At 43.7% G+C, this 144,179-nt stretch overlaps 1 protein-coding gene across 1 annotated transcript; it reads right to left on the bottom strand.

Moving 5' to 3' along the window:
• Positions 1–82,046: 82,046 nt before the first annotated feature.
• LOC120913600 (UAP56-interacting factor-like) lies at positions 82,047–123,543 on the bottom strand. The gene is made up of 9 exons (XM_040323669.1): positions 123,409–123,543; positions 100,648–100,779; positions 100,098–100,246; positions 98,002–98,099; positions 94,637–94,721; positions 89,559–89,611; positions 89,361–89,435; positions 84,898–85,018; positions 82,047–83,684 (listed from the first exon to the last, which is right to left on the bottom strand). Exons 1-9 carry the CDS (start codon positions 123,482–123,484, stop codon positions 83,589–83,591), a joined length of 885 nt encoding a protein of 294 aa, XP_040179603.1. The 5' UTR covers positions 123,485–123,543; the 3' UTR covers positions 82,047–83,588.
• Between the last annotated feature and the right edge of the window lie 20,636 nt (positions 123,544–144,179).

Genomic DNA, 144,179 nt, shown 5'->3' with positions numbered 1-144,179 from the left:
CGGCAGAAGGTCACGGCTGGGCACAAGCACGTACCTGTACGTCCTCTTTAAGAGCCCAGCCGCGGTGTCGCGAGCGCGCCGGCGGCAAGGCGCTCACGACCCGGTCCGAAGCTCCGTGACCGTGCCCGCGGGACCCGTGGATCCGATCGCCGCCAGTGTCCCACAATCGGTCTCAGGAGCTGAAGAACGGGGAGAGGTGTGTGATCGTCTGCTCCCTGATATAGGAAAAGATGATCACTGATGTCACACGTCCAGCCCCGCCCCCCTACAGTTAGAAACACATATGAGGTCACACTTAACCCCTTCAGCGCCCCCTAGTGGTTAACGCCTAAACTGCAATTGTCATTTTCACAGTAATCAGTGCATCTTTATAGCACTTTTCGCTGTGGAAATGACAACGTTCCAAAAAATGTGTCAAAATTGTCCGATGTGTCTGCCATAATGTCGCAGTCATAATAAAAATGCCATAAAACTATCCCCTATTTTGTAAAGGCTATACATTTTGCGCAAACCAATCGATAAACGCTTATTGCAATTTTTTTTTACCAAAAATAGGTAGAAGAATACGTATCGGCCTAAACTGAGGAAAAAAAAAGTTTTCTTATATCTTTTTTGAGGATATTTATTATAGCAAAAAGTAAAAAATATTGCATTTTTTTCAAAATTGACGCTCTATTTTTGTTTATATAGAAATATACGAAAAGAGAGAGGTTCATAGATCCATGCACTGGAGAAGTGGCCACATCCCTGGTAATTAGACAGAAGGAACGAAATACCCCCAGGTGGGACTTTAAAGGTCAGACTCCAGTAAAAATTGTATAAAGTTTATTAATTGGGTTAGACCAAGATAGGTTGACATTTGTTCACAAAATCAATCTGGACATGGGATTACATAAATGTTCTGAAACAAATTGTGAAAAAGACGTATAGGTGGGTGACACCAGGGACATAAAAATCCTGTGTATAGAAGACAAAGAACAGAAATACCCGTAATACCCGTAGGGTATTTCTATTCTTTGTCTTCTATACACTTCTATACACTAGCATTTTGTAATGTTTTTCATCCATTGTAAAAAAAAAAAAAGGCGCTAGCAAAAACTTTGAAAAAAGTTGAAAAACTCACTGCAAAGCTACTGGCATTTTTATAACGTTATTTTTATGGTCAAAGGTGTGGAAGAGATCAGCAAAGACATTTACTTGTATAGATATGGCACCAGCATCCTTAAAGACTAGGAAAAGACTTGAAATGAGTAACTGGAACGGATCTGGTCGTGGGGCTTCAGCGTTACTCATTTCAAGTCCCCGTGTGAGTTTACTCGTATGCGGGGGTTACCCGTTCTGCCTTAGGTTTTATGCCTAGTACACACGACCGATTTTTCTGTTGGATAAAAAAAGTCAGTTTTCCTGTCAAGCCTGCCTTGCATACACACAGTCACACAAAAGTCTGGTGAATTTTTGACTGCCAAGAATGCGGTGATGTAAAAGACTACGACGAGCTGAGAAAATGAAGTTCTATGCTTCTGAGAATGCGTTGATTTGTTTCCGAGCATGCGTCGATTTGTTTGCGAGCATGCACGTTTTTTTTACCCGTCGGAAAGCATGCAGACAAACGGTTTTCCCGCCAAGATTTTTTCCTGACGGGAAAAAAGAGATCCGAGCATACACACAGCCAAAAGCTCTCATAGCAGTTTTCCCGTTGGAAAAAACGGTCTTGTGTACGAGGCATAACAGTCATGCATTTACAAAATTGTATAATGTTAATTTATTAAATATGATGTATTACCGTATTTATCGGCGTATAAGGCCTCGTACACACGGCCGAGGAACTCGACGTGCCAAACACATCGAGTTCCTCGGCCAGTTCAGCACTGAAGCCGCCGAGGAGCTCGGCAGGACGAGAGCTCCCATTGAACAACGAGGAAATAGAGAACATGTTCTCTATTTCCTCGCCGAGCTCCTCGTCGGCTTCCTCGGCCGAAAGTGTACACACGGCCGGGTTTCTCGGCAGAATTCAGCCAGAAACTCGGTCGGAAGCTGAATTCTGCCGAGGAAACTGGTCGTGTGTACGGGGCCTAACACGCACCCTAACTTTAAGAGGGAAGTTTCAGGGAAAAAACGTTCCCCAGTCCTTGCGTATAACACGCAGGCACAGTTTACCCTCTATTTTCAGGGTAAAAAAGTGAGTGTTATACGCCAATAAATACAGTAATTATTTTTTGTTTCTCTTTTATACACACCTAAAGCTGTTTGAACAATGACTTTCTATATCCAATAAATGAATTTATACGTCCGTTCCTGAAGAAGCCTTTTCAGCGAAACATGTTGAAATAAAGTAAATTTGTATGTGAATACAGCAACCCACTGTCAGTAACAGGATGTGTGATTATACTGTTTTCACAATTTTTATGATATTGTTTTTTTAAATAAATACAGTATGTTGTATTTTTATATTAAATATGAGTGAACTTTTATGTGACGCACCTTAAAAGTCCTATATCTCCAATCCAATCCATTTTAACGTTATTTTAACATCCAGTGTAGGATTATCTCCAGTAGTAAATGTAGAAAACTTCCTTGTTTTTAAATGGTTAAAGCTTTCATGGCATGCAGTACCTTTTGAGTTAGACAGTTGTGTTTCATCCACACTGAAAATAGTGGATCATCTGAGAGAATAAATAATGTCTAAGACAACACTTGAGATTTGATTTGATTTATTCTAAAGATGGATTAAATTACAATATTTGCGCTGTAAGGTGTAGGACAGGGAGTAGGTAATGGACAATAATAATTTGTGATCCAGTGCAGTTCTGCCGTGCAGTAATGTGCTCCAAAAGGAGATAAAGTCTTAATCTCCAGTGTAAAAAATAAAATAAAAAATAAAAATGCAATCAAAAAGTAAATAAAGATACGAAAAATACACGGAAAACAGTCCTGAAGAAAATATATATATGAGACCCTTAGATCTGTAATATAGGTGGGAATAGGATAGTTGAGCCAACACCAAAGTTATATATAAACACCTTTGGTGAACCCAGCTGCTCACCTCGAGTTAACCACAATATGTCCAGGTTAAAATGGTCTAGATGGTTGCAATCCACATATAACACATGTAAGTCTCCATCCGATATTTAACATGAAAAAACAGAGTAAAAAAGACAAAGAAAGGCTGATGGTGAAATACCGTCACAAAAAGAAATGGCAAATGGGATCTTGACGAATGGAAATGCACTCACATGTGAGTGAGAGATCTCAGACTCATATCCACGAGTACCGCACTCGTCGGTCCCTCTATCTTTCCTCTGCTTTTTTCCCCCTGATTCTCGTGGTTCAGATGCTGGTTGTTTAAATCTCCCCGGGGTTTCTCGGTGTGTGACACTGTCTCAGCTGATATGGGCTTTGTAGTAACTCCTATCCCTCTCTCATTAGCTCAGATAGAGCGCTCAGATGGCGTTTGCAATGTGAGAAGGGGTGAGAGAAACATATCCATAGTATAGCCCAGTCAGCAATATAAACCAAGTTTATTAAAAGCAACAGTTAAAAAACTCACATAACAATGCAGGAACTCGGCAACAATCCTTACGAGCGGCGAACTCGTATGTGATGACTGACATGAATTTTAACCTTTGGCAGACTTTGCACGCTTTAACAACCCACATAGTGCTACTGGCAAAGCTCTCCTCCACTGTGTTTATGGTAAATACCTTACAGGCTTTCACTTTCATGTGTTCCTGCTAGTCTTCTGATGTCTGGCTCACCCCTTGAGTATTTTTCTACTCAGCAGTGCAAGTGGAATTTAAGTAGTATCATTCATTGGCTTAGTCAATAGATTTTTACCCTTAATCTGGATTTTCGTAAGGCATGATAAAATACTAAACATGAAATTCACAAATTGTATGCACTTTGGGGCAGATCCACAGACAGAGTACGCCGGCATATCTACTGATACGCCGGGGTACTTTCAAATTACCCGCGTCATATCTTTGGTTTGAATCCTCAAACCAAGGTATGACGGCATCTGGGTTAGATCCGACAGGTGTATGTCCTCGTACGCCTTCGGATCTAAGATGCAATACTTCGGCGTCCGCTGGGTGGCGTTCACGTCGTTTTCCGCGTCAGGTATGCAAATTAGCTATTTCCGACGATCCACGAACATAGGCGCGTCCGTCGCATTCTCTTACGTCGTCTCTAGTCGGCTTTTTCCGGCGTATAGTTAAAGCTGCTATTTTGCGGCGTATAGTTAGAATTGCCATGTTTAGTATGGCCGTCGTTCCCGCGTCAAAATTTGAATTATTTTTTTTGCGTGAATCGGGATGGACGTAAATCACGTCTAAGTTAAAAAAATTACGTTGTTGCAACATCATTTAGCGCAATGCACGGCGGGAAATTATAGAAACGGAGCATGCGCAGTTCATTCGGCGCGGGAACGCGCTTCATTTAAATGAATCACGCCCCCTAATCGCCGATTTGAATTCCGCCGCCAAACATACACTACGCCGCCGTAACTTACAGCGCAAATTCTTTCAGGATTCGATTTAAAGCCAGGTAAGATACGGCGGCGTAGCGTATCTCTGATACGCTGCGCGGGTGCAGATCTCTGTGGATCTGCCCCTTTGTATTTCATAATCTAGAACCTCAGATGAAAGCCAGCAGCTTAAAGCAGTATTAAACCCAAAAACTTTTTTTTAAGATTTATAATACAGTTTACCAATCCTTAAACATGGTAGCTGCTGTATTTTTCTTAAATTTTTTTTTTTTTTTTTTTTTGACAATAATATTTATTGAAAATTTTGCAGTTATACAGAGAAAGGCAAAATATGACCAGAGCTATATAATACTGTGATTAGCCAGATCCGTAACAGCATAAAAAAAGAAAAGAAAAAAAAACAAGGAAAAACACTTACATTAATGTCAAACTAAGATGGTTGGTACTCCCATCTCACCCTCCCCCAGAGCCCCAAAAAGGGATCACACTGCCCCAGGAGTGAGCGACCCAGGAATACTCCCAAAATAACATTCACCCTATCAAAACTAACAGGGACATGGAAAGGCATGTTAATTTGTACGAAACTCTGATCCAGGATCAATTTGAACATAACTAGAGGGCCATCAAAACATAGGAGCCAGAAGAGAGGGAAATAAATCCAACACCTCTAAATCCGCTTAGGATACTCAGTAGACCCTCAATGCAAACAGTAAAACAGCATTCAATCAGGAGGGAAATGCCTAAGGGACCTAAAAGGTCCGTAAATGCATCGTTAGCTAAATTAAATAGACTAAGAAAGTATAGCAGAAGGAAGAAAGAAGAGAGAAGAAAAAACAGAACAAAGAGAAAAAATAAAACAAAAAGAGAAAGAGGAGAAGAACAGAAGGCCAGGAAACAGGAGACACACGGAAGGCCTAGCATGCATAGGATTCATGGGCAATTGGAGAAAATCAGAGTAGGACTCCAACATATGAGGCCCAAGGTTCCCAGATGGATTTAAATCTATCTACATTATCCAGAATAATATTGGAAATCTTCTCATTAGTCATTATCCAGGAAATTTTTCTTTTGGCCAATATAAAAGAAACTGAAGGAGATTTCCAGGCTCTGGTAATAGTCATCTTGGCTCCCAAGAAGATAAAAAATATCAGCGCCTGTGTACATTTGGGAATTTTAGGGATAGGGTTGTTGAGTAAGGCTATGGTGGGATCATGAGCAACTCCCACACCCGTGAGTTTTCTGACAAGGTGGAAAATTTTATGCCAAAAGGATCGAATTCTAGGGCATTCCCACAGTATGTGAAGGAGGGAGCCAGTAAGCCCACATCCCCTAAAACACAAGGGAGAGGATTGCGGGTAAAATTTTGCAATGCGGGTAGGGACCAGGTACCAGCGAGTCATGACCTTAAGGCTCGCTTCAACAAGTGAAGCATTCAAAATGCCCTTGAAGGAACGAGCTAAATTAGAGTGCCATCGTTCTAGGGACCAATCGAGGTCAAGGTCACGATCCCAGCCTGTCATGTAAAGCGCTTTCTCCAGAGGCTCTGCCAGAGCTGAATAAATTAAAGAAATACCCCCTCTTGTGTCCATGGCCGAAGAACACCACTGCTCGTAGAGAGTCACGGAAGGTTGTACCGGGCAGGTTCTCCTAATCTGGTTTAAAAAGTGGGAAAGTTGAAAAAAGCGAAATTTCTCGGATGGGGGCATTTTTAGTCTAGAGATGCAATAGCTTAAAGTGATGGGTCCGTTAGAGTTGAAGAAGTGGCCAATTCTGTATAAGCCTTTGTCAAGCCACCATTTGAAGGCAACGATGTCTAACCCGGGGGGGAATCGGGGGTTGTGGAATATGTGTGCCAAAGGGTGCCAACAGGATATCAGTGAATTCAGTTTGTGAAGTGAGTCGCATAGAGACATAGAATGGGAAAGTGTGGGAGCTAATATCGGGGGACGGTTCCTAGGGTGGGTCCACAAAAGAAAGTCTAGGGTAAACCCTGGGGTAGCGGTTCTTTCCATGGAGACCCAGTCAGGTTTGGGACCTTTTAGATATATTATCGAAAACTGGCTAAGTTGAGCCGCTCGGTAGTACCACCATAAATTAGGTAGACCAAGGCCACCCTTCAATCTAGGCCTAAATAGAACCGTCTTAGAAAGGCGGTTACCCTTCTTGTCCCAAATAAATTGAGTTATAGCGGATTGAAGAGAATCAATATATGTTTTGGTGATTGGGATGGGCAGGGAGCGGAAAAGATATAAGATTTTGGGCAAAAGGGTCATCTTAACCGCGTTAACACGGCCAAGCCAAGATAAATTATAAAGGGACCATTGGCGTAAATCTTCCGTTAACTTTTTAACCATGGGTGGATAATTGTGTTTATGTAGAAGCTCAGTCTGAGAAGTAAGGTTAATGCCTAAGTAGGGAATAGAAGCAGAGTTCCAGGAGAAGGGAAAGTGGCTTTTCAGACTATCAACTTGGGACTGAGGGAGGGAAACGTTGAGGGCTACTGATTTGGACATGTTAACTTTGAGACCTGATATGCTACCGAAATCGTTAAGAAGGTGGAACACATTGGGGGTCGAGGTGAGTGGAGAGGTGATAAAAAGAAGGACATCATCTGCAAACAAGGCGCATTTATGTGTCGATTGGCCACAGCGAACTCCCTGGATGTCCGGATGATTTCTGATCGCGATAGCCAAAGTTTCAATGGCTACCGCGAAGAGAAGGGGGGAAAGGGGGCAGCCCTGTCTTGTACCCTTCCTGATTGAGAATTGTTCTGAGAGGTGACCCTGGAACCCAACCCGTGCTACCGGCTGGGAGTAGAGTGCCTCTAGAATTTTGAGAAAATTAGGGCCAAAACCCCATTTACGGAGCAAAGCGAAAAGATAGGGCCACTCTACCGTATCAAACGCCTTCTGTAAATCGATAGAAAGTAAGTAGCCTTCCTGGGGCGAGCCGCCATCCCAACCTGACCTCATAAGTGAAATAATATCTACTGCCCTCCGTATCTGGTCCGGTCCCTGTCTCCCCGGTATGAAGCCCACCTGGTCCTTGTGAATGTAAGAACCAATAAAGAGAGCCATTCTATTCGCTAAAACTTTTGTCATTATCTTCAAATCGTTATTAATCAACGAGATTGGTCTATAATTGCTTACTTCGCTAGGGTCCTTCCCCGGTTTAGGGATTACAGAGATAAAAGCTAGGTTCGCCGAGGGATCCGCCAAGGAATCCCTGCGCAAGGAATTAAAGAACCGGACCAGATAAGGGGCCAGAATCTCAGAGAAAGTTTTGTAATAAAGGTTAGAGAACCCGTCAGGGCCCGGGGCAGAGTCTGTCTTAAGATCTTTAATGACTGCACTAATCTCTGCTACCTGAAATGGTGAGTCAAGAGTAGCACGATGGGAGTCCAAAAGTCTGGGAAGAGGGACATTCTGCAGGAAGGCGTCAAGGTCTGTCTGAGAGTGTCGCGTGTCAGAAGAGTACAGAGTAGAGTAGAATGATTGGAAGGTCTTAAGAATTTTTTCAGGGTTCTGGGTTAACATTCCGTTCGAGGCCTTAATCTTAGGAATCGCATACGTCCGCAATTTGGGGGTGAGTTTGGCCGCTAGTTGAGGGCCAAACTTGTTCGCCCTCATGTAAAATTTACTATTTTGCCATTGAAGATGTTTATCCGCCGAAGATGTGAGGGCCAAGTTGAGCGCTAGTCTGGCAGAATCCAATTTGGTAAGGGAAGACCGAGATGGGTTTCGCTTATGGGACCTACTTAGAAATTTGAAATCTCTCTCAAGTTTTTCTATGTCCACCTTCCGTTCCCGCCTCAGTTTCGATGAAAGCTGGATGATCTTTCCCCTCAGTACTGCTTTATGAGCACCCCAAAGGGAGCTGGGGGAGATCTCGTTATTGTCATTGTTCTCAAAATATTCCCGAATCTCCTTCACCAACATAGTACAGTGTACCGGGTTGGAGAGAAGTGAAGCATTAAGGCGCCACGGGCGGGGCCCGGAAGGGCTTAACGAGCACCAAGGAGTGGTCCGACCAAGGGACATCAGAGATAGATGCATGCGAAGCAGCATGAATGTCAGAAACTGGTAAAAAGATATGATCAATTCTGGCATAAGTTTTGTGAGGTGCCGAGTAATGTGTATAGTCTTTCATTGTAGGGTTAAGTTCCCTCCAAGTGTCAATGAGACCTAGAGAGTGTAGAAGACGTGCGATGTGGAGGCTTTGTTTAGGAGGTCTTTTGAGGTGGGGGATCCCTGCTGTAGATTTATCAAGGATATTATCAAAAGTAATATTAGAATCCCCACCCAAAATCACCCTACCCTCGAAGTGTGGTGCGAGAGTGGAAAACAATTTGGAGAAGAAGTGAGTTTGTCCACTGTTGGGGGCATAATAAGAAACTAAGGTGTGGACCCTGCCTTCTATCGATCCCTTAACAAGAATGTATCGTCCCTCCTTGTCCGTGATAGTTGAGGAATGTATGAAGTGGGTCTTTTTTGAGAAAAGTATAGCCACCCCTCTCTTCTTAGACCCAGCATTAGCTAAGAAAAAGGTTGGGTATCCGCGATGGAGAAAAGGGGGGTTATAAGTGTTGGGGAAATGGGTCTCCTGGAGTAGGACGACGTCAAGGCCCCTAGAATGGTAACTCTGGAAAGCTTTGCGCCTTTTGGACGGGGAGTTTAGACCTTGTGTGTTGTGTGAGGCCACCCTAAGAGCAGCTCGTCTAGGAGGTGTTTCAGCCATGGACCAAAGAGGGTGTGCACGAGCACACGGGAGAAAGGCTTACCTTAATCCACAAGAAGCCGGGAACGTGTAGAGAAGAGTCAAGGAAAAATCGCAGTTGCTTTCTGGATAATGTGAAGGCCTTCCGTGTGAGCACCTGGAGGATCAAAAGAGCACAAAAGGAAAATCATGATGAAAAATATTCGGACATGAGGATAGGGAGAAGAAAAAGGATGGGAAAGAAGAAAAGAAAAGAGAAAAAAAAAAAACAAAACAAAAAAGAGACCTAGACAATACTGACTAGGATAACAAGTAACTAGGACTGGTCAGCCCAGTCCTTGACTGGGACCCAATGCAAGGATGGGCCCAGTAAGGTGACAACCCCTATGGGGGTCGTATACCTGCAGTCACAAGAAGAGCAAACTCTGTCTTGGTACCGCAGAGGGAGTGGCATGCTTGACCGCCCCAGCCCAAAGGCCCACAGTAAAACAATTAAGCTATAGGTGGGAGACCTCTAGGTACATGGGCCAAGGAGAAAAAAAAAAAAAAAATAGTTAAGATTGTAATTCACTAAGAAATGTTGGAGCTCAAGAAATATGGCAAATAGTGTAACCTATGTCTATCAAATAGGTCATAACCCCGCCGTCCCCGGGGGGAGGGCTGGATCAACAAGAGAGGACAAACCCAGTGAAAAGACCATTCTTGAGGTCTTTAATAGAAAAAAAGATAAATAAAATAATGAAATAAAAATAAAGAAATAAAAATAAGAACAAAAAGGAGCCAATTGAATGGCGCAAACTCGGTGTGTATAGTGAGCAGCACTACACCGGCGGGAACCATGACACCCGAGACATGGTACAATAGTTCCAAGGAGATGAATCTAAGATGCACAGTCATCTTGGAGGACGAGAGTCTCTGGGCCTCTTTGGCTGCTGCTTGTTCCACTGCGGAGTGATGGGGCTGCCGGTGGGAGGCCGTTTAGACGATCCAGGACGGAGAGAAGGCTCCTGGGGGGGCATTTCTTGATTGATGAACCCAAGGCGCAGTAGTAGTTGTTCACCGTCTCGGAAATTCGAGAAACCGTAGGATTTATCTTTATAATCAAACTGAAGACGAAATGGAAAGGACCACCTGTATTTTATGGACTTCTGCAAGAGAACTCCTAAAAGGGGCTTCAGAGATCTCCTCTTCTGGATCGTAGTTGGAGAGATATCTGCGAAGATCTGTATCCTGTTCCCCTGTATGTTAAGGTCATCAAGATTACGGGATCTCCTCATAATTTCTTCCTTAACACTATAGTAGTGGGGCTTAACCACCACATCCCTCGGGAGACCATCTTGACGAGGAGGTTGTAGAACTCTGTGGGCCCTGTCCAGTTCGAGCTTATGATCAGGGATGTCAGGAATAACGGTTTTAATGAAGGATGTTACTACGTCGGGGATATTAACAACCCCCTCAGGGATTCCCCTAATACGAAAGTTATATCTCCTGCTACGGTTCTCCAAATCGTCAATTTTGGCTAGCGCGATTTCAAGTTGGTCCTGCAGAGACTGTATACAGTTAGTATTTTGGTTGGTGCGAGCTGCAGTGTTATCTACCGCCTGTTCAATGGTGTCCATGCGGGTCCCTATATTTTGTAGGTCAGCCTTAATGGAGGATGTAATCTGCGCTGCAGTCTGCGTTAACCCTGCAGCCAGCATGTCAGAAAAGCAGTTAAGGAGTTGTGCCATGTCGGTCTGTGAGGGCTGAGGGGTGGTAGGGGGCATCTGGAATCCAGCATGGCTCAAGGGGGTTTGCAGCATAGGGGTATTCAGCATGTCTGCCATAGTGCGGCTAAGGAGCGATTCTGTGGAGGCTGGGGATGCTGCTTGAGGGGGCGCATTACTCACAGGTGTTGCCAGCTGTAACATAGTGTGCTGGATTGGGGACGGAAGGTCCGCGATAGTATCCGGGTCTGCTGTATCTCCACGAGGAGAAGCTGCGGCCGCCATCTTGGAGCCTAGGGGAGCCGCGAGGCCAAAGTCCAGCTGGCGGCTAATACCTCGCCTGTCGCCGCTGCCTGACATCCAGGGGTATGCTCCACTCCTTCCGCTCCCCTATCCGACCTTTCTCGGGACTGTTCTCCCAGCTATCAGCGCTCTGTGGGCCTCGGTGTGCTGAGGCGGCACGGAGCCTCCGTTCAGAGCGTCTTCCCGGAAGTCCCGCGCATGCGCACTCTTTTCTTAAAATTTTTCGTTATTTTTTCACCTGATGATCTGGTAATGCAGTTCCTGTCTCTACTTACCCAAACAGATGCAGGCATGCAAAAATAAATAAAATAAATATATATATGTAGCGCTCACCCCTGAAGGAGCCGTTGATAATTAATGGGATGGCAGATTTACCTCATGGCTCCCTCCACATGTCTAGGGATGGTGATGGAAGGGATAGAGATGGAAAAAGGAGAACAGCAGATTCAGGCGTAGTATTTGGAACAGTCCTGCTCCTATGTTTAACACTTTTCTCACCACTCCTATTTGAGTGGGCTTAGCGTACCCGGATAGGCCTCTCTCACTGACCTAGCAGCCAAAGTATCGCTCAAACCTCTTCAGGACGAAGTCTCTGCCACAGACCCTCCCGGATGAATGTCAGGGAGACGCCTCTGCCACAGGCCCTCTCTGATTGCAGATACGGAGGCAACCCTCCTAGTTAAAGTTATGCCTGAATCTTCTCCTTAACGTCGCCCAGGTACCGACTGAAAGAGGAGTCAATCCTTCAGTGTATATAACTGATAAACTACAGCGCTACTAAATCCAAAATACACCACACAATTAATAAATAAATGTAAAAAGCTGCAGTATGTGAAAAAGGTTACCAACCAAACAACAAAATGTGAAAAATATAAACATATGCGCTAAAAACAACTAATTTATGTGATACCTTACTAAGATCAATCCAATTGTGATAATAATTCAAAACCCAGAACCCTGATTGCTCTATGGACATTACCCATGATTAAGTCACGTGGCAAGTGACGCAACGCGTGGGGGAGGAGTCTGCTGTACGAGATCTGTCGGAAGTTCCCGAGTGAGGACCTCTACACTTTTCGTTACTGAGTGGTTTGATTCAAAGACGGGGAGAGCGTGAGTGGATCGGCGCATAGCATTGGCAGCGGTATTGTCGTGTCTGGCTGTATTACACTATTGTGTTTCCCTTTTTCTTACATGTCCCACACCTGTTGTGGTGTATTGAAGAGGGGGGCTGAAGCCTGTTTTTTGCACCATCGCTAATGACCAAGGCTGTGTCGTTGGAGCTACTGAAGTGATTTGAAGCTGAGTATAAGATACCTGTTTCACAGAGCTGTTGTATCCAGTGACACTCTCACGCTGCTGCTAATCAACATTGTTTAACCCTATTTTACCATCTACTCTACAGGGACGGTATTCTGAGATTGAGTACTATTTGATGCTCTAAATTAATTAGCTTTGTATTAATTTATTAAATCCTTCAGTGTCCGGTCACCTGGATCCCCGGTGGTTCGTCGAAATCCTATTGGACCGCCAGCCTCTCATTAGCGCTCCTCAGATGGACTCCCCACCGAACAGCTACACTCACTTGGGATCTTCAAAAGTGGGAACCCAGTCGACCACTGGGTCCCCGTCCTGCTTAAATGCTCCGGACCAACTTAGGCCCGAAACCAGGAACACTGCATAGCACGCACACTCCGGCCAGGTAGGCCATAGCGCCGGAGCGCCGTGATGTGGCCACCCTGAAGGTGGGTGCCACACTGGAAGAAGACCCCTCCTCCCTGGCGTCTGTTCCAGAAGTACCCTCTCCCAGCATGCCCAGCGAGAACACTCTCTCCTGATTGGCTGCTGGAAAAAGGCACCCAAGCCTCAACTCCACTGGTGCCACCTGTCGTCCCGGGGTGCGATAACACCCCAGCAACAACAGAATGAGCCCACAGTACAGCCAAGCTGAAACAGAGACCCTAACCAAACATTGCAATTGAAATCAGAGTCCATACACTCTGATTATCCCTTAAATTTCGACCAGCACCGGTACTTGGAAGTAACCCGGCGCTACACACACACATATATATATATATATATATATATATATATATATATATAATATACACAGGGGCTTTTGGAGGGGACTGCAGGGTAGACTTGCCTATGGACTATGGGCCCTGGCATTTGAGGGGACTCTTCTTTGGGAGGTGTGTGCCTGGGGAACCTTCAGAGTGTTTTTTCTTCAAATTCAAGTCCATGTCTCCCCAAAACACACAGAATATGCAAACCTAGGACCTGAATACAGACCCCTATGTTTTGTTGGGGGATATAATCAGCAGCCCAAGTCAGTCTTGGCTGATTCAACAACCCTCCCTAGACTGAGAAACTCACAGCAGAAGATTATAATCAGTTCAAACAACTAGATGCAGGGGTCCAGTGGCAGTTGGTGCTCAATAATTCCGGTGGGGGGGGGGTGGCAAACCAATGCCACACCCCCCTCAGCGGGAGAACACGGGGAACACTGAAAACACCCTCCCCATGCTGCGAGACACGGACAGTCTCCTTACCTTAGGAGGCAGATAGATGTCCTGCCGGGGTGACTCTGATCTCCGCTCCTCCTCCCTCCCCAGTGCCGGGAAGTGCTGGATGGCTAATCTAGATGCTGGAAGGTGAGCCATACCTAGAATCACAACCGGCTAGTGGGTCGGTTGGTCTTACCTTGCTTCTCCCACGAACCTGCGTCTCCTCTGGCTGTGCATCTCCTCCCTCCTCCTCCCTCCAACCCCTTGCCCATTAAGATTGCTTCTCCTTTCTCCTTGCCCATTAAGATCGCTTCTCCTTTTGTCACACAACTGAGTGGGCTTAAGACCTGGTGCTCTGTGCCCCAAAACCACTCTTTTTTGAAGCCTATTAGAGCCTCTGGTTTTAATCACGTGCATTAAAAAAAAATCCCCCATTGGCATCCATGTGTCCGGCACCCTGCATGTAGATTAAACATACAGGGGCACAGGAACATTGGGGGGGGCTGACGATCATCCAGCAATCTGATGAGCACAGCAGCAGTCTTTTATAGGCCAGTGGGAGTTAGTGTCTGTCACGTTATGCGCATGCTATTGTGTATGCGCATTCACCGATTCATTGATATTTATTGATATTGACAATATTGCCAGTTCTTCTTTGGCCATTCTTCTGACCAGCAGGTATCAGTGAGGGGTTGTGTGTAACAGAACACAGTGGTTGGTAGAGCTGTGTGCTGTTTGGCTGCTGAGATGCTCCTGGGCTATTATGAGCCCAAGCTTTCCTTTTTACCAGAGTTTATAGATTGTTTTGTTTTTACACTGAAGTTAAGCTGTTTTGTTAGATTTTTGGAGAAATAAAAACTATGGGCCAGATTCAGAGACATTTGCCCTGGCGCAGCGTATCAGAGATACGCTACGATGCCGTATCTTACCTGGCGGAATTTCGAATCCAGGATGATTTTGCGTCGTAAGTTACAGCGGCGTAGTGTATTTCTTGGCGCGTATTTCAAATTGGGCGGGTAGGGGGCGTGATTCATTTAAATGAAGCGCGTCCCCGTGCCCATTGAAATGCGCATGCTCCGTTTTGAAATTTCCCGCCGTGCTTTGCGCGAAATGACGTCGCACCAACGTCATTTTTTGAACGTAGACGTGAGTTACGTCCTTTCCTATTACGTCCTTTTCCTATTCACGGACGACTTACGCAAAAAAAAAAATTCAAAATTCGACGCGGTAACGACGGCCATACTTTAACATACTTTTTCATACATTAACATGGCAGGTCTATCTATACGCCACGAAATAGCAGCTTTAACTATACGGGAAAAGCCGACTAGCGACAACGTAAGAGAATGCGACGGCCGCGCGCACCTTCGTGGATCGCCGGAAAAAGCTAATTAGCATACCCGACGCGGAAAACAACGCAAACGCCACCCAGCGGGCGCCGAAGTATTGCACCTACGATCCGAAGGTGTACGAAGCCGTACGCCTGTCGGATCAAAGCCAGATGCCGTTGTATCTTGGTTTGAGGATTCAAACTAAAGATACGATGCAGCAAATTTGAAAGTACGCCGGTGTATCAGTAGATACGCCGGCGTACTTCTTCTGTGAATCTGGCCCTATTTGTTTTACAGAGACACAGACCCCCAGAAAATCACAATATGTACAGTATATATATATACATATATATATATATATATATATATATATATATATATATATATATATATATATATATATATATATATATATATATATATATACTACTGCATAAGCCATTTGTAATATAATGCTAACTAATACAGTAAAATCTTGATTTGAGAGTAACTTGGTTTGAGATTGTTTTGCAAGACAAGCAAAAATTTGTAATAATTTTTTTTGTATTTTGATATACAAGCGATGTCTTGATATAAGAGTAGCGTCGTGTCACAATTGGGTATAAAAGAGAAGAGAGGAGCCTGTAAGTGTGGAAATATGGTTAATGGTTCAAATAATGTTTTTATTGAATTTTCTGACAAAACCTTAATGTTAATTCATCTGATTAATTATGAAATCGAGATGTCGCCCCGTATTCATTCCCTCAAATTTCCCTGGTATGAGTTATTTTTAAAATTTCTTTATTTTGATTGTGATATGAGCTCTAACAAATCCATTCAAATCCCAATTAACAGCATTGCTCCTATCTTAGAAACATCCCCAGAAAAAAACGATACCTAGTTATCAGGGATAAGGTTACATTTAATGAAGGTACAACATTTAGTAACATATTGCTACACTTAGAGGCGCCTCTCTTCTCTTTTATACTCTGTAGCTCCTGCTGGATTTTGCTTCTAATCCTCTTGTGGAGGCTTCTATTTGTGGATGGACATTTTATGGTTACACAACCTATCACATTGCTATAATCTTTTTATGCACTATAAACTGAAGGACCTATGAATAACTGGTTGTGGAACAAATCATTTGAGTTTCCATTATTTCTGATGGGGAAATTTGCTTTCATATAAAAGTGCTTTGGATAATAAGCATGTTTGTGGAACAAATTATGCTTGCAATCCAAGGTTTTACTGTATTTACCTTTTTATTTCAATATGCAACCACTGTCATTTTCTGAAAAAGTAAAATTATGCTTTCTTCCAATATGGCAACATGGCGGCGTTCTGTACAAATGTTGTCTGAATGTATATAAATCACCTACAGCAGGTTGAGTTTTTCTCAACACAAACAGTGTTACACTTTAAATACGTTGTCCGGATTTAGGATGTCTGCATAGGCAGGTATAAAAGAGTCAAATTTAATCTAGTTATATATTCATTAAAAATACAAAAATGTATTTGTAAAGAGTACCTCAGTCTGTCTTTGTACTAGCTGCCTGTAATCCTGTGTGCATCAGCATTAAGTAACAGAGGAAGGGAAAACACTGGAAAGCTCCACCACATGGCACAGTTCTGTAAAATGATGTAGTAGAGAGCACAGGGCTCAATTCATCAGTGAGCTACAGAGTTACATAGTTACATAGTTAGTCAGGTTGAAAAAAGACACAAGTCCATCCAGTTCAACCACAAAAAAATAAACAAACAAAATAAAAAACACAGTACAATCCCATACACCCAACTCCATAGCCACAGTTGATCCAGAGGAAGGCAAAAACCCCCAGCAGAGCATGATCCAATTTGCTACAGCAGGGCAAAAATTCCTTCCTGATCCCCCGAGAGGCAACCGGACTTACCCTGGGTCAACTTTACCTACAAATCTTAGTACTCAGTTATATTATGTACATTTAGGAAAGTATCCAGGCCTTTCTTAAAGCAATCTACTGAGCTGGCCAGAACCACCTCTGGAGGGAGTCTGTTCCACATTTTCACAGCTCTTTCTGTGAAGAAACCTTTCCGTATTTGGAGGTGAAATCTCTTTTCCTCTAGACGTAGAGAGTGCCCCCTTGTCCTCAGTGTTGACCGTAAAGTGAATAACTCAACACCAAGTTCACTATATGGACCTCTTATATATTTGTACATGTTGATCATATCCCCCCTTATTCTCCTCTTCTCAAGAGTGAATAGATTTAGTTCTTCTAATCTTTCCTCATAGCTGAGCTCCTCCATTCCTCTTATCAGTTTGGTTGCCCTTCTCTGCACTTTCTCCAGTTCTCTGATATCCTTTTTGAAAACTGGAGCCCAAAACTGAACTGCATATTCCAGATGAGGTCTTACTAATGATTTGTACAGGGGCAAAATGATATCTTTGTCTCTGGAGTCCATACCTCTCTTAACACAAGAAAGGACTTTGCTCGCTTTGGAAACCGCAGCTTGGCATTGCATGTTATTATTGCGCTTATGATCAATTAAAACCCCCAGATCCTTCTCCACTACAGATCCCCCCAGTTGTACTCACCCTAGTATGTATGACGCATGCATATTCTTAGCCCCCAAGTGCATAACTTTACATTTATCAACATTAAACCTCATCTGCCACTTAGTCGCCCAATTAGACAGAGCATTGAGGTCGGCTTGTAAATTGGAGACATCCTCCAAGGACGTTATTCCACTGCATAGCTTGGTGTCATCTGCAAAGACAGAAATGTTACTTTTGATCTCAGACCCAATATCATTTATAAATATATTAAAAAGTAAGGGCCCGGACCGTATGTCCGCTTTTTCATCCATCCGTTTGCGGATGAAAAAGGGACATACATTAGTCCCTATGTGATTGCGGGTGTCAGCGGATAAACATCTGCTGACACCCATAATCACCCGCCTCCGCAAAGATCCGATTTTGCAGACGGAAGAATGTCCTATTTTTTCTTCTGTCTGCTGATCGGATCGGATGAACACGGACACGTGGTCGTGTTCATCCGATCCCCCCCATAGGGGAGAGCGGAGAAAAGACAGGGCTGTCCCTGCACAGTGTGCGGAGACCGCCCTGTCATCCGACGGCTCAGCGGGGATCTACGGAGCGATCCCTGCTGAGCTTACGGACACACGTAGGCGGATCATTACTGATCCACCCCGTGTGAAAGGGGCTTAAGGGTCCCAACACTGAACCTTGGGGTACACCACTGATAACCTTAGACCATTCAGAGTAAGAATCATTAACCACGACTCTCTGAATTCTGTCTTTCAGCTAGTTTTCTATCCTTTTACAAACTGATATATCCAATCCTGTAGACCTTACCTTACACATGAGCCGTGTGTGAGCTACTGTTCCTTCAATACCCAATCAAACTAGTCTTGAGCAAGCTGTACTGCTTTGGTTGTGATATAGAAAAGTAAACAGTAAGGACCTGACTATGGCGACTATGGTGCTCAGAATTACAGATTTATTTATGTTGTACTTCAGCTGTGTTTTTAGCTGTTCACCTACACAGTAAAGTCATATTAAAGTCTTTTTTTTTTATGTTTAAAAATAATAAACATGTTATACTTACCTGCTGTATGCAGTGATTTTGCACAGAGTAGCCCAAATCCTCCACTTCTCAGGTTCCTCTTCAGCACTGCTGGCTCCTCCCTCCTGCTGAGTGCCCCCACAGCAAGCAGCTTTCTATGGGGTTGTAAAGGTTTGCTTTTAATTTTCGAAATAGGTTCCTTTAAGCTAGTGCATTGTTGGTTCACTTACCTTTTCCTTTGATTTCCCTTCTAAATGTTTTTTTTTTCTTTGTCTGAATTTCTCACTTCCTGTTCCTCCTCAGTAAGTTTACCCCCATCATCCGAGCCATTCTGGCTGGGGGTTAGTAAGCATGCTCGCCCCCTCCCTTGGGACTACATCCCTGCGGGGAGACGCTGTGTTCCCGTAGGGATGTAGTCCCAAGGGAGGGGGCGAACACAATGACTAACCCCCAGCCAAAACGGCTTGGATCATGGGAGCAAGCCTACTGAGCAGGAACAGGAAGTGAGAAATTCAAAGAAAAAAAACATTTAGAACGGAAATCGAAGGAAAAGGTAAGTAAACCAACAATGCACTAGCTTAAAGCAGTGTTTCCCAACTCCAGTCCTCAAGGCACACCAACAGGTCATGTTTTCAGGATTTCCCCCAGATGAAACGGCTGTGGTAATTACTAAGGCAGTGAAACTGATCAAATCACCTGTGCAAAATAATGGAAAGCCTGAAAACATAACCTGTTGGTGTGCCTTGAGGACTGGAGTTGGGAAACACTGGCTTAAAGGAACCTATTTAGAAACAAATGTATATATATATTTTTGGGGGATATTTATCATAGCAAAAAGTAAAAAATATTGTATTTTTTTCAAAATCATCGCTCTATTTTTGTTTATAGTGCAAAAAATAAAAAACGCAGAGGTGATCAAATACCACCAAAAGAAAGCTCTATTTGTGGGAAAAGAAGGACGTCAATTTTGTTTGGGAGCCATGTCGCACAACCGCGCAATTGTCAGTTAAATCGACGCAGTGTCGAATCGCAAAAAGGGGCCTGGTCCTTTAGCAACAAAATGGTCCAGGGCTTAAGTGGGTAATAAAAAGACAATTTAAAATCATAATATGGGATCAAAGTAACACTAAAAGCATGTCTCAAAGAATGCTAGAAACAAATGATTTGTACACATTGCTGCTAGTCTAGGAAACCTTCCAATTGGCACTGATGCCATGTTTGAGTCAGGCCACTGTTAGCACTATAAATAAGCAGCTTCTATCTAGAGAATTATCGATCAAATAATTCTGATTTGCCAAAGGTGCATCCCCAAATAATGACATGGGAGGAGTGCTGTAAATATTAGCTGTATAACCTTTCACTTCTTTTACCCATACATATCTGTGCTGGATACATGGCTTATCAGTCCTTTCTATCCCAATGCAAAGGATAGCATATTTTAGCAAGGCTTGGTCTCTAGATTTGATTTTGAGGAAGGTAGGAAGTGACGTATAGATTCATTATTGAAGGGGATAAAGGACAATAATGTATGTCAAAGGGAGTGTTCACTACAGGCATTTGTTCTGTTTTACTGTGTTTATCACAAGTAAACATTCCCCACCGAACCAGCTCTGTCACAAAGGTGTGCTTAAAGTGTAGGTAACATATTAACAGAGGGGAACTTAAAACACCTATTTGACAGGCCAGGAGTTAGCTTATATTTTATATGTCAACAATAATATTATATCTGCTGCTTCTTCATAGAGCTGGTTATCCAGGCCTACAATTACACACTTTCTTTACTTCCTCAAGTGCAGAGTGCAAACATGTATTAAAACATTGCTTCCCACATAAACGATATTGCCAAAAGTATTGGGACACCTGCCTTTACATACACATGAACATTAAAGCAACGTTCTGCCCCCTCCCCTTCAAAAATTAAAAGTCAGCAGCTACACATACTGTAGCTACTGACTTTTAATATTAGGACACTTACCTGTCCTGGAATTCAGCACCCCTGCTGATGTTTCCATCGGCTGCACCCGCCATTGCCGGTAAGGGAACCATGGCAATTAACTACTTGCCGACCAGCCGCCGCAGTTATACGGCAGCGGGTCGGCTCCCCTGCACAAGAGCCCGTAGCTATACGTCGGCTCTCGCATCGGCCACTAGCCCCCGCTCGTCCCTGACTCCCGTGCGCGTGCCCAGCGGGCGCGATCGCCGCTGGGCACCCGCGATTGCTCGTTACAGAGCGGCGACCGGGAGCTGTGTGTGTAAACACACAGCTCCCGGTCCTGTCAGGGGAGAAATGCCTGACCGTCTGTTCATACAATGTATGAACAGCGATCAGTAATTTCCCCTAGTGAGGCCACCCCCCCTACAGTTAGAACACACCCAGGGAATATACTTAACCCCTTCCCTGCCCCCTAGTGGTTAACCCCTTACCTACAGGTAAGCCTATAATAAGGCTTACCTGTAGGTATAAAGAATATCTCCTAAACCTGTACGGTTTAGGAGATATTCCCCCCGCAATGCGCCGCTGATTGCAGCGGCGCATGCCCATCGGGGATCCTCGGCTAAAGGCCCGGCAGCCGCCGGACCTTGCCGGAATAAAGTCTCCCGCGCGCATGCATGGGAGAGACGACATCGCCGCTCCAGCCAATCGCAGCGCTGGAGCGGCGATACCCGGAAGACACGCCGAGGCAAGATGACATCTCGCTCGGCGTGGACCAGGTAAGTTCTCTACACCTCGTTACAAGGTAAGTATTTCATAATGAGCTAGTATGCGGTGCATACTAGCTCATTATGCCTTTTGCCTTTCAGATGTAAAAAAAAATAATAATTGTTGCGGGTATACAACCGCTTTAAAGGAACACTAAAGGTTCGTTTTTTATTTGATCAATTGATTGCTGTAAGCTAGAGCATTTAAATATCACTTACTTCGTTTTTCCTTTTGTCCTCCAAAATACAGTAATCCAGGTTTGAAAATGCCATTTACTGTCACTCCTCTTCTTGCTTTCCACCAGCATCTGAGCCGTTTTGCATGGTGGAAAGCAGACGTGCTCACCCCCTCCCTATGACTACAGCCCTGCTCTCTTATCCCTCACAGGCATGGAGGCTAAGCCTAATGGGAACTTTAGTTCCCATTAGGCCGTGATGTAGCAAGAATGAATGCGCACCGCAAACCAGGAAGTCAGTGAGAATAATAATTCAGGAGTGCTGGAGGTGAATAAAACAGCTCGATTTCAACAGGTATCAAACTAGTTATAATGCAAAACATTACTTTTTACTTTATCAGCTACTGTCAGACTTTAATTTAGGAGGAAAATATTTTTGTCTTTACAACCCCTTTAAGCTTTGACAAAAAAAATGGAGGCTAAATGTAGTAACTACACCCATTTGATTTTAGATGATTTTTTAGTCGGCTTAAATGTCCTGGAGATTTAGTCGACTAAATAAAAATAAAACTAAAACAATTGCAGTAGACTAAAATGGGACTAAAACTAAAATGCCATTTTAGTCCTAAGACTAATGCCGCGTACATACGACGTTATTCATGTCATGAAAAAAATGACGTTTTTCTTGACGTGATTTGTCGTGATTCCTCTCAAGCCTGCCTTGCATACACATGTTCGTGAAAAAAAATGCTTGAGCAACACGTACGACGGCACTATAAAGGGGAAGTTCCATTCGAATGGCGCCACCCTTTGGGCTGCTTTTGCTAATTTCCCCGTCTCATAACTTGCTTCTGAGCATGCAAGTTTTTTCCCCCTCGTTAAAACGTACACACAACCGTTTTTCACGACGTGAAAACGAAACGACGTGAAAAACGACCAGAAAAAATAGAGCAAGTTCGAAATTTTTAACATGCATTTTTCTCCTCGAGAAAAATGCTCTGGAGCATCCACACAACATTTTTCACGACCAAGTAAAAAAATGGCATTTTTCTTGTCATGAAAAACGGCCGTGTGTACGCGGCATAAGACTAAAACTAAATCGAAATTTGCTGCCAAAATTAACACTGGCATTTACTCCATGTCTGACCTTTGGGCTGATTACCTATTTTGTTACTGTAAAATATCCCATTCCTTCTACAGTTTTTCAAAGTCATCAGATTGTTGATAAAATCAAAATAGTCTGTAGCCAGCTTAATGCTTTCTTTAATTATACATGATATACGGTATATTATGAAAAATTATTATAACTTGTGCAGGATTGACAGCTGATGAAAGATCCCAAGTCAATTCCCGGTATTTGCTTCTGTATCGCTTCCATCTGCTGCAAATGATGGAGTGTACCCAAAGACAGCATAGAACAACATTCTGAGTGCAAAAATGTCTGCTATGTGATTGTGCATGACCTAGTGATTATAGGATCCTTGTATCACTAATCTAGTATGGGTGGCCAGGACCATGGTGCTTTGCTATTACTATCTTTGAAAAGATGACTGCGTTTTAATTGTTTTGTGATTCCATTGCCTCAGCAGTAATACAGATAATGAATGCTGCTGGCGAAATAAACATGCATACAAAGCACCCTGTCCTCAAAATCACTCATGTTTTTTGTACTGTGTTTACATGGTGTGCTATACTACGAGAGAGAGAGAGAGAGAGAGAGAGAGAGAGAGAGAGAGAGAGAGAGAGAGAGAGAGAATGTAAGAAAAGCAGAGACATCACAAAGTAGAGGGTGATAACAATGAGAGAAAAAACTAAAGAAAGTGAGCGAGAAAAAGAAGAGAGAGAGAGAGAGAGAGAGAGAGAGCAAAAGAGTGAGAGAGTAAAAGAGTGAGAGAGTGAGAGAAAAACATAAGTGAGAGAACAAAAGAGAGAGAGAGAAAACCGATGAGAGAGGTAGAGCAAAAGCGTGAGAGAGAATAAAAGAGACAGAGAGAAAAAGAGTGAGAGAACAAAAGAGAGACAGAGAGAGCAAAAGAGTGCGAGGACAAAAGAGAGTTAGAGAAAACAGTAGAGAGACAGAGCAAAAGAGAGAGAGTGAGAGAGAGAAAACAGAAGAGAGAGATAGCAAAAGAGTGAGAGAGAACAAAAAAGAGAGAAAGAGAGAGAAAACAGAGGAGAGAGAGCAAAAGACAGAGAGACCAAAAGAGGGAGAGAGAAAAAACAGAAAACAGAGAGAAAACAGAAGACGGGGGAGAGAGCGAAAGAGAGAGAGCGCGAGAGAGGGAAAACAGAAGAGAGAGAGAGCAAAAGAGTGAGAGAGTAAAAGAGTGAGAGAGGGAGAGAAAAACAGAAGTGAGAGAACAAAAGAGAGAGAGAAAACTGATAAGAGAGGTAGAGCAAAAGAGTGAGAGAGAATAAAAGAGAGAGAGAGAGAGAGAGCAAAAGAGTGAGAGAACAAAAGAGAGACAGAGAGAGCAAAAGAGTGAGAGGACAAAAGAGAGGCAGAGAAAACAGAAGAGAGACAGAGCAAAAGAGAGAGAGTGAGAGAGAGAAAACAGAAGAGAGAAATAGCAAAAGAGTGAGAGAGAACAAAACAGAGAGAAAGATAGATAAAACAGAGGTGACAGAGCAAAAGACAGAGAGAACAAAAGAGGGAGAGAGAAAAAACAGAAAACAGGAGAGAGCGCAAAAGAGTGAGAGAATACAAAACAGAGAGAGAAAAAACAGAAGATGGGGAGAGAGAAAAAGAGAGAGAGAGAGAGAGAGAGAGAGAGAGAGAGAGAGAGAGAACAGAAGAGAGAGAGAGAGCCCAAAAGAGCGAGAGAAAACAAAACAGAGAGAGAGAAAACATAAGACAGGGGGAGAGAGCAAAAGAGAGAGAGACAGAAGAGAGGGAGAGCGAGCAAAAGAGAGAGAGAGAAAAAAAAAACAGAAAAGAGAAGCAAAAGAGTGAGGGAGAACAAAAGTCAATCAATAGTAAAGACGGGCCTGGTTTGGGGGGGGGGGGGGGTTAAATAAATATCATTTTATATAACTTTTTATTATAAATGTGTAAAAGTACAAAACAGAAAAAGAGGGAATGAAAAAAAAAAGATGGTGGGAGATAATAGTCCTAACACAAAAGTGTAAATAATCAATTTGGAAAACTTCAACAAGCCTTCTCATTTTAACTAAAGACCTAGTAAAAGGGGGGGGGGGGTGTTATGTCCAATGCAATCCATTGGTTGTGTATTGATGAAAACTGAAAACAATTATTTGGATTGCTAACAAAAAAGCAGCCTAATTTGCATCTAAGTTTATCTCTTATTTGATACATGTCCCTTAATATATGTGTAGCTCCCTCGAGTGTATGCTCGAAGTGAGAGTAGGCAAACTATAGTCTGGCTCGGAAAAATTGTAATGCCCAGTACACACGACTGGTTTTCCTGACATGCCAAAACCCAACTTTTTTCCCGACGTGATTCCTCTCAAGCCTGCATTGCATACACACATTCAGTCAAAAAAACAAAGCGCGGTGACGTCCAACACATACAACGGCACTATAAAGGGGACGTTTCATTCAAATTGCGCCACCCATTGGGCTGCTTTTGCTGATCCTTGTGTTAGTAAAAGTTTGGTGAGAGACGATTCGCGCTTTTCAACCTTGTGCTTTTAAGTCCGTTACAGCGTGACGAATGTGCTATCTCCATTACGAACGCTAGTTTTACCAGAACGAGCGCTCTTGTCTCATACTTGATTCCGAGCATGCATGTTTTTTTCCCCTCGGAAAAGCATACACACAAGCGGTTTTCATGATGAGAAAAAGACTGACGGGAAACACAACGGGAAAAAATAGAGCAGGTTTGAATTTTTTGCGCCCAGTTTTGACGTCGGGAAAACTGCTATGGAGCATACACATGACGGGTTTTCCCGACCAATCTAAAAAATGGCAGTTTTCTGATCTGGAAAACCGGTCGTGTGTACGAGGCATGAGTCACTGAATTTTGGTCTGGGTTATTATAGGCTGGATGACTCATCCTGGCAGCTCTCTAGTGCCCCCCTGTTTATAGAATATTCTAGAGGATAGTGGGTGGAAGCTAGGAGGAGTTGCCTTGAATATTTATGGGCCCTTAGAGAATCTCCAGGTTGGCAGGGAGCTAAGGAGCTCTTAAATAGATATGAGCCATGCCAGTAGGGGAGTCGGGTGGAAGATGGAGAAGCAGTGCCGAGGGAGGCTGTCGCTGGCCCTGAAGGGGTTTTACCACAGGCTGGAGCGCAGGAGGCTGGCCTGGAATGATTCCACCACAGGGGACAGTTGGAGGGACCCTAACTGGAGAGGCAGAAGAGAGAGTAGAGAGAGACAGTGAGTTAACCAGCTTTAGTAGTGCTCTCTTAAAGACATTGGGCCAGGTTCAGAGAGATCGGCGCATCTTTAGATAGGCGTAGGTGGATGGAAGAAGAGGAATATGTAAATAGGGAGGAAGTTGTCCCTGGTTTTGATTGTTGGACAAGTTGGGCATCCCATAATCCCTTACCCCATCCAAGTTATCATCCCTTAAAGGAGTTGTAAATGTTTGTTTTTTATTTTCTAAATAGGTTCCTTTAAGCTAGTGCATTGTTGCATTTTCCTTCGATTTCCCTTCTAAATTATTTTTGTCTTTGTTTTCTTTGTCTCAATTTCTCACTTCCTGTTCCTCCTTAGTAAGCTGTTCAGTAATCTGTTCTGGCTGACTAACCACCGCTCGGATGATGGTGGCAAGCTACTGAGGAGAAACAGGAAGTGAAAAATTCAGACAAAGAAAAAAAACATTTAGAAGGGAAATCGAAGGAAAAGGGAAGGGAACCAACAATGCACTAGCTTAAAGGAACCTATTTAGTAAATAAACAAACCTTTACAAACCCCTTTAATAAAACAACAAAAACAAGCCAAAGGTCTGATCACTATGTCTGGATTCAAGAAGGAAATCCTGTGTGACTGGCTGCACAGCAGTGGGGAACCCTGACATCAGCAACTCTTATAGGGGTAGTGCTACATTTCCCCAAAAATGGGCAGGAAATCCCCGTTTGCACCTCTCTAAATACCGTATTTATCGGCGTATAACGCGCACTTTTTTCCCCTGAAAATAGGGGGAAAATCACGGGTGCGCGTTATACGCCGACCCCCCGCGATCTTCTGTGTACCAGGCACTCCATGCCGCTGAATTACAGAGCCCCGATCTTCTGTGTTCCAGGGGGCTCCGTGCCGCTGAATTACAGACCTGCGATCTTCTGTGTACCGGGCGCTCCGTCACTCACAGCCACGCCTCCTGGCCCCGCATTGGGCAACTGTATCATATGAGCAGGGTCAGGAGGCGTGGCTGTGAGTGACGGAGCGCCCGGTACACAGAAGATCGCAGGTCTGTAATGCAGCAGCACGGAGCGCCCGGTACACAGAAGATCGTGGCTCTGTAATGCAGCGGCACGGAGCGCCCTGTACACAAAAGATCGTGGCTCTGTAATTCAGCGGCACGGAGCGCCCTGTACACAAAAGATCGTGGCTCTGTAATTCAGCGGCACGGAGCGCCCGGTACACAGAAGATCGTGGCTCTGAAGGTACTGCATCTAATGGCACCATCCAGTGGAGGCTCATTTATAGGGGCTCCAGGGGCAGCACCTCACCAGTTTTTGTTGCAGAAAAAAAAATAGAAATAAACTATATAATAGATTTTGAGGGGGGTTATATAACAGTGAGGGGGGTTATATATCACTTGTGGTCTAATTCAGCGGCACTCGTTCCTCCTCTTCCCTCGGAGAGAGCAGGGATCTGACACTGGCGAGGCTGCAATGATGGGGGTTTCAAAGTTCAATGTTCTTTATTTAAAATGTTTTTTTACTTAAAATTCCCTCCTAAAATTGGGGTGCGCGCTATACGCCGCTGCGCGTTATACGCCGATAAATACGGTAGATCCCAAATAGGGTATAGGGCAACATCATTTATTGTCTTTATTAGTCTGCCACAGGTCCCTTGCCCAATCTCCCTTCTTCCCACAGCCTGCTAAATAGGTGGAAATCATGCCAAAGTACCAGCTATCACTTCTCAAAACAGACCTTGAAAGTCAGTCTGGCATCCTGTTATCTGGACAGTACAAATTATTTGTGTTCATTTTCTTTGGAGTGAACTATGATAAGACTTTAATTGGAACTATTGCTGAACTTTTTCCACTATTGGTCAATCAGCTTGGTACAGCAGTTGTCGTTGCGAAGAGGGTTAACAGAAACTATGTGCGCTATTCATAATAAAAACAAGATGTGACCACTGAAAAAAGAATGATTAACTGGGGACTGTGTGAGGAAATTCTTAGTAGCTGAATGGTGCTGGTGGTGAAGTTTTACTCTGAAGCTGGTCATACAAAAGCCGATTGTCCAAAAATTAAACATGTTTCTAACCCTAAATGTGCCAATTATTAGTCCGTAGACATTTCTGCGAATGTTGAGTGAATATTGTTCGAAAATTAAGCTAAAACTGGCCATATGTTCATCACTTGCCATTTCTTTACTCTCATTGGACAAAAATGGAAGATGTTTCTAGTCCTAAATGTGTCAATTATTAAGCCTCATACACACGATCGGACTTCCATCACACTTTTTCGTAGATTTTTGTCCGAATGGGTGTTGGCCGTGAACTTGTTCTGCATAGCCAACTTTCACCAAATCACCTGGTTTTTCAGCTCTTTACCACCACCCTTTTGGGCAACTTCTGCTATTGTTGTCTGATCTTTAGCATTGGTTCTGAGCATGCGTGTTTGGATATTGGACTTTAGTCCGATGGACTTGTGTACACACGATCGGGTTAACTGACGTAGGACATTGTTGCGAAAGGTTTGAGAGTATTCACAGCGAACATTAGTCCAATGAAAAAGCAAAAACAATTGTCCGATGGAGCATACACGTCGGACCGTTGTTGTCAAAAAGTCTGATCGTGTGTACTGACCTTTAGTCTGTTTTTGGGTCCTTCCAACTTTTATGCTTATTTGACATTCTTGTGAATGTTGAGTAGGCGTTGTTAGAAAATATAGCTACAACTGCCCTTGTATTTATGACTTGAGTGAGTGAGTGAGAAACTTGTATAGCGCTACATATCACTTGCCATTTCTTTGCTTTTATTGGCCAAAAATGAAATATGTTTCTACTCCTAAATGTGGATTAGTCTTTAGAGTCCCCATTTCTGTTCAATTGGCATTTGCAAATGCTGAGTGGGTGTTGTTAGAAAATCTAGATATAACTGCCCATGTGTTCATCACATGGCATTTCTTTTCTCCCATTACTATCAGAAGCTTATACAAGGTTCAAAACGGCCTGCGCCATTCAGGTCTGGTCAGATGAGACACAACTGAGAGATTTCCTGTCTGTCTGATGTCCTCGGAATCATCGATATCCATGTCCGATGAATTAAGGACTTCTCTGTGGTAACATCAAAAATGACTGAGCATATCCCTTTCTATATGTTTAGAAAGGGGCAGGTGCACACTAAATACCCAGCACATAGAAGCAAAGGTGCCAGTGCATTGCCTGACCACAATGACATCAATACAAAAAACAAATGTCACTGCCCCTACTTATGACTGGTCTATACAGTAAGGAGCACTGGAAAAGGCGCGTATACATACAAAAACAACATAGAATATCCAAGCTCAAACTTACCGATCGATCAGCAACCAACTAAATTAACCATCAGCATGCATGTGCTTCCACTGAGGAGACTTTAAATTTTAGAGTTAGGACTGGAGTACACAGAGAGCCTTGACGGGGCCTGCAGCTTACACATGCATTTTCAAATGCGTGCAACTAAACCTCTGTTTTTAACGCATACTGTTAGACAGGTTAATTTGGTTGGTTGCTGATTGGTCGGTAAGTTTGAGCTTGGATATTCTATGTTGTTTTTGTATGTATGCGCGCCTTTTCCAGTGCTCCTGTAGTATCTTGCAGGTTGGCACAGCCACAGCAGGTGGCGGAAAACAAAGTGGTGCTGGAAGGAGATTTGCACCTGTTTTGGATGAAAATTACATTTTGGTGGAATAAGACTGCTACTTATCCCATTTGGGTGTTATATGGACATTTGTAATAATAACACAGACACCTTTGGGCAGCAGCAGAAGCAGCAGATGACGGAGAATCCTGTCTCCTAGTGCTGCTGGACCTTGGTGCAGCCTTCGACACAGTAGATCACAACATATTGCTCACGCGACTCAAAGAAGTAGCAGGAGTCTCTGACGCGGCCCTACTGTGGTTCGCATCTTTCTTAGGAAATCGCACTCAGACCGTGAAACTTGGAGGTTTTACATCAGAAACATGGACCATCACATGCGGAGTCCCACAAGGATCACCCCTCTCACCCGTACTCTTCAACATCTACATCCGCCCGCTCCTCAAAATCATCAGCAAACAGTACCTGCCCTACCACTCCTATGCCGACGACACGCAGCTTTACCTTCGAATCACCAACAAAAAAGACCAATTTCATGAACTTGGAAAGTGCCTCACACTGATCGACAATTGGATGACCGAAAGCTCCCTCAAACTCAACGGATCCAAAACAGAACTACTCATCGTTAACGCAAATAGGAAATCAATTTCTAGGACCACATGGACACCACCCACCATCCTCGGACAAACCATCGCACCAAGCAAAAAAATCAAAAGTCTCGGAGTCATCTTCGACTCAGACATGACGATGGAGGCACAAATAGGATCAGTCGTCAGCGGTTCTCTTCATCTGCTCCGCATGCTACGTAGACTCATCCCCTTCATCCCGAAAGAGGACACAGCGTTAGTGGTTGGAACTATCATCAACTCACGACTCGACTACGCAAACTCCCTCTACTTAGGACTACCGAAATACCAGATTGCACGTCTCCCCAGTCTTGAGGTACCTCCACTGGCTGTCCGTACAGGACAGGGTGACATTCAAAATGCTCTACCTCACCCACAAATGTATACAGGGGAAGGCTCCCCAATACTTAAGTGAGAAAATAAAACCGTACGTCACCAATCGCGTGCTCCGGTCAACCAACCAAAACCTTCTCCAAATTCCTAAATCCCCCTACAAATCGAAGGGAGAACGTAGATTTTCGGTTCAAGGACCACGGCTCTGCTCTACCCACCACCATCCGCTTAGAGGAAAACCATCGGGCATTTAGGAAAAAACTAAAGACCCACCTCTTCTGAAAGACCGGTTACAAAGCTGGATTCCAAGCGCCTTGAGGCGATTAAGTTCGCATTTGCTGCGCTATACAAGTTACTCACTCACTCACTCATATATAAATACATTTTATTGAAGACCCCATTATTGTACATCAAAATTTATTTTAAATGTGTAGATCGATTGATGATATTGATTGTTTTTTTTTTCAAGTGCATTGCACGTATTTGTTTTTTTTGTGGGAAAAGGCACTTTAACAGATTGATTGTTTTCTGTTGTACTGCACTTTTTGGTACATATTAAAAATAGTTAATGTTGATAGAAAGTTTAGTTCCGCTTTAATAAAGCTGTTTGAACTGGAGCCAACTATTTTCTGTGATCTTTGGAAACCTGAACCTTTACACCACCTGACTACAGATAAGGGAGAGCTTGGTAGACTTTACATGTCTAAAGATCACGTAAGGGCAGAATCATGCGTTTTGGGCCCATAGACTTCAATTTGAGCACCTGAAAACTACTCGAAAAAGGAGTGTCTACATGTATTTTTTATGGTGGCCCAATTTAGAAATCTATGGGTGCAAAAATACTTGATCTGAGTCCTCTAATACAAGCCATACGCCAAAAAAACACCAAATAAATTTGCAAAAAAAGCCTATAAATCGGCTGCCTATGCTCACGCTCAAGTGTGAATCGGGTTACTCAGCTACAGCTAGGCAAGATAAGCCAGCATGTGTAGAGTCAGGCCCTTGATCCCTGTGGGGAAGCTGTGATCTCTTTTCTGTCTGATATGCCCTCTACTGAGTCAGAACCAGAGCTCTCCGATCAACGTGGAGGGTTGTTTCAGACCTCTGCAAAGGTCACCGCTTCCCCGCAGAGAGAAAAGGTTTCACTCTGTAAAAACGATTTTCTATGCTAAATGTTTTGTTATTTACTTAAGTATATGTTCCTGTTGGTATATCACAATGCAAGTTGAGTATTTTCATTATTTATGATGGCTAAATTAAGGTAGTGGAACCTGGAGGGCAACACTACTGGACAGACAGGTTTTCCCACACTTTTACAGAGGAACACCTCCCCCTCCTGGTCACATCATATAAATAAGGGGGCTCCTTATGTTCCAGGGAGTTTGTGAGGTCAAGATATAGCCATTACTCTGTTGCTCAGCGCCTCTTGAGGAAGCCCAGTCAGATTTCCCAAAGGGCTGAGATTCATATGGACTTATGCTAATTATTGCTGCCAATTATGGATTTACTGCCGATAATATCCTCAAAGAAAGGATTTTTAATGAACTTTACCACCTAAGCACTGCCACAAAGGAACTTTGTCAGGGAAATTTGTTGGAAATGTCTGGAAAAAATGTACCTATGCTACCTCTAATTACTTTAGTAAAATCATTTTATTGTCCAGTTTAATTGCCTGGTCTGAATTCATTAAAAGGGGTGCATGCATGGCTAATAAAATGAACAGGGCTTATTTAAGGGGACTAGAGAAGACAGAGAAGCTATACTGAGGAGGCTATATTGCCGATGATAATGACTTCAGTACTTGTGTCTAGTGCTTAAAGCGGAGGTTCCGCGGCAAACTTTATTTTTTTATTTTTTGAGCATTCAATGTTGTTTCCCAATAGAAAGTAGTACTCACCTGTTTGGTGATTTTAAATGTCCCCTGTCCGTTTTCTTGTAAAACATGACCTTTTAAAATCCTTGTTTGGCAGTTTCCATTTTGCTTGTGGGCATTGTGAAGCCCACAAGCAATGACTTCCTGGAAGCATTCACCCCAGCATACACTGCTGTTACTCGCGCATGCGCGGTGTTACGAGTAGCGCCGTCAACTTCCTTGTTGCCATCACAACGGGCGCCGTCATTGATAGTTCACGCCCCGTTGTGATGGTATTTCGCTGGACGGCGTAGAGCGATGTGGGAATGATGCTGTGCTCCCAGAACTCCCAGATCACATTGCGGCGCCGGGGAAAGGAGTAGCAACTCCTACTCCCGCGGGAGTGAAAACCCGAAAGTCGCAATTCAACACGCCTTTAGTATGGTAATTACACCATAAAAAAAAAATGATGTGGCTATTGAACATGTCATACAGCAAGGAATGTGACCCAATAGAGTTGTTATTTTGGGTGAACCTCCGCTTTAAGCAGCCAACCAGCCAGAAACAGAGGACATGGCATGGTACAGAGACTCTGGTAGTGAAGAGTTTGATGCTTGGTCCCTTTTCTGGAGACTGGTTCCCCACATACTGTGACCTTACATTCAGAATGGAGTATTTGGAGACCTAGGGCCAGATTCACAAAAGAGATACGATGGCGTATCTGTTGATACGCCATCGTATCTCTGTGATCCACCCGTCGTAACTATGCCGCTGATTCATAGAATCAGTTACGCATAGATAACCCTAAGATCCGACAGGTGTAATTGACTTACACCGTTGGATCTTAGGATGCAATTCTAGGCCGGCCGCTAGGTGGCGATTCCATTGCGGTCGGCGTAGAATATGCAAATGACTAGTTACGGCGATTCACGAACGTACGCTTTACCCGTCGCTCTAAATTTACGTTGTTTCCGTCGAGATAAGCCGCGTAAAACTAAGGCTGCCCTCTAGGTGGTGTAACCCATGTTAAGTATGGCCATCGTTCCCGCGTCTAAATTTTTAAATTCACATCGTTTGCGTAAGTCGTCCGTGAATGGCGCTGGACGCCATTTACGTTAACGTCGAAACCAATGACGTCCTTGCGACGTCATTTAGCGCAATGCGCGTCGGGTAATTTTATGGACGGAGCATGCGCAGTATGTTCGGCGCGGGAACGCGCCTAATTTAAATGGTGCCCGCCCCATTTGAATTAGGCGGGCTTGCGCCGAGCGGATTTACGTTACACCGCCACAAGTTTACAGGTAAGAGCTTTGTGAATCAGGCACTTACGCTGTAAACCTGCGGCGGTGTAACGTAAATGGGATACGTTACGCCGCCGCAGCGTAACGTATTTGTACCTGAATCTGGCCCCTAGTCTGGGAGTCACAAGTGATAAAATGAGGCCTCCGGAGGAGAACAAGCTTGGATTTATGAGTGGTGTGCTTCCTGTATCCAATAGTAACATATGGATCATAATCACTGGGAGTGAGATGATGGCACTGCTGTGCTGGTGGAGACTGATACAAGCTCTGTGGTACCAGCTCAGAAATGCTACACACCTTGGGAGAGGTAAAGTCTAACAGAAGTGTGTCCGTAGTGCATATGTGTCAACAATATAGAAGTTTGGCCACAAATTACAAAGAGTCATATGTGTGCTCTCGGAGGAGTCTTGCTTTTAATTTACAGCGCTGCCTTAACGCTAATTTCACGTGAATGCAGCCTCTGCCCGTGAGGGCATTGGGGAGTAGCTCAATCTGGGTTCCCTGCACTCTGGCACTAAGCCCCGCCCACAGGCTTATCTACTCGGGTTGTGGCTGCTTTAGTAAAAACCCAGACCTAGAACACCTTTTGTTTTGATGCACCTTGAATATATTTAATTGGTTGAAACTGAAAGTTTAATTGGGCTTTGAGTGTATTTCAGTAAGTTTATACATTATATATACGCCATCTACAGGTGATAAAATTGTGTAATGTGAAGGAAAATTATTGTAAACTGATTTAAACATTTCTAGTATTGATATAACTGTTATAGGCATTATCACAATATCTCTTTGTTCCAAATGCGTGAAAAAATAAACATCACACATACAGTGGAACCTTGGATTACGAGCATAATCCATTCCAGGAGAATGCTCGTAATCCAAAGCACTCACAAATCAAAGCGAGTTTCCACATAGAAGTCAATGAAAAGGAAAATAATTTGTTCCGTATAGACTTCTATGGCATGCAATACTGCATATGGCCAGAGGTGGGGGGTGCCGGAGAGCCTCGGAACTCGGAAAGGCTCAGGGACAGCTCGACTGAACTCTGAAAGGCTCGGGAACGGAGTATTTCCAAGTATTTCCAAACAGCTCCGCTCGGCTCCGGTGCCCCCGCATCTCAGGCCAAATGCGGTACTGCACACCGCTGTGGCTTGAATCCTGCTAGTTTTGCGAGAGACGAAGTGCTCGTATTGCGAAACGCTTGTTAACCGCGTTACTCGCAATCTGAGGTTTCACTATATTGCGCAACATCTCAGCCCTAAAAGGTACAGCTGGTTAGCAGACAGACTTCTAGGAGTGTTTCCTTTTAAAGTTTATATGAGCTAAGTAAAAGTAAGATTATGCTTAGCTCAGTATTTTTATTGTGAGTCATTTGGTTTTAATGTATACCTGACATGGGTTGTTCTTTAGAAGTGAGTGAAATTACTGTAACAATCTGGGCTTGGGACACCTACACCAGGGTTTGTTTGTACAGCAATCTATCATAGGATTTGTGTCATATAGGTGTGGAGTATGAATAAGTGGAGTGCCTTTGGAAAAATTGATTGTTGCTGTTGGCGAAGTGGAACCTCAGTTTCGCTCACTGGGCTGCTTAGATGAAATGTGCTTGACAGTTAAAGACCTACTCTTTTTTTTCTTTATTTGGAGGGAGTGGTTGAGTTTTGTTTTATGTATTTATGTAAGTTAAGTTCCATTTTTTTTTTATTGAAAGTACAATGAGTTACAAATCTGCAAGATACAACAATTCTCTTAAGACATAGAAAAGAAAAAACCACTGTGACAAAAGTCATAGTACATTTACATAATGATCAAAGAAGTACAACAATGTATTTGGGGAAGTTTAGTTTAGTTTATTTTGTGTTCTTTGATTTCGTTTTTTCACCCTTTCTTTGTGTTTTTTTCCCTTTATTTGCTTTTTTTTGTGAAAATAATGTAAGATAATAAGGCCAATGATTCACACCCAGGATAGGTAAAATGAGCTTCTTTAACTCTAGCAGTCCATTTAAAGCCCATCTCCTGGCAAAACTCCCATCCATCTCCTTTATTCATTCGGGCCGGGTTTACACCTATGTGAATTGAATGCGCATTTTCCGCATTCAATTAGCATAGCAGGAGAATGTGACTGGCTCTCTATGGAGCCGGTTCACATATCTCCACAGCGGGTCGGGTGCGGTGTGCCGGAAAAACTTGTGCCTTTTTTGGTTTGTTTCAGGTTTGATTTCAGCCCAAAATTCGGGTTGAATTTCGGGCTGAAATCTAACCTGAACCGGTGAACCAGCCCGCACCAGACCCCTGCTGTGCGCCGCATGTTGTGACAGTATGAACCCGGCCTAAAACTTATTTTACCACCCTCAGAAGCAGCGATGCTCTCAACTAAGTTAGCCATCCGTGTCCCCCTTTGGTGCTATTTCCAGGTGTGGGCAACTGTCAATCCATCACAGTGGATGTGCCTACACTTGCTGGTCCCCTTTTTCTGATGTCACTGCGGAGGCTCCTCTTCTGGATCCTGAGAGAGCCCACTGGACAGCCTATAATAAGTGTCCACACCATGCATTGAAGTAGACACCTGAGGAGGGACCCTACCTCCTCTACATAGAAGAGAGAAGACCAGAATATCACAGCTGCAGATTTAGGTGAATAAAAAGGCATTTTGGTATTTTATTTACATTTTTTTAATGGCAGTAATTACCATAGTTAGAGTGATTGGGAGTGTTTGGGGAGAAGATTTAGGTTAATTGTACCCTTAAAACAACCAAGAACCAGCCTTATTTTACCCTTCTAATTAACTCTAGTTAACTCCTAATTCTGTTTATCCCAAAGGTGGGTACACTGGATAAAAATTTGCCCAGTTCAGCAGGGGCTGGATGAATGGTGATCTGTGTGTGGCCCTCCCTGTTTAACAGAAGCTGATTGATAGATTGACTTCTGTTGAGCGGCCACACTGGAAAACTTCCATTAATCAGCACCCACAGCCAATGAGCTGCAGCCACTGTATCTATGGAGGAGCAATATAGCAATTCTCGGAGACTATAAAAGCTGACCATTGCAACTGGCATGCCCGAACTCTCTAGCTGCCACGTTTGCCAAACAACTTGGTCTGTTAAAGGAAGTTTAAAAAGTAACAGATGTAGGCCTCATTCATATGTTTTAGGAGGTGGACAGTGAATTCCTGTGGCTGGCCACTGCATGTATCTGCACATCTAGCTATGTGTGGCTAGGAACAAATGCATCCATGGCCAGTCATCTGTCTTTAGAAACAAATAGCTCATGGATGTGCAGATAGATGCAAACAACGACGGACAGCTTTGGCTCCTGTCAGCCTGTCATTGCTTTATACAGGCTTTCTGGTTACAGCTGTCCTCAACCATCTGCCATTTCAGCCACAGGGATCCATAGGTTCTTGCTGCAGAGATCCACTATCCAGACTACAAAGACTTCTCCCACTTTCTCTCTCAGGTTACATACCCCTTGGGGTAATTCCTTCCCTTATGTCTCAAATCTATACACTAGGATGTTTTGTAAGTTGTCAATCCGTGGAGCTACCATTATTTGTTGTGTGTTGATTTCCCCCAGCTTTTAAAACCTGCTCTTCGAGTCTGGAACCGGCTTCCACTTTCAGTGGCTGGCCGGTGTAATCTGGTCAAAATGGTTTGGATGCCGCAAATTCTGTATGTCCTGCACAACTCCCCAGTATGGATTCCTAGACATTGGTTCAAAAAATTGTATAGTGTGTTTAGGGAGCTGATTTGGAGGAATGGAGCAGCAAGGATCCGCCTCCGAACTTTATAGCAACCAAGAGAGAAGGGGGGACTGGCACTTCCAAATCCAAGACATTATTTTCTAGCTGCACAAATGAAACATATGGGGGGCAGTAAGCTATCAGTAGGTAGAGAATCTGTGAAGGGGTTAATTTTGAATGGCACCAGTCACTATACAGAAGTAGAGGCGGATTCTTTTTGCTCTAGGTGTCCCACAGTACAACTGATGGTAAAATGCTGGGAAAATGTCAAGACAACTTTGAGATATAGTGGATTCTCTGAATTTTCTCCTATATGGGATAATAATAATCTAAAGGAACTTAAAATTATGGGGAAAACCCGAGGAATGGGATAGATGCGGTATACACCTTCTGGCACAGCTTTTTAGGCCTTGAACACACCATAGGATAGCCAGAGGACAACGGTCTGAAGGACAGCTGTCCTAGGTTAACCTATGAGGCGATTCAGTTCGCATGAGTAGCGCTATACAAGTCATTCATTCATTCATTCATTCATTCATTCATTCATTCATTCATGGTCCGTCGTGCGTACACACCATCAGTTAAAAAAACTATTGTGTCAGAACGCGGTGACGTAAAACACAACGACGTGCTGGAAAAAAAACTAAGTTCAATGCTTCCAAGCATGTATCGACTTGATTCTGAGCATGCGCGGGTTTTTGCATACTAACGATCGGTTTTGACCTATCGGTTACTAGTGCATCGGTTAAATTTTAAAGCGAGTTCTCATTTTTTTTGACCAAAGGTTAAATAACCTATGGGGCCTACACACAATTGGTTGGGACTGATGAAAACGGTCCTTCAGACCGTTCTCCTCTGGCGATCCTATCATGTGTACAAGGCCTTAGAGGAGGGAGAATAAAGCCATTCCAAGAGATAAGGAAAGACTATGCAGTCCCGAATAGATCCTTCTATAGATACCGGCAAATCAGGCACACGCTGAACGCACAGTTTGGACAGGGATCACCAGAATGGAACGAAATACCCCTTCTGCGTAAACTAATAAACACAAAGGTTTCCAGAGGGACGATCTCAGATATGTATGGGAACACAGAAGAGGCGAACCAGGGAAATGGATCAGACACTAAAAACAAGGATAAATGGGAGAGGGATGTGGGTCCACCCTCACAGGAACAGTGGAATCGTATATTAGAAACAGGACCTAGAGTGTCATTATCTCCCACCCAAATAGTGTCCCACCTTTATTTGATACATAGAGTGTACTACACGCCTCAAAAGATGTGCCAGTTTGGTAGGAGACCAGACGCAAAATGTCAGAGATGTGGGGTTGATAGAAGGGGCATGTGGATTTTTCTATTGTTGATATTTGATATATGTATTGCTGTATATAAAAGGAAAATGGTTGTATCATTTTTATTATGTGGAAAAATAAAACAAAAAATATTTGATTTAAAAGAAAAAAAGCCTGCTCTAATGGGTTGCCATGTCTATATTGTCCAAGGCTTTACATAGTTTCTTTGATATATGTTTTCCTCATTTTGGAATTTGTCAACATCTTGTTTCCGTGTGACATGTATGTGATTTTATGCCTGAAGCCTCGCACACACGATCGGACTTCCAAACAACTTTTCCATGGATTTTGGTCCGAAGGGCGTTGGCCGTGAACTTGTTCTGCATACACACGGCACAACATTTTCAGCCAACATTCACCAAACCACGTGTTTTTTCATCTCTTTACAGCCATCCTTTGGGCAACTTCTGCTATTGTTGGCTGATGTTTAACATTGGTTCTGAGCATGCGTGTTTGTACATCGGATTTTAGTTGGACCAACTTGCGTACACACAATCGGATAAACCCACGTAACAGATTTATCGCCCAACAATTGGTGAGCATGAAAAGCCAACTTTTGTTGTCGTTAATTCAGCCAATAATTGTCTGATGGAGCATACACAGGGTCGGATTATCCGACCCAACACGTCCGTCAGACAATTATGGCCATAAAGTTGGATCATGTGTACGAGGCTTTAGATGTAACATTATATTATTTTTCAATTATTTTCTATCTGTATTTGTAATTCTTTTGAAAATTTCAATACAAAATACTGTACAATAAAAAAACAAAACAAAAGAAAAACAAAGACTGCTATGTTAATGTTATTAACAAACTGCATCATATATTTTTTTTTTCTATACTTTTACTTTAAATTGAATTATTCATTTTGCAGTTGTACCATAAGGAAAGATGGATTTGTTGACAGAACTTGTCAGAGAAAATTCTATAGAATCGTACTGCAGAATGTAATAGTCTCTATCATATGCTGACATTTGGATACAGTGAATGAATGTTAATATTAAGAATCTTTTTTATTCTTTGTGGAATAGTCTCAAACAAGGGAATTGATTCCTAGGGCACTTCCACTTGATTGAAATGTTCTCTTTTCTTTCTATATGAATTATGTATGGCATTCTGATTGTCTATGGTATTTCTTAGGCCTACATGAACTTTAAAACTCATATATATCTTATTTAGATATCAAACATTAATATTCTTGGCTAAAAGAATAAGTATTTTTCTGTGATGATCCATATTGAGATTATTATAACAAAATAATATTTGTATTGCTAACAAACAATATCGCACAGAGACTTTTTTCTGGTCCAAGTACATTTTCAGCAAGTACACAAAATACTTAACAGGATTACCAGGTGAAAACAGATGGAAAAAACCTTAAACGGAAACAAATGCAGCCATTGTTTTTAAAGAATAGTGAGCTACAATAAATTACATTTTGTTTTTGGGTTTGGATATATTTTAAAGTGATTATATACCCTTCGATATACCCAGGGAAGTGACTATCTCAAGGTGAAATAGATGAAACAAATCCTCCTACATAATCTGTACCTGTTTATTTGCAGCCTTCTCTTCTCTACATCCAGTCAAAGTGCAAAATCTATAAAGCTTGTCTGAGCTGTCAGAAAAAAGGGGCAGAGAAATTACGACTCTGCAGATCTCAGTGAGGAAAGCCCTGAGAGCTGATTGGAGGGAAGGGACACACACCCCTCCACACAGATCACATGAACAGAGCTGAGGCTACCAATCAGCTGGAGGTCCCTCCCCTGTCACCTTTATTCTATTGGTGTCAGGAAAACTTGTCAGAAGTGATTTATGCTGACAGCAGAGGAAAAAAGCAGCAGACAGAAATGACATTTAGGCCCCGTACACACGACCAGATCGATCCGCTGAAACTGGTCCGCTGGACCAGTTCCAGCGGACAGATCCGGTCGTGTGTAGGCCCGAGCGGACAATTGTCTGGCGGATCGGACTGTTTCCAGCGGATAAAAATGTCTTAGCATGCTAAGAAATCTATCCGCTGGAAACCTGTCCGTCGGACGTGTTCGGTCGTCTGTACAGACTCACCGGACACGTCCGACCGACCGCCATCCCTCGCATGCGTCGTACTGATTCGACGCATGCGTGGAAGCTTTGAACTTCCAGGGCCGCCCACTGTAGCTGCTGACTTTTAATATTAGGACACTTACCTGTCCACGAATCCAGCAGTGTCTTTACCTGAGCTGGTTTTTAAATCGGCTCTTGGGCGCTGTCACTGCCATCTTGGGTAAGGGAAACCAGCAGAGAAGCCTTACGACTTCAAGGCCGGGTTCCCTACTGTGCATGCACAAAACACGCTGCCACTTGTAAAATCGGCTGGCGACGGGGGAAGTAGGAGGGGAGCCAAACATCCAGATGAGTTCACCGAGCTGAAGTCACCTGGAAATGGGAGCGGGAACCTGTCAAAACCAGGAGGCACCTAAGCGGAGCTTCCACTCTTGGGTGGAGCTCTGCTTTAAGGCGCACATGGAGAGCTTAGCTTATTAGCTTGTTTCTACAACTTTAAACTCATTGAAATATAAAAGTAAATTTTGGAAAACTGCTATATTTTCTGACAACGCTGTTCTGTGGCTTGCCTCGAGGGATAAACGTGAGGTGGCAGAAATAACAGAAAAAACATGGCACCACAGTTTTATACTTTTTCACTTGTGCTGCATTTATGGTTAGAAGTTTGCTTTCCTTTGCCCTTATATGGTTGTAATTGTTTCAGCTTTTAAAATTATATTTAACTTTGGAGACCTCAGCTGAAATCCTCTCTCGTTGCAGGATATGATTGTGGGTGTATTTCTGTATGAGGTTACATTGTGCCTGCTTTTCAGTTATATCAGCATAATTGCAAAACTTTGCTGTTATCACTTTACAACTCCTTCTTTGTAGCAGTGCCAGGGAAAACACGGCTATTCCTGGTCAGGATGAAGTTCCGATAGAAAAAAATTTCAATAAAGTATGCTGCAGGTTTAAAGCAAAATAACGCTCTGTGTGGAAAAGGTCGATAGAAGAATCTCTATAGACTATTCTTTTAATAGAACATTAAGACGTGTATTTATATTAAAAAAAAGTGCTATTTATACTACAAAACTGCATGTACATTCATTATATGCTAAAGCGGGGAAAATAATAGAATTTTACTAATTAGCTTTTTCTCCAGGTCGGATGTTCTTCATTAATACAACCCCTGGCAAAAATTCTGGAATCGTCACTTTTGGAAAATGTTCATTCAATTGTTTAATTGTGTAGAAAAAACTAATAAAAGACATGCCTCGAAACGATTTACATTTAGCATTCAAACCTTTTGGCCTTAAGAAACACTTAAAAAAAATTAAAAAAAGCTTTGTCTAGTCTCCATAATGTCGTATTTTCCTGATTTCCAAACCCATACCAGACCCTTATCCAAGCACATAGCCTGGCAGGCCAGAAAAGGGGGGATTTAGCATACCTGGCCACATGCCCTCAACATGGGGGGGGTGGGACAAGGGCCTCTTCCCCACGAAACTGGCCGGTGGTTGTGGGGGAATAGGGCTAAGTAGAATCTGGACCCCAGATCATGTCCCCCCATGTGAATGAGTATAGGGTATGTACCCCTACCCATTTACCAAAAAAAGTGGTGTAGTGTGACAAAAGATAAGAGACAGTTTTTGACAAGTCCTTTAATAAAAATGTCCTCTTCCTCCAGTCTTCTTCTGCACCCACTTCTTCCTCTGGGGTTCTTCCTCCAATTCTTCCTCTGGTCTTCTTCTTCCTTCGGTCTTCTTCCTTTGGTGTTCTTCTTCCTCTCGCCGCTGACCCACTGCAAATAAAAAATGGTGGGTCCTGCCGATCTGTCCACTGTTATGTTGCACATTTCTTGTAGAACTATAAGCAGTGGCGTAACCAGAGTTATGGGCGCCCGGGGCGGAAATTTTTTTTCGCCCCCCCCCTTATATAAACATCCACGTTTATATGTGCGTAAACGTGGGGGACTTAAACATTTTGGAGATTTTTTTAAAACTTTTTATATACTTACAAATTTTTGCCCTCTTTTTATGTTTTTTTACACTTGATGTCATTGCTATTACATAGGGGGATACAAATCCCCCTATATAATAGCACAGGTACACTGACAGGTCCTCTTTATGGAGACATTAGGGGTCTCTAGGACCCCTAATGTCACCTGGGGACCCCAAAAGAAGCTGATGAAGCACAGATCTGCTTCTTCTCTCTGGCTATAGCAGCCAGATGACTGACAGGTGAATGCAGATGTAATACACATCACTTCTGCATTCACAGCCTGGAGGGAGATCAGCAAGGAGGAAGATGCTGGTCTCCCTCCCATCTTACCTCCTGACACCCTCCCGAGCCGGTCCCGGGCCGCAGATGGGGCAGCGGATCCCGGGATTAAAGGTGAGGGGTCAGGAGGGGGGGTGGCGGCAGTACTGGAGGGGGGTAGGGGGGCACGCAGCCAGCACATATACACAATTGGCAGGCTATAGAGCCGCCGATCGTGTATATGTGAAAGTTTAACCGGTAATGGCACTGACCCCTGACCCCTACACTGACCTGACCCCTACACAAACCTGACCCCTACACACTGACCCGACACCTACACACTGACCCGACACCTACACACTGACCCGACACCTACACTGACACCTACACTGACACCTACACTGACCCCTGCACTGACCTGACCCCTGCACTGACCTGACCTGACACATACACTGACCTGACACATACACCTACACTGACACTTACACTGACCCCTGCACTGACACTGACACCTGCACTGACCTGACCTGACACATACACTGACACCTACACTGACACTGACACCTGCACTGACACCTGCACTGACACCTGCACTGACCTGACACATACACCGACACTTACACCGACACTTACACCGACACTTACACCGACACTTACACCGACACTTACACTGACCCCTGCACCGACACTGACCTGACACCTACACTGACACATACACTGACACCGACACTTACACCTGCACTGACACCTGCACTGACACCTGCACTGACCTGACACATACACCGACACCGACACTGACACTGACGCCTACACTGACACTGACACCTACAGTAGAAGTCCTACTTCCTGCAATACTCGCACCCCCCTCCCCCCAGCTTGGTGAAAATCGATCCTCAGAGTCCTCCTTACCTCTGTCTGACTCTGCTCTTCTCCAGAGACTCCTCCAGGACTCTCTTCAGGACGGACAGGACCCCAGAACTGCTTCGGAGTCCCGACTCTCTTCCCCGCCGGCCGCCAGCGCCATCCACACCCAGCATGCCCGCTCCATGCTGCAACTCCCTCCACACAGCGCCGTACCGCAGGGGAAGACGGCGGCTTACACTTGCAGTGCCTGACGTCTCCCGCCGGCCGCCGCCATGTTCAGACTTTCCCGGCGCTCTGTGATTGGGCGTATGGCGGTCATGTGCGGAGGCGGGACTTCCAGCCCCACTCCTCACATGACCCCCATATGCCCAATCACAAGGCGCTGGAGGACATTAAACATGGTGGCCGCTGGCCGGTCCGGAGTCCGGACATCCGTGTCGGTGACACGGGGATTTAAAATTAGGTGGAGGCACGGAAAGTCGCCCCCCTAAATTTCGCGCCCGGGGCCCCAGCACCCCCTGCCCCCCCCCCCTTGCTACGCCAGTGACTATAAGGCATGGCCATCTGATGGTGTCATCCAGAGACCCTGCCCCCTTGTGACGTCACTGACCCATCACACCCCCAGGCGGTGAGGTCACAATGGGTCAGGGTCTCTGGATGATGTCATCCGATGGCTATGGCCCATAGATATATAAAAAATGTCCACCATCGGAGCGGACAGATTGACAAGTCCTAGTGTTGGAGGAGGATCGCTTTTTTATTTTCAGCAGGTCGGCGACCAAAGCAGGTGGCGGAAGGAGAAGAAGGCTGGAGGAAGAACAAGCCTGGAGGAAGAAGAAGACAGGAGGAAAAATACATTTTTAATAAAGGATTTGTCAAAAACTGTATCATGTCTTTTGTCACTCAGACCCCTACAACCATGGGGCCAGGGTTGTGGGGAAGAGACCGATGTCCCCAGCTGATGAAAAACACAAAAGCAAAACGCAAATCATGGCAAAATCACCGAAAAAAACCTCAGTTATAAAATTCAGAAAGCACAGCAAAAACCACTGCAAAAATGCTCAATCGCAACATGCATAAATGTGAATCGAACCTTTAGTTCAGCTTTAAACACTTAATACCCGGACCTTTATGCAGGTAAAGGATCTGGCCAGTTTTTGCGATTCGGCACTGTGTCGCTTTAACTGACCATTGCGCGGTTGTGCGATGTGGCTCCCAAACAAAATTGGCGTCCTTTTTTTTCCCACAAATAGAGCTTTCTTTTGGTGGTATTTGATCACCTCTGCGATTTTTATTTTTTGCGCTATAAACAAAAATAGAGCGACAAACTTGAAAAAAATGCAATGGCCCAGATTCAAGTAGAATCGCGCAATATTTGCGTGGGCAAAGAGCAAATTTTTTTCTCTGCGCCCACGCAAATATTGCGCTTTGCCCGCGATTCACGGAGCAGTTGCTCCGTAAATTGCGCGGGCAATATGCTAAGCAGCCGGGCGCAAGGCTGCCTAATGTAAATGATCCCGCCGGGGGCGGGAATCATTTAAATTAGGCGCGCTCCCGCGCCGAGCGAACAGCGCATGCTCCGTCGGGAAACTTTCCCGACGTGCATTGCGGCAAATGACGTCGCAAGGACGTCATTTGCTTGTAAGTGAACGTGAATGGCGTCCAGCGCCATTCACGGTTCACTTACGTAAACGACGTTAAATTTGAACGTCGCGAGCGGGAGGCGCAGCTATACTTTAGCATTGGCTGCGCCTGCTATAGCAGGAGCAACCTTATGCTAAAGGCGCCGTACGGAAACACCGTACCTTGCGTGAGAAGGGCCCGCGCAACTTTTGTGAATCGGTGGTAGTATGCAATTTGCATACTACACGCCGATCACAAAGGCCGCGCCCCCTAGCGGCCAACGCAAGAATGCAGCCTGGGATGTGAAGGCATAAGGAGGCTTATGTTTGTCACATCCTAGGCTGCATTCGGTGTAACGAGGTTCCTGAATCAGGAGCACTCGTTACACCGGAGCAAGTAAGCACTTGCGCCGCGCAACCTATGGTTGCGCGGGCGCAAGTGCTTCTTGAATCTGGGCCAATATGTTTTACTTTTTGCTATAATAAATATCCCCCAAAAAGATATAAAAACACTATTTTTTCCTCAGTTTAGGCCGATACGTCTATAGAGATTCTTCTACCTATTTTTGGTAAAAAAAAATATCGCAATAAGCGTTTATCGATTGGTTTGCGCAAAATGTATAGCGTTTACAAAATAGGAGATAGTTTTATTGCATTTTTATTATAATTTTTTTTACTACTAATGGCGGCGATCAGCGATTTTGTTTGTTACTGCGACATTATGGCGGACACAGCGGACAATCTTGACACATTTTTGGGACCATTGTCATTTTCACAGCAAAAAATGCTATAAAAATGCATTTACTGTGAAAATGACAGTGCAGTTTAGGAGTTAACCACTAGGGGGCGCTGTAGGGGTTATGTGTGACCTCATATGTTTTTCTAACTGTAGGGGGGTGGGGCTGGATGTGTGACGTCATTGATCGTGTTTCCCTATATTAGGGAACACACGATCAATGAAGCTGCCACTGTGAAGAACGGGGAAGCTGTGTTTACACACAGCTCTCCGCGTTCTTCAGCTCTGGGGACCGATTGCGGGACTCCGGTGGTGATCGGGTCCGCGGATGCGGCAGTCATGGAGCTTCGGACCTGGGCGCGGGTGCGCGCCGCAAGTGCACGCCGTGGGCGCGCGCACGCGACCCACGGCTGGGCACTTAAAGAGGATGTACAGGTATGTGCTTGTGCCCAGCCGTGCCATTCTGCCGACATATATCTGCAGGAGGCGGTCCTTGAGTGGTTAAGTTAGGTTTAAGCCCCCGTTCACATTGGAGCGATTTGAAATGCATTTGACATATTAAATTGCATGCCAAATCACAGCCTATTTTCGGCAACAGCACTGTCCTAATTGCTGCGACGCTGACTTCGTGGTACCACACCTGAACTCACACAATTTCAAACCCGTGTTCAGTGTAAACAAGGGCTCAATCTACATTGAAGTGGAACTCCAGACAAAACGTTAAAAAAATGTAGATCAAATGGGGAAGGCCTAAGATGCTCATTGTGTACCACTTGCCGACCGCCTAACGTACATGTACTGCAACAGGTCGGCTCTATTGCGTGAAATCACGTACCTGTACGTAATTTCGTGCAATAGCCACTAGGGGGTGCGCGATCGTTCAAGAGTGAGGCAGAAACAAGGCGGATCGCCATTCTGACAGGGGAGAAGATAGAGATCTTGTGTTCCTGCTAAGGGGGAACACGGATCGCTGTCTTCCCCCAGTCAGAGGAACACCCACACAGTTAGCAAGCACTCCCTAGGGACACATTTAACCCTTTGATCGCCGCTGATGTTAAGCCCTTTCCTGCCAGTGTCATTAGTACAGTAACAGCGCATATTTTTATCACTGATCACTATAATAATGTCACTTGTCCCCAAAAAAGTGTCAAAAGTGTCAGTTAGGTGTCCGATTTGTCCACAGTCCCGCTACAAATCGCTGTTTGCCGACATAACTAGTAAAAAAATAATAATAATAATTTCATAAAAATATTCCATACTTTGTAAACGGGTGCGCAAACCAATCAAATACACTTCTTAGGAAAATATATAGCAGAATACATATTGGCCTAAATAGATGAAGAAATTGAATTTTTAATTTAATTTTTTTATTGGATGTTTTATAGCAGAAAGTAAAAAAATATATGTATATATATATATTTTTTTTTTAATTGACGCTCTTTTTTTGTTTATAGAGCAAAAAATATAAACCACAGAGGTGATCAAATACCACAAAAAAAAAGCTCTATTTGTGGGAAAGAAGGAACATCCATTTTATTTGGTTACAGCGTTGCATGAACACGCAATTGTCTGTTAAAGCAACGCAGTGCCGTATCGCAAACAATGGCCTGGTCATTAAGGGGGTAAATCCATCCGGGGGAGAAGTGGTTAATTCCGGGTCCCAATATCTCATTATCTGCAGCAAATCAAACCTGGCCTATTGCACTTTTTAGGTTTATAGGCCCAAAGCAAATGCCATTTGCAGGCAGCTACCACGAGCCACTATGGTGTAGCAAAAATGGTAGTAGTTCTAAGTGCTAGCTGTCCCACATGTGGCTCCTGCTCCCAGTACCACCTCTTCAGTCCCTAACAGCCCTCCTGGCTGCAGCGGCCTCTTTTCACTAGCCATGCCACCACAGTCCTTGTGACTGGCTCTGTTCTCATCCCAGACTGCTCCATCCCAGTCCTCTTAGGCATGCCTCCCAGTCCTCCTGACTGTGTGTCACTCACCAGCCCTCTTGGCTGTTCCTCCTGGAGACTTGCCTGGCAGCATAGGTGTGCGCACAGGGTGTGCCAGGTGTGCCCAGGCACACCATAATCACTCCCTGCAGTGCAGATTCCCCCTGCTTCCAGGTGTCCCCTCCCACACCATGGCTGGCTTCCCTCCTCTCCCATTGGCTACTGCAGTAGGCACACATAGATGATATTTCAGGATTAGTGGGAAAAGGGTTAATGTCATTTACCGGCCTCTTCCCTTTCCAAATGAACACAGTGAGAGATCGGTACCATGTTTTTGAGCTTTCAGTTGCACACCCTAATGCAACAGGCTGCACACATGCCTATGCCCGGCAGTGTTCCCCCGCTGTCCTCCTTGCTCCCGTGCCTCCTGTCCAGGACACCTCTGTGGTTTTAGGAAGGTCCCGTCCGCACCTAAGCCCAGGCCCAAGGTCACACCCACCCCCCACCCCCCACCCCCAGACTGGGGAGCTTGCTCAAAGGCCAGGACAGCCTAACACTCAATCTCCAGCTTCCACCCAAACAACTCCCCCCCCCCCCAGCTAGGCTGAGTATTTGAGGGGGCCTGACCCCTGCCAATCCAAGTTAGGGATTGGTCAGGGCCCTCAAACTACTCCAGGCAGCTCCATGTTACCTCCCCTCCCATTCTTCTAGAAGGCACCAGAACATTCCAGAAGTAGGGGGGAGGACTCAGTGATGCTGCCTGTGAGTCATCCAGCTTTCTGCCCAACCCAGGACAAAAGCAAAACAGGCTTGGCTGCTAGCCAAGCCTACATAAATGTACCTGTACTAGAAAATAAAACAAAATACAATTTACACTTCTAGCATTAGAGGGTGCTACACATGAATTTGTGGATTCACAGATGTAAGATAACACTGCTTGTTCAGCTGGATTTCTGACAGGAACAAGGGGCATTTTCTCTATTTGTTAAACATGTTCTAAGCCTGAATAATGAAATCTAATGTAACCCCACAGGTCTGGCAAGTTGTCATGTAGTACATTTTTGTTCTTTGGTTTAAATATCCTTCAAAATCCTTTAAAATCTTAATTGCTAAGCATAGCCTTTTCTCTTCAGTAGGGAGTGGAATTTCTTGATGGGTTAGCTTAGTATAGAGAAAAAGTGGAAATAAAGTATTACATCAAAACTTTTATATAGCTGTCTTACTAGCTCTATGACCCTGAGCTTGTAATTGCACGTTGACCTGGCAAATTATCTGTCATTTCGCCATTTGGAAGTCAGAACAGATATTTTTCTGTGTTTTTCCCCAGTTAAACTCCACCTCTCCATTTTTTGCATTCCTCCAGATCAGCCAGGACATTTAGAGAAAACTTTTTCAAAAAAAGATTTTTTCTTCTTCTAAAACTTGACTAGCTACTAGTACACTATTGCTCTGCATTTGTGAAAGCAGTAAAATCATTTAAGAAGTCTCCTAAGGCTTTAAACTCCTCGTAATGTTTGATTGCATTAAAGAAATGGAAAACTGCACGCACACATTAAAGTAGAATTCCAGGCTAAAGGTTCGTTTTTTATTTTTTAAATAGTTTCCTTTAAGCTAGTGCATTGTTGGTTCACTTACCTTTTCCTTTGATTTCCCTTCTAAATATTTGTTTTCTTTGTCTGAATTTCTCACTTCCTGTTCCTCCTCAGTAAGCTGTTCTGGCTGACTAACCCCCATGGATGATGGGGGCAAGCTTACTGAGGAGAAACAGGAAGTGAGAAATTCAGACAAAGAAAACAAATATTTAGAAGGGAAATCGAAGGAAAAGGTAAGTGAACCAACAATGCACTAGCTTAACCACTTCATTACTGGGCACTTAAACCCCCTTCGTGCCCAGACCAATTTTCAGCTTTCAGCACTTTTGAATGAGAATTGCGCGGTCATACAACACTGTACCCAAATTATATTTTTATCATTTTTCCCCACAAATAGAGCTTTCTTTTGGTGGTATTTGATCACCTCTGCGATTTTTATTTTTTGCGCTATAAACATAAAAAAACAGAACAATTTAAAAAAAAAAAATTGTTATAATAATACCCCAATTTAAAAATAAATAAATACATTTCCCTCGGTTTAGGCCGATACGTATTCTTCTACATATTTTTGTTAAAAAAAATCGCAATAAGCGTATATTGATTGGTTTGCGCAAAAGTAATAGCGCCTACAAAATAGGGGATAGATTTATGATTTTTTTTTTTTTTTACTAGTAATGGCGGCGATTTGCGTTTTTTTTGTCAGGCCTGCGATATTGCGGCGGACGTATCGAACACTTTTGACACAATTTTGGGACCATTCACATTTATACAGCGATCAGTGCTATAAAAATGCACTAATTACTGTATACATGTGACTGGCAGTGAAGGGGTTAACACTAGGGGGTGAGGAAGGGGTTAAATGTATTCCCTCATTGTGTTCTTACTGTGTGGGGGGAGGGGACTGACTGGGGGAGGTGACCGATGCTGTTTCCCTATGTAAAGGGACACAGATCGGTCTCCTCTCCCTGACAGCACGTGGAGCTCTGTGTTTACACACAGAGCTCCACGTCCTGCTGTGTCACCGACGATCGCGGGTGTCTGGCGGACATCGCGCCCGCCAGGCACACGCATCGGCTCCCGAGCGATGCGCCGGGCACGTTGTTTCCCCGCTGCGCGCCCCCAGCGGCACGCACGGGGAACAACAACAACAGGACGTCCAGGGACGTCCACCCGGCACTTGAGAGCCGCGCTGTGGACGTCTTTCGTCCATAGCGTGGATCCCAAGTGGTTAAAGGAACCTATTTAGAAAATAAAAAACAAACCTTTACAACCCCTTTAAAAATGCTCCCTCCCTCCTCATAACACCTATACTGACTAACCTGTGTAAAATAGATGTATATAATTATCTCCCCTGTGTCAGCCAGCGACAGTTGCAGGGTGAAGGAGAGCATCCTCTGACAATGACTAGTAAAGCCTGGAGTGGTGACATCCCCTATAGGCTCCTGAGGCCATTCCCTGTTGAAAGAGGGCACAATCCAGCCCATCTTGAAAAAACCTAACCTGGATCCCAAGGACCCAACTCACCGCCGTCCCATAACAGGCCTAAATGTTCTCTCCAAGATAATAGAGAAAGTAGTGGTACAACAGCTGCAACAGCATCTAGATACCCACAATCTACTGGATCCATTACAATCAGGCTTCCGTCCCGGACACGGGACAGAAACGGCCTTACTCAAAATATGGGACGATGCCCCCGAGGCCGCAGACGAAGGAGAATCTTGTCTCCTGGTTCTGCTGGACCTAAGCGCAGCCTTTGACACGGTAGACCACAAACTGTTACTGATGCGACTAGCCAAGGTAGCAGAAGTCGCAGAAGGTGATTTACCATGGTTTTCTTCCTTTCTTGAAAACCGATCACAAACAGTTAAATTGGGTTCTTTCACGTCGGAAAAGCGCACGGTGTCATGTGGAGTCCCCCAAGGATCCCCCCCTGTCACCGGTGCTTTTCAACATCTATCTTCGCCCTCTCTTTGATATTATCAGTAGCCAAGAACTACTCTATCACTCTTATGCAGACGATACGCAACTGTATTTTCGCATCTGCAACAAAAAGGATCATCATCCCAGTTTAGAGAAATGTCTCTCTTTGATAGAAAACTGGATGACAAAGAGTTATCTTAAACTCAACAGTTCAAAAACAGAACTCCTTATGTTTCACGCCAGCCGAAAGAGTCAACTGGCAACAACCTGGACACCCCCGCCCATTCTGGGCCAAATCATCACCCCTAGCTCCAAAGTCAAAAGTCTCGGGGTCATCTTCGACACCTTCATGACAATGGACGCACAAATAGGGTCAGTAGTCAGCGGAGCGCACCATCTGTTGCGCCTACTACGCAGACTTATTCCATTTATCCCCAAAGAAGACGTAGCAGTCGTGGTGGGAACAATCGTGAATTCCAGACTGGACTATGCTAACGCCCTGTACCTCGGACTACCAAAGTACCAAATCTCCCGTCTGCAAGTCGTTCAGAATACGGCCGCCAGACTGGTGACTGGGAAAAAAAAATGGGAATCAATCTCACCTTCACTGAGATCCCTTCACTGGCTGCCAGTAAAAGACAGAATTGCATTTAAAGCACTCTGCCTGACACATAAGTGCATCCATGGGAAGGCTCCGCAATATCTTTGCGACAAGATAGAACCTCACAATTCGAATCGCGTTCTGCGATCCACCGACCAAAATCTGGTCAGGGTACCAAAAACCAAATACAAGTCCAAAGGAGAAAGAAGGTTTGCTTTTCAGGGTCCTAGACTATGGAACGCTTTACCAACCAGCATTCGGTTGGAGGAAAACCACCTGACTTTCAGAAGACAGATCAAAACTCTGCTCTTTTGATGTCATTGAGACACGAAACAACTAGCGCCCAGAAGCGATTCAGTTCGCATGCGCCGCGCTTTATAAGTTTTTCATTCATTCATTCATTCATTCATTGTTGCCACTCCCTTCTCTCCTCTACACCCACCGCTGGCTGACATGGGAAAGCAAAATCACATGACCAAACCAGAGTGGGCTGAAAATAGGTAAATGTATACATCTTTCTTACACAAGCTAGTCAGCACAGGATAGGTTAGCCCATAATTCTAAAGAATGTTAAAGAACGGCCAAATGACAACAGTTATTGCTTATCTCATAAACAGGAACACTTGTGCAGTGCAGACATTAAAGTGGAGGTTCACCCTATAAAAAATTTCTAACACTTTCTAACACTACATCCAGCACCTTGCTGCATATAAAATGACACTGACCTTTATGTTTTTTTTGCCGACCCAAGCTTCTTTCGGGAAGTCGTGACGCGCTGTGTGCGCCGTCGTTTAGCATGTCAATCAATTGGCATGACAATAGGAACGCCCACTCCCGCGGGATTCCCTACCCGGAAGCCGCGGTGAATTCCACGGCTAAACGATATCTCCGCCAAAAAATAAATAAAGGTCAGTGTCATTTTATATGCAGCACGGTGCTGGATGTAGTGTTAGAAATTTTTTATAGGGTGAACCTCCACTTTAAGTATGTTAGTACAGGCCTCGACAAAATCCTGGCGCCAGGTCGCAATTGCGACACGAAATTGTGACCTGGCACCTGGGGAAGCTTAGGGCTGCAGAAGGCCGCAAATTGCCGGTCGGCGCAGGGCGTGATCGCGGCGGGCCTGCGCCTGCCGGTAATTGAGGCTGCGGCTTTGTGGCCTTCACAGAAGGAAGCTGAGGCCTGCAGAAGGAATCTAGGAATGGCCATCTTGTGGTGGCCGTTGGCATTACAGGTTACATTACATTACATTACAAGTAGCAAAAAACAGCAGTTCTAATGTGTTTTTTCACTGCCATCTCCTTCCCTCTAATTAGAACCCCCAAACATTATATATATATATTTTATTCTAATACCCTAGAGAATAAAATGGCGGTCGTTGCAATACTTTCTGTCACACCGTATTTGCACAGCGGTCTTACAAGCGTACTTTTTTGGGGAAAAAAATACACTTTTTTTTATTAAAAAATAAGACAACAGTAAAGTTAGCCCAATTTTTTTTATATTGTGAAAGATAAAATTGATACCCAACATGTCACGCTCCAAAATTGCGTCCGCTCGTGGAATGGCAACAAACCTTTACCCTTTAAAATCTCCATAGGCGACATTTAAAAAATTCTACAGGTTGTATGTTTTGAGTTACAGAGAAGGGCTAGAATTATTGCTCTCACTCTACCAATCGCGGCGATACCTCACATGTGTGGTTTGAATACCGTTTACATATGCGGGCACTACTCACGTATGCGTTTGCTTCTGTGCGCGAGCTTGGTGGGACAGGGAGCGTTTTTTTGCTCCTAACTTTTTTATCTGACTCCTAGATTCCAAGCAAATTTGTCAAACCCTGTGTTAGTATTTCTGCGGATAGAGGCCCTCATGTTTTCATCCCCTCTGGGGGCCGGGCTTTTCCTGGTCGGCATGTCTTGTGTGTTGGTTCGGGAGGAGATTGTGTGATGTCAGATACGGTTTTCTGCAAAAATTGGTCATAAAATGTGATCTTATCTTCATCTAAGTCACAACAATAGACAATCACAGTCTGCTTAAACTAAAAACACACAAAGAATTAAATGTTACCATGTTTTTATTGAACACACCATGTAAACATTCACAGTGCAGGTGGAAAAAGTATGTGAACCCTTGGATTTAATAACTGGTTGAACCTCCTTTGGCAGCAATAACTTCAACCAAACGTTTCCTGTAGTTTCAGATCAGACGTACACAACGGTCAAGAGTAATTCTTGACCATTCCTCTTTACAGAACTGTTTCAGTTCAGCAATATTCTTGGGATGTCTGGTGTGAATCGCTTTCTTGAGGTCATGCCACAGCATTTCAATCGGGTTGAGGTCCGGACTCTTTTATGACCAATTTGTGCAGAAATCCATATCATTCCAACAGGGTTCACATACTTTTTCTTGCAACTGTATGCTTTGATCTAAACCACTCTATTGTAGCTCTGGCTGTATGTTTAAGGTCATTGTCCTGCTGGAAGGTGAACCTCTGCAAACAGGTTTTCTTCTAAGATTGCCCTGTATTTGGCTCCATTCTTCTTCCCATCAACTCTAACCAGCTTCCCTGTCCATGCTGAAGAAAACCTTCTAAATGACCTGATGTTGCAACAAATGCTAAAACATAAAATTCATGGAAATTGCATCAATCAAAAATATAGAGGCTGTAAAAAAACATCAACTCCAATAGATTGCTGAGGGAGTATTCCACAAGATATAAAGTTCAAAGTGGCAATTCAAATGATGGTTCCTCAACCCTATGTATCGTAGTGACATGAAACCACGACACCCAAGAAGATGTGAGAGGGTATAATAGGAAAGATCCTCCACCAATGAAAACACTGCCGCTTACCAGCATGCTAGATCTCTTGTTAAGGAGATCGCATATGCCTGTGGCTTATTCCCCAGCACCGGGTCTCTGTGCTTGGACAGCAAGCTGTCCCCAGAAACGCCACTCAAGATGTTCTCAGTTTAACTGATATTCAATCATGCCCCATGTAAAGATAGAAAGGCTTCTAAAGTAATTCCATAAAAAAAATAAAAATAAAAAAAAACATTTATTACTTAAAAAAAAAATTTCTTTCAAAAATTGCTTTCTTCTTGCCACTCTTCCATAAAGGCCAGATTTGTGGAGTAAATTACTAATAGTTGTCCTGTTACCAGATTCTCCCTCCTGAGCTGTGAATCTCTGCAGCTCCTCCAGGATTACGATGGGCCTCTTAGCGGTTTCTCTGATTAATGCTCTCCTTGCCCAGCCTGTCAGTTTAGGTGGACGGCCAAGTCTTGGTAGGTTTGCAATTATGCCATACTCTCTCCATTTTCAGATGATGGATGGAACAGTGCTCTGTGAGATATTCAAAGCTTCAGATATTTTTTTATATCCTAACCTTGCTTTAAACTTCCCCACAACTTTATCCCTGACCTGTCTGGTGTGCTCTTTAGCCTTCATGATGCTGTTTGAACAGCTGCATTTATATTGAGATTATTCTAAAATGGACTCTATTTACTAGGTGACTTCTGAAGGCAATTGGTTCCACTAGATTTTAGTTAGGGGTATCAGAGTAAAGGGGGCTGAATACAAATGCACGCAGGTATTTATATATAAAAAAAAAAATGAAAATCATTTATCATTTTCCTTCCAGTTCACAATTATCTGAGTGAGTGAGTGAGTGAGACACTTATATAGCGATACAAATGCGAACTAAATGTGCCACTTTGTGTTGGTCTATCACATAAAATCCCAATAAAATACATTTACATTTTTGGTTGTAACATGACAAAATGTGGAAAATGTCAAGGGGTATGAATACTTTTTCAAGACACTGTGTATATATATATATATATATATATATATATATATGTATTATGTGAGGGGTTAGCTCGGTAGCGGGGTGTGTGACCCCTTGGATGGGTTCACCACACACTGAATTTATACAGACTGGCAGTCAAAGACGGTTGAAAACAAAGTTTCTGGTTTATTTTTCCATCTTGCTGGAAAACAATTGCAAGTATCCAAACAGCATAAACAAAATCAAAACATAAAATAAACTCTAGCCACTCTGGCCGTCTACCTTCCACACAGGAACCTATCTATGAAGTCTAACACAGCCTACCGCTGGATAGACAGTGCTGGTCATACAGCACAAACAATATTCTTTGGACTTTTTATCACACAGAAAAGTCAATGGTCTCCTCACCTCTCCAGGAGACCTTCAGCACTGGGCTTTTTCACACAGAAAGCCTCAGCATGCAGCTCTCTGGCACTGCTCTCCTGTTCACACAGCCTTAGGAGTGACGCAGCCAATTAGTGTTAATCCTCTGGGCTACTTTATAGAGGCCTTTAATTGCCTCACTCTGAACAGCTGGAGTCTTCCAACGGCCCTTAGCCTTCCTGGCTATTTCTGGCAGCCGACGCCTAATAATGATTGGTGTATTGTCTAACAAGGCAGAAATGTATGTCCTGACTGTGACAACACCCACAGATTTACCTGACTTCTTGTCACAATATATATATATATTGTACAGTATGACAGCCTCTTGTCAGCCATAGGGTTCTAGTGAAGGCTGAATGAAATTAAAATCCAGCTCCAGGCTGGGCATCCCCCCTTCCACAGATTCACTGTGTAATAGGGCCAGACCTGTGTTCCATCTACAGCTGTTACATAGAGCCAGCTGAGTGCTTGGAGTAAGTGATATCTTAACAGGTGCAACATACAATGTAAGCAAAAGGCTGATTCATTGTAAGCCTGCCATCAATCCACACTCAGTTTATCATCCCATTCAATGAGACCATATAATTGCTGACTTTTTTGTACTAGTGGGATTCAGTAGTAAGAGCTAAATATAGCAAATATTTGGGGATTGAATTGAAATATGATGAGCTTGCAGGATTTGCCTTCGAGGAAGGTAAGGGAAAGGTAGGCTAAGCATTTTGAACATTTCCACACATATGTCACCATAACTAGTGTCTGCATTGCAAGCTTTCGCTTCTATTACTGTTCTGGGGACAGCCCAAAATGTGGGCTTTTCTTTTACTTTCACTTTTAATGATAATGGTAAACAGGACAAATAGAGAGTGAGATTGTCAGGGAGATGGATAGGGACAGTAAGCTTTGAATGGTACGAGTAACCCCCGTCCTGTATCGGCCGGCAGTGCCAAGCTATATGGTAAAAAACAGCAAGATTGGTAGTACAGCGCCAGCATTCCACTGCGCCAGTGCCGTAAATGCTGCCTATCCTTGCTGGAGTATAGTAAACCCTGTGTAGTAGTTTAAATTGGATGAGAGCCTATCCCGAGCTGACACCAGAGCCCTGAACGAGTGATCCCACATGTCATCCCCCTGCAAAATCGGGGATTAAAGCGCTCCACGTGTCCCCACATTTGATAAGCATTTTTGGCCTTTCCACAAACAATTATTTATATACTTCCGACGATGGTTTTTGTAGGGTTTCATTGCGAATCTTTAAGTTGATTGAAAGTAAGTAGTTTTCTTCCCTCTATTATATGTTTCAGTTGTTTAATGCCCATTTGAGCCCAGATGATTGGGTCTGGTATGTACCAAATTTTATCACAGAGCCAGGAGCGTTTGGCGAGGTAATTTTTGCTGCAACTTTTATCGCGTTTTGTTGCTCGACAATCGCGGCAAAGTCGCACCGCATTTGGGGTGCCATTAAGAAATAATGGCATTGCAAACATGTTCCAAATTGCCTAGGTGTGAACGGAGCCCTAAAAACCCAGTACACGCCTGACCAATTAGAGTGCTGGACCCTGGCAGGGTACCGCCCTGCTATATCACACTAAAGCCTAGTACATATCATGAGTTTAAAAAACTGACAGCTCTAGTTGGAGCCGCTGTACTAACAGCAGGGCAGCCATCACAAATTTTGGGGCCACATTACACAGCTTTAGGCAGGGCCCCCCTGGAGCAGAGAACCGGGGGGGCCCCTCCTCTCTCCTGTCACGAGGTGATAAGCGGGACGGGGGGATTGGTGCTGACAAACAAAACAGTCAAGTCAAGTCTTTCCTTCTCTCTCCTGCCACAAGTTGCTAAAGTCAGACGGAAAAAAAAACATCCGGCCCCTTACAGTTTTAATGCCTGTACCCCCCTGATGGTGGCCCTGACTAACAGTTTTGATAGTAGTACAGCAATCTCTCTCCCTGAGCTGCTGTGTTCTGACAAGGGAATGGCCCCCGCCAAAACCTACCTTTTTGCGCTCTCATCCATTGCCTGAGAGCGCTAATCAGGAGCCGATTGGCTGCTGGTTTTCCAGCATGCACATCTGACAGAAGTTGGCCGGCTTCTGTTGGACCGCTGCCATTTATGCGGGCCAAATGTTGGCTGGTTTTAATTGAACTGGCCGATGCCGTCAGACATTTGAGCCCTGTGTACTAGGCTTAAGTGTATTAAGCTGTCAGTGCTATAGAAAATCCCTGCAGATGAGTCCAGCTTTGTTCTTGAGTGCCCTGAGAGCTTCTTTTCCCATTACTGGCTCATCAAAATGATAGGTAGCCTAGATGGCCAATGGTAAGGCACATGTAGATGGATAGGGAGAGCTTTTTGGTTGCTGTAAATATTTGCATATCAGAGTCCCCTGGAATAGTATAGTTGTGCCTTTTAGTACACTTATGCCGCGTAAACACGGTCGGACTTTTGACCGGGCAAAACTCGAACGGAAAAATAGAGAACCTGCTCTCTAAGTCCGTCTGGAAATCCGACGGAAAAAGTCAGTGGGGCATACACACGGTCGGAATATCCGATGAAAATCTCCCATCTGACTTTTTCCTTCGGAAATTCCGACCCGGTGTACGCCCCACTGACTTTTTCCGTCATTTGTTGTCGGAAATTCCGACCGTGTGTACGCGGCATAAAGCCGCGTGCATGCGGTCGGAATTTCCGACAACAAATGTTCGATGTGAGCTTTTGGACAGATATTCCGACTGTGTGTAGGCCCCATCGGACATTTGCTGTTGGAATTTCCGACAAGAAAAATTTGAGAGCTGGTTCTCAATTTTTCCGACAGCAAAAGTTCTTGTCGGAAATTCCGATCGTCTGTATGTAATTCCAACGCATGCTCAGAATCAATTCCAATGCATGCTCGGAATCATTGAACTTTATTTTTCTCAGCACGTCGTGGTGTTGTACTTAACCTTGTTCTTGACGTTTGGAATTTCCGACAACATTTGTGTGACTGCGTGTATGCAAGACAAGTTTGAGCCAAAATTCCATCGGAAAAAAATCCACGGTTTTGTTGTCGTAATTTCCGATCGTGTGAATGCGGCATTAGTCGTTGTGTGGTAGCAGTCCTTGAGTGGGATATAACCAAAGGAGTAATATGAAGGCCTAGACAGCACCCCAGGGTATCCACCGAAAAAATAAGAGGAGAGGTCGAAGAGCCCTTATAGTGTAGTATTTCTGTAGAACTAGTACCGGTAATTACATTAGTAGAGATATGGGTATAATTACACAAAATCATAACTCACATTTTGGGAGGATGTGGTGATCCTGCCTGATAAGACATGCAACCTTCCTAGTGCACAAAAGCAGAATATTCATGTCTCTGTGCAGGAGGGGTCTCGGTTCATTAACCACTAGAGTACCGGGCCATCGTCAAATGACGGCTCCACGGTTACTCTGAAAATTCAACAGGACGTCATTTGACATCCTGTATTCTTGCGGCCACTGGGGGGCGCGCGAGCGCGCCGGCGGCAGCGCGCGCGCGCCCGGCGCGTCCCCGAGATGCCGATGCGCGTGCCTGGCGGTCGCGATGTCCGCCAGGCACTCGGAATCGGCGGCTACAGGGACAAGACGTGGAGCTCTGTGTGTAAACACAGAGCTCCACGTCCTGTCAGGGGAGAGAGGAGACGGATCTGTGTCCCTTGTACATAGGGACATAGATCGGTCACCTCCCCCAGTCACCCCCCTTCCCCCACAGTTAGAACACAATTTAGGTATACATATTAACCCCTCCCTCACCCCCTAGTGTTAACCCCTTGAATGCCAGTCACATTTATACAGTAATTAGTGCATATTTATCGCATTAATCGCTGTATAAATGTGAATGGCGCCAAAAACGTGTCAAAAGTGTCCGATGTGTTCGCCGCAATGTCACGGTGACAGTAAAAAAAATCGCAAATCGCCGCCAATACTAGTAAAAAAATTAATAAAATAAAAATGCCATAAATCTATCAGCTATTTTGTAAACGCTATAACTTTTGCGCAAACCAATCAATATATGATCATTGCGATTTTTTTTACCAAAAATATGTAGAAGAATACATATCGGCCTAAACTGAGGAAAAAAAAACGTATTTTTTTTAAAAATTGTGATATTTATTAAATAAAAAAGTAAAAAATAGTGTTTTTTTTTTTAAATTGTCACTCTTCTTTTGTTTATAGCGCAAAAAATAAAAACCGCAGAGGTGATCAAATACCACCAAAAGAAAGCTCTATTTGTGGGAACAAAATGATAAAAAAATTGTTTGGGTACAGTGTAGCACGACCGCGCAATTGTCATTCAAAGTGCGACAGTGCTGAAAGCTGAAAATTGGCTTGGGCAGGAAGGGGCGTAAGTGCCCAGTATGGAAGTGGTTAAGGGAGATGTTCAGGGGAAAAAAACTGTTGGTAGTACGAAAGGCAGAGGCTGCTTCTGCTGTTTGAACTACCGAGTTTTTGTTCCTTCTTGAACAATGTTCAGTACACTTAAACACCAAGATTCTGAAGAACATTAATAATCATCAGATTCACATACTGTTGTTATTTACACAGTAACAATATGGTGTAGGCCAGGGGTGCCCAACCAGTGGCCCGCGGAGCCCTCTGCTGTGGCCCGCAACCTCCTGCTCTGGGATGGTGGGTTGGCAAGCCCATTTCACAGTTTGCCGATCTGCCATCCCAGAGCATCATTTTTTGAATGAAGCCAGCACTAGCGCCAGCAAGTGGCTGCACAGCAGAGCCACATACGGTAAGCTGATGCTTCCTGTATAGCACTGGCTCCTGTCATAGGCGGAGTGATGCCAAATGCACTTTGCCTGGGGCCACAATAGCTGGTAATACCTGAATGGAAGACTTATTAAAGTTAAGTTGATTACTAAAATCACATAGGCAGATTCAGAAATATTTAGGCCGGCGATTTAGTAGATACGCCGGCCTAAGTCAGAATCTGCGCCGACGCAAATTTAAGCGTATTCTGGTAACCAGATATGCTTGAATTAGGCTAAGATACGAGCGGCGTAAGTGTCTTACACCGTCGTATCTTAAAGTGTAATTTTTAGGCTGGCCGCTAGGTGGCGCTTCCATTGCGGTCGGCGTAGAATATGTAAATCACTAGATACGCCGATTCACGAACGTACGCCCGGCCGACTCTGTACAGATACGCTGTTTACGTAAGGCATTTTCAGGCGTATAGTTATTCCATCAAATAGCTGGACTAGTAATGTTAAGTATGGCCGTCGTTCCCGCGTCGAAATTTGAAAATTTTACATTGTTTGCGTAAGTCATCCGTGAATAGGGCTGGACGTAATTTACGTCCACGTTGAAACCAATAGGTCCTTGCGGCGTACTTTGCCGCAATGCACACTGGGATATGTACACGGACGGCGCATGCGCCGTTCCTAAAAAACGTCAATCACGTCAGGTCAACCCATATTGACATAAAACACGCCCCCTCAGCCTAATTTGAATTAGGTGCGCTTACGCCCACCGCATTTACGCTACGCCGCCGTAAATTAGCAGGCAAGTACTTTGTGAATACAGTACTTGCCTTGCTAACTTACGGCGGCGTAGTGTAAATACGATACACTACGCCGCCGCAAGGTTGCGCCCGCCTACCTGAATCCAGCTAACAGAGTATATGTGGTCATATATGTTCTGCATCGGTTACTGGGCTGCTTTCAAACTGCGTGGTGCACCTGTGGGTTACCTGCATTGAGCCATAGGCTTCTGTTTTTTACCTGTGGGTTTGGTCCAGTTTCAGAAAGTGCACCACACCTGCAGGATATAAAAGAATTATATGGCAAAGTGCAGCTTACCCGCAGGAAAGTCACAGGTGCGGTGTGGGTAAACCGCAGTGCATCAGTGTGAAAGCAGCCTTAGGCCCCTTTCATACGATCGGTCTGACCCTCCATTCATCCCTATGGAGCGGCAGATGTAAACAGTCTTGTGCCCCTTCCATCTGGGCTGATTGGATCAGAGGGCCCATAGAGTAGAGTGGGCTGTGTCTGTGACCTCTTTCCATATGCAGAGTGGACACGAGCCTGTCTCTCATTGTGGCCCATGACCGGTTACTAAGTCGCTTAAGTGGCCCTCGCTCTTCAAAAGGTTGGGCACCCCTAGTGTAGGCTACCAGGCATATAAACATTTTAATAATTAACAATAAAAATAAACAATGCAGACTAAATGCAAAAAAATCTAAAATGTAACATCAGATGAAACTGTATTATTAGCTAGTAGAAAGCTTATATAACTTGTTTTTTATTTATGTTCAGACATGAATATGTTTGTTCTGAAAAGGAATGTGCTCACCAAACCTGTGTAAGCAAATCCATGCCCCGGGGGGCCATTGCCACAGTAGCTGTAGCAAGTTTTTTTTAAAGGCCTTATGGAATGTTCTCTTCGTGTTTGATTTATCTTGTAGGTTTGACTGCTCTTAGCAGGTACAATCTTTATTTTGTAATTCACATCTTACAAGGGCTAATATCCTGATGGAGCCATTATTAACTAGTGTACCTTGTAGTTCAGTGACAAAGTCTGCTTATTCAAGTTGCCCTCCTCCCATTTCCTAAAACCCTGGATGAAAGTGCCGAAAAGAACCTGTGGACACGTAAATAGTTACATAATGTTCTCACCATTTCCTCAACCTCTGTTGTACAAAGAGTTATGTATCCTGCTACCAACTAGGTCCCAAGGAATACTGTACTGTGCAGGATTGGACTATTCAACACTCTCAGAGGTCTCACTGGAAGGAGGATGACACCCACTTTGCCTAGGCACCGAAGGAGAAAGCCTGGGGAAAGTATACTGTCTAACTTCCCCCCCCCCCCAAGCTTCCTTCTGCACCACCTAGGCAAAGGGGGTGTCATCCTCCTTCCACCGAGACATCTGAGAATGTTGAAGACTCCAAATCTCATGAGAAGATAATCCTGGACTGTACAGCATTCCCTGGGACCAAGTTGGCACAGAATGATGTCACTCCCTGTACTAAGGTCAGGGAAAGGGGAGTATATTATTTAACTATTTATTCCCCACAGGTTTTTTTGCACAGCATATAACGAAGGGAGAAGGGGGCCACATTGAATAAGCAGACCTTGCCTTAAGTTCTAGATATGTATTATTCTTACTTGAATGAATGAATGAATGAAAAACTTATATAGCGCAGCACATGCAAACTAAATCGCCTCTGGGCGCTTGTTGTTCCTGATATCAAAAGAGATGAGTCTTGATCTTTTTCCTGAATGCTAAGTAGTTTTCCTCCAACCGAATGCTGGTTGGTAAAGCGTTCCATAGTCTAGGACCCTGGACGGCGAATCTTCTTTCTCCTTTGGACTTGTAATTGGCTTTCGGTATCTGGAGCAGATTTTGGTAGGTGGATCGCAGAATGCGATTGGGGTTGTGAGCTTTTATTTTTTCGCATAGATAATGTGGAGCCTTCCCATGGATACATCTATGCGTTAGACATAGTGCTTTAAAAACAATTCTGTCTTTTACTGGCAACCAGTGCAGAGATCTCAGTGAAGGTGAGATTGATTCCCATGGTTTTTTCCCAGTCACTAGTCTGGCGGCCATATTTTGAACGACTTGCAGACGAGCGATTTGGTACTTTGGGAGTCCGAGGTAAAGGGCATTTGCATAGTCCAATCTGGAGTTTACAATTGCTCCCACCACGACTGCTATGTCTTCTTTGGGAATAAAAGGAGTAGGTTTGCGTAGTAGACGCAGCAGATGGTGAGATCCGCTGACTACTGACACTATTTGTGCGTCCATTGTCATGTAGGAGTCGAAGATGACCCCGAGACTTTTGACTTTGGTGCTAGGGGTGATGATTTTGCCCAGAATGGGCGGTGGTAACCAAGTTGTTGCAGGTTGATTCATACGCTTGGCGTGAAACAGGAGAAGTTCTGTTTTCGCTCCGTTGAGTTTAAAGCGGATCTCCACTCTAAAGTGGAGTCCCGCTGATCGGCACCCTCCCCCCCTCCGGTGTCACATTTGACACCTTTCAGGGGGGAGGGGGGTGCAGATACCTGTCTACAGACAGGTATCTGCACCCACTTCCGGCCCTACGATACGGGCAAAAGACGGGTTTTTTCCTCGTTTCCCGTCCGTCCCCCGTTGTATGCTGGGAACACTCGGCTCCCAGCACACAGCGGGAGCCAATCGGCGGGCGCAGCGCGACTCGCACATGCGCCGTAGGGAACCGGGCAGTGAAGCCGGGAGCGCTTCACTTCCTGGTTCCCTCACCGTGGATGGAGGGGGGAGCAGCAGGGTGACGAGCGATCGGCTCGTCATCTGCTGCGATCACCGCTGGACTCCAGGACAGGTAAGTGTCCTAATATTAAAAGTCAGCAGCTGCAGTATTTGTAGCTGCTGGCTTTTAATATGTTTTTTTAGTGGCACATCCGCTTTAAGATAACTCTTTGTCATCCAATTTCAAAAAGAGGACGGAGATAGATGTTAAACAGCACCGGCTACAGAGGTGATCCTTGAGGGACTCCGTACGATACCGTGCGTTTCTCAGAAGTGAAGGGTCCCAATTTCACTTTTTGTGATCGATTTTCCAAAAAAGAGGAGAACCAAGATAAATCACCTTCTGCGACTCTGGCTACTTCAGCTAGCCGAGTCAATAATAGTTTATGGTCTACAGTGTCGAAGGCAGCGCTCAGGTCTAACAGAACCAGGAGACAAGATTCTCCCTCGTCTGCGGCCTCGAGAGCGTCGTCCCATATTTTGAGCAATGCTGTTTCCATCCCAAGTCCGGGTCGGAAACCCGATTGAAATGGGTCAAGTAGGTTATGGGTATCTAGATGCTGTTGCAGCTGTTGTACCACTACTTTCTCCATTACCTTTGAAAAAACATTTAGGCCTGTTATGGGACGGCGGTGAAGTGGGTCCTTGGGGTCTAGGGTGGGTTTCTTCAAGATGGGTTGGATTATGCCCTCTTTCAACTGGGAGGGCACTATGCCTTCCTTGAAAGACTGGTTTATAAGCTGCGTGATCGGAGGTGCCAGGATATCGGCGCATTCCTACAGCAGTTTGGTGGGGATGATATAATTTGGCGCTGTGCTGTTTTGCAAAGTACCGATGATATTTTAAGTGGCCTCGATAGAGATGGGTTCTAGAGTGAACTTTCCTGATTGTGGTGAATTACTATGGGTATTGTGTGAGTAATTGCAGGGGGGGTTCAGGGGGGCATTGATTTGCTGAATGCTTTCACGGATTCCCTCAATTTTATTAATGAAGTAATTAATTAATTCATTGCAAAACTCTTGGGTATCAGAATTGGGGGCTTCGAGACAAACGGGATTCATGGTCTGAGTGACCATCTTGAAGAGTTCGCGGGGACGGTTTAAAGCGCTGTTGATAGCCTTGGAAAAATAATTTTTCTTGGCTTTGAAGATTTCTTTGTGGTATTTTCTTGTTGTTGCCTTGTAGATAGTGAGGTTCATTTTAAAAACCTAGTCAGGACATTTCCATTTTTTCACTGAACCCAATAGGGCATTGGAAGTGTACATGGACTAGGGTATAAATGACTCTTTCAATAAATCAACCCCATACACTTTGTAAAAGTGTATTGTAACTATTTCTTCTAAGTGACCATGAAAATTGAAGTTAACATTTTCAGTGAAAGTCTTTATTAGAAAATAATCTATTTTTTTGACGCACCTATGTAAGGAACAAAAATATATAACTGTAGTAGCATCTTCACCTGTACTGTACAGCATATGAGGTACCGTATTTGACATTTGCATATACAGTATTTGCTTAGCTGCCTCTTCTTCGTTAGCTGGCACCCAAATGAGGTCTGGTAAAGGAAGTACCAAGATAACATCTGTTTTTTGTTTTTTTTTTCCTGTGGAAGGGAAATTAGTTATAATACTGAATATATTGTTCCCTTCTATCAAGCATAGATTTCTCATAGAGCCTAGATTAACCAGAGCCTATTAGGGCAATGTTTAAAAGCATACTCACTACTGCTCATTATTATACTCACTAACTATAGCTATGTATAGTTTAATTTAAAATTTGAGGAGATACATAACAGTTGGATTCTCACAAAGGTGCACTTAAAGTGATGTCACAATGTAGAGTATAAGATTTCCTATCATCTGTGCCCAGTCTTGCCACACAGAGTTAATCCAGCTCTGAGCAATCCTCTTTTATTGTTCAGTGAAAATTAACAGACTTCCAGATAAAAACCTGTCTAAATAAAAAGTCCTTTCCTCTCTCCTTGCTTTGAGTGACAGGTTATTTACATATCTAGCTTGGACATGTTTATCATATGTTATGTTATGTTTATCATAATATGAGGTGATCCACAGTATAAAAAGTGAGAAATCCACCCCTCTCCCACATAACACATCCTGGTAATATACAATGAACTGTGAATCACCTCATATTATGATAAACATAACATAACATATGATAAACATGTCCAAGCTAGATATGTAAATAACCTGTCACTCAAAGCAAGGAGAGAGGAAAGGACTTTTTATTTAGACAGGGTTTCATCTGGAAGTCTGTTAATTTTCACTGAACAATAAAAGAGGATTGCTCAGAGCTGGATTAACTCTGTGTGGCAAGACTGGGCACAGATGATAGGAAATCTTATACTCTACACATTGTGACATAAAAAAAAATTGGGTTTACATCCACTTTAATCTTTAACCTTTCTAGGGCTGGCTATTTTATAGTAATTACGCTTTATTATTATTATTTATATTATTATTTAGGTACCTATATAGCGCTGTCAATTTACACAGCGCTTTACATATACATTGTGCATTCACATTGGTCACTACCCTCAAGGAACTTGAGGTCCCTAACTTTAGGAGTGAGCTATCATGTAGCCATTGTTGACCCTATATTACCTGCACTCAAATTTTTAGACCAAATCCCCTACCTGATTACAAAAGGCTAAGGCTAAGCCATAAGGACTACACTAAGGAATATCACTGGCCTTTATTGTGTCGATCAGATCTGAATCATTCTTATTTGGGTGCAAGCAGGTGTGTAGAGGCTTTGCCCAGAAGTCAGGGAAATCAGACTATTGTTACAAAGTGATACAGCAGCCACTTCTTGGTGTAGGCACTTTATTTTCCAATCTTGATAAACAGCCAACAGCTTCACTTTAAATTATTATTAATCAATAATTCTATGAATGGCACCAGCCTGAGCATGTAAATGCTGGAGCTGAAATCAGTATGAGGCTTGTAAACCCACTTTTCCCACAAAAAACACCTGCAAGACAAAGGCATAATGAGCTAGTATGCATAGCATACTAGCTCATTATGTAAAACTCACCTCAGATCGAAGCCCCCGCAACTGTCCTTGTACACCGCTTGGGCGGCCGACATCTCTCCCGGGGGTTACTTTCCGGGTATCACGGCTCCGGCGCTGTGATTGGCATGCGCGTGGGAGCCGCCATTTACGGCACGGCCTCCTTTAGGAATAGCATGATCTCTGTTGCTAAAGTGCGCCTGTGCCATTGTTTACCCCCCAGATTTACAGCAACTGCACTTCCAAGTGCACTTTCAGTGCAATTTCAAGTGCACTTTGCACTTGTAGTTTGCACTTGTAGTGCAAAGTGGATTGGCCTTTCATAAATAACCCCCACAGTGTAATTTATTGCCCTGTATGCAGCCTATAGTACGGACAATCATCACATTCCTGTGTCAGAAGTTTTTGGCCTGCAGCATGGCACTGCACATATTAATGCTTGACCTCTGTCTTTAGTCTGAGAACTAACAATTCCTATTCATAAACTACATATCCTACAGTTCCTGGGTCTCTCAGTCTAGTGTCCTGCAGGTGAGAGATAAACAGCAATTAGATCTGACACGTATGCCAACAGGCAGAGAAATTAGCAGAGAGCTCACCGTGTAGCTGGAAGAGATGTGTTGCAGCAGGTTAGCACTCCCACATTTGTGATGTAACATGCGCAGAACATTGTGTGACTCAGAACAAGAAGTTGCCTGCAGCCTGACTAGCTGCAGCAATACATGGACATAGGGGAATCGATCCGCCATGACACTAGAAACTTTGCAACAAGCAAACCAAGGATGCTCTTCCTGGAAAAAAAATGGGTACATTTTTATATATATATATATATATATATATATATATATATATATATATATATATATATATATATATATATATATATATATATATATATACAGTAAATGTAACGATTTTGAGGGCTGGCTCTTTTAGAGTAACAGAACAGAACCATGAGAATGAGTTGTCAAGTAGCCGTGGTTGGCCTTATTTTACCTGCACTCTGATCTTTAGATTAGATCATCTGCCTGATCAGTCATCTCTAGTTTACAGGCAAGCATGGCAATCATACTAATGAGGACACTGTGGAAATAAAAAAGGACATGAGAATGTACTGCACACCAGTCCTCTCCTCCCAGGTAAATCGGCTGAGGTTGTTTTTGCTTTGGGCATGCTGGGATGGGAGGGGAGACCTTTGGGGCTCTTATAGCTCTGAGTCACCGGATGAGCAGAGAAGAACAATGTGTGATAGCATTTACTGTAAGCTATGGTATAAAAAATGCTGACTACAAGCTGATCTCATTAATAAATCACTACGTAAGCACAGTAAAGGCCACTGTAAGTTAACCATAGTATTACATAACACTCTGTTTATATCTTAGACAAATTAAGTGATAGCAGTTACTAACAGTCACCACTGATTAGATATAGGTCAGTACCGTGTTTCCCCGAAAATAAGCCCGGGTCTTATAATATTTTTAGGGAACAAAAATGCGGTAGGGCTTATTTTCGGGGTAGGGCTTGCATGCCAGGAATCCCTAGTGTGAACAGAGTAAAAGTGCCTGTAAAATGCTGGAATTCTCTCTATTACAGGATTGTGTAATGTGGAGGGTGTGTTTTTGTAATAAAATTGTGCAAGTACCTTCTTATAGCGCTGCTTGGCGCTTCCATGGCTGCCTGAACTTTCTTCCACAATTCTGAGCACTGTAGAGGGAGGGTGGCCAAGATCCTCCACTGACACCCAGGAGACAAGTAGAGCAGCGGAGCTGAGTGCCTGCAGACGGGGGTGAGATCCCCCACTGACGCCCGGGAGACGATGAGAGCAGCAGAGCTGAGTGCCTACAAAGGGAGGGAGCCGAGATCCCCCACTGACACCTGGGAGACCATGAGAGCAGCGGAGCTGAGCACCTGCATATGGGGGGGGTGAGATCCTACACTGACACCGGGAGACGATGAGAGCAACGGCGCTGAGTGCCTGCAGAGGGAGGGGGGCTGACATCCCCCGCTGACAGCCAGGAGAAAAAAAGGAGAAGAGATCAGCCGAGCGCCGCTGTACCGAGGGGTATGTGATACGATTGTATTGCAGAGGCACACACCTTTTGAATAGTGTACTAATATAGGACAGTGGATTCTACCTTTTTTCCAACCACTTTCAACTAGGGCTTATTTTCGGAGTAGGGCTTATATTGCAGCCCTTCCTGAAAATCTAGGTAGGTCTTATTATCGGGGAAACACGGTAGTAGTAATAACCTGTATGTAGAAGGCAATTATCTTAGACAGCTAGACTTTAATTTGTTTAGATTGACTGTATACTGTATTTGGCTTATTAGGCAATTTTTTGGTCTTGAATAGAGTTTGAAGGTACCCTATTTTAGAATGTTTAAAAATACCCCTTATTTTTAAATAAAGAATTCTTTAAACACTTCCCACCCGGCCACATATACGGCCGGCCGGGCTATCATTCCTTTTAGTATGTCCCTAAGAATATGACTTTTGATTGACTGCATCAAGTTATACTGATTGGATATGCCTCCTATAGAAAAAAAACAGAAGCAATTGCAGCAGCAGTAATCTGACAGTTAAACGATCTCTTACTCTATAAATTTCTCAATGTGTTTGGGCAGTCTTGCATGGTGTAGTGGGTAGTAGATATGTGCATTCCCGTTCGTACGAATGTTATTTTCGTACGAAAATGTTCATTTTCGTACCCGCAGAATAATGTGTACATACGAAAAAATTTAAGCACCAAAATACGAAAATGACGGGATTACGAATGAGTCGCATAACGAACAACCGCAAATACGAACGATCCGACGAAAATACGACAAAACGAAAACGGCAAAAGAATATGACATCTATAACAAAAGACTTGCATTCTTTATTTTGTTTGAATCCTTGTTCTGTTCGTATTTTGATTTTCAGTCGTATGTTCATATGACACCTAACAAAAGATTTTCATTCTGTATTTTGTTTGATTCCTTTTTCTGTTTGTATGTTCATATGACATCTTATAACAAAAGATTTGTATTCTGAATTCTGAATTCCTTTTTTCTGTTCGTAATTTGGTTTCAAAATACAGAATGCAAATCTTTTGTTATAGATGTCATTTTCTTTTTTTTGAATGGACAGTGAGTGTAGTTACTAGTGAAGCAGCTTCTCTTTTGTGCTGAGTACAGTAGTACAGTAAAGCCAAATAAACTTTTCTGTGGATTTTCGTCTGAAGGGAGATCAGTTGGCCAGACTTTTGAACCTGGAACCCAAAAATGGTTTTCTGATGGATATTAAAAACGAACGAACGTTCGGTAAAACGATCGTTTTTATGTTTATTGTTAAAAAAGTCTGACCAAGTGTATGGGGCTTAACAATAGTTAATATGGATGAGCCGCGTGTTGAAAGTGCCGCGAATCCCGCGATATATTTACGAAAGTACAAAATGACCAAAATTCACGAAAATTATTGTCTAACAAGTAACGAACATGAATTAAACAGAATAACGAACCATCCCGCATGTACGAAAATAAAACGGTAACCAAAATACGAAACGATCGGAATACGAAAAAATCGCATCGTACGAAAAACAAACGGGAACGAACAGGAAAACGGGCGTCTTACGAAAAACGACCGGGAACGAACCTACGGAACGATACGAAACAGAACAAAAAAAAACGGAAAAAAATCCTGTGCACATGTCTAGTGGGTAGCAAGCTGCACTTTGGTGCAGCAGGTTGCCGGTTTGGATCCACCATGAGGCTGTTACCTGTAACGCTTTTATTTATTTTTCTTGTAAAAAAAAATGAAGGTACCCTATTTTAGAATGTTTAAAAATACCCCTTATTTTTAAATAAAGAATTCTTTAACCACTTCCCACCCGGCCACATATACGACCGGCCGGGCTGTCATTCCTTTTAGTATGTCCCTAAGAATATGACTTTTGATTGACAGCATCAAGTTATACTGATTGGATATGCCTCCTATAGAAAAAAAAAACAGAAGCAATTGCAGCAGCAGTAATCTGACAGTTAAACGATCTCTTACTCTATACATTTCTCAAAGTGTTTGGGCAGTCTTGCATGGTGTAGTGGGACTCATTGACTACTTTTACAAGATGATTGTAAAATTGGTCATATTGTCTGGAAAAGTGTATGATGGGAGGTATGTGTCTTTTTCTTAAATCTTCATTTTAAGGTGAAGCCAGCAAGATCCTGTGGTAAAGAAACCTGTCAGGTCACCTGTGGGACCAAGTGACTAGGAGTGCACCGTGGAGGTTTTGGACCCAAAGGCTGACTGCTGAGGGTTGATGGTTTTGAAAAGTAGCTACACAGGGTCACAGCCACGGTCCTGGACAGGGAGCTAGAGCATCAGATTCCCCAGGGCACAGAGTGTAAGAGCCAGATGGTTTTCACTAAGGTCTCTGATGGTGAGGATGGACTTGGCTGAAGCTGACTCCAGGTCACGGCCCTCAGAGTCTCCCAGCTCACGTTCATTGTTGGCTCTGGTGGATGGAGGTTAAGCAGCAGTCCAGGGCAACATGGAATAGTTAGGAAGACAAGCCGAAGGTCAGGGCAACAAGCAGACAGGGATGCTCAAGAGAACAAGCCAAAGTCGGTACACAGGAATCAAACATAGAGCACACAATTGTTGCTCGGGCAAGGCTGGCTTGCAGTGCGCGGGGCAAAATAGTGTTTCCTGTTAGAGTTTGGGGTGGAGCCATGCTGAGAGAAGATAACTTAAACACACAGGTGTGAGAGCATGGTCCCTAAAGCAGATACACAGACCAGAGAGGTAAGCAGACAGTCAGGGCATTAAACATTATTGCAGATTCATAATAAAACCTAGATATTTTCCAAAATGTATAATGGGACTGATTTTAATGGAAATGTTTACAAGCAGGGTGGGGTGAATTCCCAATCTCATAGAACATGTTTGAGATGGTCAGCACATTTGTGTGTCAGCTCAGAAACGGACATGCTGGAATGTAAAGCTAGAGGCTGTTGTAGTAGAACTACCAGTGCTATAGGTACCTGTTTCTGGACTGTTGCGATTCTCAAAGAGTAACATGACCTAGAATTTGGGACTTGTTCAAGACATGAACTGAGTAAAGCTCATTGAAACAGAAGCTTGTTTTGCTATGTGTGCCTTTACTTTGTACCGATATGTACGTAGTTTCATTCTCCTCAAATAAACGGCATGTTTTTTGAGAACTGGAAGTTTTTTTGCCTCCACATCTAATCCCCACTCTACCTTTATAGGGTAATCTAAATGTTTGGTCTGTGCCTAATCTGTGCTTAAATTTTCTATTCTTACCTTGGCCTGTACTTTGGTTTGCACTTTTGTCTGCCATCTGCCTTGGTCCCCTAGTCTGTCTTACCATACTTTGGTCTGTCATCTGCTTTGATCTCTTGCCCGTCTGACTGTACTTCTGCCTTTTAATTTGGCCCCATATGTGGCTGTCTGCTGTCACTCTGGCCATCCATCCAAAGACTTGCTTTGCACTATCACTGATCCTATCTGTTGCCTCAGCAACACAATGAGACTCCTGAACGCCAAGACACATTTGGTGCTTAAAGTGGAGTTCCACCCATAAATATAACATTACATCAGTAGTTTTAAAAAAATGTCATTAGTCCTTTAAGAAAAAAAAAATTTTGTTAGTTGCCTTCAAAGTGTTGTTGCTAGGCAGAATAGTTAATCTTCCCACTTCCTGCACCTAGGTGCTTAAGCCTCCTAACCTACACCGCACAGACTCCTGGGAATGTAGTGGGTGTAACTTTCCAGGAGTCTGTGCACTCCCCAGTCTCGAAGAATCATGTGACTTGGACAGTACAGGTGCTGAAACCTGATCTGAAACCTATTACACTGCTTGTGCAGCACTGAGCATGTGCAAGATCTGCAAGGCTGAAATCCAGGAAGCCATACAGTCTGGCTTCATGATGCCCACACTTAAGATGGCCCCCAGTCAATTTCTATTTTATAAAGTGTCTAAATGCTGTAACAACCAAACAAAACGGACCTTAGTTTACAGACTAATTTTACTAGAATACATTAAGCTTGTGTATTACAGGGGTATTTATATTTAAAAAGTGAAATTGTGGCCGGAACTCCGCTTTAAATGTATTGAATGGCTGTTCCTTACCTTGTACCTGGGAAAGTATTTGAAGGGCATCTAATTTAATGTTAGCCTTGGGGAAACCATTATACTAGAGGTCTGTGCTGTCTTCCCCTCACACTGGTTTGTGTTTTGCAGGTGGAGTTCCCTCTCCCTGATGTCTGTGGTATTTCTCTTAGGCCGCGTACACACGGTCGAACATGTCCGCTGAAACTGGTCCGCGGACCAGTTTCCGCAGACATGTCCGACTGTGTGTACGGCCTAGCGGACAGGTTTCCAGCGGACAAAAGTTTCTTAGCAAGCTAAGAAACTTGTCCGCTGGAAACATGTCCGTCGGACATGTCCGATGGTTAGTACACCTAACCGGACATGTCCGCTGGTTATGACGTGTAACCAGCGTCCCGAAATCCCACGCATGCGTCGAATTAATTTGACGCATGCGTGGAAGCATTGCACTTCCGTGTTTGAGAACGTCGGTGTCTTCTACGTCACCGCGTTCTCTGTCCGCAGGGATTTTGGTCTGATGGTGTGTACACACATCAGACCAAAAGCTCCCAGGAGACATGTCCGATGAAAACGGTCCACGGACCGTTTTCATCGGACATGTCTCCTCGTGTGTACAGGGCCTTAGTTGCTTTTTGTCTAGTGTCTGGGCTACCCGCTCATGCCATTTTATATTTTGACTTTTTTTATACATTTTGGGCCAGATCCACGAAGCAGTTACGCTGGCGTATCTATTGATACGCCGCGTAACTTCTAGGTTGCTCCGGCGTATCTTTGTTTTGTATCCACAAAACAAGATACGCCTGAAGCTGGGCTAGATCCGACTGGCGTACATCTTAGTACGCCGTCGGATCTAAGGTGCATATTTACGCTGGCCGCTAGATGGCGCTTCCGTCGATTTCCACGTCGAGTATTCAAATTAGCTAGATACGCCAATCCACAAACGTTTGTCCGCCCGGCGCATTTTTTTACGTCGTTTACGTAAGGCTTTTTTCGGCGTAAGGTTACCCCTGCTCTATGAGGCATACGCAATGTTAAGTATGAACGTCGGGCCAGCGTTGAATTTTCCGTCGTGTACGTCGTTTGCGTAAAACATTTGCGAATAGGGCTTTGCGTAGAATTACGTTCACGTCGAAAGCATTGGCTTGTTGCGGGTTAATTTGGAGCATGCGCACTGGGATACCCCCACGGACGGCACATGCGCCGTTAAAAAAAAACGTCATTTACGTGGGGTCAAGACGTATTAACATAAAACACGCCCACAACTTAGTGATTTGAATTGCGCGCCCTTACGCCGACACATTTACACTACGCCTCCGTAACTTTACAGCGCAAATTCTTTGTGGATACGGAAAATACGCTGTAAGTTACGGCGGGGTAGTGTATCTGAGATACGCTAGGCCGGAGGTAAAAATATGCCGCAATACGTGGATCTGGCCCTTTGCCTGTAGCCCTACCCCCGCAGGAGCAACTTAAGTATGTTGTTGCTTACTCTGCCTTTGAACCCCAATAACAGTCTCTGCCCCTCTTGGCACACCTGGCAATAGTGTAAGTGCAATGCCCAATGAGAAACACACACGTTATGAAAAAACACAGAAATTGTCTTTACTGCAATATTTCTGTGGAAAAGTAACAGACAGTAACAGTAAAAATATTCAAGTAATCAACTGGAGAGCAATAACTGAGATTAAGAGCAATATAGATCACTACTGTATTCAGGCTGATGCTAAAGGATTTCTAAGGTAAGTATTTCATTATGAGCTAGTATGCGGTGCATACTAGCTCATTATGCCTTTTGCCTTACAGGTTTAAAAAAAAACGGCTGGGTATACAACCGCTTTAATGATTGGTATATATATTTTCAAAATATTTAGTAAGTAGCATCCCTTAACTAGATTTGCTGAGTCGGTTTCTTATCAGCTGATAAATGATGTTGAATTTCAGAGCTCAGTAATAGCAAACCATAACCAATAATTCTATAGAGTGTACAGAGCGCTAACTAGAGCAATAGAATCCTACATTCTGTAAAGCACTTAGGCTGACCATGTAGGCAGCATTCCATCAGCCCTGCAGGGTTTCCTTTGATTTATTTCAGCAGTATGTACTGGCAGCCTAAAAGCTAATAACAGTTTATTCCTTGTACTGAACTTTACACAGTGCTTGTGACCTGGCTGTGAGACTGGGATGGGATTCATTTGGCTAACACACACTCACAACACACTTTAGAGCTTTGCAGCATTTCATGAGCAACCTACTTCCATATCCTTTTACTGCCACCTCCTGGTGATACTTGTAATATAGTAGGAAACAAATATCCTCAGCATATTAGACTATGAAAAAAGACAAGCATGTTATAGTTTACAAAAGCCAACTGACAATAATCACAACATACAGTAGGTCTACTGGAATATTGTATGGGTTTGGGAATAAATATCTTACATTTGGTACATCAGAAAAAAGGAGTGCTAGTATAGGATACATAACATTTCCTAACAATGCATAGCTCCCAACTGTCCCTGATTTGGAAGGACTGTCCCTGATTTGGAACAAAGTTCCGTCTGTCCCTCCTTCCTCCTCATTCGTCCCTCATTTTGGTCTGATCTATATAGTTGTATATATATATATATTTTTTTTTTTCTCCATTTCACTTTTTATTTGTTTTTCTTTCTTCTTTTTTAATTAATTTCACTTTACTTTATCGCACTTCAATTCATATCATATTTTTTGTTTTCTTAATTTCATTTTATTTGTTACTTATACAAGTTATACATGTTTTACACATATCATTCCATTTCCTGTCCACTTCATTTCACTTCTCTTACACCCAAATATATTTCTTCACACTTACACATACTCCTACACTCTCTTTCACATTTTTCTGCACCCCACTTCTCTATTGGGTCAACACATCATTTTATCCAATGTTCACTATTCACTATGAATTTGCATGAGACATAGTCCACATGAGACACTCTCTGATTGTCTGTCGAGACACACCCAAACTTCACAGGGGACCCTGTTTAACTTAATTGTTTCCAGAGCCCCCTCCCACTCATTGGGCTGTAAGGTATATATTCACTCATTTTACTGTTTACACACTAGCTATGAAGAAGCACTAAGGCATAGTGCGAAACGTCAGCTTTTCTTTTGTTGTGCTGTTTTTTGCTGTGGCATGTATTTTGTGATTTTTAATTAAAAGGAGGAGTTTTTTTTTGGAGTGCGGCTGTCCCAGCTTTTTTCCTTCATCCTAACCTGCATTTTGATTGCACTGCCTGCACCCTTGGCTCGGACCACAGGAATCAGATTGCCTGGTTCTCTTTGAGCGGTTACCCACTCTCTCGTATATAAAATGCACTTTTTATCTTTCAAAAAGTGTTTCCCAGTGCTAAACCTTTCATCAAATTTCTATTTAGCTGCATTTGTAAATTTATAATGCCGCGTACACACCATCACTTTATGCGATGGAAAAAAACGTCATTTTCTGTGAAGTAAAAAACAACGTTTTTGAAACATCAATTTTCAAAGACGAAGTTGCCTACACACCATCGTTTTTTCACAATGCTCTAGCAAAGCGCGGTTACGTTCACCACGTTTTTCCATTGAAGCTCGCTTCATAACTAGCTTCTGGGCATGCGCGGGTGTCAAAACGTCGTTTTAAACGTCGTTTTTTGCTACACACGGTCAATTTCTGTGAAGTAAAAAGCGACGTTTTGAAAAACGACACATAAAATTGAAGCATGCTTAAAAAAAATTGTTGTCGTTTTTCACAAGACATAAAACAACGTTTTCTCCCACACACGGTCATTTAAAGTGACGTTTTTAAAAACGTTGTTTTTTTTCATCACATACAGTGATGGTGTGTACTCGGCATAAGGCCAGTATAAAGGAATAGTTATGATAAAAATAAAACACTTGTGTGTTTAACTAATCATTTTTTTGTATAATTCTCCTTAAAGAAGGCGTGACAGGACGTGTGTCCTATGTAGGCATAGGACACACCCCCTGTCACGCCTCCTTAACCACTTAACCCCCGGACTATATTGCTGGTCAAAGACCAGAGTTCCTTTTTGCGATTCGGCACTGCTCCGCTTTAACTGACTATTGCGCGGTCGTGCGACGTGGCTCCCTAACAAAATTGGCGTCCTTTTTTTCCCACAAACAGAGCTTTCTTTTGGTGGTATTTGATCACCTCTGCGGTGTTTGCGCTATAAACAAAAATAGAGCGACAAATTTGAAAAAAATGAATATTTTTTACTTTTTGCTGTAATAAATATCCCCCAAAAATATATAAAAAAAACGTTTTTCCTCAGTTTAGGCCGATACGTATTCTTCTACATATTGTTCGTAAAAAAAAAATCGCAATAAGCGTTTATTGATTGGTTTGCGCAAAAGTTATAGCGTTTACAAAAATAGGGGGTATTTTTAAGGTTTTTTTTTTACTAGTAATGGCGGCGATCATCGATTTTTTCGGTACTGCGACATTATGGCGGACACTTCGGACACATTTTTGGGACCATTGGCATTTTTATAGCGATCAGTGCTATAAAAATGCATTGGATTACTATAAAAATGCCACTGGCAGTGAAGGGGTTAACACTAGCGGGCGGGGAAGGGGTTAAGTATGTCCCTGGGTGTGTTCAAACTGTAGGGGGGGTGGCCTCACTAGGGGAAATCAGTGATCTTCTGTTCATACATTGTATGAACAGAAGATCAGCATTTCCCCCCCGACAGGACCGGGAGCTGTGTGTTTACACACACAGCTCTCGGTCCCCGCTCTGTAACGAGCAATTGCGTGTGCCCGGCGGCGATCTCGCCCGCCGGGCACGCGCACGGCAGTCAGGGGCGAGTAGAATGACGGCGCCAGGTCGGCAAGTAGTTAAAGGAGGCGTGACAGGGGGTGTGTCCTATGCCTACATACTTCTACTAATAGGTATCCATCATTTCCATCCCAAAAAGTTGGGAGGTATGACAATATAAATGTGTTGTTCATCCAGCCATGGGGGGATACTGGTTGTCTGAAGTACCCACTGGCCAGCTGTGTGATTTACACATGAGTTTTCATTCCACTACCCACCAGCATATATCTTGGTGTTCCTGATGAGATTTCTATAATGTAACATAACAGAAGGATCGACTAGGTAGAGTAAGCCCCATAGAAATAACAGTGGCAGTTGTATAGAACAGAGGTCTTGGCCAGGGCCGACTTTAACCTTGATTGGGCCCTGGGCAAACATTTTCTTGGGCCCCCCCTCCATTCTGAGATATACAAAATATTGCAGGTAGACTCAAAATCAGTTTTCTGTAGCAGATCATGCAGCGATTGCAATTGTTTGCCAGAGGTTAAAGTCTATTCTTACCGTTCACTGGCTGGTTGTAAGGCCCTGTACACACGAGAGGATATCCGTTGGAAACGGTCCGCCGGACCGTTTCCAGCGGACATTTCTGCTCCCGATTTTGATCTGATGGCTGTACACACCATCAGATCAAAATCCCTGCGGAAAACATACGCGGTAACGTGGCCGCGCCGTCGCCACGACAATGACGCGGCGACGTGCGCGACCCTGGAAGGTAAATACTTCCACGCATGCGTTGAATCACTTCGACGCATGCGAGGGATGGGGATCGCTTGGACTTATCCGGTGAGTCTGTACAGACGACCGGATCAGTCCGACGGACAGGTTTCCAGCGGATAGATTTCTTAGCATGCTAAGAAATTTTTATCCGCTTGAAAACCGTCGGCTGGAGAAATGTCTGCCGAAAAATGTCCGCTAGGCCGTACACACGACCGGATTTGTCTGCTGGAACTGATCCGCGGATAAATCCCAACGGACAGATCCGGTCGTGTGTACGAGGCCTTAAAGGTTACAACACATAATTTCTGCTTGCCGATTGGTAGATAGAGGTTACTGCACATTATTAGCGCTCACTGATTGGTTGCTAGGGGTTACAGCACATCATTACCACTTACTGATTGGTTGCTAGAGATTAAAGCAGATCACTACTGTTCACTGATTGGTTGCTACAGGTTAATGCACATCATTACGACAGGCAGCACAGGCACCAGGGGCAGCTGCTTTGGGCCCCCAATAATGGCAGGGCCCTGGGCAGATGTCCCGTTTGCCCTGCGGTAAAGATGGTACTGGTCTTGGCACTAGGTTCCCCAAGAGAGTAAATAAACTGCTAGTTATGTAAACCTGCAGACATAAACCCAAGTAATAAATCTGGGTAGTTTTGGACTACCCCAGACTGGAAATGTTTGCATTATATGTACTGTATTATATTAATTTTAAAAGAGAAGTTCTGGACTTTTTTAATGAAAGAATCATACTTACCTAGGCGTCCCCTGCCGGCTCTAAGACTGAGAACCAAGAGATCGAACCCTGTTGATCACTCGGTTCTCACAGCTCCATTAGCAGAGAGCTGCTGACTATCAGTCAGCAGCTCTCTGCTCCCCCTTGCTCACTGGAGCACTGGGCTATGGAGGGGGCAGGAGCAGCTGGCTCAGGCTCTCCGCAGTTCAGGCTAAGCTAGCTGCCGGTCCAGGTTTCTGGGTGAATTCCGACCATATGGTTGTGATCTTTGCCCAGCCTGGACCTGGCTCTGTGACTTTATGGCTTCAGCCCTCGGTCTACTAGAAAATGTTCATAGGAGTGCAGAATTACCTGCACTCCTGTGATCCACAGGTGAATTACAGTCAAACCAGCTTTGCCTGTACTTGTCTTTTAAGGCTGAACGGTGACCAAAAAACTATTTTTGGCCTCATGAACTGTAAAAATAACGTCACCATCGTCTCCAATCCAGAATCCTTACATTCATTCAAAAGAATACAAGGTGATTTCAGAATGGACAAACTGTAGAGCAAGCAACCAGTTGTGATCTAACTGTGCTGTATGAGGGTAATGCAAGTATGGGTACCATATAACACGGCAGCAGATGCACATTGCATACTCTTCATAAGTGTTAATGGGCCAGATTCACAAAAGAGATACGACGGCGTATCTCCTGATACACCGTCGTATCTCTGAGATAAGATTGTCGTATCTATGCGCCTGATTCATAGAATCAGGTTACGCATAGATAGCCCCAAGATCCGACAGGTGTAAGTGACTTACACCGTCGGATCTTAGGCTGCAATTCTATGCCGGCCGCTAGGTGGCGATTCCATTGCGGTCGGCGTAGAATATGCAAATGACTAGTTACGCCGATTCACAAACGTCCGCTTTGCCCGTCGCTGTAAATTTACGTTGTTTCCGTAGAGATACGCCGCGTAACACTAAAGCTGCCCTCTAGGTGGTCTAGCCAATGTTAAGTATGGCCGTTGTTCCCGCGTCGAAATTTGAAATTTCACGTCGTTTGCGTAAGTCGTCTGTGAATGGCGCTGGACGCCATTTACGTTAACGTCGAAACCAATGACGTCCTTGCGACGTCATTTAGCGCAATGCACGTCAGGAAATTTTAGGGACGGAGCATGCGCAGTACATTCGGCGCGGGAACGCGCCTAATTTAAATGGTCCCAGCTCCATTTGAATTAGGCAGGCTTGCGCCGGGCGGATTTACGCTACGCCGCCGCAAGTTTACAGGCAAGTGATTTGTGAATCAAGCACTTACGCTGAAAACTTGTAATACGTTACGCCGCCGCAGCGTAGGGCAATTCTACGTGAATCTGGCCCTATATTTTTACAGTGTTCAGATTTAAATATTTTAAGAACTGTAAGCATAAAACATGTATTTACTGAACATGACATACTTCTGTGTGGAAAAGGTATCGAAAAAAGAAAATTATATAATTTATATAAAAAACATTTTTGAGTATAAAATGCAAAATGTAACCATTTGGTTATATATAATGACTTTTAATAAAGGTGATACATAAAATATATATAAAAAAAAAACTCAATAAATAGTTTTAGTAGAATTTTGCATAGCTCCTTTGCAAGCATTAAAAACATTTATTATAGCTTCTGTCACGTTCTTCCAAAGTCTGGCATTAAGGTGTCTAGCGAACCAATATTTTTTACTTTGCCCTAAAAAACATATTACTTTTCAACTGTACGTTCATCCAACATTTTGAGATTGCTTTTGTGCATGCAGTGGAGGTATAGGCAGCTGTCTAAGATATCCAGGTTATAAAGTGTGTGTGTGTGTGTATATATATATATATATATATATATATATATATATATATATATATATTATAGTGTGTGACTCCACTTCAGGCTTTGCCCTTCAAATGGCCAAAGCAAACTTTCTGGTGGGGGGTAACAGCTTCAGTTTTTTTATTTATTTTCCTTGATCTAGAGTGTGCGCTTCCTGCCATTAATGTGGCTGATGTGCAGTGTGTGAATGTTAAATCAAGGAACATGAGATCTAAACTGAAGCTGTTATCCATAGAATCCTATGTTACTCATAGAAACCTTATTTTGTAATTTAAAAGATAAAGCCTAATTGGTTTCAGATAGATACTGTATGGTGCTGTAGTCTTGTTCTTCAACCCAAATCTGAGCACAGCTAGCTATGGGATGGATGGAACCACACCTTATATTTTTTATTGCCACTAAACGTCCACAGTGTAGACCCAAGTAAGATGGAGACTCAAGCATCTTCCAGAGCTAGGGTACTAGAAAAAGTTCATATTCATCAATTTCTTTGTTTTCTTACTTGGTTATGAGCTCTATCCCAAGATATTTTTTAAACCTAGAAATGTCCCTGCATTTAAATACTACTCTCAATAAAATTCTTGTTTTTAATTGTCTTCCCAGATGGCACTGTCAGTATCAATTTAAAGTGGTTCTAAAGGTTTTTTACCTTTGTGCATTCTATGCATGAAGGTAAAATAAACAGGCAGTGTTCTGCCCCCCCACAGCCCCCTTATTCTTAGCCAAGCCCAATCATGATCCAGTGAAGTGCATGAGAGCGGCAACTATCCCAGGGCTCTCCATCCTGATTGACTGAGCTCACAGCCAGTAAGAAGAGAGTTGGGGCGAGCCCCGTTCTGTGTGTCGTATGTATTGGGAGTGAGCAGGCACGAGTTCCCCCATAGCAAGCAGCTTGCTTTGGGACACTTGAAGAAGAGAAGGGTCCAGGGGCATCAGTGGGGGACCTGAGAAAAGGAGGATCAGGGCTGCTCTGTGCAAAACCACGTCACAGAGCAGGTAAGTATAAAAGGTTTTTTTTTTTTTTTTAAATGTAAAAAAATACCATTAATGTCACTTTTTGTAAACAAAATTGGGGTTCCTAGGGTTGGGGGTTTGTGCAGGGGCAGAAATTGGATAATGCATACTGCCGGCTTCATACCATACCTTTTACTGAAGCTTAAAACTTTGACATCATCCACACGCAAATATGCGGCCTCTTGGCGCCTGGTCCTTGGCACCGAGAGGCCACATAATTGCGTGAATTGCTGTCAATACAGCTGTTCTGAGAGCGCGTGTGATGCGCGCACCCGGCACACTTATGGGCACCTAACTGAAAGCTCCCGATTGCTGCTTGCGATCGGGAGTTTTCAGATCACGTGACCGCCGTGACAGCCATTCATGGCGGTCAAGTGCTTCTAAGCCCCACCTCCCTCATAAACCTCTTAAACATAAGATCATGTATAATATCAGTCCAACACAGCAAGTTTAAAAATATTTGCAGCCATTATAGTTTACTTTAATGGATTTTGTTACACTGTCAGCACAAACATCTGAACATTACCAAGTTTTATAGCACAGGTCCACAATGCATTGCATTGAATGTGACTTGTCCATCCAGAAGTAAATGTCCTGGAGCAGAAGTTGAAGTTTAGCTGTGTTCCTCTCTTCCTAGGAAATAAAATTGATGTTAAGCAAGAGTGACTGTCCGACCCCCTCTTCTGCCGGGTGTAAACTGTCCTTTAATCTTGAGGGAGGAAAACCGATCATTCAGTGTGACATTAGTCTGCAGAATACAGAAGATTGCATTAGCACTTTTCTTTGTAACATTTGCCACCCTTGCTAAAATAACAATCCTTGACACATATCATAAAACATACAACAATTAGGTCACTTTATATATATATATATATATATATATATATATATATATATATATATATATATATATATATATATATATATATATATATATAAACTTTACTATTGTCTTATTTTTTTTATTCAAAAAAGTGAATTTTCACCCAAAAAAATTTGATTGTAAGACCGTTGCTCAAATACGGTGTGACAAAAAGTATTGCAATGACCGCCATTTTATTCTCTAGGGTGCAAAAAAATGTTTTTAACTTGTAAACACTGAATCTGAAAAACAAGCTTGGTCCTTAAGTGGTTAAAGAAACAAATGTTTTTACAAATCCTTTATAATAATAAAAAAAAAAAAAACTACCTTGTAAATCTATATTTAATCACTTTATCCAGTGATGCAGATCCTCGCAATGACAATGAATGACACCCAAACAAAAACACACAAGATCTCTGCAACACATCGGATCCAGTTGCTGTACTTCGCCAAGATATTGTCATGTTCATAATTGGTAAGTGATATCAGCCATCCATCCCCAGCCCCTTTGTTTATATTCAGTTGTCAGCCAGGAGTGCGGGTTGTTAGGACGCTGGTGGACACTAGCCCCATAAAAAACGCTCTAAAAAAGGCTTTTTCATAAAAAATACATAGCACAGCAGGCACATATCAGGAATATGAAATGTTGGGTTTAAATATTCTTTATTTTACAGTTTTCAGGATAAGAACATTTTCAGCAAGTACACAAAATACCCTTTGATCTTGCCAAAAACACAGTGTCCTTGTGCGCTGAAAATAAAGAAAGAACCTGTCTTGGGTAAACTACTAGTCCCATCAATCCACCATATAATGGAGATGAATAAAGACATACATTTCCAGCCTGTGTGACAACCATGGCTGCTACATAGATACAATGGAGGAAAAAGCATAGACATCAATTATTTGTAGGATCACCAGGTGAAAATAAAGCCAAAACAAGTCTGAAAAAACAAACAAATGCAGCCACCACATTTAAAGCCTAGCAAACTGTAATATACAATATGCCATATTTTTAGTTTTTTGTCACCATTACAACCACTTTTGCTATGTTAAGCATTACATTCCAGGTCTGAGTAATTGAGATAAAAAATGAACTCACGTGATTAGCCATAGCTCGGAAGTTGAATCTCAAAGGCACACCTTTAGGAAGAGGTCCTGATGGCCGAACTCCCGGTTTCCTAAATTTACCACCAGGTTGCTTCATTCTTGGTTTGATGGCTCTGTGACATTGATTAAAATAGGTGAACATTGGTTTTCTAGAAATGACATTTGCACAATAGAACCAATATATGACAAATACAATTATCAATACAGCAAGGGGGTTTAGTAATTCAAAATGGAAAATTGAACATTTAGCAAGAGCGCACAAATATTAACTGACAAAATGTTGTTGATATAGGATGTGAGCGCCCTGGATAACCTCTATCACCACTGTGCCAAAAATATATATTAACGTGAAAAAAGCTAAAGCTGCTACTTAATAAATGAATAGTGAAACAGAAAAAAACTTAACTCAAAACAACATAATTGAGATAAGAAAATTGTAGCTCTATTAAATAAATATACTAATACAGGCATACCCCGCTTTAAGTACACTCACTTTACATACACTCGCAAGTAAGGACATACCTGTGAGTGTATGTAAAGTGCCTTACAAGTATTATACGGACATTTTGCAGCCGCAGTAGAAGGGGCTGAAGCTCCGAGAGCATAGCCCGCCCTGTTCCAGTGTGCCCCTGACACCCCCACTACAGCCCCTGAGACCTCAACTACAGCTCTTGACACCCCCACTACAGTCCCTGACCCCCCACTACACCCTAGAAGTGAAAAAGGGTATTGTTTCACTTTAAGTACATTTTCGTTTTACATACATGCTCTGGTCCCGTTGTGTACTTAAAAGTGGGGTATGCCTGTACTGTGAAACATTTTGTGTCATATAAACTCAATAACACCACATGACAAGTGATATAAAGTCCATATAATAAATAAAAGACAAAAATTATGAAAAATTTCTTGTTCCTGTAAATCTTCCACCACACCACCGTGCTGTGACAACTTCCCTCTGAAAAGCGCACTCACCAAATGGATTTGCCTTTCACTCTCGTGTTAGGCTAAATCGCTTGTGTATAATCCCACAAATGGAAGAAACGAATCTCAGCTGGAACACCGTGATAATTCTTGATATTTTCACATATAAAGACACAAAGAAAGTGACAAATACAGATGGTGCAGCGCTCAAATAAAATAATAAAAGATGAATAGAAAGTCCATAAAATCGCAGTACACCTCCAGTGAGTGCCAATGTAGACAGACAGATGACTGTGTAGGTAACTTCACACGTGCTAGACACACATCCACCACCACATGAAATGGCCTCTCACCTCACCACCTGGACCCTTTGATTATGGAGGGTCAAATGCGCTTTATGTGTGAATATCAGCAAATCCAGCAGTAGTAGAGACGTCACAGAGAAACCGATAGGTCATCCCAGGTCATGTAATAAACAAATGCCAAAACATAGTGCTCTCCATTTGGATAAACTATTTAATCGTAAGAAAAATGTAAAAAAAAAACACTCACAATGAAGGCACTACGATCGGTGCCGATGTATACAGCGTGTATATTGAGCAAAGTGATAGCCGCAGGTGACGTCACAATGCTCCTTCCATACGCGTTACGTCCTCTATGGGCGGGGACTTGTTTCGCGATGTATGCTTATTCATGGAATTGAGCCAATCCCATGAATAAGTATACATTGCGAAACATGTCGGGTGCGCTTTTTAGAGGGAAGTTGTCACAGCACCGTGGTGTGGTGGAAGATTTACAGGAACAAGAAATTTTTCATCATTTTTGTCATTTATTTATTATATGGACTTTATACCACTTGTCATGTGATGTTATTGAGTTTATATGACACTACATTTTTCACAGTATTAGTATATTTATTTAATAGCGCTACAATTTTCTTATCTCAATTATGTTGTTTTGAGTTAAGTTTTTTCTGTTTCACAAATATTAACTGCATGCATAAGCAGCCAATCAGATTTCCACTTTAATCATTTTTTGAGCAGTCAAGTTGAAAACAGTCAATAATGATTTCTGTTTTCTATGTGTTATTTCATGTTGCTCTTCTTCTTAAACTGACCTTCCACAGTATATATATACGTCATTACTGTTTGACGTTTAGTACTGGGGTTATGGCAGCAGCTAGTTGCCATAACCCAGTTATCATTTTTTTCTGTGGGCGATTCACTTTAAGAGGCAGTGGAAGAGGTGCCCCCTCATCCCGCGGGGGGCACCTCTGGTCGTTTACGGGTTTACCAGAGCCACCTGTAAACCCTGAATCAATCCAGGTTGTGGAGGACTGATTGACCTCTGACATCACTTCTGCTTCTCGGGCATAAAGTAAATACATATTTTTTAATCAAAGTGTCAGTATTTTTTTTATTATTTTGCTTTGAAGTGTAAATGATAGAGCTGATTTGACCCCAGATCTCTCAATAAAGAGGACCCGTCATGCTTATTTCTATTACAAGTGATGTTTACAACCCTTGTAATAGGAATAAAAGTGATAAAAAAATAATAAAGGGACAGTCTAAAAAAAATTAAATAAAAGGTCAAATAAATAAGAAAAAACATTTAAAGCACCCATCCATCCGTGCTCGCTCACAGAAGCAAATGTATACGTAAGTCGTGCCCACATATGTAAGCGGTGATCATAACTCTAAACAGGTAACCAGTAAAAATACAGGGCAATTAAACCCCCTTCCAGTCCAAGCCATTTTTCAGCTTTCAGCGCTGTCACATTTTGAATGACAATTGCGCAGTCATGCAACACTGTATCCAAATGAAATTATATTAAAAAAATCCCTACAAATAGAGCTTTCTTTTGGTGGTATTTGATCACCTCTGTGGTTTTTATTTTTTGCGCTATTAACAAAAGAGTGACAAGTTTGAAAAAAAAAACACAATGGCCCGGATTCACAAAGCACTTGCGCCGACGTATCTCGAGATATGCGCCGTCATATCTGTGCGCCTGACTCAGAAACTAAGATACGCCTGAAAATAGGCTTCATCCGACCGACGTAACTTGCCTACGCCGGCGTAGAGTGGGCGCATATTTACGCTGGACGTATTTGGCGCTCCCATTGATTTTCTATTCACATATGCAAATGAGGGAGATACGCTGATTGATTCACGAACGTACGTCCGTCCGACGCAGTGCACGTAAAGTCATACGTCTGGCGTAAAGTTATGCCCCATAAAGGAGGTGTAACTCAGCAGCATCCATGCAAAGGGCTGCACCAGGGAACATAAGCCGACATATTTTACGTCGTTTACGTAGGACGTGAATATGACTAGGCGTAGGTTACGTTCACGCCGTAGGCAGTGATCCGACGTATCTTAGGCAGTTGTTCCGACGTGATTGTGAGCATGCGCACTAAGATGCGCCCATGGGATGGCGCATGCCCAGTTGGCGATACGTATCTGTCTGGCGCTCGGCCCATCATTTGCATGGGGTCACGCCTCATTAGCATGGCTCACTCCCACTTCCACTTACGCCGACTTACGCCGACTTACGCCTGAGAAACATAGCTCAGATTTGGGAGGAAGTGCTTTGTGAATTCAGTGCTTGCCTCTCTGCGCTGCGTCGGCGTAGCGTAAAGGACATAAATATGCGCCAGTGTCTGTGAATCCGGGCCAATATTTTTTACTTTTTGCTATAATAAATATCAATTAAAAAAAAAAAATGTTTTCCTCAGTTTAGCCCGATATGTATTCTTCTACATATTTTTGGTAAAAAAAAATCAATAAGCGTTTATTGATTGGTTTGCGCAAAGTTGCGCAACTCAACACCGTAATGTGAGGCTTTCTCCCTGGTGTGGGGAAAGCCTCTTGAGGGGGGAGGGGGCGAGCAGGCAAGTCAGGACACTCTCTACTTTGCAGATAAAGAAAATAAGCTGTGTGTTAGTGGGTGTACTGACACTCCTGCTCGCCCCCTTCCCCCTCAAGACGCTTTCTCCACACCGGGGAGAAAGCCTTGCATTACTGTGTGGAGTTACAGACAGCAGAACAGGAAGTGAGGATTTCCCAGAAGAAATAAGGACATTTAAAAGCAAAATGGAAGGATGAGGTAAGTGAAGGAGGACTGCACTAAGGTAAAGGAAGCTATTTAGGGAAAAAATGTTTACCTTTATAACCCCTTTAACACGTATCAATCAAAAAAAGGGAGTTTAGATAGAGAACATGTTCTCTTATAGTGCGATGAAATTCCGTCGGAATTCCGATGTGATTTCGGTCGGACAAGGTCCGATCGTGTGTACGGGGTTTCAGGTTTAATGCTGTAAAGGGCAGACTTTTTGTACAGCCTCTGCACGCTCACAGCCCACTTGTTTGGAAATACTAACTTGTATGCCTAATATACATGAGGGGGACAAATATTTTTATTTCCAAAGAAAAAAAAAAAAACAGTAGACCAGCTGATATTTAGGTATTTGCAATCCTCTAACTTCATTTCATACAGATTTCTTCCTAAAATAAAAATGATTAAACCGTACTCACTGTGAACCTCGATTTGCTTTAGGGTTAGCCACAGATACTGTTAGAGTTGTTCCAAAGCCCTCATCGTTCTGCCACCTGTCAAAAAAAATACATTAAATGTTTCAATTTCTATTTGTTAAAAATTGGCATATACCCGCACATACAAATACACTCTATACATAAACACACTACTGTACATATAGACATATAAGCACAAACCTTCTGGTGTTCAGCTGCCTGTTGCCACGGTTCATCTTGATCTGCTGTGTTAGCTGGAAGCAGACAACATAAAAAGAGTTATATTTCAGTAAGATAACCAACACTAGTTATACCACTAATTCACTCAATTGCTAATTCTGCGCTTAAAAAGTTCTATGAATTTTTTAAATTTAAATCTAAAATGTCACACCCTCATTTCACTTATGCGCCCTTGTGCCAAGACACTTTGGTCACAGGGATATGTAGTCTATGCTGTCAAATCACGTAATGGATCTGGAACATGTTCCCAGGGCTCTAGCATGCATACAGAAAAACAAAAGTACTGGCTGTTTTGCACACTGGGGTAAGATTTTACAGGTACATATTTTATAATGGATTACTTATTACTATAGGGATAGTTTTACAATCTTTTTTTGAACAAGCATTTAATTTTACCTTAACCACTTAAGACCCGGACCATTATGTAGGTTAAGGACCTTGCCCCTTTTTGCGATTCGCAATGCGTTGTTTTAAGCGACAATTGCGCAGTCGTGTGACGTGGCTCCCAAACAAAATTGGCGTATTTTTTTCCCACAAATAGAGCTTTCTTTTGGTGGTATTTGATCACCTCTGCAGTTTTTATTTTTTGCGTAATAAACAAAAATAGAGCGTCAATTTTGAAAAAAAAAACAATATTTTTGACTTTTTGCCATAATAAATATCCCCCAAAAATATATAAAAAAACTTTTTTTTCCTCAGTTTAGGCCGATACGTATTCTACCTATTTTTGGTAAAAAAAATAGCAATAAGCGTTTATCGATTTGCGCAAAAATTATAGTGTTTACAAAATAGGGGATAGTTTCATTGCATTTTTATTAATATTTTTTTTTTTTACTACTAATGGCGGCGATCAGCGATTTTTTTTTCGTGACTGCGACATTATGGCGGACACATCGGACAATTTTGACACATTTTTGGGACCATTGTCATTTTCACAGCAAAAATGCATTGTTTACTGTGAAAATGACAATTGCAGTTTGGGAGTTAACCACTAGGGGGCACTGAAGGGGTTAAGTGTGACCTCATATGTGTTTCTAACTGTAGGGGGCGGGGCTGGACGTGTGACATCATTGATCGCCTTTCCCTATATCAAGGAACAGACGATCAATGACAGTTGTGTTTACACCTCTCCCCGTTCTTCAGCTCCGGTGACCGATCGCGGGACACCGACAGCGATCGGGTCCGCGGGTCCCATGGGTTCGGTCATGAAGCTTCGGACCGGGTCGCGACCCCACGGCTGGGCTTAAAGAGACACGTACATGTACGTGATTGTGCCCAGCCGTGCCATTCTGCCAACGTATATCGGCGTGAATGGGTCCTTACGTGGTTAAAGGGGTTGTAAACCCTTGTTTTAAAAATAAATAAAAATAATAACATGCCTATACTTTTTTGCACAGAGCAGCACCGATTCTCTTCTTCTGGGGTGCCTTGCCAGCGCTCCAGGCCCCTCCTCTTCATTGGGATCCCCCCAGGGGAAGCCGCTTTTTCTGGGGGCACCCATGTGGGCTCGCTGTCCCACTGCTGTGTCCATTGATATGGACAGCGGGACTCTGCTCCATGTCACTGAATTTGAATGACAGCAGCGAGAGCTAATGGCTGGAGCCGCTGCACTTGCGCATATTGCTGGATTAGATTAGGCTCAAGTAAGAAAAAGGGGGGTTCTGGGGAGGAATGCAGTAAGGTGAAAAACCTTGAGGCTTTACAACCACTTTAAGGCTGCCCATACATGGATTAAATTTCGGCTTGTCCAGCAGGGACTGACTGAATTTTGATCCATGTATGGGCACACCGGTTTTCACAAGTCAATCCATTGATTTGTGTACAATCAGACTGTCAGGTTTTTCCCAAACAATTAGTGCCCGTGTCCTGCCGAGAATTGTCCCCTGGCGGATTTTGCCCGCTCTGTCCTGCACAGGCGCAGCGGACCTACTAAAATTGCAGAACCTCCACACACCTCAATCGCCTGGACACGGCGCATGCGCATTGAGCACAATATTGTGCCACACGCTGCCGATGCTCTCTCCACTCTGCAAGGGGGGCGGGTGTATTACAATTATATCGTGTAAGGGGCGAATGCCACAAAGTCGCCCATCAACAGTGCAAAAATCGCCTCTTCTTTTCATACACCCGCCCCCTATCAGACGATATAATTGTAATACACAGGCCACGCCCCCCCCTGCAGAGTGGAGCGAGCATCAGCAGCGTGCGGCAACGACTGTCACTATGCCCTGTTCATTGCGCAGGCGCAGTCTCCAGCTCATGCCCAGCTCTTCATGTTCGGTAATTTTCAGAGCTAGAGCGCTGCACCTGCGCAGTCCAGGGCGGGCATTATCTGCCAGGGGGACACATCTCGGCAGAACAACGGCAGCTTTAGACAGCAATACAATAGCATTGTGGGAGGGATTCCACCATCAACACTGACTGCGTTGATGGGCAAATCGAGACATTTTCTTTCCTTCCACCCATGATGGAAGGAAAGAAAATTGCATAATGTATGGCCTGCTTAAGGCTTGTATCTATGCTTTGGGGTAACACATACTCATTTGGAGAGGGAGGGGCAGGACTAGAAGGTAACTTTGCTGCAGGCCTAGGTGATACAATGAATATGCTTATAGGAAGAGAGAGCAGTGTTATCACATAGGTGAACTGCTACTGCTCTTTCGCTGTCTAATCACATGCTGGTGGCAGGGAGAGGCACAGCATTATTGCTTAACTGCATCAGAAAAAAGTCAGGTCACCAGTCTGGAGAGGATGTGCAAGGTCCCCGTCACACTGGTGGAGTCCGCCAGTGGATCCACCCACTAAGCAGGGGGATCTCTCCGCTGGTCCCCACTGAGCAGGCAGATGACAGGTCTGTCCACTCCACTGATGCAGAGTGGACATGGACACAGCCCGCTGTTCACTATGGGGCTGTCGGATGGAATTGGACCGCCTGTCCATTTCCATCCAATTGTCATCTGATCCCCTGGATGGATAGGGAATGGATCTCCCTATTTCTGTTTTTAGCAGACAGGATTGGATCAGATGCCAGCGGGTGTCAGTGGACACATGTACACAGAGAGTAATGGATGGTCCAATCAGGTACACCAGAAAAACTGACCCGAAAATGGGCTTAAATCTCAGGGCTGGTCAGGCAAAAATTGCAGATAATTGCATCCAATGCTTACCATAAATTTTCCTTTCCTGGTACCTATTCATGGCAGCATACCAGTGATAGCGCTTTGCTCCTATCTTTACCTACAGGACCAGTTAAAATCTATAGAATAGTGAGAAAGATATCTGTAGCATTCTGTATAACTATACCAAGATTGAGTGTGGGTCAATACACTGAGTCCACTGTCCATACTGCCATAGATGCGCACCGGGAAGGGAAAATTATGTTTTTTGATGCAGTTTTCCAGTTTCCTGGTGCTCACACGGCAACCTACTAGAGATACATACCTAGCTTATAGGGAGGGTGATGCTGAAAAAGATTAATCTTAATAGCACAAGACATGGAAGTCTGAACAACTCTTCTGTCAAAGTCAACCGTGGTGAGATCCAGGAGATCTATGTTGCAGTGCCTGTGGAACGTGCAATGTGATGACCTACTCGATGCTCTGCAGAAAGTCTCTAAGGCAGGGGTCTCCAAACTTTCTAAACAAAGGGCCAGTTTCCTGTCCTTCAGACTTTTGAGGGGCCGGACTGTGGTCATTGGGAGTAGAAAGATCCCGACATCAGTGGGGAAAAACAATGCTCCATCTTTGGTGTCGGTGGAATTGTGCCCTGTGATTGAGAAGAACTGTCCCCCATCATTGGTGTTATTGGGCCCATTTGTTGTTGTCATTGGGAAGAATTGTGTCCTCATTGGGGTCAGTGGAAGAGGGGGCAGGGGGTTGTTTATGCCCCATTGTTGGTATCAGTGGAAGAAATAGTGCCCAGAGGGCCAGATAAAAGCAAGCAAAGGGCCACATCTGGCCCCTGGGCCGCAGTTTGGAGACCACTGCTCTAAGGGGACCCTTGTGTCTTGACGATCCAGGATGACAGAGTCCCTAATGAATTCTTCTTTCAGTCCATCGGAAGTCCTGAACAAAGAAGTTGCTTGAAGATATGCTTTTAGAGTTCCGGGCATGCCAAGTTTATAATGAACTAAGCTTTCTGTGGAAATACCCACTCATTTGTCAGATTAAAGACCAAGGCCACCTTGGGAGTGAAGTGCTGGAGTAGTCAGAGCACTACTCTGTTTGAAAAGAACAGGAGGAAAGGCAGGTCAGAACTTCTTTCCTGCAACCACAGGCAGACAGCGTTGACAGAGGAATCCCTCCTGCCGAGCCATTGTATTCTCCAGGTGAGGGAGCAGGGGAAGCCATCCCCGCTGGGAGAAGACAATGATTATGGCTAGTGGCTGTACCAGCCGCTACCAATAATCGTATGTAAAATCCAACAGGCTAGTTGTACCAAAGTTGATCAATCAACTTGGATACATTCAGCCTGCCCATACATGGTTTGAATCTCAGCTGGTTTCAGATTCAAACCGTCTATGACTGGCCAAAGGCTCTCTGTTGACTAGCACTTGAAGCACTGAAATTCCCCCCGAGGTAATGGCCACTAAAGACTGCCTTTAATGTAATGCCCCATACATTAGATGTCTTCCTTCTGTGGGAGCGAAGGGGTCATGAAAGGACTTCAAGGACTGTTATAGGGTCCCACTGTGGGAATACACTCCTTGGAGCTCCTAGCTTTAGCACTGCCTTTTTGAACTGCTCCATCAAACGGTCACTTACCCATCTTTTTTTTTTTGTGAAAGCTGAATGCTACAGGGTCTCTCTTTTACTTTTTAATAGATTTTACCTGGTCCTGTAGGTTGGGGATAGGGGAGGAGCTTTACCACTAGTATGCTGCCATAGTAAATACATCTGTTGGCTGAAAAACTGCTTTGATATAAGTGTTGTAAAACGTGCATTTAGTTGTTTGATTGTTGTTCAACTTAAATATGAAGATCTCATCAGACATTTTGCATTTTAATTCATACATCAATTTCTGATATCAGCATTACTTACTCTTTTGTTTTCATTAACTGAATTTCTTCTTTGTTGGCCTTGACCAGTTCTAAACTGTAGTGCTTTGTTTTTTAAGTTGTTTCTGCTGTAATAAAAATTATCATTATTACTTGCTGGATTGGAGATTGTGCCAAGTTGTGCTTTATTACGTTTTCAATATAAAAGCTTTTACCACTACATCAGAGACACCAAAATAACCAAACCTTACCGGCACGCTGTACTACTTGGATACTATGGCATCAGGGTTTTTCTAGGTAATATTTATATACTTTTGAACATACCGTTTAGAACAATAGGTCCAATTTCCATTTTGCAATCTATTTTTAAAAACAGAAGCATGTAACTGGTGCTTGGTGATTGGTCACTAATGCACCCAGCACTGTCGTATCAGAGAAAGAGTCCTCAGCCCTTTGCATTTTGTGACTACAAAAGCAAGTGCAGAAAATGGACACCAGCATAAGAAATATTCAGTAGGTCGATTGCATCTGTGAGGCAGTTGAAAGGGCAATATTTAAAATGGAGTCACGAAGCTAGAAATCAGTCCCAGAAGCTTCCTATGAAATCAGCCATTAGTTAAAACACTTTTTATTGACAGTAAAGTTAAAAAAACTACTCACAAACAGATGGAAAAAACCTGTGATACAAGTGATCTCCAGATGATAGCAATTGGTCTAAAAACAACAGACTCCAGTTGGTACCATAGGAGATTTCGAAGGCCACTGCCGGCTAACACTTTTCGAAGGAACACCTTCTTCCTCAGTAAGATACATGTGAAGCTGAGGGAGGTAACACTGCTGAGCTCTGAGGAAGAAGGTGTCAGGAAAGGCATAACCATCCATCAGGAATTGCACACCAGGCACGCACATTCACGGCGCATCAGCACAAGCGCATGCGCACGCGTGCACCTGCGCGCACACGTGCGCCTGTCACCAACATTGGCGCCAAAGGGGATATTTAAAGTGAGTGCACCAAAGGCTCCTTGCTGTTTGCTCTGCAGCTTCTGTGTGTCTGAACCATGTTACCTGTGATGACTTCTGATCTTGAACCCGGCTTGCTCTCACTAACCTTGTCTGCTTGATTCCTTGACTTCGGCTTGTTTTGGACTTCTCTTCTGCCTACTGCTCTGCCTGATACACCTGAATGCTACCGACCTGGCCTGCCTGACTGCATCGGTTTTTCTGCCTGCTGCAGTTCTGCTTTGCAAATCACACAAGTTCCTGTCTCTTCTGCGATTCAGCCTGCCACAGCTCTGGTCTACCCAACCCTGCAGGTCTGCTTGTTGCATCACCAGCCACGAAAATCCAGCCATACCGAATACAGGACCGATCCTAGGCACTCCTGCATCACTGTGCTTCTGTGGCTACTGTCTCAACCTCAGGGTCCCACAAGCCGGTGCAGCAAGAGAGGCTCTCCTTTACACGTCAGGCTCACGATCCAGGTACATGACAGAAGGTGTTCCTTTGAAACGCGTCCGCCGGCAGTGACTTTTTTATTTTTTTTATTTTCTGTTAGGATACCCCTATCCTTGAGAGCAGCAAGGCCTCCACAAGCTCGAGTTCACCTGGTACTCACTTGTGTGCAGAAGTGTTTGTCTTTCTGCTTTTAGTTAAAACACCTCTTTCACTTAAAAGCTGCTGGTTGTTATGAAATTCAGAATTCTAGAGAGACTTGTACAAAGCTTTAAATGCATCAGGGAAAGTTATCGCACTTACTGATAGTATCAAAGCTTTCCAGTCTCTCCTACCTCCTGCACATTCAACATAGCCATCACTGAATGTTCCCAAAGAAATGTATGGATTGCCCAAACAGCAGTGATCAGAACAAGCAGCATTTGGGCACAGTAAGGGCATCGTCAGTAAAAAAAAATCTTGGCGTAGAGAGTCCAGCGGTATACTTCCATATGCGGGTGCATGCTTACACAAGGGCGAGGTAGTAGGCCTAAACTGCGTGTTCTATAGCCCAAAAAGCCTGTGTGTATGCGGCCCCACATGGCCGTCCTGATTTCAAAAAGTGACAGCTAGTATGGGGAACTTCTCCCAATACTGCTGTCTCGAACAGCGACTTCAGCATTGGGAACATGTTACATGTTCCACCCTAATAACAGGTAACATGTTCCCAAAGGTGAAATTATCCTTTAAATTCCCAACCCACATTCTAGTGCTACGGCAGTTATATCACTTTAGTAAAGACACGTAAAATTAGCTTTGGTGTTCTGTAACATGCATGTAGCCAAGGAGACAGAAGGTGACGGGCAATTAATTACTGCCTCATAGAAGTGTTCAGCTTTGTGACAGGTTTCCTTTATGTTTAATTGAAGTATACTGTACCATTATCATACCTCCCAACATTTTGAGATGGGAATGAGGGACACCTACTAGCAAATGTATGTAGGCATAGGTCACGCCCCCTGTCACTCCCTCTTAAAGGAGAATTAACCAAAAAATAGGTTAATTAAATCCACAAGTGCTTTTTTTTATCACTACTATTCTTTTATATTGGCTTTTAAAATTTACAAATACAGCAATTTAAAGATTGGATGAAAGGTTTAGCACTGGAAAACACTTTTTGAAAGATAAAAAGTTAATTTTATATACAACGATATAGATCAGACCAAAATGAAGGACAAATGAGGAGGACAGAGGGACATTGTTCCCAATCAGGGACATTGTTCCCAATCAGGGACAGTCCCCAATCAGGGACAGTTGGGAGCAATGCCTTTATTCTTTATTCTTTTAGTGGAATTTCAACATTTAAATGGTACAGTTGATGTTTTACAATTGAAATACATGTATGTTTATTAATAAAACTGCCAAAAGATTGTTATTTCGACAAAGCCAGTCTTGTGATTCCAATGCATCTGCCACACTACACAGCCAGGAAGATCACTCTATAGCCTGAAATAGCGTTTCCATCTGCTTTACACTTACTGCTTCCAGAAAGTTTCCTGCTAACAGGACTGGGGTGATTATGCTGATTCTTTTTCCACTGAATAAGCTGGACGTGGAAACCTTTATTGCTGAACTGGCAAAGAGTGTGTCACCTGCCTGTGCAAAAGTGTGTAAATCATGACATTTTCCTTATGCCGCGTACACACGACCGTTATTCATGTCATGGTAAAAAACAAAGTTTTTCTTGCCGTGATTCCTCTCAAGCCTCGTCGAGAAAAATGCTCTGGAGCCTACACACGATCGTTTTTCACAACCAATTTAAAAAAATTGCATTTTCTCGTCATGAAAACCGGTCATGTGTATGCGGCATTACAGTTTTAAGAATCCTTTTGCAGATACAATCACACACAAATATACACTTCAACGGTGTTCTTAGCTGTCTGCTGGATATTCCACTATTGTTTTTTTTCCACTTACCTCCTAGTGATCATCTGTACAGGCACAGGTGATGCTCTATACTTCTTTGTGATCGGCCTTGCCTTCTGTGATTGTGCTTGCCCCAAGTTCTGAGAACTCTGTCAACATTGTAAAAGCAAAGACAGTCATTGCTACGCATTAAACAAGTCAAAGATAATGAAGGTTCTGTAGTTGCCCTTTCTTTCTATTGTGAAACTATGGGGGTCGATTTACCAAGTGCAAACAGACTGTGCATTTTGCAAATGCAGTTGCTCCAGAGATTAGTAAATGAGGTTCTCTTTGCAAAGAATAACCAATCACATGCTCGGAAAACAAAATGAACAGCATTTTTGCATGCACATGATTGGATCAGGGAAGTTAGCAGAGCTTCTACGAATTTATTAACCTCTGGACCAAATACACTTGCAAAGTGTAAAGTCTTTTCGCCTTTAGTAAACGCGATTGGCACTGCGCTGACAAGCCATTCACCTCTGCAGCTAGGGGTTCGGATACTGGTCTCGGCTAAATGTGAATTGAGTTTGGTGGTCTCAGCCCGGCTCCCGGTGGGTGTGCTATGCAAGGTAAGCCTGCGCTTTGTACGCCCACCCCCCTCCCACAAAAACCACCACACCTACACACGCACTCGAAATTGGGTTAACATGCATGCACTTTGACCACGCGGTCTCTAAAAGAGAGGCGAAGGACTAACGGGGCTGGTTGAGCGGGCTAATCCTCGCACTCCCTTATAGGGAGTCCCTCTGCCCCGTTGGGCTTCAAAGCGGAGCAGGTAGGGCGGGCTGTGTGGGAGGACCCCCTCGCACACCCGCCATTGCCACCTGGGGCATGGAGAAAGGTGGCAGATTGCCTCTGGGGGAGGCCTGCCTACTCCCAACTCCTGCAGTCCGGCTCCTCTCTCGAGTACACGCACAAAATACACTTTAAAAAAAAGAAAAAAAATATGTGTCCTTTAGGCCCCGTACACACGACCAAACATGTCTGCTGAAACTGGTCCGCGGGCCAGTTTCAGCAGACATGTTCGGTCGTGTGTAGGCCCCAGCGTGCAGGATTCCAGCAAACATTTGCCCGCCGGGCCTTTTCCCAGCGGGCAAATATTCCTGGACTTGTTTTAAAACAGTCCGCTGGAATCCTGCCCGCTCGGACATGTTCGGTCGTCTGTACAGACCTACCGTACATGTCCGAGCGCCCGCCATCCCTCGCATGCGTCGAATGACTTCGACGCATGCGTGGAAGCATTTAACTGGCAGGCCTGCCCACGTCGCCGCGTCATTGTCGCGGCGATGCCGCGGACACGCCCCGCGTATTGTTTACGCGCGGATTTCTGTACGATGGTTAGTACAGCCATCGTACAGAAATCCCCGGGCAGACATGTACGGTGAAAACGGTCCGGCGGACTTTTATCGTACATGTTTGCCGGTGTGTACGCGGCCTAAGGTGTGTTATAACTGTAGGGGGGAGGGGACTCTCAAGGGGAGGAGACCGATGTGTGTTCCTCTGTACTGGGAACACACATTGGTCTCCTCACCGCTGACAGGAGGTGGATCTGTGTGTTTACACACACAGATCCACACTCCTGCCGTGATTACCGACAATCGCGGGCACCCGGCGGCAATCGCGGCCGCCGGGCACCCGCGCCGGGTCACGAGCGTCGCCGCGGGCGCACGCCCTAGATCGCCGGGAACACAGGACGTCATATGACGTCCACCTGGATCGAGGAGGGGTTCCTGCCGCCGTCATTTCACAATGAGGCGGTAGGGAAGTGGTTAAGAAAGGCCTGGATTCTTTCCTAAATGTACATAATATAACTGGGTACTAACATTTATAGGTAAAGTTAATCTGGGGGAATATCCAATTGCCTCTCGGGGGATCAGGAAGGAATTTTTTCCCCTGCTGTAGCAATTTGCCTTCCTCTGGATCAACTGTGGGTATAGAATTGGATATATGTGATTGTATGATATTATTATTATTTTATTTTTTATGGTTGAACTGGATGGACTTTTTCAACCTGACTAACTATGTAACTATGTAACCCTAAGATACTGAATCTGAAACTAATTGAGCTAGCATTCCCAAAGCCAAGAAAAGAAGAACTAAATTACCGGTGTATTTGTGTTGGGCCGGTTAAGTGGACTCACACCATGGAAGGTTGCCGTGGCTCTTTGCCGCGTAACTGGTCCAAAGGATGCATTTCTTGTATTGAAACGAGAAAATCTTTGTTGTTTAAAACCAGGCTTTGATCTGAGAGGCCCTAAGAAATAAAGCACAGATTAAGCATTTATAGCTCTGCCAAAGTTATAAATTAAAAATCCATCAATATGCACACTGTGTATTTTTAATTGATGGTCAGATTTTATACTGAGAAGGACAGGGTGGTAAATACTGCCCCTCGTTTTGACCTCCAGGACCTATCACCTCCAGGACCCCAGCAGCACATATACTGCACATATCATCCATCAAAGATCTCTGGAAAACTCAAGAAATCAATTGATTTTCTAAGCCACACATTTTCATTTCACCTGACTTTATGGGCAAATTTTTCTGATCACGCAATCTGAAGTTATATGCAATATTAAAAATTAACAATTTTTCAAAACTATTGCACTATTTTGTTTAGAATACACATAAGATGCAGTTATACTTAATACACACCTTGTTGATTTCTTGGTGGAGCTCTAAAAAATCTCATGTTTCTAAAATGTATTCTTGTCCTTACTTCCTGACCAGCCTGGCTTGAGGACGGCCGAGGATCCGATTCTTCTTTTTTAAGCTTAATTATGTCATCTAGGTGACAAAACATACATAAGTTGTACAAATTTAAACCATAAAGAAATTGCACTATACTTAAATGGTACACTCAAAAAATACCATATATGTTTTTTAAGGTATAGACTTGTCAAGGGGACAATTAGATTTTTTCTTGATTCCACATAGAAGTGTTTGATGTTTCCACTCACCTTTATGTGTATCAGCTTCAAATGTTATATTCACCTTTGGCAGAGCATTGCCCTGCCTGGGTCATAAAGAGGTTTTGACACAGGATTCTCAACGAGGCTGGGGGGGCAACCGCTTCGGGGGAAGACAGTGATTTTTGCTAGCGGTTGTAATAATCGCAAGTGAATCCGTCAGGCTGGTTGTACCCAAGTTGATCGATCAGTCAACTTGGTATATTCAGCCTGCCCATTAACGGGTCGAATCCCAGCTGAGATTTGAATCGTGTATGGCCGGCCTTAGTAGGGACCTGACCATGGTTCTGGGCTACACCCTGGCAGACAGGAGGTCTTTGCCCAGGAGTCAGGAAAGCTCCAATTAGGAGAGAGGTGAGAGCCAGAGCAGCTGGGGCTGCTAGCGGTGTGCACAGAGTTGTGTAGGAAGATGGTCTGTGGGAGACAGACAATGGCCTAAAGGGTTAGGCCAGATCAGGAGTTCTGCATGAATAAGCCTAAAGGATGAATGTTCATTTGCTTTGATGGAAGATAAATGCTGAAAACCCCTCTTGAGGGAAAACTCTTGTTTTGTATTTTCTGGAACCTTCTTTTAATAAAAGTGGGCAAGAAAATTCTATTAACTGGTTGCCGACCAGCCGCCGCAGTTTTACGGCGGCAGGTCGGCTCTCCTGCGCGAGAGCCCATAGCTCTATGTCACCTCGCGAAGCGGCCACTAGGGGCGCGCGCACGCCGCCGATCACCACCGGACACCCGTGATCGCTCGTTACAGAGCGAGGACCGGGAGCTGTGTGTGTAAACACACAGCTTTCGGTCCTGTCAGGGGAGAAATGCCTGACCGTCTTTTCATACAATGCTTGAACAGCGATCAGTCATTTCCCCTAGTGAGTCCACCCCCCCTACAGTTAGAACACACCCAGGGAACATACTTAACCCCTTCCCCGCCCCCTAGTGTTAACCCCTTCCCTGCCAGTGGCATTTTTATAGTAATCAATGCATTTTTTTAGCACTGATCGCTATAAAAATGCCAATGGCCCGAAAAATGTGTCAAAAGTGTCTGAAGTGTCCGCCATAATGTCGCAGTACCGAAAAAAAAAACGTTGATCGCCGCCATTACTAGTAAAAAAAAAATATTAATAAAAATGCCATTAAACGACCACCTATTTTGTAAACGCCTAAGATACGTTGAATCACTGAACGTAACCTACGCCCAGCCCTATTCTTGTAGTACTACGTAAACGACGTAAAATACGACGGCTGTTCCGTCGTCCATACCTTTGCATGGGAATGCGCCTCCTATAGGTGGAATAAATTTATGCCGGACGTACGCCTTACGTAAACGGCGTATATTACTGCGACGGGCGCAAGTACGTTCGTGAATCGGTGTATCTCAATCATTTGCATATTCGACGCGCCAATCAATGGGAGCACCCCTTGCGGACAGCGTAAATATGCACCCAAGATACGACGGCGTAGGAAACTTACGCCGGTCGGATGAAGCCTAATTTCAGGCGTATCTAGTTCTATGGGTACGGCGCAGAGATACAACTGTGTACATTTACACTTACGCGGCGTATCTGTAGATACGTCGGCGTAAGTGTTTCAAGAATCCAGGCCAGAATGTTTAAAAGCAATCCATATCCTAAATATACCAACAAGGTAATACAATTTTTGAACTTGGTGGATCAACGCATTTCACATGAGTACAGTGCTTCATCAGGATCCACGTGCCCTTGGGTCAAATGAATATGGAACATAGAACATATAACCCAAATTCTTTAACAAAGAATATATAAAATCAGTATAGATTATATTACAAAGATTAACCACTTCCATACAGGGCTGTTATACACACATCCATACCAGGCCTATTCTGGCACTTCTCTCCTACATGTACAAATCATAATTTTTTTGCTAGAAAATTACGCAGAACCCCAAAACATTATATATGTTTTTTAGCAGACACCCTAGGGAATAAAACGACGGTCATTGAAACGTTTTATCTTGCACGGTATTTGCGCAATAATTTTTCAAAAGCCTTTTTTGGGGAAAAAAATTGTTTCATGAATTAAAAAAATAACAAAACAGTAAAGTTAGCCCAATTTTTTTGTAAAATATGAAAGATGATGTTACACCGAGTAAATAGATACCAAACATGTCACGCTTTAAAATTGTGCACACTCATGGAATGGCGCCAAACTTCGGTACTTAAAAATCTCCATAGGCAACGCTTTGAAATTTTTTACAGGTTACCAGTTTAGATTTACAGAGGAGATCTAGTGCTAGAATTGTTGCTGGCACTCTAACGCATGCGGCGATACCTCACATATGTGGTTTAAACGACGTTTACATATGTCGGCGGGACTTGCGTCTGCGTTCGCTTCTGCGCACAAGCTACTGGGGACAGGGGCGTTAAAAAAAATATATATATTTTTTTACATATTTATTTATTTTTTTACATTTTTTTTTTTTTTTTTTTTTTTTTTATTATCACTTTTATTCCTATTACAAGGAATGTAAACATCCCTTGTAATAGGAATGTGTGTGACAGGTACTCTTTATGGAGAGATTCGGGGTCAATAAGACCCCACATCTCTCCTCCAGGCTGGAAAGCATGAGATCGGTGAAAAAAAATCACCGATCTCATGATTACTGTTGCTTAGCAGCCGCAATTGCGGCTTTGTTTACTTACGGGGACCCGGGCGTGACGTCATCACATCGCGCCCGGGTCCTCCGACGGTCATAGAGATCGTGGGCCTCTATGATGCCTCTAGCTGCAGGCATCATTCAGATATCCCCCCACAAAGCCCAGGACGTCATATGATGGCCACCCGGATCGGTAGAGGTCCTTTGTGGACGTCATTTTACAATGGGCTGGTATTGATGTGGTTAAATATATACACTGCAGAGGGACGTAGGGAGAAAAATTAAAGAAAGAAAATGGAGAAGAAAAAAGAAAAGCGCAATAATGCTCTACAGGCCTATCAGCACTTGTGTGAATGGGGCCTTATAGCTTTCCCTTAAAAATGAAAATGTATAGAAATGTGATTTCTACTTGAAATGTCTAGGAAAGCAGAGTAGTGTAAATAAGCCCTAAGTGAAAATGTTTATGTGTTATTGGACCCCCATGCAATATGTTCCAGTTTATTAAATGATATTCCATAGCAAACAATCATGTTTTTTACTTACTGAAAACCATATTTATTTTATTCTAAAGTGGGGACAAATTATATGAATGTTGGTTGATGCTGTCATATTTGCAAAAATAACAGACACAACATAAATGAACAATACACTCAATTTTTTAGAAAATCGTGCTTCTTCAAATACACATCAATGTAGACAGGGGGAAGAATCTCATTGAAGAGCTCTGTCATTTTTAATAATATGGTGGGTGAGGCAGCTCTTTAAGGCACAGACTGCATAATGAATACGTGTCCTTGTTACTTCCTCCATCAAATAGACAGAAGAGTAATTACTGTGCACATTGACAGGATTCTTCTGAGAATGGCCAGCCAGTGAAAGCTGAGGAAGATTCTCCTGCTAGCAACTGCTGCTGTCAGACAAGGCCGGTGTCATCGGAGTGAGTGGGAGGACACAGCTGCTAATGGCCGCGACCGGCTGCGTTTTATGCGATATGGTCCACAGAAGAATGAAAATACTTAACCCAATGTGGCAGGAGAAGGCTAATGTGATGAGTAAACAACTCAAGAAAGCTTTGACACTAGTAATTTTATGTTTCTCTATTCTTTCTTTTTTTTCACAGGTCAAAAGTCAACTCCACTTAAAGGGGTTGTAAAGGTTCATTTTTTATTTTCTAAATAGGTTCCTAGTGCATTGTTGGTTCACTTACCTTTTCCTTCGATTTCCCTTCAATGGCCCAGATTCTCGTATATGGGCGTAAAACTGTGCGGGCCTAACGTATCTGATTTACATTACGCCGCCGCAAGTTTTACAGGCAAGTGCTTTATTCACAAAGAACTTGCCTGTAAAGTTGCGGCGGCGTAGCGTAAATCACCCGGCGCAAGCCCGCCTAATTCAAATTAGCCGGGTAGGGGGCGTGGAGCATTTAAATTAGGCGCGTTCCCGCGCCGAACGTACTGCGCATGCGCCGTTCGGAAAATATCCCAGGGTGCATTGCTCCAAATGACGTCGCAAGGACGTCATTGGTTTCGACGTGAACGTAAATGGCGTCCAGCCCCATTAACGGACGACTTACGCAAACAACGTAAATTTTTTCATTTCGACGCGGGAACGACGGCCATGCCTAACATTGGTTGCCCCTCATATAACAACAAAAACCTGGGGAATGCCCAGGGAAAAACCAAGCCTACTTACCGACCAGCTTGCAGAAAACCAATTAACCTGTCTACAGTATGCGTTAAAAACAGGGGTTCAGTCCGCACGCATTTGCAAACGCATGCGTGAGCCACAGAGCCGCGCCAAGGCACCCTGTAATATCTGTGGTCCTAACACTAAACAATGAGCGTCCCCACAGTGGAGGCACATGCATTTTAATGGATAGACAGGGGCAGGTGAACTGAAGGGAAGCCACCCCTCCTTTAAAGGTACAAGAGCACACCAAGCACCCAGCATATAGCACAATGGCTGCAAAGGTGTTGGTGCACTGATGGACCAATATAAACACCACATATAGCAGGGGCAACTTTACACCGCGCAAAACTAACGTAAACGTTGTAACTTCACTGCGTCAACCGCGCGTACGTTCAGGAATTTGCGTATTTAGCTAATTTGCATACTCGATGGAGAAAACGACAGAGGCGACACCTAGCGGCAAAAAAAAAATTGCATTTAAGATCCGACAGCGTAAGAGCCTTACGCCTGTTGGATCTAATGGATATCTATGCGTAACTGATTCTAAGAATCAGTCGCATAGATACGACGGCCCAGATTAGGACTTACGACGGCGTACATTGCATTGCACCGTCGTAAGCCCTTTGAGAATCTGGGCCTAAATGTTTTTTCCTTTGTTTTCTTTGTCTGAATTTCTCACTTCCTGTTCCTCCTTAGTAAGCTGTTCTGGCTGACTAACCAACACTCTATGATGATGGGGGCAAGTTTACTGAGGAGAAACAGGAAATTAGAAATTCAGACAAAGAAAAAAAAACATTTAGAAGGGAAATCAAAGGAAAAGGTAAGTGAACCAACAATACACTGGCTTAAAGGAACCTATTTAGAAAATAAAAAAACGAACCTTTACAACCCCTTTAAAATTCTTCTGTTGCGAGTCAGCATTGGTTGGCTTTTTCGAATTTGCCACGAACATCCCAAATTGTTCGTTGTTCGCCGAACAGGCAATGTTCGAGTCGAACATGAGTTCGACTCGAACTCGAAGCTCATCCCTAATCTCCAGACTTTTCTAATGAGGTGCTAACAAAGGTGCTACCAGGGTCAGACCAAGACAGAGGAAGAAGAGGCAACCGGTTTTGCCCAAAACATGGTATTTGAGAAGAACTGGGAACTCTCACTGGGATAATTCTCGTTGGAATTCCTAAAAGAAATTATGAAGCCAGCATAGGTTTAAACTAACCTATGGTTAGGTAAAACTGATATATTTGATATGAGTAGAGCAGGTCTCTAAATATTCATGAATACTGAATTCAAATGAACACATGGCAAATATGTAAATCTGTCTGAGAGTGTGGGCGCACTTGATACCATCCCTGTATGATAGCCTATTGCATAGTTCCATAACTGCAGCTTTAGGCAACTGAGATGCTCTGATGGGCCAGCTTGAGATATCTGCCTACCATCAAACAAGACATAAGAGAAGAGGGACCTGCCACAATTTCAAAAGGCTACACATATATATATAGGTCACTCCATAGTTCCACTTTTTACAGCACTGTGGATACCAGAGGGCCAAATAACAGATTCTTCACCTTTACACACTGAGGCCCGGATTCACGTAGAATGGCGTATCTTTGTGCCGGCGTAACGTATCCTATTTACGTTACGCCCCCGCAACTTTTACAGGCAAGTGCCGTATTCTCAAACAAAAGTTGCGGCGGCGTAGCGTATATAAGCCGGCGTAAGCCTGCCTAATTCAAATGTGGTTGATGTGTGCGTGTGTTATGTAAATTTTTATGAAAGTATCCCAGTGCGCATGCTCCAAATTAACCCGCAACGTAAATGACGCCCAGCCCTATTCGCGAACGACTTACGCAAACAACGTAAAATGTTCAAAATTAGACGGGGGACCGACGTCCATACTTAACATTGGTACGCCACATGTACGCCTCATATAGCAGGGGTAACTTTTCGCCGGGAAAAGCCTAACGTAAACGGCGTATCTGTACTGCGTCGGCCGGGCGTACGTTCGTGAATTTGCGTATCTAGCTGATTTACATATTTCTAGGCGTAAATCAGCGTACACGCCCCTAGCGGCCAGCGTACATATGCAGTTAAGATACGACGGCGTAAGAGATTTACGCCGGTCGGATCTAATACAAATCTATGCGTAACTGATTCTAAGGCCTAGTACACACGAGAGGATTTATCCGCGGATACGGTCCACCGGACCGTATCCGCGGATAAATCCTCTCGAGGATTTCCACGGATTTGGATCCGATGGAGTGTACTCACCATCGGATCGAAATCCGCGCCGAAATCCCCTCGCAATGACGTGTCGCGCCGTCGCCGCGATGATGACGCGGCAACGTGCGAGACGCTGTCATAAAAGGAATTCCACGCATGTGTCGAATCATTACGACGCATGCGGGGGATCCCTTCGGACGGATCGATCCGGTGAGTCTGTACAGACCACCGGATCGATCCGCGGGAGCCAATTCCAGCGGATAGATTTGTAGACATGTCTACAAATTTTTATCTGCTGGAATTGGGAAATTTCCGCGGATAAATATCCGCAGGAATGTACACACCATAGAATCTATCCGCTGAAACCGATCCGCTGAGATTTTTCAGCGGATGGATTCTATGGTGTGTACGGGGCCTTAGAATCAGGCGCATAGATACGACGGCTCCGACTCAGAGTTACGATGGCGTATCTGGAGATACGCCGGCGTAACTCGTACGAGAATCCGGGCCTCAGACATTAAAGCGGGGGTTCACCCTATAAAAAAAAAAGCATAAAATTAGGCATAGTAGCGCGAGCTACAGTATGTCTGTATTTATTTTTTTAGCCCGGTACTCACTGTGCAATCGTATATTGAAGATTCCGACTCCCCGCGGGGAATGGGCGTTCCTATCCAGAGGGAAGGTGATTGACGGCCGGCTCTGGCACGTCACGCTTCTCCGGAAATAGCCGAAATAGGACTTGGCTCTTCACGGCGCCTGCGCATAGTCTGTGCGCAGGCGTCGTATAGCGCCGTGAAGAGCCGAGACCTACTCCGGCTATCTTTGGGGAGCGTGACGTGCCAGAGCCGGCCGTCAATCACCTTCCCTCTGGATAGGAACGCCCATTCCCCGCGGGGAGTCGGAATCTTCAATATACGATTGCACAGTGAGTACCGGGCTAAAAAAATAAATACAGACATACTGTAGCTCGCGCTACTATGCCTAATTTTATGCTAAAATGTTGTTATGGAGGGTGAACCACCGCTTTAACATCAGTGTAGCCTTGAATGGCTTCAGATAATCAACAGCACAACAGACATTAAAGGCTCCAGATATTCAGGACTTGAAATGTTTCCCTACTGAAAAAAAACACAGTCAACTTTTATATGATAAATGGCCTCAACATATCCTCAGGGGTGAGAGATAGTAAAACATATGAAACAATTGTTTAATGTTTCCTTAAGACGAAGAGAAAAATATCCAGATGCATTAAGTCCATTTTCAAACTCATGTCAAAGCACAAGGGCAAGAGGACCAGACTCTTTGGAAAAAATGTCCATGTATTGGGGAATATATGTATTTTTTACCTTTGTCCTTAACAATTGCTGTCCTTATTCTTTGTTAATATATTTCTATTTAATGTGTCTATGCCCTGCCCTCTGTTCTTAGAAAATCGAAATAGTCCCTTGAGGGTGAATATATCCAAGCAATAGAACAAGCTATTTACAAGTTGATTTGTGAAAGAATGAGACAGAATGTCATTGTATGTGTCTGAGCAAGAGGTAATCCAAAGTGACACCCCAAACAATGTACTGCAAAGCTTGTAATTCAACAATGCAGAATGCAGCCAGTGTGTGTAATCGTACAGGCATTGGGATAATACATGTTGGGTAGAACACAGTGAATGCATTTTTTACACATTATACCAGTATATAAATACAGTATATATACACTACAGTGTTGCCAACCTACCAGATTGAAATTTACTGGCACGACACCCGAAATTTACTGGCGCAGCCAAGTTTTTACTGGCATTTCACAAAAGTTAGTAAATTACATTTTTATTTGCTAATTTCAGTATTTAGGCTACAAACAAGTACGTTAGGCAAATAGCAATGTGATTTAAGGTAGATATTAATGTAAAAAAACATATTTTTGTTATTTTCGATATAATAAGGGCAAGTTATTTAGTCACATCACCCCCTGCCTCCATCCCCCTCTGCCACCAACACCCCCTGCCTTCACCCCCCTCTGCTGTGCCTCCAATCTCCCCCTGCCTCCAATCTCCCCCTGCCTCCAATCTCCCCCAGGCCCCCTACCTCCATCGTCCCCTGCCTCCATCCCCCTCTGCGGTGCCACTAACAACCCCTGTCTCCATCCCCACCCTCTGCGATGCCACCATCCCCCTCTGCGGTGCCACCATCCCCCTCTGCGGTGCCACCAACACCCCCTGCCTCCAATCACCCCCTGCCTCCAATCTCCCTCTGCCTCCAATCTCCCCAAGGCCCCCTGCCTCCAATTACCCCCTGCCTCCATCGTCCCCTGCCTCTATCCTCCTCTGCGGTGCCACCAACACTTCCTGCCTCCAATCACCCCCTGCCTCCAATCACCCCCTGTCTCCATTGCCCCCTGCCTCCATCCCCCTCTGTGGTGCCACTGCAGCCACCATCACCCCCTGCCTCCAATCTCCATGCGCAGTTCCAACCTGAACCGATCTCGGCTATTTTTACTGGCACATTCCCGCAACCACTGACATTTACGAACGGGGGAAAAAAGTGCCCATTTTTACAGACTGTCCGTAAAAATACGGACGGTTGGCAACACTGACGCACAGTTATTAGGCAAGTTGTATTTTTGAGGATTATTTCATTATTGAACTACAGTCAATCCAAAATGTTAATAAACCTTAAACCTGAATATTTAGGAATGTAAAAGTGAGGTGTTGGCTTTCTTAGGTGAATATGTATGTGTGCACAATTATTGGGCAGATATTATTGTGCACAATTATTATGCAACTAAATGAAAAACTAAAATGTTCTCATCTCCGTCTATTTTTATCTGTTAAAGTAAGAATTATAAACAAACAACTCATAATTTACAAATAAACATTTCTGACATTTAAAAATAAAAATAAATCAGGTGACCAATATATAACAGTTATAAGCCTTCCATTCATGGAGTCTGTCAGTTTCTCAATCTGTTGTCGATCAACATTTTGTGCAGCAGCAACTACAGCCTCCCAAACACTGTTCAAAGAGGCGTACTGTTTTCCTTCCCTGTAAATCTCCCATTTAAGGACCCACAAGATCTCCAAAGGGGTCAGGTGAGGAAGGGTGTAAGGTAAACCGGACCTCCACCACTGAAAAGCCAGGGCCAGATCCTCAGAGCGAGTACGCCGGCGTATCTACTGATACGCCGGCGTACTTTAAAATTACCCGCGTCGTATCTTTAGTTTGAATCCTCAAACCAAGATACGACGGCATCTTGTTTCGATCCGACAGGCGTGCGGCTTCGTACGCCTTCGGATCGTAGATGCAATACTTCGGCGTCCGCTGGGTGGAGTTCTCGTCGTTTTCCGCGTCGGGTATGCTAATTAGCTATTTCCGTTGATCCACGAACGTACGCGCGGCCATCGCATTCTCTTACTTCGTCTCTAGTCGGCCCTTTCCGGCGTATAGTTAAAGCTGGTATTTTGCGGCGTATAGTTAGATTTGCCATGTTAAGTATGGCCGTCGTTCCCACATCGAAATTTGATTTTTTTTTTTTTGCGTAAGTCGTCCGTGAATCGGAATGTACGTAAGTCCCGTCTAAGTTAAAAAAATTACGTCCTAGCGACGTCATTTAGCGCAATGCACGGCGGGAAATTTTGTGATGGCGCATGCGCAGTTCATTCAGCGTGGGGACGCGCTTCATTTAAATGAAACACGCCCCCTACCCGTCCAATTTGAAATCCGCCGCCAGAAATACACTACGCCGCCGTAACTTACGGCGCAAAATCGTTGAGGATTCGAAATTCCGCCAGGTAAGGTACGGCGGCGTAGCGTATCTCTGATACGCTGCGCGGATCTAATTATATGTGGATCTGGCCCCCAGTGCGGATACTTGCTCATACTTGTACACATTGCACACATTGCTAATATTCGTAAGCAAAAGACCAACATAATTTCCACAATGCCAGTTCATCGCGCACAGATAGGTGCGCATTCACACATCTGTGAGCAATTGCGGGCGCGCGAGCGTGTGCGCGCACACACCAAATAGCATTTGGCGCTCAGTGGACTATTTTAACTGCTCTGTCACTGTGAACAGTGCTGGATGATCTTCAGCTTTTCCTGACTTACCAAGATCGATCTGCTGCTCCTGCTTTCTCGTGTATGATCCGGCTCGCCTTTGGACTTCACCTCTGCTTGTTTCTTTACTCTGTTACCTGGTATCCTGACTTTGCTTGTTTACTTGACTTGATCTGCCAACTGATTTGGTACCACATTGCCCAGCAGTTACCAACCCTGGCCTGCCATTTGGACTTGCTTTGCTTGCTGATTCAGTACCCTGCTGCTTGGTTGTTGCTGACTACTGTTCTTCTCCTGGTTCTGCTCCTGTCCATGCTCTGGTACCAAGCTGTTTCTACTTCCTGCTCCAAGGACTGTGGCTGCCAGCTCTACCCACCTACAGAGGGGACATAACCAGCCAGCTACCCAGCACTTGTGCCACTCCTTGCCTTTACACTTTCTGTTCCCACCTTCAGGAGTGTAGGCGGAGGATCAATGGAGGCCTCCAGCACATTCCAGTCTCCACCTGGTACATTATAAAGGGGGACATGTGATTATTCTTTATTCTTTAAGGCCTTTACTGGCTAGCCTTGTAGTGGAGTACTTTAATGTATGCAGTGGAGCATTGTCTTGCATAAATATCATGGTCTTCTTGAAAGATACAGACTTTTTCCTGTACCACTGCTTGAAGTGTCTTCTAAAAACTGGCAGTAGGTTTGGGAGTGGATTTTAAATCCAACCCAAAAATGTCCAACTAACTCATTTTTAATAATACCAGCCCATACCAGTACACCACCTCCACCTTGTTGGCGTCTGAGTGGAAGTGGGAGCTCGGTGCCCATTACTGATACAGGCCCATCCATCTGGTCTGTGAAGAGTGACTCTTGTCTCATCAGTCCATAAAACCTTTGAAAAATCTGTCTTTAGATAGTTATTGGCCCAGTTTTGACGTTTCAACTATTATGTCTTGTTCAGTGGAGGTCGGGATTTTAACCTTCCTTACCTTGGCCATGTCTCAGAGCACTGAACACCTTGTACTTCTAGCCCCTCCAGGTAGGATGCCATTCTGGAATATGACAGCACTGGAGGATAATAGGTTCCTGGTAGCTTTACATTAGCACCAGGCCCGTGATGTTCTTAATCTGGGGGGGAGGGGTTGGCATGAAGGTAAAACACACAAGCTGTAGAACTACTTTAGGTCTCAAAGAGGTATTATAAGTCAGATTTAGTAAGGTCTAAACACAATCATATAATCACAACAAAGTCTACTGAATATGTTATTGGAATTGTCCTTCATCTGTCACATATCAGAAATGACTGTTTACTTCTGTCATGCTGACCACCAGCTTTAATGAAGCCCTTTGTATAAAATGACTGAAGATTTGAAGCAGTGCTTCTTCCATTGCGGGTTAGAAAGTTGTCACATTGTAGCTAGCTCAAAAATATACAACATCCAGCTGTAAATAGCATATCAAAGCCTTTAATCTCTTTGAAGATGAATACATGCATGCTCTAGTTATGGCAGAATATTAAACAGCTACACAACGTATACAAAATGTCCTGATTCAGGTTTCAAGTTGTTTCACTAAAACGCTTTCTTGATCAGAAGTAAATTATAAACACTTATGGCAGCTTGCCTGTAAAATATATAAAAGATAGCAGCTCAAGCATTTCTGATTAAGGAGGAGGTTCTAGCTGAATTCTGCATGTCTGAGATTTGCAGTCCCGGGGTAGATATGTGCAGATTTTTTTTAAAAACATGATGCACTGAGATGCGTGGTCTTTAAACCTGGGCCAGTAATGGGGGCTTTTGGATAAACCAGCCCTCTCACTCTAAAAGTAGGGGTGCACAATGGCCATAGTGTTAGCGTAGACTTTATATATATATATATACATGGGCGGACTGACCATTGGCACTCTCGGGCACTGCCCGAGGGCCCTATGCCACTAGGGGGCCCCATCAGGGTTGCCAGGCTCAATAAAACCAGGGACAGTATTTCAAAATCTGTGTTTTTTTTACATCAGTCCCTGATATGTCCAAAACCAACATGCTTTTGATGTGAAAATCCGGAGATTTTAGCTGCCCTGCCTATGCAATGCCTCCTGGCGTGGTGGCCATCTGTAAGCCCAGGGGCCCCATAATCTTCTATCGCCCAGGGGCCCCATGAGTTGTCAGTCCACCCCTGTATATATATACCTCCCTTTTCTCTGAAGCCTGATCCAAGCTGGATTGTGCTTCAGACGCTACTGATGCCTCCTCACTGCTTGTTTTAACCCCATTCTTGCTGTTAAATGCACCACAAACCACCTTCATTGCACGCGGCTATAGGGCTCTTCATTGCTTCCCCATTTGCTTCTGTAGCCTCGTACACACGACCGAGAAACTCGACGGGCGAAACACATCGTTTTGCTCGTCGAGTTCCTTGTTAGGCTGTCGAGGATCTCGGGGAGCCAAATTTCTCCATTCCCGTCGAGGAAAAAGAAAACATGCTCTCTTTTTGGCTGGTCAAGTTTCTCGACAGTTTCCTCAAGGAAAATGTACACACGACCGGTTTCCTCTGCAAAAAAATATCTCCCAGCAAGTTTCTTGCTGGTTTTTGCCGAGAAACTCGGTCGTGTGTACGAGGCCTGTGTGTTGCATTTGGCGAGCTTGCTGCTTGTCAATCACTGCATATCAGGTATACTTTGGTGCGCCCACAGCATGTAAACACCCCGTCCACTGACTATTGCGGCATAAGGTGGGGACGCACATCTAAATAAAGCCTTAAGGCCCATACACAAGATCTGACTTTTTGACAACAATTGTCCGACAGGCCTGTTTTAGCGGACAATCTGACCGTGTGTACGCTCCATCGGACAAACTTTTTCACTTTTTCGGACAAATGTTCCCTGTGAGAAAGACAAACTTAAAGTTAAACATGCATGCTCAGAACCAATGCTAAAGATCAAACAACAATAGCAGAAGTTATCCAAAGGGTGGCTGTAAAGAGCAGAAAAACCACGTAGTACATCTATTACGTTACTACGTTCGTGTTTGTTGGCTGAAAAAGTCCCGCCGTGTGCATGCATACCAAGTTCACGGACACCGTCCTTCGGAGCAAAATTAACGGAAAAGTCCAATGGAAGTCCGATCGTGTGTATGAGACTTTAAGCCTCATACACACGGTACAATTGTAGGCCAACCGAGCGTCTGATTTTTGTCAGAATGGCCTATGCCAGAATCTTGTCTTGCATACTAACAGTATACAATTGTCGTGCCACAAACACGAACGTAGTGACATAACTGCAAGGAATTTCAGCTCTTGAGTGCCACCCTTTGGGCCCCTTCTGCTAATTTCGTGTTTGGTGAGCATTGATTCCTGAGCATGCGTGTTTGTACTTTCGACTTTTGTGTGATGGACTTCTGTACAGACGATATGAAAATCAGACAACAGACCGTTGTCAGCCAAAAATTTACTAACCTGTCATCCAACATTTGTTGGGCAAAGGTTGGACAATTGTCAATAGGAGCGTACTAGGGGTCAGATTTTAGGACAACAGTCTGTCATCATACTATCCCCGTATCGTATCGGGTTCAAGAGGTTTTAGTGTATTAGAAGTGGCTGCTGGGAAAAGTTTGGTAAAGCTGACAAACTGCATAGGGAAAGATTAGGATCAGTAAAAAACACTGTGCCTTTCTGTTCTTACTATTGGGGACATGTTTATCTAATTTTACTTTGTGGATGATTGAAAGTGATTGTAAGACCCATTTCACACTGAGGCGCTTTGCAGGCGCTATAACACTAAAAATAGCGCCTGCAAAGTGCCCTGAAAGAGCGGGTCCTTTCACACCAGTGTGAAAGCCAGAGGGTTTTCACACTGGAGCGGTGCGCTAGCAGGACGGTAAAAAAAGTCTATGATCAGCTGCCGGAAGTGCTGGCTGGCCGGTGGGAAGGGACAGCCCAATGAAACCATGGAATGTGGCGGGATGTTCCCTCTCGCTACTTGTAAGAGCAATCAAGTAGCTAGTTAACCGCTAGGATTGTTTTTACAAGTGAGCCAACCGTCGGCTCTGCAGGCATCATCCCGGTATAACCACTTGAAGTCCAGCAACATACCAGTACGTCGCTGGTTGTCAAGTAGACAAAGTGGCTGAATTCCTAGAGTTCAGCTTTAATGAACATTTAGAAGACATTCTGGCCGCGATTCAGATACATTGGCGTTTCTTTGTGCGGGCGTAGCGTATCTTCTTTACGCTACGCCGCCGCAACTTAGAGAGGCAAGTGCTGTATTCACAAAGCACTTGCTCCGTAAGTTGCGGCGGCGTAGCGTAAATTGGCCGGCGTAAGCCCGCCTAATTCAAAGTAGGAAGGAGGTGGGCGTCATCTATTTAAATTAAGCGTGACCCCATGCAAATGAATGGCCGTTCGAACTGGGCATGCGCGGGCATGCTCAGAATCACATCGCATACACTCACTAAGATATGTCGGCGCAATGCCTACTATGTGAACGAAACTTACGCCTAGCCCTATTCACGTAGTACTACGTAAACGGCGTACGCGACGTAAAATTCGACGGCGTCGTTCCCTGGCACATACCTTTGCATTACCTGCGCCTGCTATAGCAGGGGTAACTTTACGCCGGACGTAAGCCTTACGCAAATCGCGTATATGAAGTGGCCAGGCGCATCTACATTTGTGAATCGGCGTATCTTACTCATTTGCATATTTATAATGGGAACGCCGAATGCGTCCAGCGTAACTATGCGCCCACGATATGCCAGCGTAGGCAAGTTACGTCGGACGGCTAAAGCCATGTTTTTCGGCGTATCTCGCTTTGTGAATCGGCGCAAAGATGCGACGGCGCACATTTGAAATTACGGCGGCGTAAATCGTTTCTGATTTGGGGCCTCTGACTTTAGCACTGTTGTAATGTTACCAGGATAGCTATAGTAGTTTCAGTAATTCATTTTACTTGTTGCCTGAGTTTGCTCTTCAGTGTTGGGATCAGTGTGTAGGCCTCAGGGTCTCAACATTACAGTCACATGGAAAACATATAAAGGTCTGAACAGTCATCGGTCTAAAATACGTTTCCTTCTGTTGACTCATGTCTTGCTAAAAATAATCCTTCACAGTCGGACTAGCCGATGCCAAAAAGAGAACTTCACACTACATCCCTAATATTTGTTTAGTCACTGGCTGCACTCTGTAGAAGCACTGGAAATAGAAAATCAAAGCAAACAGTGACATGTCAGCTACTGCAGAACTCTAATCCCGCGTACACACGATCATTTTTCGTCATGTAAAAAACAACGTTTTTCAGCCTCTAGAAAAAACAAAGTTTTTTCCAACTTCATCATTAAAACAATGTTGCCTACACACGATCGTGAAAAAAAAATGCTCTAGCAAAGCGCAGTGACGTACAACATGTACGACGGCACTATACAGTAAAGGGGAAGTTCCATGTGGATGACGCCACCCTTGGGGCTGCTTTTGCTGATTTTGTGTTTGTAAAAGACGATTTGCGCTTTTCTGTCTGTTACAGCGTGATGAATGTGCTTACTCCATTATGAACGGTAGTTTTACCAGAACGAGCACTCCCGTCTCATAACTTGCTTCTGAGCATGCGTGGGTTTTTCACGTCGTTAAAGCCCACACACGACCATTTTTTACAACCCGAAAAATTACATTGTTTAAAACGTTGTTAAAAAATAGAGCATGTCCGATTTTTTTTTTTGTCGTTTTTCAGAACCCGAAAAATGCTCTGAAGCCCACACACGATAGTTTTAAATGACATTTTTAAAAAACTACATTTTTAACAACCCGAAAAATGATCGTGTGTACGCGGCATAAGCCCCAGAGGTTTGTTCAGAGATTCCCGGTCTTGTTCATTGTCAAGCACAATTCTGTCTGAGAAGCCAAAGTACCACTGCCTTTCCAACTATAATAACTGTCACTAAAAAAGTCCTATACAAATAGCATGCTATAAGAAGTTAGTATTTCCTAATTGTGAGAATCAGTCTTCTAGACTGTAAGCTCTAACGAGCGGGGCCCTCTGATCCCTCCTGTATTGAATTGTATTGTAACTGTAATGTCGGCCCCCATGTTGTAAAGTGCTGCACAAACTGTTGGCACTATATAAACCCTGTATAATAATACAAAAAAAACAAATTAAAAAAAAGCACAGTCTCTGTCGCAGCACCATTGATTTTAAATACAATATTTGTGTACATGTTTCTGAGCATAGAAGTCCAGTGGGCATGTGCATAGATGTGTGTGCATGTCCATAATAAACATTGGGGCAGATCCACAAAGAGAGTACGCCGGCGTATCTACTGATACGGCGGCGTACTTTCAAATTTCCTGCATCGTATCTTTGGTTTGAATCCTCAAACCAAGATACAACGGCATCTGGGTTAGATCCAACAGGTGTATGGCTTCATACGCCTTCGGAACTTAGATGCAATACTTCGGCGTTCGCTGGCTGGAGTTCTCGTCGTTTTCCGCGTCGGGTATGCAAATTAGCTATTTCTGACGATCCACAAACGTACGCGCGGCCGTCGCATTCTCTTACGTCGTCTCTATTTGGCTTTTTCCGGCGTATAGTTAAAGCTGCTGTTTTGCGGCGTATAGTTAGACTTGCCATGTTAAGTATGGCCGTCATTCCCGCGTTTATTTTGAATTTTTTTTTTTTTTGCGTAAGTCGTCCGTGAATCGGGATGGACGTAATTCACGTCTATGTTAAAAAATATGACGTCCTTGCAACGTCATTTAGCGCAATGCACGGTGGGAAATTTAGGGACGGCGCATGCGCAGTTTATTCGGCGCAGGGACGCGCTTCATTTAAATAAAACACGCCCCCTACTCGCCGATTTGAATTAGGCGCCCTTACGCCGCAAGAGATAGACTACACCGCCGTAACTTACGGCGCAAATTCTTTGTTGATTCGAAGTTTAAACAAGTAAGTTACAGCGGCGTAGCGTATCTCCCATACGCTGCGCCGGTGCAGATCTCTGTGGATCTGCCCCATTAGCTCCAAATGGGCTATTTAAATCTAAGCACCACATAGACCATTGCTGAAGAGTCTTTCAGCTGCATTGCTGTGACCCATGATCTCCGAACTTAAAGGTTCACTAAAGGAAAAAAAATTTTTGGCTGAAATGACTGTTTACAGAGTATAGAGACATAATAGTTAACTGATTCCTTTTAAAAATTATCGTTTTTGCATTTAGTTTCGTTTTAGCATGTTATGCTGTATCTGTGCTGGACAGTGCCATAGAGCAGTATTGGTTTGAAAACTAAACTAAAATCTCCCAGTACTGTGGTGATCAGGAAACAGACAACCAGGAAGTGTCCAAAAAAGAGGAGAATTACAGCAACATCAGAGCAAAAACGAACAATGAGGACATGAAACCAGGACTGCAGTAAGGTAAAGGAAGCTATTTAGCTAAAAAAAAAAATCCTTTAGTGACCCTTTAAAGCGGGGGTTCACCCAAAAAAAAAAAAACATTTTAAATTAGATCTAGCATACTAATGATACAGTACTAAGGACATTTATTTTCGGGAGGTCATTTTTTTTTTCTCTGTACATACCTTTTATATCCTGATTTTGTCCAGAGCTTCCGGGGTACGATGACTGCGGGACTGGTCGTTCCTAACTTTCAGGTCGATGATTGACAACTTGTGAAACAGGTCCCCTGTCGCACAACGCGCGTCAACAGATTTCCGGAAATAGCCGAGCTGCGAGTCGGCACTATACGGCGCCTGCGCAGTCAGCTCTACACGGCGGTCGCAGGCGCCGTATAGTGCCGACTCGTAGCTCGGCTATCTCCGGGAATCTGGTGACGCATGTTGTGCGACAGAGGACCTGTTTCACAAGCCGTCAATCATCGAACCGAAGGATAGGAACGCCCAGTCCCGCAGTCATCGGAACCCTGAGGCTGGGATAGGAACGCCCAGTCCCGGAGTCATCAGAACGCGGAAGCCCTGGAAAAAATCAGGATATAAAGGTATGTACAGAGAAAAAAAAAATGACCTGCCAAAAGTAAATGTACTTAGTATGCTGGCTCTAATGTTAAAAATTTGTTTTTAGGGTGAACCTCCACTTTAAGCGTGTGCTATATCCACAGTATATCATTAGAAGAACCTCTGACCAAGATTTCATACCTCCCAAATTTTTTAGATGGGAATGAGGGACACCTATCAGCAAATGCAGGCACAGAACACATCCCTCACCACGTCGCCTTAAACGAGAATGGTACAAAAAAAAACGTTAGACCCACAAGTGCTTTTTTACTACTATTCCTTTATATTGGCAATATTAACAATTTAGAAATCAGATAATAATAATTTATATACAACTATATAGATCAGACCAAAATGAGGGACAAATGAGGAGGAAAGAGGGACAGTCCCTCAAAATCAGGGACAGTTGGGAGGTATGAGATTCTGCTTACTGTACCAGCTGCGTACCTCCCTGCCTGCATATTGCTGCCTGTTCCCGACTTAAAGAGGATCTAAGGCTAGGTTCACACATGTGGCTCTGCCCATTCATTTGAATGCGATGCTCTGCCTGAGTTTCATGCAGAAAAAATGTTCCTGCACCCTTTTTAAAATCACAGCCAGAGGGAAATTGCATGGGGTTTTTAATACCATGAAATTTTCCGCAACTGAAAAAGCGCTGTGGTTTTCAGATGTGTAGGGATGCCATTAAGAATGAATGGCAGCCCCACGTGTTTTCAAAGGAGCAGCGCGGTTTGGCTGTAGGTGGTTGCGGGTGCTGGAACAGGTGCAATTTCCCACAATGTCCCACACCCGCAACCACCCACACAAGTGCCTTAATGCCTCTTTCACACGGAGCGGATCCGTAATTGATCCGATCCGTGTGTGTCCGTCGGCTCAGCGGGGATCCCCGCTGAGCTATCGGCAGACAGGGCGGTCCCCGCATACAGTGCAGAGACCGCCCTGTCTCTCCTCCTTTTGGTCCATTTCAGGTCCGAATTTAGACCGAAATTCTGACTGAAATCGGACCTGAAACGAAGAGTGGGAAAGCACCGGACCCCTGCTGTGAGCCGCATGCGGCAATGGCGTGAACCCAGCTTGAATGAGCAACGTCCCTGTTCACATTTGGGCGTTCAGCCTTCTGTAGCACAACACCTAAATCTCAAAACAGTATGGGCCAGATTCTCATAGAATGGCGTATCTCTGCGGCGGCGTAACGTATCCGATTTACGTTACGCCGCCTCAACTTAGACGGGCAAGTTCTGTATTCTCAAAGCACTTGCTCCGTAAGTTGCGGCGGCGTATCGTAAATCGGCCGGCGTAAGCCCGCCTAATTCAAATTTGGATCAGGGGGGCGTGTTTCATGTAAATGTACTGTGACCCGACGTGATTGAAGTTTTTTCCGAACGGCGCATGCGCCGTCCGTGGAATTTCCCAGTGTGCCTTGCTCCAAAGTACGCCGCAAGGACGTCATTGGTTTCGACGTGAACGTAAATGACGTTCAGCCCCATTCACGGACGACTTACGCAAACTTTTTCAAATTTCGACGCGGGAACGACGGCCATACTTAACATTGTTACGCCGCACTTACGCCACCATATAGCAGGGGCAACTATACACTGGGAAAAGCCTAACGTAAACGGCGTAACTTTACTGCGTCGGCCGGGCGTACGTTAGGGAATTCGCGTATCTACCTAATTTGCATACTCAACGCGGAATTCGACGGAAGCGCCACCTAGCGGCCAGCCTAAAAATGCAGTTACGATCCGATGGCGTAAGAGACTTACTCCTGTCGGATCTAACAGATATCTATGCGCAACTGATTCTAAGAATCAGGCGCATAGATACAAAAGGCCGGACGCAGAGATACGACGGCGTATCTGGAGATACGCCGTCGTATCTTCTCTAAGAATCTGGGCCTATGAGTTACTCTTGAAGGGGAATGGGGCAATTTTGGTCCAATGGACTTCAATAGGAGAACGTGAAAAAATATAAGAAAACGCACGTAAAGATCACTTTTTAGGCGCTCTTATAATAAAAAAATCTCTCAGGCTAAAAAAATCAAGCACTCCTGTCCCATAAGAGCTCCTGTTTGACACTTTACCATTAAAAATGCGAGAAATAAAAATGAACAAATACAAATTGCTTCCATACAAGTGTGAATGAGCCCCCAAATCTTCCATACAAGTGTGAATGAGCCCCCAAATCTTCCATACAAGTGTGAATGAGACCCCAAATCTTCCATACAAGTGTGAATGAGCCCCCAAATCTTCCATACAAGTGTGAATGAGCCCCCAAATCTTCCATACAAGTATGAATGAGAGACCCCAAATCTTCCATACAAGTGTGAAAGAGCCCCCAAATCTTCCATACAAGTGTGAATGAGCCCCCAAATCTTCCATGCAAGTGTGAATGAGCCCCCAAATCTTCCATACAAGTGTGAATGAGAGACCCCAAATCTTCCATACAAGTGTGAATGAGCCCCCAAATCTTCCATACAAGTGTGAATGAGAGACCCCAAATTTTCCATACAAGTGTGAATGAGCCCCCAAATCTTCCATACAAGTGTGAATGAGCCCCCAAATCTTCCATACAAGTGTGAATGAGCCCCCAAATCTTCCATACAAGTATGAATGAGAGACCCCAAATCTTCCATACAAGTGTGAGTGAGACCCCAAATCTTCCATACAAGTGTGAATGAGACCCCAAATCTTCCATACAAGTGTGAATGAGCCCCCAAATCTTCCTTACAAGTGTGAATGAGCCCCCAAATCTTCCATACAAGTATGAATGATAGACCCCAAATCTTCCATACAAGTATGAATGAGAGACCCCAAATCTTCCATACAAGTGTGAATGATAGACCCCAAATCTTCCATACAAGTATGAATGAGAGCCCCCAAATCTTCCATACAAGTGTGAATGAGCCCCCAAATCTTCCATACAAGTGTGACTGAGACCCCAAATCTTCCATACAAGTGTGAATGAGCCCCCAAATCTTCCATACAAGTATGAATGAGAGACCCCAAATCTTCCATACAAGTGTGAAAGAGCCCCCAAATCTTCCATACAAGTGTGAATGAGCCCCCAAATCTTCCATGCAAGTGTGAATGAGCCCCCAAATCTTCCATACAAGTGTGAATGAGAGACCCCAAATCTTCCATACAAGTGTGAATGAGACCCCAAATCTTCCATACAAGTGTGAATGAGCCCCCAAATCTTCCATACAAGTGTGAATGAGAGACCCCAAATTTTCCATACAAGTGTGAATGAGCCCCCAAATCTTCCATACAAGTGTGAATGAGCCCCCAAATCTTCCATACAAGTGTGAATGAGCCCCCAAATCTTCCATACAAGTATGAATGAGAGACCCCAAATCTTCCATACAAGTGTGAGTGAGACCCCAAATCTTCCATACAAGTGTGAATGAGACCCCAAATCTTCCATACAAGTGTGAATGAGCCCCCAAATCTTCCTTACAAGTGTGAATGAGCCCCCAAATCTTCCATACAAGTATGAATGATAGACCCCAAATCTTCCATACAAGTATGAATGAGAGACCCCAAATCTTCCATACAAGTGTGAATGATAGACCCCAAATCTTCCATACAAGTATGAATGAGAGCCCCCAAATCTTCCATACAAGTGTGAATGAGCCCCCAAATCTTCCATACAAGTGTGACTGAGACCCCAAATCTTCCATACAAGTGTGAATGAGCCCCCAAATCTTCCATACAAGTATGAATGAGCCCCCAAATCTTCCATACAAGTGTGAATGATAGACCCCAAATCTTCCATACAAGTGTGAATGAGCCCCCACAATTGTCCAGTATGTGACAATGACACCCATCAGATTAGTACGTTTTGTGTATACACAGGTGTATAGATCCCCCGATCTCCTACCCAGGGACATGTCAATCTTGGTTGTGTCCTGGAGGTCTCCTTGCCCCTGTCCCGGCTCCTCTCCCATGTCCTCCATGGCTGGCTCTGATCACACACAGGGAGGCGGTGAGGAGATGATCCTGCCCTCTCCATGCCTCGGATCTCTGCCAGGGACGGAGGGCACCAAATAGGGACATACAAGAGCCGGGCTCACAGTCCGCCTGGCGGTGCGGGGCGTGTGTACACTGACACTTCATTCACTGCTCTGGGGAGATCGGAGACACTACATACTGTACCTACCTATAGGGATCGCGTCCTGGCAGACACAACGGGAGGATCTCTCTGAGAACACACAGATTAGAACAGAAGTCCAACCTTTAAAAAAAAAAAAAAAAAGTAATCAATGAAGTCGGATTGTAAAAGAAACAAAAGCGTGTTTATTATGTTTTTATATTTGAGCCTGCAGAGCGTTATTCAAGAGGTTCTTCAATCTAGAAAATAAAAAAGGTAGCTGCTGACTTTTAATGAAGAGACACTTACCTGTACAGGGATCCAGTGCTGTCCTCACCTGAGCTGGTCACCAACATCCAGTCATAGGCGTGCGCAAGGGGTGTGCCAGGTGTGCCCAGGCACACCCTAATCCTGGAGTTGGTAATCCGTCAATCATGAGCAGGTGACAGGTAAGCCGCGATCCCTACTTGCCGACCCCAGAACAGGATAGGCAGCAGAGGTGAAAATTAGTGGAACCGATCTATATTTTCTTTTGCAGCAGCTGAAAGTAAGCGTCTCCTCCTCTCCCTCTCGCCGACATTCAGCTGCCACAGGAGGAAAACACAGGGGATCGGTACCAATATGTCCCCATCAAGTGCAGCCTCACCAGTGCCCATCAAGTGCAGCCTCACCAGCGCCCATCAAGTGCAGCCTCACCAGCGCCCAGGGCTGCTGTTAGAAATCACGGAGCCCGGTACAGCCTACCTGGCAGGGCCCCCCTCAATAATATATATATAAAAAAAATCACAATAAATATACTAAAATCATTCTTTGCGGACACACAGATAACAGAGAAGCTGTGTGAATTAGCCCTTTTTTTAAATAGTTTTCAAAATTTTTGAACAAAAACATTTTATATATTTTTTTTTAAATAAATGTATTTTATTTTACAATTTTTACTAATTATTTTTATACAATTTAAATTTTTTTTTTTTTTTTACAATGAATTAAAACAATACAGAGTTATTTTTTTATTATTTTTTTTAACAGGACAAGGAAGCCAGCAGTTGTGTCCGTGTCTCTCCCTGCAACAGTTAAAAGTCGGCGGGAGGGTTTTCAGCTGCTGCCGAGAGCCGCGCAGGGCATCCTGTAATTGCCCCTCCTTCCCTCTGGTGTTTGGGCCTCCCTGTGTGCCCGGGCCCCCTACAGGAGGACTGGTGGTCCCCCCCTATCAGCGGCCCTGCCAGCGCCCATCAAGTGCAGTCTCACCAGCACCCATCAAGTGCAGCCTCACCAGAGCCCATCAAGTGCAGCCTCACCAGCGCCCATCAAATGCAGCCTACCAGCGCCCATCAAATGCAGCCTACCAGCGCCCATCAAATGCAGCCTACCAGCGCCCATCAATGAATGTTTGCTTGCTTCCATTCATTTGGGAGTTGGGACACAGACACAGTCCTCCACCGCAGCTGCGCCTCTGACGCGATGTGCGAATGGAGTGGCGGATGCCTGCTGATGCTGAGACTTAGTTGCTTGCTGCAGAGAGAAGAGAGTAGGAACACCAGTGGACGGACGCCATAGGAAGCAGTGCGCTCTAGGCGGCTGCCTAGTTTGCATAGTGGTAGAACCGTCCCTGGTTATGACTCTGCCCCCCCCGAGCGCCGCCAAAGAGACCCGTTCCCCCAATTCCCAAGTTTTCCAAGGCTCCTACATCTGTAGGGAGTAAGATGAGAAATGTAAGGATATATGCGGAAGGTTTATATGTATGGACAACTTTATATTGTGCCTTTAGTTTAATCTGGGTGATCAGTGGGTTTACATCCACTTTAAACGCTGGTACATAACACTAGTAAGCCTTGGTTCACGTTGTGCACTGCAATCGCACAGGAATCACACCACATTATTGTGCAATTCACAGGCATTCAGTGTGGTGTGATTTGAGCCCAATCATTTTAAATCAAATGCTCAAATGCACCGAATGCACAATTTCATGGACCTTTTTTGGAGCCGCGCTGAACTGGATCACATGGTGGTTTTGTACCATGTGATCAAGTGCAATTCGGTGCACACAACCACACTGCTTTTGGGACCTGCGTTTGGGGTGTCAGTAACTTTGTATTGACACTCACAGCAGATCTTAAGGGCAGTGCGATTGCAATGCGGTGCGGGAAACGTGCACGGATCACAGTGTTTCCTACATTGCATATGTGTGAACCTAGCCTAATAGAGGTAAAAACATGCACAGAAGTGAGAATAGCCGGCATAAGATTCCAATATTCCTCTTGTACCAAATTGTAATGTAACTGTAATGTCTGCCTTTATTTTGTTAAGCGCTGCGCAATCTGTTGGCGCTATATAAAACCTGTATAACAATAATAATAATATGCATGAAGGATCCAGCACCCATCTGCATTACCTAAAGATACCACTAGAGGGAACAGTTTTTGATAGCTTGAAACCATTTCAAAGCTTGATTTCTGCGTTGTGCACTTTTTACTAAGCCACTTGACTAAACCTAAAAAAAAAAAAAATTTTAGATATCAAGTGATCCTAGGGATCTCCCAGAAAGATTCTTGCAATTAAAGATATCTTACTAATTTTAAGGCTGTGCGATTCCTACTGTGACCGCAAACACACTTCTACATAATACCCTCAATGCTCCACCAATCAGCACTTTAAGGGGCAGATCCACAAAGAAATTACGCCGGCGTATCTATTGATACGCCGGCGCAATTTCAAAATTCCCGCGTCGTATCTTTGTTTTAAATCCTCAAAACAAGATACGACGGCATCTCGGCTAGATCCGACAGGCGTACGTCTTCGTACGCCGTCGGGTCTAAGCTGCAATTTTTCGGCGGCCGCTAGGTGGCATTCCCGTCGAAATCCGCGTCGAGTATGCAAATGAGCTATTTACGGCGATCCATGAACGTACGTCCGGCCGGCGCATTTTTTTCCGTCGTTTTCGTTCGGCTTTTTCTAGCGTATAGTTAAAGCTGCTATTCTGAGGCGTACTCAATGTTAAGTATGGCCATCCTTCCCGCGTACAATTTTGAATTTTTTACGTCGTAAGTTGTTCGCGAATAGGAATTTGCGTAGAATGACGTCACCGTCGTAAGCATTGGCTGGTTCCGGTTTAATTTTGAGCATGCGCACTGGGATACCCCCAGGGACGGCGCATGTGCAGTTAAAAAAAACGTTGTTTACGTTGGGTCACGAGGTATTAACATAAAACACGCCCCCATCACAGCCATTTGAATTCCGCGCCCTTACGCCGCAAAAGATACACTACGCCGCCGTAACTTACAGCGCGGATTCGTTGTGGATTCAATTTAAAAAAGATAAGTTACGGCGGCGTAGCGTATCTCAGATGTATGTGGATCTGCCCCTAAATGTCTAAATACATAGGAGTAGAATGACTGTTGCTGATATCTCAAGTAGGTTATGAAGATGCGGTCAGGGTGACGTTCGTTGCTTTTCTTAGCTGCTTCGTCAGAAAATGTAAAAAACTGTAAATATCTAAAGATATATCACAAGGTAGATCTAATATTAGTGACATTATACTACTATCATAATAGTACACTGATTTGTTGAACCGTGTGTCAGGCAAAACAAGCATCCAAGCCCAGTTACCCTCAAGAAGACACAACAGGGGAATAAAAATGGAGGGGACCAGAGACCACCAAGATTTGTCAGAATTTAAAGGCAATGGCCCAGATTCACAGAGACTTACGCCGACGTATCAGTAGATACGCCGTCGTAAGTCTGAAAATGCGTCGTCGTATCTATGCGCCCATTCTTAAAATGAGCTACGCCTGAATGTTGCCAAGATACGACCGACGTAAGTCTCCTACGCCGTCGTATCTTGAGTGCATATTTACACTGGCCGCTAGTGGCACTTACGTTGATTTACGCAACGAATATGTAAATGAGCAAGATACGCCGATTCACGAACGTACGTACGCCCGTCGCAGTAAGCTACGCCGTTTACGTAAGGCGTACGCCGGCGTAAGGATAAAACACCTCTATAGGTGGCGCAGCCCATGCAAAGTATGGACGACGGAACAGCCGTCGTATTTTACGTCGTTTGTGTAAGCCGTATGTGAATGGGGCTGGGCGTAAGTTACGTTCACGTCGAAAGCATTGAGCCAACGTATCTTAGGGAGTATTTGCGACGTGATTCTGAGCATGCGTGCGCATGCGCCGTACGAACGGCCCTTCATTTACATGGGGTCACGGTTAATTTAAATGTAGCACGCCCACTACCTGCCTACTTTGAATTAGGCGGGCTTACGCTGGCCCATTTTCGCTACGCCGACGTAACTTTGGGGGCAAGTGCTTTGTGAATACAGCTCTTCCTCTCAGAGTTACGTCGGCGTAGCGCAAATGAGCTGCGCTACGCCGGAACGAAGAAGCGCCGCTCTACCTGAATCCGGCTATATATCTACAAACTTAGATGAAATTAACCTTGATTTGTATTCTATACATTCATTTAAACCACCTTAGTTTGATGTGGTAACTTCATTGTTAAGTCCTATACACCTATATTTGCTTGCATTGGCCCATATTCTCTGTAAAAATCCGTGGGCTGCGCTTAAGGCACTTAGACTCCGCTGTCCCAACTTACAGGAGCAAGTGTTGTATTCCCCAAACACTTGCTCCGTAAGTTGGGATGGCGGAGTGTAAATGCCCCAGCATAGCCTGGCGGATCTCCAAGGGGGCGGCTTGTATTCAAATTAAGCGCGCCCCCGATTCTAATGAACTGCGCATGCGCCGGGCTTCAAAAAGCCCAGTGCGCATGCTCCAGTTCTCGGCGGAAAACGTCAATGACGCCGACGTGTGCGTCATTGGCGTAAAGTCGTATTCAAGAACGACTTACGGAAACGACGTACCCGACGAAAAAACACGACGCGGACCCGACGCCATCCGTAACATGGCCTACGTGGGACTTGCGGAAATTTAATCCTCATATAGCAGGACTAAATTTCCGCTTACGCAAACGACGTTAGCGACGGTTACGCGACGCGAACTCGTTCGGGAATCGGCGTAGAAGGATCATTTGCATACACAAATGAGTCCTTCACGTAAATGCCATCTAGCGGCGGCCGGCGTCATTACATTTAAGATCCGCCAGTGTAAGTGACTTACAGATGGCGGATCTTAAGTGTATCTATGCGAAAATGATTCTAAGAATCAGTCGCATAGATACACTGGCCAAAAAAGGGAGATACGATGGAGTATCCTGAGATACTCCATCGTAACTTCTATGAGAATATGGCCCAGTATGCTTATCCAAATGTACCAAAGCAGACAGGCTTATTCTACAAAGTCTATACATACATATTAAAAGAGTGGGTATATATGGGAGTACTCTCAATTAAAGTACGGAATCTTTAATTAAACATACTAGTAATTGTAAATGTTACCTGTCAATACAAGACATAATAACCATGCACCATAATCATACCTCCCAACCGTCCCGAATTTCGCAGGGACGTCCCGCGATTCTCGGATAAATCCTGCGGTCCCGCGAGCAGTGCTAGTGTCCCGCGATTTCGCGCCCCCCCCGCTCAACAACTTCGTTTGGGGGGTATGCTCATTTGTCCCTTATTCTGAAGTTGAAAAGTTAGGAGGTATGCATAATCTCTGCTTAGATTGTACCCAACGCTGTATCCTGGCCTAGGCCAACAAGGCCCAGGCCTAGGGCAGCACTTTGCAGGGGGGGCAGCACAGAACGAGTCCCCGCCGGCTTGCGCTACACTGTTAGTGTAACACAAGCTGCTTCTAATTTTGACCGTCCTATCATCCTGGACCACAAACCTTCCTCACGGTGCTATATGTTTTCTGCTGCACCATTGGTTATATCTTCTTAGTCCTCTCCATAAAATTATCAGAAATTTGTACTTACAGTAGAACTATAGGCAACATTTTTTTTTTTCATTTTGAACAGAGTAAGTGAGGGTTATAGTCCCTGTCAGATTATTTTTTACCATCCCTGTCCCATTGCAGAGATTTCCCTTCACATCCTGCCCCATAGCCAAACAGGAAGTGAGAGGAAAGCTATGCAAATCAAGGGAATCCAAAGCCCCCCCCCCCAGGCCCTAAGAACTAGTGTCCCCACTCAAAAAATTCAGGGTGGGTCTTAAACAGAATAGGGTGTGGCCTTGACAGGAAGGGGTGTGTCATATTTAAATTAGGGGGTGCACAAGTTTTTTCAGGCCTAGGGCAGCACAAAACTTAAATACACTACTGATTATACCTATAATATACTGTATATTGCAGTTTGCCACACTGATATAGAAGAAGTGGGTCACGGTCACAGGTAACCCTCAGCATGAATCTGGAAAGGGTTATAAGGAGGGTAATGTTACATGAGGTTTACAGCTGAACACTGGGAAGTGAACCCCCACTTACACACACACATAGCAAGGGTTAAATGTTTGTTTATTCTAGGGGTGTAGCGGTGTGGTGTAATACCTTATTCCTTGCTCCAAAATGCTTCCCCCAACCATGTGATTGGTCCTGTGCTGCGGTTTCTTGAAGGGGCTCTCAGCCATGGTCACATGCTCATTTCCTCCATTTACAATGCAGGGTTAATAGCCTGTACATTAGCAGGTCACAGTATGTAGCTTCCGGCAGCAAAAGAACAGTGCTGGAGCCTGCTGGACCTAGATATATGGTAAGTATTACAGCTCATCCTGGTACTCCTAGTCTAAACAAGGATTTAACCCTTGCAGTGCAGAGTGGTCCCAATGCAAGGATAGATTTTGGGCATTTTGGTGTAATACTTTACATTTTGGAAAATACTGTCATACACGCACGTGTGGAAATGCAAGTGCTGACATTTACATGTCCCTCCACACTGTAATGTGCAGGGACACTGTGATATAAAGGGGACTGCACTGTAAAGGGGCACTGCAATGATTACAGTGCCCTTTACAGCGCAGTCCCCTTTATATCACAGTGCCCCAGTCCTAATGTGGCCATAGAATGCTAGTACTGTGTCTCCTATTGTGCCCACACTCTCCAGTGACACTGACCTGCTCTTTCTGGTGGTCCTGGACAGCGTGGCGCTCTCTTTCTGGTGGTGCAGTACAGCGTGGCTCTCTGGCGGTGTGGGTACAGTGTGGCTGTCTCTGGTGGTGCGGGTACAGGGTGGCTCTCTCTAGTGGTGTGGGTACAGTGTGGCTCTCTCTGGTGGTGTGGGTACAGCATGGCTCTCTGGTGGTGCGGGTACAGCATGGCTCTCATGGCTCTCTATGGTGGTGCGGGTACAGCGTGGCTCTCTGGTGGTGTGGGTACAGCGTGGCTCTCTGGTGGAGCGGGTACAGTGTGGCACTCTCTGGTGGTGCGGGTACAGCGGGGTGCTCTCTGGTGGTGCAGGTACAGCGTGGCGCTTTCTGGTGCGGGTACAGCATGGCTCTCTCTAGTGGTGCGGGTACAGCGTGGCGTGGTGCCGGGATGATTGAAGCGCCAACAGCAGGTGTTTGGAGTATCTTTATCTGCTGATTTGTTAAAGAGGAGTTCCACCCAAATTTGAACTTCCGCTTATCCCACTCCTCACCCCCTTACATGCCACATTTGGCATGTATTTTTTTGGGGGGGGAGTGGGGGCTTCAGGAAGAGTGGGACTTCCTGTCCCACTTCCTCCTTCCTGTAGGCGACTAAGCTTAATCGCCTACAGGAAGGGGCTGCTGTAGGCGATCGCCTAGGACACGTCACAGGTCCTAGGCGATCTCCTGGCCAATTACACGGCGCAGCGCCGGGCCGCTCGCGCATGCGCAGTGCCGCTCGCGCATGCACAGTGGGTGCCCGGCCGTGAAGACGAAAGCTGTCACGGCCGGGTGCCCACACTGAGAATGAAGACGCCGGCCGGGGAGGGGGGGAGAGGAGCGGAGCCCCGGCCGGCGCGTCGCTGGAGCGCTGGAGCAGGTAAGTGTCTGTTTATTAAAAGCCAGCTTTTTGTAGCTGCTGACTTTTAATAAACATACAAATTGGCTGGAACTCCCCTTTAAACTTTCTGGAATGCACATTTTTATTGTAGTGTAGGATCTGTATCTGCTGTTCTTTCTTTCTTTCTTTCTCCATCCCTCATTAATCTCAGACTCTAACCACACCCCCTCCGAGCCACGCCCATGTAAGCCATGCCCACTATTTCATGTAAACCATGTACATTTTTTGCCACTGTAGGGGGCCCCTTAGCAGAATTTTGCTTAGGGCCCCAGGGAGTTCAGGATCGGCACTGAAAACGGACCTTCATTTACAGCACACCTTTACTAGAATACATTAGGCATGAGGATAATATGGGTATTTTTATCTAAAAAGTAACATTTCTACCGGAACTCAGCTTTAGTACAACTGCATGTTTATAGCCAAAATACTCTGCAGCTGTGGCTTCTGGGCGCGACAACAACAAGCGTATTTTACTCTGTATGGCCGCGCGCCTAGGATACAAGTGTGCGCAGGAGCCCATAAAGAGTGCTGGCAGTTAATTAATGATTTGAGTGATGCCTAATACAACCTACGCCCACACCAGGGCTACTTTTCTAACAGTTTCTTCTATTCTATTGTGTGCATTCATACATCTATGCAAGTTGTGTTAGCTTTACAGCATTGCATATGTTAGTCAGCACAACATGATGGACAAAGGATGCCATTCATTTGGCCTGAGACTTTAGACACTGCCAAATTCAATATAACATAGTAATGTCGCATAATTTATGATGGCATTTATAAGCCATAAACTGTTATTATAAACTACTGTATTAACTACAGCTAAGTGGCATTTTGCACAGGCTTTCCTTTATGTAACTTTGTAGTAAAAAAAGGCACAATGAGTAAATTGATTCTGGAGGGGATCATTCTATTTTCACAGAGAACTGAAAGAAGAAGAACTAACCTATCTACAGCTCTATCGTAAAAAAAAATTTAAACGCGCGCACACACAAATTTAACGTAAAAACAATTAACTCTAAAAATAAAAAAAATATTCAGGCAACCCATCAGATGATCCTGTTTGTAGTAACTCACAGTTTCATTGGCTGCTATAGGCTGCAAAAATACCTTTAAAGAGTAACTCCAAAAAACACATTGCCCTCTGGGAGATCAATGTACATTTAACAAACTTTGTTGCAGCTTCCTACCTTTTTTTGATTCTGATGAAACTGTTGTTTTTTGTCTGTGTGGGAGGGGTTTATAATTATCAATCAGTTGCTGCAACTACAGATCCCTAATGGAGAAAACTGCAGGGTCTGCATTCCTGTAAACGTGAATTCCCATTGGGAGTATTTCACCAAAAATTACATTCTTGTTGTAGGTGATGATCATAATCTGATTTGTATCTTAGTGCAGACTTCTGGGGGAATCAGTGAGCCAATCACACAAGCATACATATAGGTGCATCTCAAAAAATTAGAAAACCATCAAAAAGTTTATTTATTTCAGTAATTCAATTCAAAAAGTAAAACTTATATACAGTATTATATAGATTCATTAAACACCATCATCAAGTATTGAGTGCATACTATACTGTACATTTCTTTATTATAAATCCTTTTTTTATTGGTCTTATGTAATATTCTAATTTTCTGAGATACTGAATTTTGGGTTTTCACTAGCTGTAAGCCATAATCATCAAAATTAAAATAAAGAAATGCTTGAAATATATCAATGTGGGGTTTATTTACGAAAGGCAAATCCACTTTGCACTACAAGTTCAAACTACAAGTGCAAAAGTGCACTTTAAATTGCACTGAAAGTGCACTTGGAAGTGCAGTTGCTGTGGATCCAAGGGGGACATGCAAGGAAAATAAACCTAATTTTAGCTTGCACATGATTGGATAATAAAATCAGCAGAGCTCCCCCTCATTTCAGATCTACCTCTCAGATTTACAGCGACTGCACTTCCAGTGCAATTTTAAGTGCACTTTGCACTTGTAGTTTGCACTTGTAGTGCTAAGTGGATTTTCCTTTTCGTAAATAACCCTGTAACGGAATGGCCCGTGACACCCAGAGACCTTTGAAGCATGTGGGGTACTCATGTGCCAGCGTCACTAATGACTCTTGGGTCTAGGGTCATCCTATGCCCCTTTTGGGCACAGGATGGCTGAGAAATGATAATTCATGTTTTGCAGGATATCTTGAAATATTACAAGTTCCTTATGAACAGGTCAGAAGACTCCTAAGATATTCCATTGTCCATTGTGTGATGCTAATACTGTTTTGTGTCTATTGTGCTAATTAAGTCTGTGAAGGTCAGATGTCTAACTTTTAGGTGTTAACTGAGGCCGTCTCCTGAAAGACATTCCATTGTGTGATGCTAATGACACTGTTTGTGTGAAAAGTCTATTGATGATAATATGTGATGTGAATAGCAGGGGAGAGTCATAACGTCTGACTTCTCAGGTGTAGTAATTAGGTCATGTTAATTATGTCAGACCGGTGCCGAAAAGTTTGTGGGATGTGTAATTGAAGCCCCATTGTGTGATGTAGGGGGTGGAAAGTTTCATTGTCCCTGTAACTACTGCAGTATGCTTTTTGGTGTATAAAAGACTGAGTTTTACCATTAAAAGAATTCATTCATTTTGAAACCAGAAACGGAGCGTGTGTCTCGTCTTACTGGGAAATGAAATAGGTCCTGTCTGCTGGATTGTGGATTGTTGGATAAGCTGTCGTGGTTGATGGAATGGAAATCGTAAACGATGGTGACTGTTACAAACCCCCACAGTGATATATTTCAAGCATTTCTTTCTTTTAATTTTGATGATTATGGCTTACAGCTAGTGAAAACCCCAAATTCAGTATCTCAGAAAATTTGAATATTACATAAGACCAATAAAAAAAGGATTTATAATAAAGAAATGTACAGTATAGTATGCACTCAATACTTGATCGGGGCACCTTTTGTATGAATTACTGCATCAATTCCGCGTGGCATGGAGGCGATCAGCTTGTGGCACTTGTGAGGTGGTAGGAAAGCCCAGGTTGCTTTGATAGCGGCCTTCAGCTTGTCTTCATTGTTAGGTCTGGTGTATCTCATCTTCCTCTTGACAATACCCCACAGATTTTCTATGGGTTTTAGGTCAGGTGAGTTTGCTGGCCACAGTGATATACCATGATCATTAAACCAGGTATTGATACTTTTGGCAGTGTGGGCAGGTGCCAAGTTCTGCTGGAAAATGAAACCAGCATCTCCATAAAGCTGGTCAGCAGAGGGAAGCATGAAGTGCTCTAGAATTTCCTGGTAGACGGCTGCGCTGACTTTGGACTTGATAAGATGTAAAGCGCTGCGCAAACTGTTGGCGCTATATAAATCCTGTATAATAATAATAATAAAACAATGACATAGCTCCCCAAATCGTCACTGACTGAGAAAACTTCACACTGGACTTTGTGCAACTTGGGTTCTGTGCCTCTCCACTCTTCCTCCAGATTCTGGGACATTGATTTCCAAATGAAATGCAAAATGCTCCAGAGTCCATGATGATTTGGGGAGTCATGTCATCTGCTGGTGTTGGTCCACTGTTTTTTATCAAGTCCAAAGTCAGCGCAGAGAAGTATGTGTTTTTTTTTTTCCTCCATTATACTTACCTAGGTGGATGCAGCATCGGTCCGATTGCTGCATCTGTCCCCCAGCTCCTCTGCACTGAGAACCGAGTGATTGAACATCGCAGATGGCTTAATTCTCACAGCTTCCTGAGCAGAGAGCTGCTGACTGTCAATCAGCAGCTCTCCGCTCTGCTCCTCCACACTCACTGGAACGCTGATTTGTGGAGGGGAGGCTCGCTGAGGCTGAGATTATTCCTGTGAATCAATCATATAATGTACCTCCTAGTTTCAGTTTCATTTTTGCATCTAGCTTAGTTTGTGTATGTTATTTGATGCCTCCGTGCTGGACAGACCCATAGAGCAGTATTGGTTTGGAAAACGAAACTAGAATCTCCCAGTACTGTGGTGATCAGGAAACCGACAACCAGGAAGTGTCCAGAACAGAGCAGAATTACAGCAACATCAGAGCAAAAACGAACAATGAGGACATGAAACCAGGACTGCAGTAAGGTAAAGGAAAAAAAATTCCTTTAGTGACCCTTTAAAGACAAGCAATGTTAAACATCATGCTTGATTTTGAACCTTGATCCCACCCAAACCTCGGCAGGCTGACTCCGGCATATCAAGGCCAGTACTGGGGCAACAAAAAGTTGTGTAGGCGCCAGATGTTGCATTGGCATCTACCCAATGGAAGGGATGACAGACCACAGGTTGAACCCGTAAGGGTCAATGATGTGGAGAAGCCCCCAGTCCAGACATAGGACTCCAAACCGCCGGATGGTGCAGCTGGTGTGGTTGGGTGGCACGCTGGATGTGACATTACCAACACAGAGCCATGTCAAACCAACTCACCACAACGAGGCTTGGGATGAAACGCAGATGTGGCGGTACAGCAGATGGAAAGCTGTTAGCAGGCTGTAGTCATGACAGTACATATGTAACCAAGCTGGCTTAATTTAAGTTTAAAAAACAGATCATTAATTGAGCTCAACTTTAATAGGTTTTTGCCTTTTAACAGGGCAAAATGCAACCAATCAGCAATCATCTTTCATTGCTCTGAGTACTGTAACCTAAAATCATCTTAGACATCATCGTGACTCTTTGCATTGCTATTGAACTAAACCAATAAGTCACTGGTGTGTATAGGTGAATTTGTATTACGTGAATGAATATAGAATTCTGACTACAGAGATTTTACTGTACTGGAGGAGAAGACAGATAGTGAGACCAGATGGAAAAGCAGTGATTGTTTAGAAGACAGGCGCTAAGGGAAATCCGGGTGTATGATCTAATTTCTAGAACGAGGAACCTGTCCACATCGTTACACAGGACGATTTGCGCTTTTCAAAACGAATGATCTGTCTTTATTCTGAACACTGATTACAGAGTTATAACTGCTGCAAAATGATAAACTAGTTCCAAACATAACTGTGTTGCCATAGCAACCGCATATATTACATGCGGAAATATGACTGGAGTAATTGCTGGAATGATGTCAATGAAGCAAGTTCCTGCCTGTGTTTCTGAACCATAAGGACAGTCACCCAACACCCCCAATTTTCCTGGACTGTCCCAGGTTTGGTGGTTGGAAAAGGTTGACAGTGGAATTGTCCCTGGTTTTCAAAACTGACCTACTACATAAAAAAAAAAAAACAGATTACATTTTTTTTAAATACAGTTTTTATCATCTATTAAAGTGTACATTCTGTAATGTTTAGGCCTCTTTCAAATGCGATTATCTGCATACAGGATATTCCAGCAGCAACGAATCAGCAGATTGGTGTATCAGGGATGACAGGTGTATGCAAACAGCTACCACTCAGTCTGTGTACAGCAATGACAGACTGAGAAGAGCTGTCACTGTTTGCATTAGTGGTGGCATAAGGGGCACAGGGGCACCACCAAGCTAATCCAATGCGTTCGGCCCCTAATCTACAAGGAGCCTGGCGCATGGATTCCAATGTTTTTTTTTTTTTTTTACCAGAGGCTCTAATTGGCTTCAAAAACGGGTGGGCCCACCACGGGGCAGTGCGTTTGACCGACCAACCTACCGACCGGGGGGGGGCGCTTGCCGGGCGGTTCTGCCACCCCTCCCACAAAAAATTTGAGCACCAGCCACCACTGGTTTGCATGTATCTACACACCTAGCGGTAACCTGCAGATAGATATCACTGAATAACATTGGACACAGACAAATGCATCCAGGATCGGACAGCCATCCCTAACCACAGGTAACCACTGGATACGTGGATGCATGCGAACAGCGATGGCTCCTCTCAGCCTGTCATTTCATTGCGCAGTTGAAGAAAATAGGAAAAAACAACTGAACCTGTAAGCTTATCTTATTGCTATCTTAAAGTATTGATGCTGAAAACATATAATATAAACAGTGCAGCGCAATAATAATCAAAAAATAGATAAATAAACAAATTAAAGTGGAAAATTATACAATCTCAAGTGTATGTGATTAAAGGAAACAGTGTCCATGTGAATAAAAGTCCATAAATAAATATATCCAAAATGATCCAGCTGAAAAGAGATTCCAGAGTGAAAGTGAAGAGATGACACCATATAATATCCACCACCAGTGAAAGATGGCCTCTCACCTTACAGCTTCGACCCTTACGGATCATAAAGCATATCTGTTTAAATCAAAGCTCAGCTGACAGCCTCCATAGGAAACGAATGGATGAGATTAGCACCAAGGATCCAAACCCGATGACTTTCCAACAGGAATACCACCATATAATAGGGAAGAAAGAGGAAAATCTAGTGCTCTCCGATTGGATTTCTTTTATTTAAAACAAGCAAAAAAAATTGCACCCACATGTAAGGACACTCAGTGTGCCGAGTGTCAGTGTAACAGCATGTAACAGCATGTATGCAAAGCTGACTGTCTGCAATCTGCGGTTGTCGTTGGTGACGTTCTGCGTGGCTCCTCCCCCCTGTACGCGTTACGTCCCTCGGGCGGGACTTCCTCAGCGTGGGTTAAGGGAACACACGCTAAACGTCCCCCTTGAGTGATATTTATATGTAACCACAGCAACATATCCGCCAATCGCATCCTAATGCTGATGGAGCCTATAACGGCAATTACATCCCACACGAAGAGCTAATAAGCTAGGAATGGCGGTAACTGAGCTGAGAAAACAATTTGGAAAGAACAAATGGCTAAAATGATTAAATAGACTTAATCAGGCAAAAATTCTAAAATATAAAATTCACCGGTATTGTCATATCAAAAATTTGCTCAAAGTTCCTACGGATGAAATTTAAATGAAGTTTGCACATATACAGGTGTAAATACACTCAAATTTACATGCCCATATAAAACCTTCTTATAAAAAACAGGACGTCATCCACGATCGCCACAACTAGTGAGTCAACATACAATGCCACAATAAACATAATTAATATCTGATATTACTATATTAATAAAAATATGAAAATACAGAATCATGAAAAAAAGAAAAACTTATAAATAAATTAAAATCAAGGAAAAAAATCCTGAACTTAAAATGACCATCACATTCTAAAATATTTCAAACCGTATACCTATAGTCCACCTCATCTATCTGAGATAAAACATTTCACGTCGAACTCTACGTTCAAACCAGCCGGGGAAGCAACTTTGAGCTCAAAAATCCAGAAAGATTCACGACGACTAAGTTGTCGGATAAAGTGTCCACCCCTCCAATGTTTTGACACCTTCTCTATCCCCCAGAACTTTAACCCCTTTGGGTCACAATGGTGGTGCTGTCTAAAGTGTCTGGATACGCTATGTGTTTTTACTCCTCTTTTAATACAGCTAATATGTTCCCCAACACGTACGTGGAGCGCACGAGAGGTGCGCCCCACGTATTGTAGTCCGCATTCGCATTCTAGCATATACACCACCCCTTCAGTGGTGCACGTGACCAGTTGTTTAATGGGGTATTCCACATATGTGACAGAGGAGGTAAAAGTTTTGCGTTTTTTAACATTTTTCTTTGCGTGTTTGCAAGTCGCACACCTGCCACAAGCGTAAAAGCCAGACAAAAAGTTAAACAACCTTGGTTGGGCAACTATGGGTGGGTTTATAACCCCAGGGGCAATACAATCCCTTAATGCTGGAGCCTTCCTATATATAAATTGAGGGCGTTCTGGGAGAACAGGACCCAAAGTTACATCCCCTTTTAATATAGGCCAATGCTTGGCTACAATTCTTTCAAACTTTTTATGTTGGATGTTAAAGTCTCATTGGCTACCAAACGCAAAGGCTTGTCAGCAATAATAGTACCTCTATCCATGGACCTAACTTTTTCGATTTCCTCATCAATAGTAGATAATGGATACCCCTTTTGTGTAAATCTCTCAGCCAATACTTGGGCTTGTGAGAGAAAATCAAGCTCTGACGAACAATTTCTACGTAATCTAATGAATTGCCCTCTTGGGATGTTACATAACCAAAGCCTATGATGGCAACTGGAAAGGGGTATAAAACCATTACGGTCTGTAACCTTAAAATGATTCCTGGTTTGTAACTGGTTGTTCTTTTAAAAATTTCGAGATCAAGGAAGGAGATCTGGTCACAAGACACCGTCCAAGTCAATACAATATTTTTATTGTTAGTATTCAACTTGTTCATAAATGATTGAAGACTGGGCATATCACCCTCCCAGACCATTATAAGGTCATCAATATACCTTTTATAGCACAGCAATTGCGGGGACGATCATGAAACACTACATCTTCCTCCCAGTGGGCCATGAACAAATTGGCCACACTGGGAGCAAAACGAGCGCCGATCGCAACCCCACACTGCTGTAGGTAGAAGTCCCTATTATACCAAAAATAATTTTTCAAAAGGCAGAAATTAAGACAGTCAGAAAGGAATTGCGTGTGTTGACTAGTCATATCAGTATCACCCAATGCCCATAGGACCGAGGCTACAGCATCATCATGACCGATAATGGTATATAATGATCCCACATCCGCAGTGATCAAAATGGTATTCTGCGTGCACGGCAAAGAATCCAAAATCTGAATGATTTGCTTAGTGTCACGCAAATATGCCTTCATTTTACATACCAATGGTTGAAGAAAAAAGTCAAGGTATTGACCCAACCGAGATGTAACCGAGTCAATAACATTGTCATGATCTGTGTCATGGCTTTGGTCACCTGCTGGTGGCACTGTTTCTCCCAGTAACAGGGGTGCAGTTCTGGTGTCCACCAGCGGGTGTCTCCCATGGGATGACTCCTCTCAATTAAGGTGAACTGCTACAGGTATATAATCCCGCCCTTCACTACAGGTCAGTGCTTCAGTATTTTGCTTGTCAGCCTGTTCCCTGCCTGATCTGATAGCTGTAGCCAACCTGTTCCTGATTTGCTCCCTGCCCTGGACTCTGGTTCTCCCCTTTGTCGCTTATTGACCCCGGCTTGTACTTTTGGACTTTTCTGCTCTCTCCTATCCTGGACCCCCGGCTTGAACCTTGGACTTGCTTGTGTCTCATCCCTGCATTACCTGCTAGTTACGCTCTGATTTCTGGTATATATTCATTCACTAGTTCTGGTGGTTTATAGTTTGCTGTGTCATGCTTGCTTGTCTTGGGGGTTTTCTATGTTTGTTTTGCACGTGTGCTTAACCTTTAATAAACATATATTTTTCACTATCTTGGTGCCTATTTCCGTTAGTGCAGCCCATTGACCTGTACCCAGTACTCAGATGCCTGCGTAGGCATCCCCTGACAACCATTGACTATAGGACGACCAGGCGGTCGTTCAGAATTCTTATGCAATTTAGGCAAAAAATAAATAATAGGTGTACGGCAATGGTAGGGGTCTAAATAAGAGGCTTCTTTTTTGTTCAGAATCCCCTCATTTTTTTCATTCTCAATTAAGGAGTGGAGTTCGTTTTTGAACTGAACCATCAGATCACCTCTCAATAATAAATATTTATCACAATCACTTAATAGTCTAGACATTTCTTCCTGGTAGTATGCTTTACTAAGCACTACTAACCCGCCCCCTTTATCCGTGGGGCGGATAACTATAATTTCTTTGTTCTAACGACATAATGCCTTGTTTAATATTTTGGGAATCCCCTCCAAGGGGTCCTCTCCTGACCTAAAAAATTATGATTAGGAGAGGGTTCTTCCCAATAGTCCTGTAAAGGGGCATAATAGTTGTAAGTAGATAATGGGGGGGCTCTAGGGGGTTACCCTCCCCTTCCTCGCTGTTGGCCATTACCCCTATTAGGCACAGATCTCCACGGAGGGTTATCATACTGAATAGGTTGTTGTGGATGTGGATAATTATTAGTAGATTGGGTATAATTAATTACCCCTGCCTTTGCCCTTCCCTTTACCCCTACTTTTGGGTGGGCCTTGCCCTCTGCTACTGGGGGTATGTGTTCCAGAGGTCGTGGGGTGGGATTCTACAACATTTGCCCATGAAATTTGGGGACCCTGAGTAACAGGTGTAGGTGTATCTGGTACTGGTTCAGAAGTATCCATGGATGCCAACTGAGAGTGATCGGATTGAGTAGCATTAAGAGATTGCCATTTGAAAACGTGATACAAATGTAAAGTTTTTCTTTTTTTCATGATTCTGTATTTTTATATTTTTATTAATATAGTAATATCAGATATTAATTATATTTATTGTGGCATCGTTGTATGTTGACTCACTAGTTGTGGCGATCGTGGATGACGTCCTGTTTTTTATAAGAAGGTTTTATATGGGCATGTAAATTTGAGTGTATTTACACCTTTATATGTGCAAACTTCATTTAAATTTATCCGTAGGAACTTTGTGCTAATTTTTGATATGACAATACCGGTGAATTTTTTTATTTTAGAATTTTTCCTTTTGTTTGCCGAATTAAGTCTGTTTAATAATTTTAGCCATTTGTTCTTTCCAAATTGTTTTCTCAGCTCAGTTACCACCATTCCTAGCTTATTAGCTCTCCGTGTGGGATGTAATTGCCGTTATAGGCTGCATCAGCATTAGGATGCGATTGGCGGATATGTTGCTGTGGTTACATAAATATCACTCAAGGGGGACGTTTAGCGTGTGTTCCTTAACCCACGCTGAGGAAGTCCCGCCCGCGGGACGTAACGCGTACAGGGGGGAGGAGCCACGCAGAACGTCACCCACGACCGCCGCAGATTGCAGACACACGGCTTTGCATACATGCTGTTACATGCTGTTACGCTGAAACTCGGCACACTGAGTGTCTTTACATGTGAGTGCAACTTTTTTTGCTTGTTTAAAATAAAAGAAATCCAATCGGAGAGCACTAGATTTTCCTCTTTCTTCCTATTATATGTTGATATTCCTGTTGGAAAGTCATCGGGTTTGGATCCTTGGTACTAATCTCATCCATTCGTTTCCTATGGAGGCTGTCAGCTGAGCTTTGATTTAAACAGATATGCTTTGTGATCCGTAAGGGTCGAAGCTGTAAGGTGAGAGGCCATCTTTCAATGGTGGTGGATATTATATGGTGTCATCTCTTCACTTTCACCCTGGAATCTCTTTTCAGCTGGATCATTTTGGATATATTTATTTATGGACTTTTATTCACATGGACACTGTTTCCTTTAATCACATACACTTGAGATTGTATAATTTTCCACTTTAATTTGTTTATTTATCTATTTTTTTATTATTATTGGGCTGCACTGTTTATATTATCTAGTTCTATTTGGGAATTCTTTATGAATTTGTCCTTAGTGCTGGCTTGCATTTATTAGGTTTATTTTATATTTTTTTCCAGCGCTGAATACTTTTCTATTATTAGCTGATGTAAAACCAACAGATTTTTGCTAATTTTATAGGGTTAGTTTACCTGGACTTTATACCAGCTGAAAACAGTGGTGGAGGATGACGATTATATATTATATCAGCCGTTTACCACGTGTTTGCGCCAACAAATGACGGAGCAATCACTTGTAAACAAACCAGTGTCACGTCCGGTTCCTCTCTGTACCGATCGTTACAGTGTGAGCGCAGAGGGGAGAGATCTGGAGCAGCAGCGATGTGGGCTGCATCTCTAGTTCCCACAGCGCTGCTCTGTGCCCATTGCGGCACTCATCCACCCATTCATGCTCAGGCATCCCAACCACACTCAGCCATACCCAACCATACTCAGCCTTATGTTTGCCATTTCATAGAAAACAATAATAATCCCTCTTAACGTCAAGTTTGGACATCATTCCTGAACATAGAGAGTATGTCTGCTAAAGATTGATCTGATATGACCAATGGTTCTGACTCCAGGTCACATCTTGCTTCCTATTATACTCTATGGGCATTCCATTTTGTCTTATGTTTGCCATTCCATAGAAAACAATAATAATTCCTCTTAACGTCAAGTTTAGACATCATCCCTGAACATAGAGAGTATGTCAGCTAAAGATTTATCTGATATGACCAATGGTTCTGACTCCAGGTCACATCTTGCTTCCCATTATACTCTATGGGCATTCCTTTCTATTTTTTTATCTGTCATTCCATAGAAAACAGCTGTAATCCCAAATAATCTCAATCTTACAATCTGCTACTGTACATGAGGAACACCTGTGGGAAAGGTGAAGTGGCTATGTCTCCAAGATCTGTGTGCAAATGAGTTTATATACAGTATTTCTTCCCATTATACTCTATGGACATTCCCTTCTGTCATTCACCTTTTTATGGCATAAAAAAATAAATAATAATCCCAACTTATCTCAATATTAAACACGGCCAATGATATTTGAAAGTAGATTTGCAAAAAAAAAAATTTGATATGTCTAAAGACTGTCGCAAATACATTTTTAATTTTACCATTATTCTCTATGGGCATTCCACTTAGTTCCATTATTCTCTATGGGCATTCCATCTCCCTGTTAAAGTCTATGGGCATTCCATTCTGTCATTCCTTATAGTATGTCCCTAAGTATATGACTTTTGATTGACAGCATCAAGTTATACTGATTGGATATGCCTCCTATAGAAAAAAACAGAAGCAATTGCAGCAGCAGTCATCTGACAGTTAAACTATCACTTACTCTATAAATT

Source organism: Rana temporaria, chromosome 9 (assembly GCF_905171775.1).
Source record: "Rana temporaria chromosome 9, aRanTem1.1, whole genome shotgun sequence".
NCBI lineage: Eukaryota > Metazoa > Chordata > Amphibia > Anura > Ranidae > Rana > Rana temporaria.
This window is presented reverse-complemented; position numbering and strand designations above follow the sequence as displayed.

Excerpts from the sequence above, each read along its gene's own strand:
- LOC120913600 (XM_040323669.1), bottom strand. The coding sequence starts at position 123,484 with ATGGAGGACATGGGAGAGGAGCCGGGACAGGGGCAAGGAGACCTCCAG. Across the intron at positions 100,247-100,647 it reads TCCACCAAGAAATCAACAAG|GGCCTCTCAGATCAAAGCCT; the intron begins GTGTGTATTAAG and ends TTTATTTCTTAG. Across the intron at positions 94,722-98,001 it reads GTACAGATGATCACTAGGAG|CAGAAACAACTTAAAAAACA; the intron begins GTAAGTGGAAAA and ends TTTTTATTACAG.